This window comes from Tachyglossus aculeatus, chromosome 1, assembly GCF_015852505.1.
Source record: "Tachyglossus aculeatus isolate mTacAcu1 chromosome 1, mTacAcu1.pri, whole genome shotgun sequence".
NCBI classification, from domain to species: domain Eukaryota; kingdom Metazoa; phylum Chordata; class Mammalia; order Monotremata; family Tachyglossidae; genus Tachyglossus; species Tachyglossus aculeatus.
Window position 1 is genome coordinate 72484652 of NC_052066.1, and position 104152 is coordinate 72588803.

Consider the following 104152-nt stretch of genomic DNA (forward strand, 5'->3'; position numbering starts at 1 on the left):
ACTGATTAAAATCCCCCTTTGCCAGTGAACTCAAGGTCTCAAAGAACTTAAAACAATTGCGTTTGAGTTCCTTGTATACCACTAAAACCGTTGAGCCGGTAATGAAAAAAGCAATATGATCCCAGTCTTGAAATTAGCAACTGGCTTGAAATAGGGTTACACTGTTTTTTTGGGGGGCTTTTATTTGTTTTTTCCATAACAACCCTTCTTGAGTTTCACCTGGAGTGACAGAATAACCCTTACCTAGCCACTTCAGTTGGCGTGGGAAACCTGTAATTCATTTGTTTTACCCCTTTTAGCAAAGCGCTTTTGATGCATAATTATGATGCTGGTACACATACCTTTTGGCGTTAGTGTTTTTATTTCCTACTCAGGGATAACATAATTTTCCTAAGAGAAATTAAGTGGCTTGAGAAAGTTACGTATTAATAAGTCCAAAACTTCCCTTCGAGTTGTAGTTTTAGGCTCACTGTATCAGAGAAACAGTAAAATAGATCACCCAATTACCTCTGGCAGGATCTGAGTGTACGAGCCTTTCCTCCGTCCTTTCAGACAATATGCTCACAGAAGTGACTGTTTCATCTGAGAAACAGCGTGACTTAGTGGAAAGAGTGTGGGCGTGGAAATCAGGACAAGGATTGTAATCCCAGCTCCGCCACTTTCCTGCTGTGTGACCTTGGGAAAGTCACTTAACTACTGTATACTTCACTTCCCTCATCTGCAAAATGGGGATTCGATAGCTGTTCTCCCTCCTGCTTAGATTGGGAGCCCCACGTGGGGCCCGATTAGCTTGTATGTGTCCCAGCACTTAGTACAGTGTTTGGCACGTAGAAAATGCTTAATAAATACCACAGTCGATGGGGTTGGGTGGGGAGTAGAGGAGGAGTGGTTTAAAAATCAATCAAGCCAACTACTAATGGCTAATTATCGGAATGAACGTTTAACAAACGTTCATTTTACAAACAGCTAAATAGTGTTCATTTCCAAAACCCCCTCTGAAACCAAGGTCTAAAATGTCTTTGAGCCCTGGAGGGCAGTTATTCAATCTCCGGCTTCACTTTGGTTTAACGGATTTGGAAGGTCATTCAAATGGGGATCAATTGGTTGGAAGAGATTATGAAGGGATTTAACTCCACTCTAGTTCTCCTCCGGCAAAGTGCTGATAAACTGCCTGAGCAAAATATATACAGCTTGTTCTTTGACTCCAGTCTTTGCATGTTTTCTTTGAAAATGTATGCTTGGCAGCCGGCTGGCTACCCTGCTCTAAAAAATATATTTGAAATTCTATTTTTGTTTTGGTGAGGTTCAGTCTGGTTATCTTTTAGCTACCCCAGCACTGAGCACATAATGAATAATTTCTGTGTTGATTAGAGAGGGGTAAAAATCAGGTTCTACTGCATTGTCTTTTTAAAAAAAATTAACATAAGGAAATTTGCAGCCATGTCGGTCTACAATCTGCCTCTTTTGTACAAGTCTAGCAGCTATAAATCATATCTGTATCGACCCTTTTTAATTTGTAAAGTTACTTAGCTGCAGCTAATCATGTCTTTACCCAGATAATTCACAGAACTGTTAAGTAGACAGCTGGTCCATTAAACACATTCTATTTTTTCTTATTCTAGCAAATCCTGTTATCTAAGGGCTCAGGCAGGTTCACTATTGTAGCAGGCCCCGTGTTCTAAAAAATCTATCCCCTCTGTTTGTGTTTACTGTGAGCCCACTGTTGGGTAGGGACCGTCTCTATATGTTGCCAACTTGTACTTCCCAAGCAGTACAGTGCTCTGCACACAGTAAGTGCTCAATAAATACGACTGAATGAATGAATGAATGAACCTCAGGGTCCAAATGGTAAATCACCTTATGCATTGACAACAAACACATGAGCAAAGATTTTAGAAGTATCTAATATAAAAGTTGGGCCTTTCACCTGCTGTTTTGTGACTCCCCTTCAGGCTTTGGATCCTCTTCATCCTTATAGAAAGATAGGGTGGGTAGAGTCATCCTGCAGTTCACAGATAGGGACTTTGTTTTGTTGTCTGTCTCCCCCTTCTAGACTGTGAGCCCGCTGTTGGGTAGGGACCGTCTCTATATGTTGCCAACTTGTACTTCCCAAGTGCTTAGTACAGTGGCCTGCACACAGTAAGCGCTCAATAAATATGATTGAATGAATGAATGACTCCTGGTTTCCCATCTAGGCTCTGTCAGAAGATTGCCCTCCCTCTGGACAAGAGCCGGTTCCCTTAAAGTCGGGGGAATCAATTATTACCCCACCCCACGTTTGAATGTCGAAACCTGATGCTCTCTACGGAAATTTTGTACACGCAGGGAGAAAGCTTACTCTCTGGGACAGGGATTGTGCTCCCCCAAACACTTAGTACAGTGCTCTGCACCCAGCGCTCGGCAAACACCTTTGACAACGATGATGGATTAATGATCTCCCTTCTAGCCTCTTCTGACCCTGCTGCTCAGGTTGAACTACATATTCTCTCAAAGGCCTCCGAACCTCGGCCCCTCAATCCCTTCCAGATCTTCCCTCCCTTTCAGGACCCTTAGCCGTGCCAAGGGATGCCCTACCCTGTGGAAGTCACCCCTGTCAGTTCTATAACCCGCTCGGTTACTGGGTACTTGCCCATCATCACTTTAGCCCCTCATCAGGATTTCAGGGCCAGCCGATAACTGGAACTGCCCTCTCTCATCAATGGCATTTATTGAGCGTTTCCTGTATGCAGAGCACTGTACTAAGCGCTTGGGATGCTCCCTGCCCACAAGGAGCTCCTGGCCAGCCATCGCTGGGGAAAAGTCCCCTTTATTTTATCTCTTCTCCCAGAGAACAGGTTGTGGACATACCTTCTGTACCACAGTTAATGAAGCTGGGGTCATTTGGTCCAAGGACAACAACTAGCAGTCCTATACTGCTCTTTTGATGTCAGATTATCGCTTTTGTTGATTTACCCTGCACATTCCCTGGGTGTCTGTCTTTTCTCCCCCTGACTCCATCTGTCTCCGGGATGTCAAGCTCCCTGAGGGTCAGGGATTGTGTGTGAATCAATGTCCTCGTATCCCTAGCACTTAGTCTTCTGCCGTGCACATTGTAAGAAACTAATAAATGCCATTTATTACTATTAAGCCCTGGTTCTGGTTCTTCATTCGATCCTGAAACATCGTTTTTGTCTTCACCCGCTCCCAGGAAGACAGACAAGCAAAGAACCAGAAAGGCAAGATTAGAACAAAGCGACCTCGATTAAGGCCAAGAACCAGAAAGGCAAGATTAGAACAAAGCGACCTCGATTAAGGCCTGTCCACTTTTCCTTTGGCTGCTCCGCCGCTTCAGGATCCCGTGTCAAATAAGCCGGAGGTACTTATTGTGTATAGAACACTGTACTAAGCTCTTGGGGGAGAGTACGACAATCGGGTTGGTAGGCAGGACCCTTTTCCACGAAGAGCTTACGGTCCACTGGTGGGGAGAGAGACGTGAAAATAAATTACAGATTGGGGAAGTGGCAGAGAATAAGGATGTGCACATAAGCGTTGGGCGGAGGGTGGGGTAAGTCCTTAAGGGGTACACACTCAGGTGGATAGGCAACACGGGAGGACCAATAGGATGGGGAAAAGAGAAGTTAAAGTGAAGGGGTGTCTCCTTGGAGATTTGAGTAAGCCTGATGAAACAAATACAAAATGTTTGTGCAGCTTCTTCTGGCGTGTGTATGTATGCCTCCATACTGCAGAGAGTACAGGACTGACACGTGATCTGGGTTCATTCATTCACTCATTCAATCATATTTATTGAGCGCTTACTGTGTGCAGAGCACTGTACCAAGCGCTTGGGAAGTACTAGTTGGCAACATATAGAGACGGTCCCTACCCAACAGCGGGCTCACAGTCTAGAAGGGGGAGACAGACAATAAAACAAAACATATAAACCAAATAAAATAAATAGAATAAATATGTACAAGTAAAATAGAGTAATATATACAAACATATATACACGCTCTACCCACTAGTCCATGCTGCTTCCACACTGTTTCCTTATGACCAGTTTTCTTCCCCATTCATGCGATGAGCACCCTCACCTCCAAATACTTCAGTCAATCAATTGTATTTATTGAGCGCTTACTGTGTGCAGAGCACTGTACTAAGCGCTTGGGAAGTACAAGTTGGCTACATATAGAGACAGTCCCTACCCAACAGTGGGCTTGCACAGTCTAGAAGGGGGAGCTAAATACTTACCAGAGTTTAACCCACCGGTCCATGCCTCCTGTTGCCAATAACCTGGAACTGGGATTGAACTGCACAGCAGTCAGTCGCCTCTCCGTCGTGTGCATTAAAATAGCATGCTGCTTTCTAATTCTGGCCCCACCACTTGCCTGCTGTATGACCTGGGGCAAATTATTTCACTTTTCTGAGCCTGTTTCCTCATCTGTAAAATGGGGATTAAGTACCTGTTCTGCGAGCCCTGTGTTGGACTGACTTTGTAATAATACTAATAGTAGCATTTATTAAGCGCTTACTATGTGCAAAGTGCCCTACCCCAGTGCTTAGTACAGTGCTTGCTGCATAGAAAGCATGTAACAAATACCACAGTCGTTATTTTAGGCATTGATGCCTGCGTGTGGGCCCAAGCCCAGGTCAAGGGATATGGTGATGCCCGAGTGGTAATTGGGGTGTGTCTTGGGAAGGGAATAGGCTTGGGATGCACCCTTGATGGAGAAGCGATGCGGTCTTGTGGGAAGAACCCGCGTCTGGGTTCATTCATTCATTCAATTGTATTTATTGAGCGCTTACTGTGTGCAGAGCACTGTACTAAGCGCTTGGGAAGTACAAGTCGACAACATATAGAGACGGTCCCTACCCAACAACGGGCTCACAGTCTAGAAGGGGGAGACAGACAACGAAACAACATGTGGACAGGTGTCAAGTCATCAGAACAAATAGAATTAAAGCTAAATGCACATCATTAACAAAATAAATAGAATAGTAAGTGTGTACAAGTAAAATAGAGTAATAAATCTGTACAAACACATATACAGGTGCTGTGGGGAGGGGAAGGTGATTCGACTCTGCCACTTGGCTGTATGTGACCTTCCCTGTGCCTCTTACCTTATAAGTAAAATGGAGATGAGGCACCGTCCTGCCCGATTTGCTTGTACCCACCCAAGTGCTTAGTACAGTGCCCGGCACATAATAAGTGCTTAACAGTACCATTAAACTAAGAAAAAATAGTACCTTGAACCAGGTCAGAGCCTGTTTCTGGGGAGTAAGCTGAGGGTGGGAGAAGGCAAAAACTCTACATGCATTTATTAGGCCTCAGTGTACATGTGAATGTAGCTGTGCAAAATAACATAGCTCTTTTCTGCCTAATGGGGATGCAATAATAATAATAAAGCTGGTATTTGGTAAGCGCTTATGTGCTGAGCACTGTTCATTCATTCAGTCATATTTGTTGAGTGCTTACTGTGTGTAGAGCACTGTACTAAGTGCTTGGGAAGTACAAGTTGGCCACATATAGAGACGGTCCCTACCCAACAGCGGGCGCACAGTCTAGAAGGGGGAGACAGAACAAAACAAAACATATTAACAAAATAAAATGAATAAATATGTACAAATAAAATAAATAGAATAATAAATATGTACAAACATATACACATATATACAGGTGCTGTGGGGAGGGGAAGGCGGTAAGGTGGGGGGGGATGGGGAGAGGGAGGAGGGGGAGAAGCACTGGGTTAGATACAAGATTGTCAGGTCATCCCACATGGGGCTCACAGTCTTAATCCCCATTTTTACAGATGAGGGAACTGAGGCCCAGAGAAGTGAAGAGATTTGCCCAAATTCACACAGCTGTCAAGTGGTGGAGCCAGGATTTGAACCCATGATCTCTGACTCCAAGGCCCTTGGTCTATCCACTAAGCCACTATCCACTTAGAGAAGCAGCATGGCTCAGTGGAAAAGAGCCCGGGCTTTGGAGTCAGAGGTCATGGGTTCAAATCCCAGCTCTGCCACTTGTCAGCTGTATGACTTTGGGTAAGTCACTTAACTTCTCTGGGCCTCAGTGACCTCATCTGGAAAATGGAGATTAAGACTGTGGGACAACCTGATCACCTTGTAACCTCCCCAGCATTTAGAACAGTGCTTTGCACGTACTAAGTGCTTAATAAATGCCATTATTATTATTATTAAGCCACTATGCCCCTTCTCCCTCCTATTTGGACTATGGGCTCCATGCGCTACAGGGACCATTCCCAACCCAATTGACTCGTATCTACCCCAGTGCTTAGAACAGTGCTTGGCACATAGTAAGCGCTTAAGTGCAATAATGAAACATAAGTCTCTTTAGACAGGTAAGGATTGTGTGGAAATAGCTAGTACTGAACTTAAGCTACTTATACTTTCAGCCGTTAGAGTAATCATGGTTGTGCAACTAGATGTGATGGAAAGATCTAATGAATAATTCTGCAGATTCTGAAAAAGGTTTTTGGAACCTTGTTACACAAATTATCTGGTAATAATAATAATGATGGCATTTATTAAGCACTTACTATGTGCAAAGCACTGTTCTAAGCGCTGAGGAGGTTACAAGGTGATCAGATTGTCCCACGGGGGGCTCACAGTCTTAATCCCCATTTTCTAGATGAGGGAACTGAGGCACAAAGAAGTGAAGTGACTTGCCCAAAGTCACACAGCTGACAATTGCCGGAGCTGGGATTTGAACCCATGACCTCCGACTCCAAAGCCTGTGCTCTTTCCACTGAGCCACGCTGCTTCTCTAGTATATAGTGATTTATTAGTCTAAGGAATTCATGGAAAAAGCTGCATGGATTAGTTGATAAAGCACAGTTCTGGGAGTCAGACGGGCCCGGATTCTAATCCAGCTCTGCCACATGTCTGCTGTGTAGCCTTGGGCAACTCACTTAACTTCTCTGTACCTCAGTTACCTCCTCTGTCAAATGGAGATTAAGACCGTGAGCACCATGTGGGACGTGGACTAGAAATCCAGTTTCTCTCTACCCAGTGCTAATCACTATGTTCCTGGCACATAGTGATTAGAACAGGGGAAGCAGCATGGCTTAGTGGAAAGAGCCCGGGCTTTGGAGTCAGAGGTTATGGGTTCAAATCCTGCTCTGCCAATTGTCAGCTGTGTGACTTTGGGCAAGTCACTTCACTTCTCTGTGCCTCAGTACCCTCATCTGTAAAATGGTGGTTAAGATTGTGAGCCCTCCGTGGGACAACCTGATCACCTTGTAACCTCCCCAGTGCTTAGAACAGTGCTTTGCGCATAGTAAGTGCTTAATAAATGCCATTATTATTATTAGTAGTAGTAGTAGTTCCTCTCCCCCTCGTCCCCCTCTCCATCCCCCTCATCTTACCTCCTTCCCTTCCCCTCTCCACGGCACATGTATATATGTACATATGTTGTACATATTTATTGCTCTATTTATTTTACTTGTACATATCTATTCTATTTATTTTATTTTGTTAGTATGTTTGGTTTTGTTCTCTGTCTCCCCCTTTTAGACTGTGAGCCCACTGTTGGGTAGGGACCGTCTCTATATGTTGCCAACTTGTACTTCCCAAGCGCTTAGTACAGTGCTCTGTACACAGTAAGCGCTCAATAAATATGATTGATTGATTGATAATAGTAAGTGCTTAATAAATGCCATCATTATTATTATTATTATTAAATACCATTTAAAAAAAATCCAAAAACCCCCGTTTGGCCCCATCCTCAAACACTCTTCAATCAACCAATCAATTCATGGTGTTTATTGACTGAGTGCTCACTCTTTGCAGAATACTTTACTAAGTGCTTGGAAGAGTACAGCGCTTAGAACAGTGCTTTGCACATAGTAAGCGCTTAACAAATGCTATTATTATTATTATTATTATTATTATTATTATTATTATTATTATTACAATACAATAGAGATGGCAGACAGATTCCCTGCCCTCAAGGAGCTTACACGAAGGTTTAGTTGGCCAAAATGTCTAGTTCTTGGCTAAAACATCGTTGGCAAAACCAGGGCCTTGCCTTCTCTTAAATAAAGACTCCTGCCAGGATCGTGGCTATTTCTTTTCAGCCGAAGCATCTGAGGAAGAAAAATGGTTACAGTATTTTTCTTAATTCACACACCGTAATAAACTTGTTAATAAATAAGTTTATTTATTTATAAACTTGTTATAAATTTATATTTATAAACTTGTTAATAAATAAGTTTATTAATAAGCTTATTAATAAACTTGTCTTTAATATGGTAATCTCTCCACTCCCCAGACATTTATAATAACCCTCTTTGCTGGTTACTAATATGCTGTTGGACTCCTGGAGGTGCTTGGACCTGTGGATGTACCTATTTTCATAAGAATTAGGGAAGACGTAGGGAAAAAGCACGAACTTCGGAGTCAGGTCATGGGTTCTAATCCGGCCTTCGCCGCTTGTCTGCTGTGTGACTTTGGGCAAGCCACTTAACTTCTCTGTGTCTGTTACCCCATCTGGAAAATGGGGATTAAGACGGTGCGCTCCACGTGGGGCAACCTGATTACCTTGTATCTCCCCCAGCGCTTAGAACAGTGCTTGGCACATAGTAAGCGCTTAACAAATACCACCATTATTATAATAAGAACCAACTGAGCCCAGAGGACAAGGGGAGAAATGTCTAAAATAGGAGCTGCATTTGCCCGGACCATTTCTTTCATTCATTCATTCTATCGTATTTGAGTGCTTACAGAGAAGCAGCGTGGCTCAGTGGAAAGAGCCCAGGCTTTGGAGTCAGAGGTCATGGGTTCAAATCCTCGCTCTGCCACTTTTTTTTTATAATGGCATTTATTAAGTGCTTACTATGTGCAAGGCATTGTTCTAAGCACTTAGCTGTGTGACTTTGGGCAAGTCACCTAACATCTCTGGGCCTCAGTTCCCTCATCTGTAAAATGATGATCGAGACTGTGAGCCCCCCGTGGGACAACCTGATTACCTTGTATCTCCCCCAGTGCTTAGAACAGCACTTGGCACATAGTAAGCGCTTAACAAATACCAACGTTATTAAGGGAAGCGGCGTGGCTCAGTGGAAAGAGCCCGGGCTTGGGAGTTAGAGGTCATGGGTTCTAATCCCGGCTCTGCCACATGTCTGCTGTGTGACCTTGGGCAAGTCACTTAGCTTCTCTGAGCCTCAGTACCCTCATCTGTAAAATGGGGTTTAAGACTGTGAGCCCCACGTGGGACAATCTGATCACCTTGTATCCACCTCCAATCAATCAATCAATCAATCGTATTTATTGAGCACTTACTGTGTGCAGAGCACTGTACTAAGTGCTTGGGAAGTACAAGTTGGCAACGCATAGACACAGTCCCTACCCAACAGTGGGCTCACAGTCTAGAAGGGGGAGACAGACAACAAAACCAAACACACTAACAAAATAAAATAAATAGAATAGATATGTACAAGTAAGATAAATAGAGTAATAAATATGTACAAACATATATACATATATACAGGTGCTGTGGGGAAGGGAAGGAGGTAAGATGGGGGGATGGAAAGGGGGAGAGGAAGGAAGGGGATCAGTCTGGGAAGGCCTCCTGGAGGAGGTGAGCTCTCTCCAGCGCTTAGAACAGTGCTTTGCACATAGTAAGTGCTTAACAAATGCCATTATTATTATTTATTATTATTACTGTGTGCAGTGCAATGTACTAAGCATTTGGGATAGTACAGTACAATGTCACATTAAGCAAACACATTCACTGCCCATCACGAGCTTACGGGTTAGAGAGGGAGACTGAGTGGGGACTCAGAAGCTTTAGTGGGACCTTTAAATGGGGTTGGGGGGTTGCAGAGGTTGCCCATCATGTTTTGCGCTAATTGAATTCCACGTTTAATAGAAGTCCAAAGATTGCTGGGGTTACACAATAAAATTATCATCTCCGGCTGATGAACAAGGTGTCAGTTGCTAAGCTCCCAGAGGTCAGAGTGCCAGGGAAAGGAAGATCCGGGTGTCCGTGTTTGCCTCTTCAAATATGCTCACCTCGTTGTTGGGCACGCATCGTTTAGCTGGGGTGGTTAGACTGTTCATTCATTGTCGTATTTATTGAGCACTTACTGTGCAGAGCACTGTACTAATCGCTTGGAAAGTACAATTCGGCAACAGATAAGAGACAATCCCTACCCAACGGGCTCACAGTCTAGAAGGGGGAAACAGGCAACAAAACAAGTAGACAGGTGTCAACACCATCAGAATAAATAGAATTATAGCGTGCCCCTCTCCATGCCCCCCGTCTTACCTCCTTCCCTTCCCCACAGCACCTGTATATATGTATATGTGTTTGTACATATTTATTACTCTATTTGTTTTACTTGTACATATCTATTCTATTTATTTTATTTTGTTAGTATGTTTGGTTTTGTTCTCTGTCTCCCCCTTTTAGACTGTAAACCCACTGTTGGGTAGGGACTGTCTCTATATGTTGCCAACTTGTACTTCCCAAGCGCTTAGTACAGTGCTGTGCACACAGTAAGCGCTTAATAAATATGATTGATTGATTGATTAAAATAGAGTAATAAATATATATGGCTCATAATCTAGAAGGTTAAGTGCGTGTTAGTATCCGGTGTAGAAAATGGGGATGAGTTACCATTTGTAGGGCAGGTTTAAAACCTATGCTTCACTGACACCTGTTGCCAAATTGGCAACATCAAGATAGTCTGTTTATACAACATTTACCAAATAATAGCATTCATTGAGCGCATAATAATAATAATGGATAATTGTTGAGCACTTACCATGTGCCAGACAGTGTGCTAAGCACTGGGGTACATACAAGCAAATCAGGTTGGACACAGTCCTTGTCCCATGTGGGGCTCACAGTCTCAATCCCCATTTTACAGATGAGGTCACTGAGGCACAGAGAGGTGAAGTGACTTTCCCAAGGTCACACGGGAGAGAAGTGGCAGAGCCGGGATTTGAACCCATGACCTCGGACTCCCAAGCTCTTTCCACTGAGCCACGCTGCATCATAGGACTGCAGTAGACTCAACAGGCACGATCCTTGTCCCAAGGAGTTTATGATCTAGTAGGGGAGAAAGAACAAAATCACAACTCCTAGTAGCAGGAGAATGGACTTCTAAATAGATGAATAAGTGAATATATAACACAAATCATTATACTCACTCCCTCTGGCCCCCTTAATCTTTTTACTCGGTTGCTTCCTTCTGGCCCTCTCTCCCTGAACCCTCTTTTGCCCTATATTTGTAATTTATTTTAGTTCTGTATCCCCTACTAGATCATAAACTATATAGGGCGAAAGAGGGGTCAGGGGGACGCCCTATATTTGTAATTTATTTTAGTTCTGTATCCCCTACTAGATCATAAACTATATAGGGCGAAAGAGGGGTCCGGGAGACACCCTATGTTTGTAATTTATTTTAGTTCTGTGTCCCCTACTAGATCATAAACTATATAGGGCGAAAGAGGGGTCAGGGAGACACCCTCTGTTTGTAATTTATTTTAGTTCTGTATCCCCTACTAGATGATAAACTATATAGGGTGAAAGAGGGGTCAGGAAGATGCCCTATATTTGTAATTTATTTTAGTTCTGTGTCCCCTACTAGATCATAAACTATATAAGGCGAAAGAGGGGTCAGGGAGAGAGGGCCGGAAGGAAGCAACTGAGTAAAAAGATAGGTATTAAGGTGGCCAGAGGGAGGGAGTCTAATGATTTTTATTATATATTCACTTATTCATCTATTTAGAAGTCCGTTCTCCTGCTGCTAACAGTTGCGATTTTGTTCTTTCTCCAACTACTACCATTTGAAATGTGTGTTTGCCTGACTCCCCCATTAGATTACTCTATTTATTTATTTATTTGTTTATTTATTTATTTATTTATCTTACTTGTACATATCTATTCTATTTATTTTATTTTGTTAGTATGTTTGGTTTTGTTCTCTGTCTCCCCCTTGTAGACTGTGAGCCCGCTGTTGGGTAGGGACTGTCTCTATGTGTTGCCGACTTGTACTTCCCAAGCGCTTAGTACAGTGCTCTGCACACAGTAAGCACTCAATAAATGCGATTGATTGATTGATTGATTGATTGATTGAAAGCTCCTTGAGGACAGAAATCAGACTTTTTACTTTTATTGTACTCTCCAAACAGTACGGAGCTCTAGAAATGCAATCGATCGATTGGTTGATTGACAAAACACCAACCTTGAGGATTCAGGACTGAGGACCTACATGAAGGAACTGGATATAGTTGATAGCGGCAGTAGGCAATAATAATAATTATATTTATTGAGCGCTTACTGCGTGCGAAGCACTGTACGAAGCACTTGGGAGAGTACAATATAACATCAGACACATAGATTGTGAGCCCGTTGTTGGGTAGGGGCTGTCTCTATATGTTGTCAACTTGTACTTCCCAAGCGCTTAGTACAGCGCTCTCCACACAGTAAGCGCTCAATAAATATGACTGAATGAATAAATGAATTCTCTGCCCACAGTGAGCTCACAGTCTAGAGGGGGGAGACAGATATTACAGATATATATCTGTACGGATATATACAAAAAGCAGCGTGGCTCAGTGGAAAGAGCACCGGCTTTGGAGTCAGAGGTCGTGGGTTCGTATCCCGGCTCCGCCACGTGTCTGCTGTGTGACCTTGGGCAAGTCACTTAACTTCTCGGAGCCTCAGTGACCTCATCTGTAAAATGGGGATGATGACTGTGAGCCCCACGTGGGACAACCTGATCACCTTGTATCCCCTCAGTGCTTAGAACAGTGATTTGCACATAGTAAGCGCTTAACAAATGCCATTATTATTATTATGGGGAAGGGATGGAGGATGAATGAAGGAGCAAGTATGAATGGCGCAGAAGGGAGTGGGAGAAGAGGGCTCAGCCATGGAAGGCTTCCTGGAGGAGATATGTAATCAATAAGGCTTTGAAGTGGGGGAGATCAATTATCTGTTTGATATCAGTACAGTGCTCTGCACACAGTAAGCGCTCAATAAATATGATTGAATGAATATAAGGAGGGCGTTTCTATGTGGTGCTTTTATTACCAAAGCATCTTACATTATCTAGTTATTTACTCCTGACAACACACCTGCGAGATAGAGCTCAGGTATTATTATCCCCAATTTGCAGTTGGGGAAACTGAGGCATGGGAAGGTTAAATGACTTGCCCAAGGCCACACAAGGAATGGGTGTCAGAGCTGGGATTTGAACCTGGGACCTCTGGCTTTCAGGTCAGGGGATCAGGAATGGCATTTATTAAGTGCTTACTATGTGCAGAGCACTGTTCTAAGCGCTGAAAAATTTTTTTAAAGTATAACAATTTTATTTGAACAATCAATCAATCAATTGTATTTATTGAGCGCTTACTGTGTGCAGAGCACTGTACTAAGCACTTGGGAAGTACAAGTTGGCAACATATAGAGACATTCACTTTTATATTTTAGACACATAAAAATATATGGAAAAATAATTAGACCTATTTACAAATGTACAAAAATATTTTAAAAAATTTGTTTTCTGCTTTTACAATAGTCATTTCACTCTTCCCCACCCCCCCACCCAAAAAAAAACCCAGCAAAGGTAAAACTCTAAGAATAAACTCAGATTAAATGATATTTAAATTCTGTGGTTCAGTTGTAAGTTACAGGCCAAATAGTGCTTCAAAAAAAGAGGGTAAGCAAAACAAATTTTTAAGTATTTAAATTATTTGAGAAAAAGACCAAGCTTGAATTCAAATTTGAATCAAATTTGCGGAGCATCATTATAAAACGATTTCCCGGACGCATAAAAATCCTAGACAACTTCACTTTTTGTACTCCAGTCTTATAATCAAGGATTTTATCCATAGCCTTTCCCTGCTGAACCACCTCGTTTTTGGACATTTGGCACCAATTGATCCTTCCCCTTTCTAATGTAATATATTCATTTTTTTAATGGGGAATTTCCAACAATATTTTTCTATCAAACCTATAAGATAGCAAAATACTTTAAAGCTGCCATGTTCCAGTGGGTGACTTTAAAACATTGATTTTTTTAAGGTCCACAGCTCTTCCACTGCACCACGCTGCCCATTAAGGAAATCTATCCACGGGGTTTATTGAGTGTTTACGAAGAGGAGCAGCGTGGCGTAGTGGATAGAGCACGGGCTTGCGAGTCAGAAGGTTGTGGATTCTAATCCTGACTCTGCCGTTTGTCCGCTGTGTGATTTGGGGTAAGTCACTTCACTTCTCAGAGCCTCAGTTCCCTCATCTGTAAAATGGGGATTGAGACTGTGAGCCCCACATGGCCCAGGGACTCTGTCTAACCCAATTTGCTTGCATGCTTAGTACAGTGCCTGACATGTAGTACTGCACCTGTATATATGTATATATGTTTGTACATATTTATTACTCTATTTATTTATTTATTTTACTTATACATATCTATTCTATTTATTTTATTTTGTTAGTATGTTTGGTTTTGTTCTCTGTCTCCCCCTTTTAGACTGTGAGCCCACTGTTGGGTAGGGACCGTCTCTATATGTTGCCAACTTGGACTTCCCAAGCGCTTAGTACAGTGCTCTGCACACAGTAAGCGCTCAATAAATACGATTGATGATGATGATGATGACAGTGTTTTACAAATGCCATAATTTTTTTTTAATGTGCAGCTGTTCTAAGCGCTGGAGAAGCAGCGTGGCTCAGTGGAAAGAGCACGGGCTTGGGAGTCAGAGGTCATGGGTTCAAATCCAGCCTCACCAATTGTCAGCTGTGCGACCTTGGGCAAGTCACTTAACTTCTCTGCCCCTCAGTGACCTCATCTGTAAAATGGGGATTAAGACTGTGAGCCCCACGTGGGACAACCTGATCACCTTGTAACTTCCCCAGCGCTTTGAACAGTGCTTTGCACATAGTAAGCGCTTAACAAATGCCATCATCATTATTATTATAACACAAGAGAAATTAGCACATTCCCTCCCCATAATGAGTTTACAGTCTAGAGAGCAACTTCTCCGTGCCTCAGGTACCTCATCTGTAAAATGGGGCTTGAAACTGTAAGCCCCACACACATGGGACAGGGACTGTGTCTAACCTAATTTGCCTTTATCCACCCCAGCACTCAGTACAATGTGTGGCACATAGTAAGCGCTTAAAAGATACCACTATTATTATTATTATATTATTATTGGAGAAGCAGTGTGGTTCAGTGGCAAGAGCCCGGGCTTTGGAGTCAGAGGTCATGGGTTCAAATTCCAGCTCTGCCAATTGTCAGCCTCAGTGACCTCATCTGTAAAATGGGGATGAAGACTGTGAGCCCCACGTGGGACAACCTGATTACCTTCTATCTACCCCAGCGCTTAGAACAGTGCCTGGCACATAGTAAGGGCTGAATGAATACCAATATTTTTAGAGAAGCAGCATGGCTCAGTGGAAAGAGCCCGGGCTTTGGAGTCAGAGGTCATGGGTTCGAATCCTGGCTCTGCCACTTAGCTGTGTGACTTTGGGCAAGTCACTTCACTTCTCTGGGCCTCAGTTACCTCATCTGTAAAATGGGGGTGAAGACTGTGAGCCCACCGTGGGACAACCTAATCACCTTGTAACTTCCCCAGCGTTTAGAACAGTGCTTTGCACATAGTAAGCGCTTAATAAATGCCAGCGTTATTATTATTAAGTCAATTCACTTCTCTGGGCCTCAGTGACCTCATCTGTAAAATGGGGATTGAGACTGTGAGCCCCATGTGGGACAACCTGATTAACTTGTATCCCCCCCTCAGCGCTTAGAACAGTGCTTTGCACATAGTAAGCGCTTAACAAATACTATTATTATTATTATTGTAACCTCCCCAGCACTTAGAACAGTGCTTTGCACCTAGTAAGAGCTTAATAAATGCTATTATTATTATTATTATTATTAGACTGGGAAACTGTGTACAAATGCATTGCCCGAGAAATTGCCAGAGATTAACAGTTTATTAGTCTGGGGGATTAATGGAGACAGGAGAAGAGGCAATCCATCTATTAATAGAATTTAGAGAAGCTTAGAGTAAGGGAATAATTTTCATTTTGCCCCACCCAGCTGCTTAGTAAATCTCCCCCCTCTCCGACCCCGACTCCCATCTCCCGTGGCTCTCACACGAGTATATGAGGATTCCCTTGAAGGTTCATTTCTAGCAGAACCTTGGATTCCTGGATTAGTGTTTAGCCCTGCTGACATAACCATTTACCAGTCCAGACGCTAATCCACTTTCCACGGTGTGCTTCCTGAGCGAGATTAGCTCTTGGTAACCAAGAGCCTGGGCATTAGCCTGTCTCCCAAATCTGCTACAAATTGCCCTCCCTCATCCTCCAGGAGCCTTATTCTCCTTCCCGGCGCTGAACCAACAGCCCCGTAGGATTCATCCTTGCTCGGAAGACGCTGCCCGCTCCTCACTCGCTGGATTGGAGCGCTCCTCTCCAACCGCCGACGTCTCAGCCCCCGCATCATATTCCGAAAAGTCACGAGGTATTGTAAAATCAGCACGTGCTACTATCAATCAATCAATCAATCGCATTTATTGAGCACTTACTGTGTGCAGAGCACTGTACTAAGCGCTTGGGAAGTACAAGCTGGCAACGTAACTACTGTGCCTTAGAAGAAATCAATAAGGTCTAAAGCAAGTCAGGCAGTGGCTGAATGTACTTAGCTTTGCCTTTTTCTTTACCTTGCCTTGGGTTTTCACGGGAATATGGGCCTGAGTCCTCTCTCAGTTTCGTTTCTTAACTTTTCACTGAGGCCAGGGAACAAGTCTTCTTCTAGACTGTGAGCCCGCTGTTGGGTAGGGACCATCTCTTTATGTTGCCAACTTGTACTTCCCAAGCGCTTAGTACAGTGCTCTGCACGCAGTAAGTGCTCAATAAATACGATTGATTGATTTGTGCCAAGCACAGTAAGCGCTCAATAAATACGATCGAATTTGGGCACTTGGGAGAGTACGATATAACAATAAACAGACATTGTGGTATATGTTAATATATGTATGTATGTATGTATATGTATGTATGTATACCTGTATATATGTATATATGTCTGTATATATTTATTACTCTATTTATTTTACTTGTACATATCTATTCTATTTATTTTATTTTGTTAGTATGTTTGGTTTTGTTCTCTGTCTCCCCCTTTTAGACTGTGAGCCCACTGTTGGGTAGGGACCGTCTCTATATGTTGCCAACTTGTACTTCCCAAGCGCTTAGTACAGTGCTCTGCACACAGTTAGCATCAATAAATACGATTGATTGATTGATTGATTTGTGCCAAGCACAGTAAGCGCTCAATAAATACGATCGAATTTGGGCACTTGGGAGAGTACGATATAACAATAAACAGACATTGTGGTATATGTTAATATATGTATATATGTATGTATATGTATGTATGTATACCTGTATATATGTATAGATGTCTGTATATATTTATTACTCTATTTATTTATTTATTTTACTTGTACATATCTATTCTATTTATTTTATTTTGTTAGTATGTTTGGTTTTGTTCTCTGTCTCCCCGTTTTAGACTGTGAGCCCACTGTTGGGTAGGGACCGTCTCTATACGTTGCCAACTTGTACTTCCCAAGCGTTTAGTACAGTGCTCTGCACACAGTAAGCGCTCAATAAATGCAATTGATTGATTGATTGATTGATCGAATGAATGAAAGTCTACCAACTCTATTATATTGTAGATTGATTATATTGTAGATTAAATACGATTGATATTGTACTCTCCCAAGTGATTAGTACAGTGCTCTGCACACAGTAAGTGCTCAGTAAATATGATTGATTGATTTAGGGTGGAAATAGTAGAAGGAGAGTGAACGTAAACACGGCGGCCGGGGGGAGGGAGGCTATTGCAGGGCCCATGACCTTTGAAAATTATTCAAGATTAATCAGTGGTATTTACTGAGTGCTTACTATGTGCAGAGCACTGCACTAAGCACTTGGGAGAGTACCACAGAGTTGGTAGACACGTTCCCTGCCCGTAAAGACCTTATGGTCTAGAGGGGGGCTGCTGTTTGTTGATCGGTTTGGATTGAGGGGGGACTCGTGAAGGGTTCCATATTTTTCTCCCTTTTTCCACCCCTCCTCCCAGCCCCACAGCAATTATGTACTTATCTGTAATTTTTTTTATTTATATTAATGTCCGCCTCCCCCTCTAGACTGTAAGCTTGTTGTGAGCAGGGAATGTGTCTGTTTATTGTTATATTGTACTCTCCCAAATGGTAGTAGAGTGTTCTGCACATAGTAAGCGCTCAATAAATACAGTTGACTAACTTGATTGTTTTGTTTTTGTTTAGCAAAACAAAATCACCTTTAAAGACTTAAGACTGAAATTGTGCCTTATCATCCCGAGTCTCAGTCAGTGAATAGTCCAGGGAGGTGATACAATAGCAAAGGCTGAACAGGAAGACTGCCCTCCTAATTTTAATCTTTTTAGTCTCCTGGAGGCCTTGATTTGGATCCGTATTGCTAAGGTTCTCAAAGGAAGAGAAATTACTAAAAAGAAATGCTCTGGCTAAAGCTCAAGTTACGCAAAGAGGTCCAGTCTAGCCAAGATTGTGAATCGAGCCTCGGTGGCAGGATAATTTTCAAGCCCAGACTTTGCCCTTGTTCTCTAAGATTTGCACCAGATTGAACGTAACCGGTGTGTTGTGCTCCCTTATCCAGGTTCTCAGTCTTTGAAGCTCCTTTCACCAGGAGAATTTCTTGTGATTAAGCAAGCGCCGCCTGAGACACACAGAAGATGGCATCTGGCCAGAGGAATATCAAATCAGATGCAAAGCATGTTATCTTCAAGAAGGTCTCCCGCGACAAAGCAGTAAGTGGCTTGGGATTGGTTGCTATCAGTGGATTCTGCTCCTGGGAATAACGAGAGTGTTATTCATGCAAGTCCAGCCTCTCTTCCATCAGCGGTCAGCTGTCCTTTGAACACAATGAAAGCTCCATATTGTCCATTAAAAATAATAATAGTTATTATTATAGTAGACTTGCTTACTAATAATAATAATAATGGCATTTATTAAGCGCTTACTATGTGCAAAGCACTGTTCTAAGCACTGGGGAGGTTACATTCATTCATTCATTCAATCATATTTATTGAGTGCTTACTGTGTGCAGAGCACTGGACTAAGCGCTTGGGAAGTGCAAGTTGGCAACATATAGAGATGGTCCCTACCCAACAGTGGGCTCACAGTCTAGATAATAGTAATAATAATAATAATAATAATGGCATTTATTAAGCGCTTACTATGTGCCAAGCACTGTTCTAAGCACTGGGGAAGTTACATTCATTCATTCATTCAATCGTATTTATTGGGTGCTTACTGTGTGCAGAGCACTGTATTAAGCGCTTGGGAAGTACAAGTTGGCAACATATAGAGATGGTCCCTACCCAACAGTGGGCTCACAGTCTAGATAATAATAATAATAATAATAATGATAATGGCATTTATTAAGCGCTTACTACATGCAAGGCACTGTTCTAAGCGCTGGGGAGGTTACAAGGTGATCAGGTTGTCCCACGGGGGCTCACAGTCTTAACCCCCATTTTACAGATGAGGTAACTGAGGACAAGAGAATAATAATAATAATAATGATGGTATTTGTTGAGAAGTTAAGTGACTTGCCCAAAGTCACACAGCTGACAATTGGCAGAGCTGGGATTTGAACCCACGACCTCTGACTCCAAAGCCCGGGCTCTTTCCACTGAGCAAGGTGATCAGGTTGTGCTACGGGGGGCTCACAGTCCTAATCCCCATTTTACAGATGAGGGCACTGAGGCCCAGAGAAATTAAGTGACTTGCCCAAAGTCACACAGCCGACAAATGGCGGAGCCGGGATTTGAACCCATGACCTCTGACTCCAAGGCCCGAGCTCTTTCCACTGAGCCACGCTAAGTACTCACCCTGTGCCAAGCACTGTACTAAGTCCTGGGGTGAATAGACTCATATTCTAAACGAAGGAAGGAGTCCGATATATCTGCTGCTTGTCTGCCGTGTGATCTTGGTCACGTCACTTCACTTCTTTGTGCCTCAGTTATCTCATCTGTAAAATGGGGATTTAGACGGTGAGCCCCATACGGGACAGGGACTGTGTCCAAAGTGGTGATTTTACATCTAATCCGGCACTCAGTACAGTGCCTGGCACATAATAACTGCTTAACAAATACCATGAAAAGACAGAAGAATAGGATTGAGTTCTGAACAACAATAAATCACAAAGGGCAAGAAGAAATTAAAAAAAGAAGTATTTCTAAGAACATAAAAATAAGTAACTCAACAGTGTTTGATGGAGATCTTGAGCAAGCTCTTAGGGTAAACATCTGATGGAAGTGTTTAGGAAATACCTTTCCAGAAAGTCTTTGTGACCCTTTTAAGTGTTGGTATGTGATTCCTTACTACCAGAATATTTGTCTTTGGAGGTAACAGGAAAAGCAGTTCCAACTGATTTTGACACCTGTCTCCATGTTTTATTTTGTTGTCTGTCTGCCCCTTCTAGATGTGAGCCCGTTGTTGGGTAGGGACCACCTCTATATGTTCCCAACTCGTACTTCCCCAGCGCTTGGCACACAGTAAGCGCTCAGTAAATGCGATTGAATGAATGAAATGAGATGGTCCTCGGTTCCTCCATTGCTCCCACCACGCAGTGCTTGATTACAAACTGTCACAGCCTTCTCATTACAGATAATGAGCGCTTAGTACAGTGCTCCGCACACAGTAAGCGCTCAATAAATACGATTGATGATACTAGCCTCTACCCTTCAGTGGTCAGAAAGAGGCAGAGGCACCTAGCAGCCTCTGAGAAAACTGATTTTACTATAATAAGAAGAAGAATTATGGTATTTGTTAAGTGCTTACTATGTGTCAGGCACTGTACTGATTGCTGGGTTGAATGCAAGCCAATTGGGTTGGACACAGTCCCCGTTCATTCATTCATTTATTCATTCATTCATTCAATCGTATTTATTGACACAGTCCCTGTTCATTCATTCATTCAATCGTATTAATTGAGCGCTTACTGTGTGCAGAGCACTGTACTAAGCGCTTGGGAAGTACAAGTTGGCAACATATAGAGACGGTCCCTACCGAAAAGCAGGCTCACAGTCTAGAAGAGGGAGACAGACAACAAAACAGATTAACAAAATACAATAAATAGAATAAATATGTACAAGTAAAATAAATAAATAGAGCAATAAATACGTACAAACATTCGTACAAATATACAGGTGCTGTGGGGAGGGGAAGGAGGTAAGGTGGGGGGGTAGGGAGGGGGAGAGGAAAGAGGGAGCGCTCAATAAATATGATTGATTGATTGAGGGGGCTCAGTCTGGGAGGAGGGGGCTCAGCCTGGGGACTAGGAATAGATGATAGGAATAGGATGTTCAGTAATTAAGGAAATACACCTGGATCCAGTCTGCTGTGGTACAGTAGGTAACACGATGCCAATCAATCAATCAATCAATCGTATTTATTGAGCACTTACTATGTGCAGAGCACTGTACTAAGCGCTTGGGAAGTACAAATTGGCATCACATAGAGACAGTCCCTACCCAACAGTGGGCTCACAGTCTAAAAGGGGGATGCCAGTTTTCTTTAACGTGGGGTTTTTCAAGAACAAAAGTCTCTGTGTTCTAGGTGAGCTGGCTGTAGTTGTATTCTTAAAATAAACTACCCTCAAGCACATAGGTTAGGTACATATAAAAAAAACCCATTAAGAAACAGCTCACTAACAGTGTGTGCCACTATTCAATTATTATAATGAAAAATATGATGAGAAATTTTGTGTCTCAGTGGAAAGAGCCCGGGCTTTGGAGTCAGAGGTCATGGGTTCAAATCCCCACTCCGCCACTTGTCAGCTGTGTGACTTTGGGCATGTCACACTTCACTTCTCTGGGCCTCAGTTCCCTCATCTGTAAAATGGGGATTAAGACTGTGAGCCCCCTGTGGGACAACCTGATCACTTTGTAAACTCCCCAGCGCTTAGAACAGTGCTTTGCACATAGTAAGCGCTTAATAAATGCCATTAAAAAAAAAATTTGAAGACCAAAGCTGCAGTTTATTACAAGAACACTGCCAATGCTATGTTAAGGGCCTCTCATTTTTTGAGATGCCAAATCTTTGTTTAGGTTCACCTGAAGGTTTTCTTAAAAATATCTATTAAATGGCATGTTTTAGAGAAGCAGCTTGGCTCAGTGGAAAGAGCCCAGGCTTGGGAGTCAGAGGTCCTGGGTTCTAATCCCAGCTCCGCCGCTTGTCAGCTGTGTGACTTTGGGCAAGGCACTTCACTTCTCTGGGCCTCAGTTCCCTCATCTGTAAAACGGGGATGAAGACTGTGAGCCCCACATGGGACAACCTGATTATAGGGCTCACAGTCTTAAACCCCATTTTACAGATGAGGGAACTGAGGCCCTGAGAAGTGAAGGGACTTGCCCAGACAAGTGGTGGAGCCAGAATTAGAACCCGTGACCTTCTGACTCTCAGCCCTACGCTCTAGCCGCTATGCCATGCTGCTCTGGGCCCTGGGTGTCATAGCTTCTGACTTTCCATTTATAACCTCCCTGGGTTCTAATCCCGGCCCTGCCCCTTGTCTGCTATGTGACCCTGGGCAAGTCTCTTCACTTCTCTGTGCCTCAGGTACCTCATCTGTAAAATGGGAATTAAGACTGTGAGCCCCATGTGGGACACAGACTGTGTCCAACCTGATTAACTTGTATCTACCCCAGGGCTTAGTACAGTGCCTGGCACATAGTGCTTCACAAATACTATTAAAAGAAAAAAACCCTCCTGACCACCCCCACAATTTTATATGAGGGGATACTAAAGCTTAGGAATGTAAAATATGGCTCGGTGGAAAGAGCCCGGGCTTTGGAGTCAGAGGTCACGGGTTCAAATCCCGGCTCTGCCAACTGTCAGCTGAGTGACTTTGGGCAAGTCACTTCTCTGTGCCTCATTACCTCATCTGTAAAATGGGGATTAAAACTGTGAGCCCCCCGTGGGACAACCTGATCACCTTGTAACTTCCCCAGCACTTAGAACAGTGCTTTGCACATAGTAAGCGCTTTACAAATACAATCATTATTACCATTATTATTATTATTATTTATTTAAGGAACATTTGCAAAATCACACAGCTGGTCAGTTGTGGAGCTAGGCCTGTATTATCTGGAGACTCATGTCTTCTTTCATTTCTCCCTGTCTCAACTCCTCATCCTCCCGTCACCTCCATCGCCTCTCTTTCTCAATAACCCCTTGCTTATCTGAACTGTTTTCTGTAAATCTGTGAGCTTTGGCATTGGTTATCCATTCTGGACCCCTCCCCATTCTCTCCTAGGTGGCTATCTATTTGGGGAAGAGGGACTACATTGACCATGTGAACTGGGTGGAACCCGTGGGTAAGTCCAAGTCGAGAAACCGCCTTCATGCATTTCCCTTCGGTAATTTAGCCACGCTGTTGTCGTCCTTTGATTTCCTCACTCATCCTGACTCTTTCTGTCTCATGTCCAGATGGTGTGGTACTTATAGATCCCGAACTTGTGAAGGGGAAGAAAGGTGAGACAAGCTTTGACTCTCTAAACAAATATTCCTCCTAGTGAAATAATCTAACCCCTCAGTCTCTGATAATAATATTTATGGTATTCGTTAAGCGCTTACTATGTGCCAAGCACCGTCTAATCACTGGGGTAGAAACACGTTAATTAGGTTGGACACAATCTCTGTCCCACATTGGCCTCACACTTTTAATCCCCATTTTTTACAGAAGAGGGAAATGAGGCACAGAGGAGGTAAGTGACTTGCCCAAGGTCACACAGCAGACGAGTGGTGGGGTCAGGATTAGAACCCATGACCTGTCTACATGTTTTGTTTTGTTGTCTGTCTCCCCCTTCTAGACTGTGAGCCCATTGTTGGGTAACGACCGTCTCTATATGTTGCCGACTTGTACTTCCCAGGGGCTTAGTACAGTGCTCTGCACACAGTAAGTGCTCAATAAAGATGATTGAATGAATTAATAATGATAATAATAATAAAGGTATTTGTTAAGCACTTACTATGTGCAAGGCACAGTTCTAAGCGCTGGGGAGGTTACAAGGTGATCAGGTTGTCCCATGGGAGGCTCACAGTCTTAATCCCTTTTACAGATGAGGTAACTGAGGCCCAGAGAAGTGAAGTGACTTTCCCAAAGTCACACAGCTGACAGTTGGTGGAGCCGGGATTTGAAGCAGCGTGGCTCAGTGGAAAGAGCCCGGGCTTTGGAGTCAGAGGTCATGGGTTCAAATCCCGGCTCCGCCACTGTCAGCTGTGTGACTTTGGGCAAGTCACTTTACTTCTCTGGGCCTCAGTGACCTCATCGGTAAAATAGAGATTAAGACTGTGAGCCCCCGCGTGGGACAACTTGATCACCTTTTAACCTCCCCAGCGATGAGAACAGTGCTTTGCACATAGTAAGCGCTTAATAAATGCCATCATCATGATTATTATTATTATTATTATTATTATTGTTATTATTTGAACCCCTGACCTCTGACTCCAAAGCCCGGGCTCTTTCCACTGAGCCACTTCCCAAGCACTTAGTCCAGTGCTCTGCACACAGTAAGCGCTCAATAAAGACGATTGAATGAATGAATGAATGTACTTCCCAAGCGCTTAGTACAGCGCTCGGCAACAGTAAGCTCTCAGTAAGTACGATTGAATGAATGAATGAATGACCTTCTGCCTCCCAGGCCCGTGCTCTATCAACTAGACCACACTGCTTTTCTCAGAGAGCTCTGAGGCCGGATCTGAACCCGAAGCAGAATAATCTTTATGAAGCATCACTCCATCAATAATCAAGCAATCAATCAATCAATCGTATTTATTGAGCGCTTACTGTGTGCAGAGCACTGTACTAAGCACTTGGGAAGTCCAAGTTGGCAACATATAGAGACGGTCCCTACCCAACGGCGGGCTCACAGTCTAGAAGGGGGAGACAGAGAACAAAACCAAACATACTAACAAAATAAAATAAATGGAATAGATATGTACAAGTAAAGTAAATAGAGTAATAAATATGTACAGACATATATACAGGTGCTATGGGGAAGGGAAGGAGGTAAGACGGGGGGGATGGAGAGGGGGACGAGGCGGAGAGGAAGGGGGGGCTCAGTCTGGGAAGGCCTCCTGGAGGAGGTGAGCTCTCAGTAGGGCCTTGAAGGGAGGAAGAGAGCTAGCTTGGCGGATAGGCGGAGGGAGTCCATTCCAGGCCTGGGGGAGGACGTGGGCCGGGGGTCGATGGCGGGACAGGCGAGAGCGAGGCCCGGTGAGGAGATTAGCGGCGGAGGAGCGGAGGGTGCGGGCTGGGCTGGAAAAGGACAGAAGGGAGGTGAGGTAGGAGGGGGCGAGGTGATGGACAGCCTGGAAGCCCAGGGTGAGGAGTTTCTGCCTGATGCGCAGATTGACTGGTAGCCACTGGAGATTTTTGAGGAGGGGAGTAACATGCCCAGAGCGTTTCTGGACAAAGGCAATCCGGGCAGCAGCGTGAAGTATGGATTGAAGTGGGGAGAGACACGAGGATGGGAGATCAGAGAGAAGGCTGATACAATAGTCCAGACAGGATAGGATGAGAGCTTGAACGAGCAGGGTAGCCGTATGGATGGAGAGGAAAGGGCGGATCTTGGCAATGTTGCGGAGCTGAGACCGGCAGGTTTTGGTGACGGCTTGGATGTGAGGGGTGAATGAGAGAGCAGAGATGAGGAGGACACCAAGGTTACGGGCTTGTGAGACGGGAAGGATGGTAGTGCCGTCAACAGTGATGGGAAAGTCAGGGAGAGGGCAGGGTTTGGGAGGGAAGACAAGGAGTTCAGTCTTGGACATGTTGAGTCCAAGTAATAGTAATAATAATAATAATGACAGTATTTGTTAAGCGCTTACTCTGTGCAAAGCACTGTTCTAAGCTCTGGGAGGATACAAGGTAATCAGGTTGTCCCATGGGGGGCTCACAGTCTTAATCCCCATTTTACAGATGAGGTCACTGAGGCACAGATAAGTGACTTGCCCAAAGTCACACAGCTAACAGTTGGCGGAATTGGAATTTGAACCCATGACCTCTGACTCCAAAGCCCGGGCTCTTTCCACTGAGCCACGCTGCTTCTCATAGCCAAGCTGCTTCTCATGTAGAGACCATTAGATTTGACAAGAAGGAGGAATTGGTGACTTTGGAGAGCATGGTCTCGGTGGAGGGAAAGGGGCAGAACCCGGATTGTAGAGGGTCAGTCAATCAATCAATAATATTTATTGAGCACTTACTGTGTGCAGAGCACTGTTCTAAACGCTTAGGAGAGTACAATGCGTGGCTCAGTGGAAATAGCACGGGCTTTGGAGTCAGAGGTCATGGGTTCAAATCCCGGCTCTGCCAATTGTCAGCTGTGTTAATAATAATGATGGGATTTGTTAAGTGCTTAATATGTGCAAATCACTGTTCTAAGCACTGGGGAGGGGATACAAGGTGATCAGGTTGTCCCACACATGGCTCACAGTCTTAATCCCCATTTTACAGATAAGGGAACTGAGGTCCAGAGAAGTGAAGTGACTTGCCCAAAATCACACAGCTGACAAGTGACCGAGCTGGGATTCGAACCCATGACCTCTGACTCCCAAGCCCGGGCTCTTGCCACTGAGCCATACTGCTTGCCCATGTTACTTTGGGCAAGTCACTTCACTTCTCTGGGCCTCAGTTACCTCATCTATAAAATGGGGATTAAGACTGTGAGCCCCCCGTGGGACAACCTGATCACTTTGTAACCTACCAAGCGCTTAGAACAGTGCTTTGCACATAGTAAGCACTTAATAAATTCCATTATTATTATCATTATTATTATTATTATTATTATTACAATATAACAATATAAGAGTTAGTAGACACATCCCCTGCCCACAATGAGCTTACAGTCTTGACAGGGAGACAGACATTAATATAATGCCCGGGCCTGGAATGCCCTCCCTCTGCCCATCCGCCAAGCTAGCATTCTTCCTCCCTTCAAGGCCCTACTGAGAGCTCACCTCCTCCAGGAGGCCTTCCTACACTGAGCCCCTTCCTTCCTCTCCCCCTCGTCCCCCTCTCCATCCCCCCCATCTTACCTCCTTCCCTTCCCCACAGCACCTGTATATACGTATAGATGTTTGTACATATTTATTACTCTATTTATTTATTTATTTATTTTACTTGTACATATCTATTCTATTTACTTTATTTTGTTAGTATGTTTGGTTTTGTTCTCCGTCTCCCCCTTTTAGAGTGTGAGCCCACTGTTGGGTAGGGACTGTCTCTATATGTTGCCAACTTGTACTTCCCAAACGCTTAGTACAGTGCTCTGCACACAGTAAGTGCTCAATAAATACGATTGATTGATTGATTGATTGATTGATAAATAAATAAATGACAGGTATGTACATAAATGCTATGGGGCTGGTAGGGAAATGAATAAGGGAGCAAGTCAGGGTGACACAGAAAGGAGTGAGATAAGAGGAAATAATAATAATAATAATAATGGCATTTATTAAGTGCTTACTATGTGTAAAGCACTGTTCTAAGTGCTGGGGAGATTACAGGGTGATCAGGTTGTCCCACGGGGGGGCTCACAGTCTTAATCCCCATTTTCCAGATGAGGTAACTGAGGCCCAGAGAAGTTAAGTGGCTTGCCCAAAGTCACACAGCTGACAGTTGGCGGAGCCAGGATTTGAACCCGTGACCTCTGACTCCAAAGCTCATGCTCTTTCCACTGAGCCACGCTGCTTGGTCAGGGAGGGCCTCTTGGAGGAGATGTGACTTCAGTAAGGCTTTGAAGGTGGGGAGTGTGATAATCTGTTATAAAGAGGGAGGGTGTTCCAGGCCAGAGGTAGGATGCGGGTGAGAGGTCAGAGGGAAGATAGATAACTGCGAGCCCCCCGTGGGACAACCTGATCACCTTGTAACATCCCCAGCGCTTAGAACAGTGCTTTGCACATAGTAAGCGCTTAATAAATGCCATTAAAAAATAAAAATAAAAAAAAACCCAAAACTGAGATACAGTGAGTAGATTAACATTAGAAGAGCTAAGTGTATAAGCTGGGTTGTAGCAGAAAATCAGAGAGGTCAAGTAAGAGGGGACATGGTGATTGAGTGCTTTAAAGCCAAGGGCAAGGAATTTCTGTTTGATGTGGAGGCAGATGGGCAATCACTAGCATTCTTGAAGTCTGGGGAAACGTGGCCTGAACGTTTCTGTAGAAAAATAATCTGGGCAGTAAAGTGTGGACTGGAGTGAGGAGAGACAGGAGACTGGGAGGTCAGCAAGGAGGCCGATACAGTATTCAAGGCGGGATAGGCTAAGTGCTTGGATTAATGTGGTAGTGGTTTGGATTGATTGATTATTTATTTAAAATAAATAAATAAATAAATAGAGTAATAAATATGTTTGTACATATTTATTACTCTATTTATTTATTTATTTATTTTACTTGTACATATCTATTCTATTTATTTTATTTTGTTAGTATGTGTGGTTTTGTTCTCTGTCTCCCCCTTTTAGACTGTGAGCCCACTGTTGGGTAGGGACTGTCTCTTTATGTTGCCAACTTGTGCTTCCCAAGCGCTTAGTCCAGTGCTCTGCACACAGTAAGCGCTCAATAAATACGATTGATTGATTGATTGATTGATTGATTGATTGATGGAGCGGAAAAGGGGGATTTTTAGCGATGCTGTGAAGGTTGAACTGACAGGATTTAGCGATAGATTGAATATGTGGGTTGAGTGAGAGAGATGAGTCGAAGGTAACACTGAGGTCACAGGCTTGTGAGACAGAGAGGATGGCGGTGCTGTCTCCAGGATTTGGGTGGGAAGATAAAGAGTTCTGTTTTGAACATGCTAAATTTGAGGTGACGGCAGGAGATCCAAATAGTCATTCATTCATTCATTCAATCGTATTTATTGAGCGCTTACTGTGTGCAGAGCACTGTACTAAGCGCTTGGGAAGTACAAGTTGGCGACATATAGAGACGGTCCCTACCCAACAGCGGGCTCACAGTCTAGAAGGGGAATAGTAGAGATATCTTGAAGGCAGGAGAAAATGTGAGACTGTAGAGAGGGAGAGAGAACAGGGCTGGAAATGTAGATTTAGGAATCACCTGCCTAGAGGTCGTAGTTGAAGCCTTGGGAGTGAATGAGTTCTACAAAGGAGTCTATGTAAATGGAGAATAGAAGGGGACCCAGAACTGATTCTTGAGGGCCTCCCACAGTTAGCGGGTGGGAGACAGAGGAGGAGCCCATGAAATAGACTGGGAATGAGTGACCAGAGAGATAGGAGGAGAACCAGGAGGGAACGATGTCCGTGAAGCCGAGTTTGGATACTGTTTCATTCATTCATTCAATCGTATTGATTGAGCGCTTACTGTGTGCAGAGCACTGTACTAAGTGCTTGGAAAGTACAGTTCGGCAACATATAGAGACAGTCCCTACCCAACAACGGGCTCACAGTCAAGAAGGGAGAGACAGACAGCAAAACAGAACAAGCAGACAGGTGTCAATACCACCAAAATAAATAGAATTATAGATCTATGCACATGATTAATAAAATAGAGTAATAAAAATGTATAAATATACACAAGTGCTGTGGGGAGGGGAAGGGAGTAGGACACAGGGAGGGAGTGGGGGAAATGGGGAGGGGAGAAGGAGCAGAGGATGGGGGGGCTCAGTCTGGGAAGGCCTCCAGGAGGAGGTGAGCTCTCAGTAGGGCTTTGAAGGGAGGAAGAGAGCTAGTTTGGCCGATGTGTGGAGGGAGGGCATTCCAGGCCAGAGGTAAGATGTAGGCTAGGGGTCAATGGCAGGACAGGCGAGAACGAGGCACGGTGAGGAGGTTAGTGGCAGAGGAGCGGAGGGTGCGGGCTGGGCTGGAGAAAGAGAGAAGGGAGGTGAGGTAGGAGGGGGCGAGGGGATGGACAGCCTTGAAGCCCAGGGTGAGGAGTTTTTGCTTCATGCGAAGGTTGACAGGCAACCACTGGAGATTTTTGAGGAGGGGAGTGACATGCCCAGAGCGTTTCTGTACAAAGATAATCCGGGCAGCAGAATGAAGTATAGACTGAAGTGGGGAGAGACAGGAGGATGGGACATCAGAAAGGAGGCTGATACAGTAATGCAGTCAGGTTAGGATGAGAGATTGAACCAGCAAGGTAGCGGTTTGGATGGAGAGGAAAGGGCAGGGGTTTTTTGATGGCATTTGTTAAGTGCTTACTGCGTGCAAAGCACTGTTCTAAGCGCTGGGGGAGATACAAGGTGATCAGGTTGTCCCATGGGGGGCTCACAGATTTAATCCCCATTTAACAGATGAGGTAACTGAGGCACAGAGAAGTTAAATGACTTGCTTAAAGTCACACAGCTGACAATTGGCAGAGCTGGGATTTGAACCCATGACCTCTGACTCCTAAGCCCGGGTTCTTTCTACTGAGCCACGCTGCTTTGAGGGGCAACTAAACACCCCTTCTGTAAGTGACATGTCCTGAACATTTCTGTAGAAAGATGGTCCGGGCAGCGGAGTGAAGTATGGACTGGAATGGGAAGAGGCAGGAGGTTGGACGGTCAGCAAGGAAGCTGATGCAGTTATCCAGTCGGGATAGGATGAGAGATTGTATTAATGATATCATACAGCAGAGTCCAGAGGTTGTTTTAGGACAGGGAAGACAAGGACATGTTTGAATAGAGGGGAAGGAGCTATCATCATCATCAACATTGTCATCAATGGTTTTTATTGAGTTCTTACTGTGTGCAGAGCACTGTACTAAGCACTTAGCACTTACAACACAACAGAGGGGGGGAGACAGACATTAATATAAATTTATATTAAATAATTGAGTGCTTAACCTGTGCAGAGCACTATAGTCAGTACCTGGGATAATCAATCAATCAATCAATCGTATTTATTGAGTGCTTACTGTGTGCAGAGCACTGTACTAAGCACTTGGCAAGTACAAGTTGGCAACATATCAAGACAGTCCCTACCCAACAGTGGGCTCACAGTCTAGACAGGGGGAGATGGAGAACAAAACCAAACATACTAACAATATCAAATAAATAGAATAGATATGTACAAGTAAAATAAATAAATAAATAGAGTAATCAATCAATGAATCGTATTTATTGAGCGCTTACTGTGTGCAGAGCACTGTACTAAGCGCTTGGGAAGTCCAAGTTGGCAACACATAGAGACGGGATAATACAACAGTAGACTCTGCGCTCAAGGAGTTTACAATCTAATGAGGCTCAAATATTGAGCTAAATTATTGCAGCATTTGTTAAACACTTACTATGTGTCAGTCACTGTTCTTTGTGCTTGGCACTCAGAACTAAATCCAAATGACAGTCCCTGCCATCTTGGGGCTTCCATTTTAAAAGGAAGGATAGCCTAATAAAGATTTGTTGACCTGTCGCTTTGTCTTTCATAAATCCGAAGTGAAAACATTTTTTAGTGAAGTGAGAGGTTAGGGAAGCACTGGCATTTCTTATGATCTACCCCTGTTAAACCCTGAAAAACTGGGTCCTGAACCTGGGTTCGGGATGTGCTGGTCAAACAGAGAGACTCAGGAAGTGACTAGGAAATGGTGTTTAGGTCAGTGATTTCTTTATTTTCCTGGACACGGAACTTATCAAAATGCACACAAAGTAAGTATTTTGCACAAACCCCAACTAACATCCAGTGCTTAGAACAGTGCTTAGCACATAGTAAGTGCTTAACAAATCAATCAATCAATCAATCGTATTTATTGAGCACTTACCGTGTGCAGAGCACTGTACTAAGTGCTTGGGAAGTACAAGTTGGCAACATATAGAGACAGTCCCTACCCAACAGTGGGCTGCCATTACCATTACTATACACCCGAAAATCCAATCGACACTGAGACAGTGTCCTGCAAAATTACAAACAATATACCTCTGGCAAGGAATATAGTTAAATTAACAGCACAGCGAAGAGTCCTGTTACCTAACGGAGACTCACTGAGATCTAAAGTAAATGGCCAACAGATTGCTTTCATTCTCCCGTAGTAAGGCAACATTTCAGGGAAGTCTTTTAGACTATAAGCTCCTTGTGGCCAGGGAACAGGTCTACCCTCCCTGTTGTATTGTACACTCCCAAGAGCTTGGTACAGAGCTCTGCTCACAGTAAGCCAGCCAGTCAATCGTATTTATTGAGCACTTACTGTGTGCACAGCACGGTACTAAGCACTGGGGAGAGTACACTATAAAAATATAATAGACACAGTCCCTGTCCAAAACAAGCTTACAGTCTAGAGGGTGAGACAGATATTAATATAAATAAATACAATTACAGATATGTACATAAGTGCTGTGGGCCTGGGAGATGAATGCATAAAGGAAGCAAGTTAATGTGGTGCTAAGGGAGAGGGAGAGGAAGAAAGGAGGGCTTAGTTAGGGAAGGCCTCGGAGGAAATGTTCTTTCAATGAGACTTTGAAGGTGGGGAGCCTAATTGCCTGTCAGATATGAAGAGGGAGGGTGTTCCAGGCCAGAGGCAGGACATGGGTGAGGGGTCGGCGACGAGATAGACGAGATCGAGGAACAGTGAGAAGGTTAGCATTAGAGGATTCAAGTGACTGGGCTGGGTTGTAGTAGAGTGGTGAGGTAGGAGGGGGCAATAAACACCACTGATGGATTTATTGATGTATTTGAGGGGCTTGGGTCAAGTACTACCTGCTGTGCTGGCAAAGGCCACCTGTACCAATACTAGTATAAGAATGAGAAACTTTCCACCTCATGGTCTCCAGAGGCATTCAGTGCTCCCCGTATCTCTCAACTCCAGCTGCTGAGAACAACCCATTCACTATCCCCGGGGGGCAAGGCCCACCTTAGGTTCCCAAAAGTCTCCTAAAACACTCTATGATTTTCCTTTAAAGTGGCCCCTTTTGGCTCACAACCTAAGGAGAAGAGAAAGGTGGAGAGTAAGATGGAAGTGGCAGCGGACAGCAAGGATACACTGCATTTCCACCCTCTGTGATTGGCCTCCAACTACATCTACAGAGCCATTACCGAGAGAGCCTGCATCACCCTATGATAAACATTTTTGCAGGGAATCACCATTTCCATGTTTGTCTAACAAAACCCAGGCGGCGAGGTTTCAATGCCTTTAGTGACTTTAGTGACTTCAGTGCCTTTAGGCAAGTTACTAAACTTCTCTGTGCCTCAGTGCTCAAATACAATCAAACTAATCCCGTTCACGCCAAGCGTCACTTTGATTGGGTCACAACAGCTGAAGGACAGTGACTTTAATGGTGTGGGTGCCATGGTGACCATCGCATTATTATTATTATTATTTTATTATTATTATTATTAGAGAAGCAGCGTGGCTCAGTGGAAAAGAGCACGGGCTTTGGAATCAGAGGTCATGGGTTCAAATCCCAGCTCCACCAATTGTCAGCTGTGTGACTTTGGGCAAGTCACTTCATCATCATCATCAATTGTATTTATTGAGCACTTACTGTGTGCAGAGCACGGTACTAAGCGCTTGGGAAGTACAAATTGGCAACATATAGAGACAGTCCCTACCCAACAGCGGGCTCACAGTCTAAAAGGGGGAGACAGAGAACAAAACCAAACATACTAACAAAATAAAATAAATAGAATAGATATGTACAAGTAAAATAAATAAATAGAGTAATAAATATGTGCAAACATATATACATATATACAGGTGCTGTGGGGAAGGGAAGGAGGTAAGATGGGGGGATGGAGAGGGGGATGAGGGGGAGAGGAAGGAAGGGGCTCAGTCTGGGAAGGCCTCCTGGAGGAGGTGAGCTCTCAGTAGGGCCTTACTTCACTTCTCTGTGCCTCAGTTACCTCATCTGTAAAATGGGGATTAAGACTGTGAGCCCCACGCGGGACACCTGATCACCTTGTAACCTCCCCAGCGCTTAGAACAGTGCTTTGCACATAGTAGGCGCTTAATAAATGCCATCATTATTATTATTATTATTGTGGTGGCCGGCCACCTCTTTACTACAGTCATGACTGAGAGACGGCTTGCTCGTGTGGAAAATGCTTTTCTTGTCCCTTCTCTCCAGTTTACGTGTCCCTGACCTGCGCGTTCCGCTACGGCCAGGAAGATATGGATGTGATTGGTTTGTCCTTCCGGAGGGATATCTATTTCTCTCAGACCCAAGTGTATCCTCCTGAGGAGGCTGTAACCACTCCCACCAAGATGCAGGAGAGTTTGATGAAGAAGCTGGGGAGCCACGCTTACCCGTTTGTTCTCCAGGTCAGTGCCTCAAACTTGACTCGGGCCAGCTTTTCCTTAATCATTCCTACTCCCAACCGTAATCTGCCAGTTGGATAGGGGCGAAGAAAGGTTGCTGTCTGGGTCGTCCAGTTAAAGGCAAAGAAGCAGTATGGCCTAGTGGGTAGAGCATGGACCTGGGATCAGAAGGACCTGGGTTCCAATCCCAGCTCTGCCACTCATCTGCTGTGTGACCATGAGCAAGTCACTTAACCTCTCTGGGCCTCCTTTCCCCCATCTGTAAAATGGGATGAATACTGTGAAGCCCCCTGTGGGACATGGGCTGTGTCCAACCTGATCAGTACAGTGCCTGGCACAGAGAAAGCACTTAACAAATAGCATTAAAAAAACAAAGCCTCAATGCAGAGAATTATATCAGAATAAAAAGGGGAGATTCGCTTGGGGTTGGATTTCTATGTCTGCCATTTATTCATCTGGGGCTTCAATTTCTCTGTTGATAAAATGGGAAAATCAGTTTCCCTTTTGCCCCAGAATGCACATTGATGATGCTCTTTGTGATTCTGGAGGAAAAGTTGTGCAAAAAGGAATTGTCATCAGTACTCGCTTTGTGTTGCAATGTTTATTGCTCTCAGAAAAGCCGTTCTATAATCTTGCTTTTTTTGTTTTTTGGACTCCCTAGTTTCCTGACTACTTGCCTTGCTCCGTTGTACTGCAACCAGCTCCTCAAGATGTGGGCAAGGTAAAGTGACTATTTTATGGAACAAGTGAAACCACTTAACCACCAAAACATCCTGCTGTATCTGACTCAGTCTCATGCAAAAGGAGGAATAAGCACTTTTAATAGGTTAATATAATCAGTTTTGAGTTGAGGAGAAGGGCACCTAGGGAATGGTAACCCTCAATGAGCTGAGAAGCAGGCACAGTGGCTAAGAGCATTCATTCATTCATTCAATCGTATTTATTGAGCGCTTACTGTGTGCAGAGCACTGTACTAAGTGCTTGGGAAGTACAAGTTGGCAACATATAGAGACTGTCCTTACCCAACAGCGGGCTCACAGTCTAGAAGAGCACTGGCTTAAGAGTCAGAAGGTCCTGGGTTCTAATCCCGGCACTGCCACTGGTCTGCAGTGTGACCTTGGGCAAGTCACACTTCTCTGTGCCTCAGTTACCTCATCTGTAAAATGGGGATTAAGCCTGTGAGCCCCACGTGGGACAACCTGATTACCTTGTACCTACCCCAGCGCTTAGTACAGTGCTTGGCACATAGTAAATCCTCAACAAATACCATTTTTTTTTTAAAAAAAAAGCAGAGTCCTTCCCCAGCTCTGGCCCCCATGGAACTGTGACCCTCAGCCACCTGGGGCTGAGGCAAAATTTCCAAATTTCCCCTGCATAGGGAACATTAAATCGTGTCACTGCCACCTCACCACCCTCTCTATAGTACTTCCCAAGCGCTTAGTACAGTGCTCTGCACACAGTAAGTGCTCAATAAATACGATTGATTGATTGATTATAGTAGCCCATCATTTCACAGTAGCTTCGCCTCCTCTCCAAGCCAAGATCCCAGATCCCCTTCCCCTCCAAAGAGAGTAAACCCAACTTCCTCCAGGAATTCTTCCAGGATTGATTCCCACCACCCCAGACCCTATCAGCCCAACAGCCACACTTAATATCTGTGTTTCCATGCCCATCCTCCCTCTATATATATCAAATAAATAAGTGTATTCAATTGAAAATTCAATTATTCACTCAATTTATTCTATCTTACCCTAGCATGCTTGCTCCACTACTTATTTTATTCTTGTTCTTCCTTTTGCTCCCATTACTTGTAAATAATCTTATATATCTGCTTCCTCCCTTCCACTAGGACGCAAGCATCTTAAGTGCAGAGAACATGCGTTTTGCTATTTTTGCCTTTCCCTAATTGCTGAGTACAGGGCTTTGCACTCAGTCAGTACCACTGATTGATGGAGAGGAGAGGCATAAGGGAGAGAGCATCTCCTTCAGAAAGGCCCACTAGACTGTAAGCCCTCTGTGGGCAGGGAACGCCAATCAACTCTGTAATGTTGCACTCTCCCAAGCGCTTACTACACTGCTCTGCCCACAGTGAGCGCTCGATAAATATGAGTGATTGATCGATTGAGCATTTCCACTGGCTCACTCGCCATGTCCTAGAGCTCTGTTCTGGCTTGGGAAGCCGGGTGGGGGGTCCCTCAGAACTTGAGACCCCCAGGCAGAGCCACTACACAATCTTAAACCAAACTCAGTCCACTCCTCCTCCTCTTCCTGCTTCCTATTTCAGCTCTGTCCAAACCAAAGTGGCCAGAAACTCTCTTCATGGGAGGGCTGCGGGGAGGGTGAAATTGGCCCGTGGGCTACTGAACAATTCATTCATTCATTCAATCATATTTATTGAGCGCTTACCGTGTGCAGAGCACCGCACTAAGCGCTTAACAACAATAATAATGAGAATGATGGTACTTAAATGCTTAGGCTACATAGGGGAGTAGATGCAAGATAATTAGTTTGGACACTGTTCCTTCCCATAAGGGCCTTCCAGTTTAAGAGGAAGAATGGATAGTGTATCCCCATTTTACAGACGAAAAGAACTGAGACCCAGCAAGATGAATCAATCAATCAATCAATCAATCAATCATATTTATTGAGCGCTTACTGTGTGCAAAGCACTGTACTAAGCGCTTGGGAAGTCCAAGTTGGCAACATATAGAGACAGTCCCTACCCAACAGTGGGCTCACAGTCTAAAAGAGGAAATGATTTCCCCAAGATCGCACCGCAGGCAGTGATGGAGCTGGGACTTGAACTTCATTCATTCAATCATATTTATTGAGCGCTTACTTTATGCAGAGCACTGTACTAAGCGCTTGGAAAGTACAATTCAGCCACAAATGGAAACAATCCCTACCCAACAGCAGGCTCACAGTCTAGAAGCGGGGAAGTCTCTTTCCACTAGGCCACACTGGCCCGGTCCCTTCCTTTTAAGCCTGAGCCACTTCCAGTTCAGCAGTGTCAATGACTCTATACCTTAGCCAGTAATGCGTTAGATTGGGTCAGGTTGGTTACGGTCGGGTTGAACCCAGAAATGGATGAGGACCAGTTCAGCTGAGCTTTAAATTTACTGTTACTTGCAGGCCTTAAACTCACTCACGACAGGGTTTCGTGCCCCTATTATCTTCTCTCCCTCCCCCTTTCCCTCTTCCGTTATCTCCTCTCCTTCCTCATTCCCGCTATACCATACATACTGTGTCCCACACCTTGGGCTCAGCAAATTCCCCAGGATGTTTCAGGCAAGCCTCTGTAAGCAAGGTAACAAAGGGTTTTATTGGGGTCATCATCGAGATAAAACCATAACCACATTATAACCAAGTTTTATGGTATTTATCAAAAATGTAAATTCTCTTTTGAAATACTTTAGTATAAAACATAAATACGTGGGGATAAGGTCACATGTAATATTCTACAGGAAGAGGGGGAAACGTTGAAATCTGTGTTCTGGGACATTAGGATCTCAAAGTTCTCTGTCTCTTTTCTGGTTTCCTGACAGTGCTGTGGTGTGGACTTTGAGGTGAAAGCATTTGCTACGGACAATGCAGAGGAGGAGGATAAAATTTCCAAAAAGTAAGACCATGGTTGTGGGACGATATGTGGGTAGAGAGAAAGGGAGGTGGGTCATAATCCGGAGATGCTAATATTCAATTTCTGGTCTCTCTCCCAGGAATGCTGTGCGCCTGCTGATCCGAAAAGTACAACACGCCCCAGCTGACATGGGACAGCAACCCCGGACAGAAACAGCCTGGCAGTTTTTCATGTCTGACAAGCCACTGCATCTGACAATCTCTCTCAGCAAAGAGGTAGTTAGTCCAATCAGGGGATTCATTTGGTTTTCACTCGGGCGACTGATTTCCCCAGCCCCAACTCTGAGATCGGGTTAAATCTAAATCAATGCTTCCCAACCTTGGTCAGTGGGAAGCATTTAGGTTCTGCCTCTTGGATTTCACCACGCAGGCTCAAGTACACTTCTGAGTTGGGTAGGGCATAATGAAGTCAAAGCTGGCAGCATGGTGAAACACCAAAGTCTCTAGTTGGGAAGTTCTAGGCAGAGCTAACTCACAAGTTCATTCATTCTCCTCCCCACAGCACTTGTGTATATTTGTACATAGTTATTACTCTATTTTATTAATGATGTGTATATAGCTATAATTCTATTTATCTATTCTGATGGTATTGACACCTGTCTACTAGTTTTGTGGTCTGTCTCCCCCATCTAGACTGTGAGCCCTTTGTTGGGTAAGGACTGTGTCTATATGTTCCCCATTTGTACTTCCCAAGTGCTTAGTACAATGCCCTGCACACAGTCAGCACTCAATAAATCTGATTGAATGAATGAATTTATTGAGCGCTGACTGTGTGCAGAGCACTGTACTAAGTGCTTGGGAAGTACAACAGAGAAGGTCCCTACCCATCAACGGGCTCACGGTCTAGAAGGGGGAGACAGACGACAAAACAAAACATGTAGATGGGTGTCAAAGCCGTCAGAATAAATAGAAATATAGCTAGATGCACATCATTAACAAAATAAATAGAATAGTAAATATGTACAAGTAAAGTAGAGTAATAAATCTGGACAAATATATGCAAGTGCTGTGGGGAGGGGAAGGAGGTAGGATGGGGGGATGCGGAGAGGAGAGGAAAAAGGAGGTTCAATCTGGGAAGGCCTCCTGGAGGAGGTGAGCTCTCACTAGGGCTTTGGAGGGAGGAAGAGAGCTAGTTTGCAAGTAATCACACAAACCAGAAGGAGAAGCAGCGTGACTCAGTGGAAAGAGCCCGGGCTTTGGAGTCAGAGGTCATGGGTTCAAATCCCGGCTCTGCCAATTGTCAGCTGGGTGACTTTGGGCAAGTCACTTCACTTCTCTGGGCCTCAGTTACCTCATCTGTAAAAATGGGGATTAAGACTGTGAGCACCCTGTGGGACAACCTGATCACCTTGTAACCTCCCCAGCGCTTAGAACAGTGCTCTGCATGTAGTAAGCGCTTAATAAATGCCATGATTATTACCCAAAAGGGCAGGTCCTTAAGAGTGGCAGGGGGCTCAGGACAACAGTAGGATCCCAGATAGGACCCTGGAGGGCTAACCTCCCTGCAAAGTATGTGGAGACTTAGCGAAACCTGAATCGAGACCAAAAAGAGAGTTTGAAAATATTTGTCAGCTACTTTGCCTGCTGGTGTTTTTCTCTGCTGCTCTTGGAGAAGGCTGTCATTGCTTTATTACTCAGCCCAGCTCCTGAATTGAGGTAGGCACTGACTCATGTATCCATCCTTTCTAGATCTATTTCCATGGTGAACCTATTCCTGTCACAGTGACTGTAACCAACAATACAGAGAAGGTGGTGAAGAAAATTAAAGTGTCAGGTATGACTTTGGAAAGGTGATGGACAGAGACCTTTAAAATTTCTTAATCTAATCCTCTCAGCAGAGTTCCAGATGCTAAAACCTATTTCTATGTCACTTTTGTGAGCAGATAAGAGCTGAAAATTCACTTCCTGGCACTAGAAGTTACTTAGAGCTAAAGGTTTCATGGATGCATACAATTTTTTTTTAATATGGTATTTGTAAAGTGATTACTATGGTTTGAGCGCTGTTCTAAGCCTTGGCGTAGATTCAAGGTAATCAGGCTGGATACAGTTCCTGTCCCACACGAGGCTTTCAGTTTAATCAGGAGGGAAAACAGATTTTGAATCCCCATTTTGCCGTTGAGGAAACCGAGGCACTGAGAAGTTCAGTAATTTGCCCCAGGTCTTACAGCAAACAAGTGGTGGAGTCAGGATTTGAATCCGGGTCCTCTGGTTCCCAGACTCTTGTTTGATCCTCTAGGCCATGCTGCTTCCCATTTTTGCAACAGCAGTTCATTCATTTATTCAATTCATTTAATAGTATTTATTAAGGACCTACAGTTTGCAAAGCACTATACTAGATGCTTGAAAATGATGACATTTATTAAGCGCTTACTGTGTGCAAGGCACTGTTCTAAGCACTGGGGAGGTTACAAGGTGATCAGGTTGTCCCACAGGGGGCTCACAATCTTATTCTCCATTTTACAGATGAGGTAACTGAGGCACAGAGAAGTTGTGACTTGCCCAAAGTCACACAGCTGACAATTGGCGGAGCCGGGATTCGAACCCATGAACTCTGACTCCAAAGCCCGTACTCTTTCCACTAAGCCACGCTGCTTCCCCAAAAAGTCACATGTGAAAAGTCACATGGATGGGAATTAGACATCATCATCAATAGTATTTGTTGAGCGCTTCTAATGTGCAGAGCACTGTACTGAATGCTTAGGAGAATACGGTACTCCAGAGTTGGCAGACATGTTCCGTGCCCACAGTGAGCACTAGACATGATGATGATGATGATGATGATGATGGCATTTTATTAAGCATTTACTATGTGCAAAGCACTGTTCTAAGCTGCGGGGAAGTTACAAGGTGATCAGGTTGTCCCACGTGGGGCTCACAGTCTTAATCCCCATTTTCCAGATGAGGTAACTGAGGATCAGAGAAGTGAAGTGACTTGCCCTAAGTCACACAGCTGACAAGTGGCAGAGCCGGGATTTGAACCCGTGACTTCTGACTCCAAAGCCCGGGCTCTTTCCCCTGAGCCACGCTCCTTCTCATGATCCCTGATACCCAGGGGAATTCACAATCTAAAGGTGGGGAGGTGGAGGGTTGACCCTGAAGAAAAGATGAAACAATGAAAGTACAAAAACAACACAAAAGTCATGGGCAGTGATAAATACAATCAAAACAGTAGGACATTGCAGATAGAGGAGCAAAGTTTCAAGCTCTTTGCAGTTAAGGTAGGGCTGTCCGAGTCAGCAGACACAATAGTCAGTATTTCATTCAATCAATCGTATTTATTGAACGCTTACTGTGTGCAGAGGACTGTACTAAGTGCTTGGAAACTACAGTTCAGCAACAAATAGAGGCAATCCCTGCCCACAAAGGGCTCACAGTCACAACTGCAGCCATAACCACAGCCTTCCCAACTTTCTAAAGGTTGAGAAGACAACACTGCCACTGTTTCTACCTAAATGGCTGGAGAAAGGGTTGATGATAATTCGTGTGGGGACCGAATAACCTCTATTTTGGGTAGCGGGCTTGGTGATCCATTGATCAATCAATTAATTAATTGTAGTTATTGAGTGTTTACTGTGTGCAGAGCACTATTCTAAGCGCTTGGGAGAGTACAGTGGAACAAACTGAGCCCCCTCCTTCCTCTCCCCCTCCTCCCCACAGCCTTCCCTCCTTCCCCTCCCCACAGCACCTGTATATATGTATATATGTTTGTACGTATTTATTACTCTATTTATTTATTTATTTTATTTGTACATATTTATTCTATTTATTTTATTTTGTTAATATGTTTTGTTTTGTTGTCTGTCTCCCCCTTCTAGACTGTGAGCCCACAGTTGGGTAGGAACCGCCTCTATATGTTGCCAACTTGTACTTCCCAAGCGCTTAGTACAGTGCTCTGTACACAGTAAGTGCTCAATAAATACGATTGAATGAATGAATTTGTACACCTGTATTACCTGTATATATGTATATATGTTTGAACGCATTTATTAGTCTATTTATTTTACTTGTACATATCTGTTCTATTTATTTTATTTTTTTAATATGTTTTGTTTTGTTCTCTGTCTCCCCCTTCTAGACTGTGAGCCCACTGTTGGGTAGGGACCGTCTCTATATGTTGTCAACTTGTACTTCCCAAGCGCTTAATACAGTGCTCTGCACACAGTAAGCGCTCAATAAATACGATTGATTGATTGATATTTATTCTATTTATTTTATTTTGATAATATGTTTTGTTGTCTGTCTCCCCCTTCTAGACTGTGAGCCCGCTGTTGGGTAGGGGCCGTCTCTATATGTTGCCAACTTGTACTTCCCAAGCGCTTAGTACAGTGCTCTGCACACAGTAATCGCTCAATAAATACGATTGAATGAATGAATGAATGAATGAATTTGTACATATTTATTCTATTTATTTTCTTTTGTTAATATGTTTTGTTTTGTTGTCTGTCTCCCCCTTCTAGACTGTGAGCCCGCTGTTAGGTAGGGACCGTCTCTATATGTTGCCAACTTGTACTTCCCAAGCGCTTATAAGGTACAGTGCTCTGCACACAGTAAGCGCTCAATAAATACGATTGAATGACTGAATGAATGAACAAAAATAAGAGACACATTCCCTGCCCACAACAAACTTACAGTCTAGAGGGAGAGACAAGCATTAATATAAATAAATAAATTACGGATGTGTAAATAAGTGCTGTGGGGCTGGGAGAGGGGAGAGAAATGGCAGCAAGTCAGGCTGATGCAATAGGGAGTAGAAGAAAAGAAAATGAGGGCTTAGGAGAGTCCTCTTGGAGGAGATGTGCCCTCAATAAGGTTTTGAAGGTGGGGAGAGTAATTGTCTGTCAGATATAATAATAATAATAATAATAATAATAATAATAATAATAATAACAATAATAATAATAATAATAATGGCATTTATTAAGTGCTTACTATGTGCAAAGCACTGTTCTAAGCGCTGGAGAGGTTACAAGGTGATCAGGTTGTCCCGCGGGGGGCTCACAGTCTTAATCCCCATTTTCCAGATGAGGTAACTGAGGCCCAGAGAAGTGAAGTGACTTTCCCAAAGTCACACAGCTGACAATCGGCAGAGCCAGGATTTGAACCCATGACCTCTGACTCCAAAGCACATGCTCTTTCCACTGAGCCACGCTGCTTCCCATGAAGATATGAAGAGGGAGGGCGTTCCAGGCCAGAGGCAGGATGCGGGCAAGAGGTTGGTGGCGAGATAGACGAGATTGAGGTGCAGTGAGTAGGTTAGCATTAGAGGAGTGAATAATAATGATAATAATAATGTTGGTATTTGTTAAGCGCTTACTATGTGCAAAGCACTGTTCTAAGCGCTGGGGTAGATACAAGGTAATCAGGTTGTCCCACATGGGGCTCACAGTCTTCACCCCCATTTTACAGATGAGGGAACTGAGGCCCAGAGAAGTTAAGTGACTTGCCAAAGTCATACAGCTGACAAGTGGCAGAGCCGAGATTTGAACCCATGACCTCTTGACTCCAAAGCCCAGGCTCTGTCCACTGAGCCACGCTGCTGTTCGGGCCGGACTGTAGTAGGGGAGCAGCAAGGTGAGGTAAGACAGGGCAAGGAGATTGAGTTGCCCGAACTGGAATAGAATCCAAAAGATTTAAAATTAGGGTGAATGTATGTCCTTGTTTGGCCAGGACTTTCTGAAATCAATCGAGATTAATTCAGATTGATTGAGAAGCCGCATGGCCTAATGGATAGAGCGCGGCCCTGGGAGTCAAAGGCCTGGGTTCGAATCCCGGCTCTGCCACTTGTCTGCCCTGTGGCCTTCTCTGCTTCTCTGTGCCTTTGTTGTAAAATGAGGATGCAAACTGTGAGCCCTGTGAGAGACAAGGACTGTGTCCAACCTGATTATCTTGTATCTGTCTATCTATCTATCTAGCTTAGTAAAGTTCTTGGTGCATTCATTCATTCATTCAATCATATTTATTGAGCACTTACTGTGTGCAGAGCACTGTACTAAGCGCTTGGGAAGCACAATCAATCAATCAATCGTATTTATTGAGCACTTTGTGCAGAGCACTGTACTAAGTGCTTGAGAAGTACAAGTTGGCAACATATAGAGACGGTCCCTACCCAACAGTGGGCTCACAGTCTAGAAGGGGGAGGCAGAGAATAAAACCAAGCATATCAACAAAATAAAATAAATAGAATAGATTTGTACAAGTAAAATAAATAGAGTAGTAAATATGTACAAACATATATACATATATACAGGTGCTGTGGGGAAGGGAAGGAGGTAAGACCGTGGGGGGATGGAGAGGGGGAGGAGGGGGACAAGTGAGGGGGACGAGGGGGAGTTGGCAACATCTAGAGATGGCCCCTACCCAACAGTGGGCTCACAGTCTAGAAGGGGGAGACAGAGAACAAAACAAAACATATTAGCAGAATAAAAGAAATAGAATAAATGGTGCATAGTATTTGCTAAACAAATTCCATTTAAAAAAAAAATCAATCAGTGGCTTTTATTGAGTAGTTACCAAGTGCCGCTTGGGAGAGTACAACCTAGCAAAACATAAGTTCCCTCCCCTCAAGGGTCTTATGATCTAGTGCTATAATCTAGCACTTACCATCCAAGTTTCTTGGGTGTCTGATCCTGGACTTCCTCTGAATTTGGCAGGTAGAGAAGCAGTGTGGCTCAGTGGAAAAGAGTCCGGGCTTTGGAGTCAGAGATCATGGGTTCAAATTCCAGCTCCGCCAATTGTCAGCTGTGTGACTTTGGGCAAGTCACTTCACCTCTCTGTGCCTCAGTTCCCTCATCTGTAAAATGGGGATGAAGACTGTGAGCCCCACATGGGACAACCTGATCACCTTGTATCCTCCCCAGCGCTTAGAACAGTGCTATGCACATAGTAAGTACTTAATAAATGCGTTATTATTATTATTACCTTGGAGATCTCCCCTTCATTCTTCACCACACCTCCTGGAATTCTTCACTCTCACACGTGCTGGAAGGATGTTTATAGAATCATTAGTTTGCCGTATGGGAAAGGTTTTCTCTACAATACCTTGTTTTGACCTTTGTAAAATATGGGCAACAACTAAACCATAGACAATATTCATTGATTCGTTCAATCGTATTTATTGAGCACCTACTGTGTGCAGAGCACTATTCTAAGCGCTTGGGAGAGTATAATATAACAATAAACTGACACATTCTCTGCCCACAAGGAACTTACAGTCTAGAGTGGGGGAGATGGACATTAATATAAATAAATAAATTACAGATATGTACATAAGTGCTCTGGGGCTGGAACGGGGGATGAACAAGGGGCTTAGTCTGGATGATGCAGAAGGGAATGGGAGAAGAGGAAAGAGGGGCTTAGTCAGGGAAGGCCTCTTGGAAAGGGGAGAGAGTAATTGTCTGTCAGATTTGAGGAGGGAGGGTGTTCCAGGCCAAAGGGAGGATGCGGGCAAGAGGTTGGCGGTGAGATATACAGTGAGAAGGTTAGCATTAGAGAACTTGTACTTCCCAAGCGCTTAGTACAGTGCTCTGCACACAGTAAGCGCTCAATAAATATGATTGAATGAATAAGAGAAGTGTGCAGTCTGGGTTGTAGTAGGAGAGTAGCAAGGTGAGGTAGGAGAGGGCAAGGTGATTGAGTGCTTTAAAGCCAATGGTGAGGAGTTTTTGTTTGATGCGGAGGTAGATTTTTGTTTGATGCGGAGGTAGATGGGCAACCAGTGGAGTTTTTTGAGGAGCGGGGTGGCGTGTCCTGAACATATTTATAGAAAAGTGATCCGGGCAGCAGAATGAAGTGGACTCGAATGGGGAGAGGCAGGAGGCTGGGAGGTCAGCAAGGAAGCTGATGCAGTAATCCAAGCAGGATAAGCTAAGTGATTCATTCATTCATTCGTTCAATCGCATTTATTGAGCACTTACTGTGTGCAGAGCACTGTACTAAGCACTTGGGAAGTACAAGTTGGCAACATAGAGAGACGGTCCCTATCCAACAACGGGCTCACAGTCTAGAAGGGGCAGACAGACAACAAAATAAAACATGCAGACAGGTGTCAAAATCGGTTGAAACTGCTTTACCTGTTACCTCCAAAGACAAATATTCTGGTAGTAAGGAATCACATACCAACACTTAAAAGGGTCACAAAGAGTTTCTGGAAAGGTATTTCCTAAACACTTCCATCAGATGTTTACTCTAAGAGCTTGCTCAAGATCTCCATCGAATAAGTTGAGTTACTTATTTTTATGTTCTTAGAAATATTTCTTTTTTTTAATTTCTTGTATTACTATGCAGGACATCCAAGTAGAGATGTCTTGAAGCTAGGAGGAAATGCGAGACTGGGGAGAGGGAGAGAGATCAGAGCTGGAGATGTAGATTTGGGAACCATCCACATAGAGGTGGTAGTTGAAGCCCTAGGACCAAATGAGTTCTCCAAGGGAGGGGACCCAGAATTGAACCTTGAGGGAGACAGAAGAGGAGCCCACCAAGTAGACTGAGAATGAATGGTCAGAGAGATAAGAGAAAAGCAAGGAGAGGACAGTGTCAGTGAAGCCAAGGTTGGATCATTTTTCCAGGAAAAGGGGAAACAGTGTCGTAGGCAGCTGAGAGGTCGAGGAGGATTAGGATGGAGTAGAAGCCGTTGGATTTGGCAAGAAGGAGATTCATTCATTCATTCAATCGTATTTATTGAGCGCTTACTGTGTGCAGAGCACTGTACTATGCGCTTGGGAAGTACAAGTTGGCAACATATAGGAGATCATTGGTGACCTTTGAGAGGGCGGTTTCTGTGGAGTGAAGGGGAAGCCAGATTGGAGGGGGTCAAGGAGAAAATTGGAGGAAAGGAATTTGAGACAGCGGGTATAAACAACTCTCTCAATGAGTTTGGAAAGGAATGGTAGGAGGGAGATGGAGTGATAACTGGAGGAAGCCATGGGGTCCAGGGAGGTTTTTTTAGGATAGGGGAAACATGGGCATGTTTAAAAGCAGTGGGGAAGAAGTTACTGGAGAGGGAATGGTTGAAGAAGGCTGTTAGGCAAGGAAGAAGGGAGGGGCCAAGTGTTTTGATAAGGTGCCAAGGAATGGAACTGGTTGTGCAGGTGGAGGGGGTGGAGTATGAGAGGAGGCAGGAGATTGCCTCTAGAAACACTGCTGGGGAAGTTGGGAGAGTTGAAGAGGGGACAGGAGAGGGGAGGAACTGAGGAGGGGCAGAGGAGATTTTAGGTAGAGCACACCTGATAGTGTCAACTTTCTCAATAAAGTAGGTGACAAGTCATTGGGGGCCAGGGATGGGGCAGGCAGGGGCACAGGGGGCCCGAGAAGGGAGTTAAATGTCTAGAACAGCTGGCGAGGGTGATGGACATGGGTGACAATAAGGGTGGAGAAATAATTTTGCCGGTCAGAGGAGAGGGCAAGTTAAGGCATGTAAGGATAAATTTGAAATGGACAAAGCCGGCCTGATATTTAGATTTTCACGAGCAGCACTCTGTGGCTCGTTCACAGGAATGAAGGAGGCAAAGCAGGTGATCTCGGGCAGTGGGTTAGTGGTATGGGATCGATGGAAGGATAGGGGAGTGGGGGAGTTGAGTTCAGTAGAGTGGGTGGTGTTGACAGTGTCAGTTTGGTCATCAAGGGAAAATAGTTTGGATATGGAGGCTAAGTGGGGCATGATGAGCTGAGAAAATTGGGTTCTAAAAATCCGAGGTCTCTGTCGGGGAACAGTACAGATTTACAGGGAAGGGGTGCATGCAAGAGAAGGCAAGTGAGGAAGTGGTCAGAGAGAGGGATTTCAGAGTTGATGAGGCTAAAGATTGTGCAGTGACTAGAGATGATGAGATCGAGTGTCTGTCCAAGTTAGCAAGTGGGCGAGCTGGGGTGGAGCAGGAGGTCAGTGGAGTTGAGGCAGCAGAAGGATCATCAGGAACATCTGTGTGGATATTAAAATCCCTAAGGACAAATGTAGGCATGGAATAAGAGAGAGGGAATGTGAGACAAGACTCGAAATGGTTAAGGAAGTTAGAGGTGGGACCTGGGGGGAGGTAGGTGACCGTTTTTAGAATCTGGAGGGGGTGGTAGAAGCTGATGATGTGGGCTTCGAAGGGGGGGAAAGAAAGGGATGGGGGAGGTGGAATGGTGCAAAAGTGGCGCTGGAAGGTGAGAAGGAAGCCAACACCTCCTCCTTTCCCAGTGAGTCTGGGGGAGTGGGAGAAGATGAGGACCCATTCTGGAGAGAGCAGCAGGGGAGACCATGTCGTCTGAGGAGAGCCAGGTTTCAGTGATGGCGAGGAGGAGCGGTGACTGAGACAGGAACAGGTCAAGGATGAAGGGAAACTTCCCCATGATGGAGCGGGGGGTCCACAGGCTGCACTTGGTTGAGACTGTTGGGGCGCTTGGGGGAAGGGAATGATGCAAAGGGTGGGGAGTGACATGGCAGTTTCAAGAAGAGCAATACTGTCAAGGAATGAAATGTCAATCAGTTGTATTTATTGAGTGCTTACTGTTATTCAGAGCAGTCAGTTGTATTCATTGAGCACTCACTATGTGCAGAGCACTGTACTAAGTGCTTGGGGAAGCAGCGTGGCTCAGTGGAAAGATCAGGGGCTTTGGAGTCAGAGGTCATCGGTTTAAATTCCGGCTCCGCCACCGTGTCAGCTGTGTGATTTGGGGCAAGTCACTTCAGTTCTCTGTGCCTCAGTTACCTCATCTGTAAAATGGGGATTAAGACTGTGAGCCCCACGTGGGACAACCTGATCACCTTCATCATCATCATCATCAATCGTATTTATTGAGCGCTTACTATGTGCAGAGCACTGTACTAAGCGCTTGGGAAGTACAAATTGGCAACAAATAGAGACAGTCCCTACCCAACAGTGGGCTCACAGTCTAAAAGGGGGAGACAGAGAACGAAACCAAACATACTAACAAAATAAAATAAATAGAATAGATATGTACAAGTAAAATAAATAAATAGAGTAATAAATATGTACAAACATATATACATTTTTACCGGTGCTGTGGGGAAGGGAAGGAGGTAAGATGAGGGGGATGGAGAGGGGGAGAGGAAGGAAGGGGCTCAGTCTGGGAAGGCCTCCTGGAGGAGGTGAGCTCTCAGTAGGGCCTTGAAAACTTGTAAACTCCCCAACGTTCAGAACAGTACTTTGCAAATAGTAAGCACTTAATAAATGCCATTATTATTATTATTATTGGGAGGGTATAATGTAACAATATAATAGGCACATTCCGTACATTAGTACATACTTGCTGTGGGGCTGGGAGGGGGGATGAATAAAGGGAGCAAGTCAGGGTGATGCAGAAGGGAGTGGGAGAAGAGGAAAGGAAGGCTTAGTCAGGGAAGGCCTCTGTGCTAAACTCTTGGGAGAGTTCAATACAACAGAGTTGGTAGACACATTCCGTACCCACAACAAGCTTACGGTCTAGAGAGGGAGAACACAGTTTCAGTATGCGGCTCTTACCTTATTCCCAGACTGTCCAAGATGGATGCTACTCCTGCACTGCATTTGGGATTTATGAAAATATTTAGCCCAAGGGTTACTCTAAAGGTTTCTCCAAATGCAAGGGATCCAGAAATCAAAGTCACAGAAAGGCCCTGGACCATTGGTTTGATAAATAGATATGGGTTCTATTCCCAGATCCATTATTGCCTTGGGCAATCTGTGCCCTTTCATTCATTCATTCCTTCACTTGTACTTCCCAAGCACTTAGTACAGTGCTCTGCACACAGTAAGCGCTCAATAAATACGATTGAATGAATGAATTTATTGAGCGCTTACTGTGTGCACAGCACTGGACTAAGCGCTTGGGAAGTTCAATTTGGCATCAGATTGTCAGGTTGTTTCTGAGAGAAGTGGCATAGCCTAGTGGAAAGATCACAAGTCTGGGAGTCAGAGGACCTGGGTTCTAATCCTGCTCTGCTATTCGGGCAAGTCACTTAACTTCTCTGGGCCTCAGTTCCCTCATCTGCAAAATGTGATTCAATTATTGTTTTTCCTCCTACTACCATCGACTTTAAAGCACTCAATCACCTTACCCCTTCCTAGCTCACCTCACTATCCTCCTACTACAGCCCAGCCCGCACACTTCTCTTTTCTGAGGCCAACCTACTCACTGTATCTCAGTCTCGTCCATCTCAGTGCTCTGCACATACTAAGCTCTCAATAAATAGGATTGATGATGATCTCACCACTGACCTCTCACCCACATCCTACCTCTGGCCTGAAATGCCTTCCCTCTTCATATCAGATCATTACCGTCCATACCTTCAAAGCCTTGCTGAAGGCACATCTCCTCTGAGGCCTTCCCTGACTAAACCCTCATTTCCTCTTTTCCCACTCCCTTCTATATCTCCCTAACTTGTTCCCTTTACTCGTCACCCCTGTAAGCTCCACAGCACTAACGTATATATCAGTAATTTATTTATTTAGGAGGCCTTCCCAGACTGAGCCCCTTCCTTCCTCTCCCCCTCGTCCCCCTCTCCATCCCCCCATCTTACCTCCTTCCCTTCCCCACAGCACCTGTATATATGTATATATGGTTGTACATATTTATTACTCTATTTATTTATTTATTTATTTATTTTACTTGTACATTTCTATCCTATTTATTTTATTTTGTTGGTATGTTTGGTTCTGTTCTCTGTCTCCCCCTTTTAGACTGTGAGCCCACTGTTGGGTAGGGACTGTCTCTATGTGTTGCCAATTTGTACTTCCCAAGCGCTTAGTACAGTGCTCTGCACATAGTAAGCGCTCAATAAACACGATTGATTGATTGATTGATTGATTGATTTATATTAATGTCTGTCTCCCCCTCTAATAATAATAATAATGGCATTTCTTAAGTGCTTACTATGTGCAAAGCACTGTTATAAGCGCTGGGGAGGTTACAAGGTGATCAGGTTGTCCCATGTTGGGCACACAATCTTAATCCACATATTACAGATGAGGTAACTGAGGCACAGAGAAGTGAAGTGACTTGCCCAAAGTCACACAGCTGGCAAGTGGCGGAGCCGGGATTTGAACCCATGACCTCTGACTCCAAGGCCCGTGCTCTTTCCACTGAGCCACGCTGCTTCTCTAAACTGTAAGCTCACTGTGGGCAAGGAATGTATCTGCTATATTGTTGTGTTGTACTCTCCCTAGCGCTTAGTACAGTGCCTTGTACACAATAAGCACTCAATAAATAGGATTGACTGATATTTAAACTGTGGGCCCCATGTGTGACCTGATTAGCTTATATAATAATAATAATAATGGCATTTGTTAAGCGCTTACTATGTGCCAAACACTGTTCTAAGCGCTGGGGGGATACAAGGTAATCAGGTTGTCCCACATGGGGCTCACAGTCTTAATCCCCATTTTGCAGATGAGGTAACTGAGGTCCAGAGAAATTAAGTGACTTGCCCAAAGTCACACAGCCGACAAGTGGTGGAGTCAGGATTATAACCCGTGACCTCTGACTCCCAAGCTCGTGTTCTTTCCATTGAGCCACGCTGCTTCACATCTTACCCCAGTGCTTAGTACCAGGCGTGGCACGTAGTAAACATTGAACAAATACCATAATTATTTATTTGGCATCATCACTGGTGACATGGAAAACATAACCCTTCTCCCTCTGGGAAGTTGTGAGCCTTTTAAGCGTTTTGTTTCAGGGTGAAGGACAGCATCCCTGTCTTCATATTCTATTTTATCAGTGCAGGGCACTGTGGGAAACTCCTTGACTCCATAGAGAAGATAGGGCCCTGATCTAAAGGAGCTAATATTCCCCCAGAGCAGGGTCAGGTGTGGCAGAGTCCCCAATCAATAAATCAATCAGTCAGTGGTATTTATAAAGTGCCAAGTGTGTGCAGATCCCTGGCCCAGAACTTAGAACAGTGCTCCAGTGCTTAGAACAGTGCTTTGCACATAGTAAGTGCTTAATAAATGCTATTATTATTATTATTGTTATTATTATTATTATTATTATTATTACTAAGTGCTTGGAAGAGTACAGTAGAGTTAGTGGGCATGATCCCTTACAGGAGAAACAGACTCTAATAAAATAATTTCCAGGTAGGAGAAAGTGAAATGATTTAAAGGAATGATTTTCCATCTCTCTTTCAGTGGAACAAGTGACCAATGTGGTTCTATACTCAAGTGATTATTACGTAAAACCAGTGGCCATGGAGGAGACACAGTGAGTTGCATCCTAAACTTCCTTTTCCTTGCGCCATTTCCTCCTTCACGCTCCCCTTGGGCTCATTTTAGGGAAAAAACCAAAACCAGCTTGAAACCAACTTCCTATATTTCACTTCACTCATCTCCCAGGAGAAAGAGCAAATCTGGCATCTTCATTGTATTTTCACAGTACCAACACCTCCCTCCACCCGGGAAAAATGGACCAAATGTATAATAATAATAATAATAATACTGGTATCTCTTAAGTGCTTACTATGTGCCAAGCACTGTACTAAGCGCTGGGGTGGATACAAGCAAATCGGGTTAGACACAGTCCCCGTCCCGCATAGGGCTCATAGTCTCAATCCCCATTTTACAGATGAGGTAACAGGCCTAGAGAATACTAATAATAATAATGGTATTTGTTAAGCACGTACTATGTGCAAAGCACTGTTCTAAGCGCTGGGGAGGTACAAGATGATCAGGTTGTCCCACGTGGGGCTCACGATCTTAATCCCCATTTTACAGATGAGGTAACTGAGGCCCAGAGAAGTGAAGTGACTTGCCCAGGGTCTCACAGCAGACTAGTGGCAGAGCTGGAATTAGAACCTGTGACATTCATTCATTCATTGTCATATGCTTACTCTGTGCAAAGCATTGTACTAAGAGCTTGGGAGAGTACAATAAAACAACAAACAGGCACATTTCTGCCCACAACAAGCTCACCTCTTGACTCCCAGGCACGGACGCCCTGTGGCTTAGTGGTAAGAGCCCGGGCTTGGGAATCAAAGATCATGGGTTCTAATCCCGGCAACCTCAAATGTCAGCTGTGTGACTTTGGACAAGTCACTTAACTTCTCTGTGCCTCAGTTCCTTCATCTGGAAAATGGGGATTAAGACTGGGAGCCCCACGTGGGACAATGTGATCACCTTGTACCCCCCCTCAGTACTTAGAACAGTGCTTTACACATAGTAAGCGCTAAACAAATGCCATCATTATTATTATTATTATTATTATTATTACGTGGGACAACCTGATTACCTTATATCTACCCCAGCACTTACGTAAGCATTGTACATATTTATTACTCTATTTTATTTGTACATATTTATTCTATTTATTTTATTTTGTTAATATGTTTTGTTTTGTTCTCTATCTCCCCCTTCTAGACTGTGAGCCCACTGTTGGGTAGGGACCGTCTCTATATGTTGCCAACTTGTACTTCCCAAGCGCTTAGTACAGTGCTGTGCACACAGTAAGCACTCAATAAATGCAATTGAATGAATGAATGCTTGGCACATAGGAAGCGCTTAACAAATACCAACATTATTAATATTATTATTATCCAAGGCTAGTTTGGATCCCAGAGGAGATTCACTCCTGCACCATCTTTTATATTGTGATATTGCACTCTCCCAAATGCTAAGTACAGTGCTCTGCTGCTCCCTCAAAACGCAGCCCCCAGACCCGCTGCAGACACCCAGGGCATCCACTGCAGACTGAGTCAAGTAGGAGACTGCGGCCTTCTGTCTCTTAAACCCTCCTTCTCCCTCTCCCCCTTTTCCAACTCCAAACCACAGGGAGCTGTAGAAAATCAATCCAGTCCAAAGAAGGAAAAGGGCAAGAAGGAGGAAAGGGGCTGGAGCAGGATTCATTCATTCATTTAGTTGCATTTATTGAGCGCTTACAGTGTGCAGAGCACTGTACTATCAATCAATCAATCGTATTGAGCGCTTACTGTGTGCAGAGCACTGTACTAGGCGCTTGGGAAGTACAAGTTGGCAACATATAGAGACAGTCCCTACCCAACAGTGGGCTCACAGTCTGTATTAAGCACTTGGAAAGTACAATTCAGCAATAAAGAGAGACAATCCCTGCCCAAAATGGGCTTACAGTCTAGAGGCGGGGAGACAGACATCAAAACTAGTAAACTAAAGGAGGTGGGTCAAAAACAGGCAAAAAAAAAAAAAGCAAACACTGCTTTGGCCATGAGGAACACATGCAAATTCAATTCTGCAATGTGGCAGCAGAACGTACACTTTCAGTAAGGGTTTGGAGAAATTACGTTAAAGGACTTGGTGCTGTCATATAGATCATTAGAGATCTTTAATTAGCTTTTTCACTTGTTTCTGGCTCAACAACTAATCTCAAAGCACCCCGTAATTTGAATGCAACTAGAAAGTGGGTGTCTCTCAACCTAAGGGATTTGGATCTAACCTTCTGAGAGAAATTGTTCAAGCTAAGTTGGATGCATTTTAACAGAGTTGGGTTTGAAAGAAGTACACCTACTTTTCTCCCTCTGGACTGTCAAGCTCCTTATGGGCAGGGAACGTGTGTACCAACTCTGTTATCTTGAACTCTCCATGCTCGAACTTTAGACTTAATTGCAGTAGTCGAGAAACAGCTGGACCTCATTATTTCATTCCTGCTGTTAGTTCATTAGATGCCCTGGGGTCTGTCTTTCGCAGAAAGCTATTATGAGATGAGTAAGGGGCTGAATTTCCTCCTATTTCCGTACCCCCCACGGAGCTGGCTGTCAAATTGACTTTAAGGGTGGAGACGCAAACGCTATTGGACTCCAAGAGTCTTTTCACAGATGCCCCGATGGGGATGGGAATGGAATGATTTGGGAGAAATTCCCATCATTGCTTTATGTGAAGATGCAGCCAAACTATGCTTTGTCCGGAGAAACTCAAATGACCCCATTTGATATCCCTAGCTTCCATAGTATTTAGCAGCCCTGGCTCTTCATTCAGTAGCAGCGAGGCTCAGTGGAAAGAGCCAGGGCTTTGGAGTTAGAGGTCATGGGTTCAAATCTTCTCTCCGCCAATTGTCAGCTGTGTGACTTTGGGCAAGTCACTTAACTTCTCTGTGCCTCAGTTACCTCATCTGGAAAATGGGGATGAAGACCGTGAGCCCCCGTGGGACAACTTTATCACCTTGTAACCTCTCCAGTGCTTAGAACAGTGCTTTGCACATAGTAAGCGCTTAATAAAATGTCATTATTATTATTATTCATTCCTTTTTTGAGAAGTCTTGCAGGATGCAGGCTTGAGCCCACCTACTGTTGACATTTATTTTTTTATGGTGCTTGTTAAACGCTCAGTCTCAATCCCGTTTTACAGATGAAGTAACTGAGGCCCAGAGAAGTGAATCAACTCACCCAAGGCAACACAGCTGCTCAGAGGTGGGGCTGGAATTAGAACCCAAGTCCTTCTGATTCCCAGGAGCTGCCTCTATCCTTAAATAGGGATTTTGCTAGAGGGGACGTCTTCCAGCTGCTAAAGATTTCCAGCACCACAGCCTAATGAGCCTGATGGGGACACATCTGTGGAATGGGCTTCACTCCCAAACTCCTGGGATCATGCTTTCCATCACGGGCGAGGCTGGAAATGCTCACTGAAGCAACTTTCCCTGCTCCGAACTATCCTGGAGAAATGAAGGACTTTCAGATTGCCTCACCTTTGCTTTCTGCTCCCAAATAGCCTAGAGATTTTTTAAGAACAAGATGAGAATCAGCATGGCCTAGTGGATAGAGCACGGGCCTGGGAATCAGAAGGACCTGGGTTCTAATCCCAGCTCCACCAGTGGCCTGCTGTGTGACCTTGGACGAGTCACTCAGCTTCTCTGTGCCTCAGTTACCTCGTCTGTAAAATGGGGATTGAGTCTGTGAGCCCCATGTGGGACAAGGACTGTGTCCAACCTGATTAGGTTGTATCTATCCCAGCCGCTTAGTACAACGCCTGGTACACTGTAAGCACTTAACAAATGTCATTTTTATTTTTTAAAAAAAGTTGGATAACGATCTGTGTCTTAAGTGTCAGCTCTGGGTGGGCAGGAAAAACCAAAGCAGAACAAAGCCCAGGGTCATGGGTTTGAATCCCGGCTCCACCACATGTCTGCTGTGTGACCTTGGGCAAGTCACTTCACTTCTCTGGGCCTCAGTTCCCTCATCTGTAAAATGGGGGTGAAGACTGTAAGCCCCATGTGGGACAATTGGATTACCTTGTATCTACCCCAGCGCTTAGAACAGTGCTTGGCACATAGTAAGCACTTAACAAATACCAACATTATTATAGTATGCTTCGTCAACGATTGCTGATGGGAATGACGACTCAGAGAAAGGCTGTGTAGGTAAATTCAATGGTTGGGAATCACAGACGCTAATCCCACTGGCCCTATAACAACTCTGAACATTCTCCTGGACCATTAAAAGATGCCCTTGGACAGGGTCCTTTATGGCTTTTGCAATCTGTTTTGTAAAAAGGCGCAGTGACTGTTTAAATCACATTCACATTTTTCAGCCATTCTTTCTAATGACGATGGGGAAGCAAATTAGCTACACAATTAGTCTCACCCACTTTTTGGAGCCCAAAAGGATTAGAAGTGGACACGAGGTGTTGCTTTCATTTGCAGAGAAGCAGCATGAGTCAGAGGCCCGAGTTGTAATCCCAGCTCACCCACTTACCTGCTGTGTGACCTTGGGCAAGTCATTTGCTTATCTGTGCCTTAGTTCCCTTACTTGCAAAATGGGAATTCAGTACTTGTTCTCCTCAGCCCGGCTACTTAAGCCTACTTAACCCTTAATCCTACTTAATCCTAATAAACCCTACTGAGTTTATTTTATCCCTGATGGTCTCCAGGGCTGGGATGGAAGGTCCTCTTACCCCCAGCCCTAGAGTTCAGAGCAGGTGAGTCCCAGCCCAGCCAGTTTGGAGAGGAGGTGGGTACGCAGGTGGGAAACGGGCTGGGACCACTCTGTCCTCTGTCACTACTGCCTGAGCCCCACAGAACTCAAATTCTAATCCGGCTCGGCCACTTCCCTGCTTTGTGACCTTGGGCACCTCAGGTTCCTCATCTCTAAAATCATTCAGTTGTATTTATTGTGTGCTTACTCTGGCAGAACGCTTGGGAAAGTATGATACGACAGAATTGGCGGAGAAGTTCCCTGCCCATAAAAAGCAATTCAAAACCTCCCTTCTACATACACTGTGAGCCTCATGTGGGACAGGAACTCTGTCCAACCTGATTGTCTTGTATCTACCCCAGTGCTTAGTACAGTGCTTTTCACAAAGGAAGCACTTAAGTACCACCATTATTATTGCTGCTGGCTCTTACTGAGTCAGCACCATGGCCCCCAGATGCAGCGATAGTATAGTGATAAAAATGGTGAGCTTTCTCGTCCCTCTCCCTTTTCCACTTTCTTTCCCCCTACCTTCCCTTCTTCTTTTCTACTTGTTCTCCTGTGCTTCTGTTCTCCCCCATTCCTCTCATTCATTCATTCATTCATTCAATCGTATTTATTGAGCGCTTACTGTGTGCAGAGCACTGTACTAAGTGCTTGGGAAGTACAAGTTGATCCCTGTCCCCTTATACTTCTCCTTTCTCCCCCACAAGAGATCCCTAATTTTGTGTTTCCCTATACCTTTCCGAAGCCTGAGTCTGGCCTTGCCTTACTAGTTAACATTGCAGCTAGCATTGGCACTACCAGGACCCAGGTGGATTCATTTTTTTCACTCTGGTATTGAGTCCCAGATGCTAAAAATGGTTTGAGATATTTTTCCCCAAATGTTTCACCTTAGAGCTGAAGAGCTATAAAATGAGTCCCATGATGTACAGTATTGTTAACTACAATTATGTGGACAATTACTATTTCATTCATTCATTCAATTGCATTTATTAAGCGCTTGCTATGTGCAGAGCACTGTACTAAGCGCTTGGGAGAGTACAATGCAACAATAAATAGGCACATTCCCTGCCCACAATGAGCTTACGGTTTGGAAGGGACTAGTGCTATACTATTCATTCATTCATTCAATTGTATTTATTGAGCGCTTACTGTGTGCAGAGCACTGTACTAAGCACTTGGGAAGTACAAGTTGGCAACATATAGAGACGGGCCCTACCCAACAGCGGGCTCACATTCTAGAAGGGGGAGACAGAGAACAAAACAAAACATATTAACAGAATAAAATAAATAGAATAAATATGTACAAGTAAAATAAACAGTAGCAAATGATTATTTCAGTCACTTTAAGGATTGTTCTGTGGTCTCTGGGAGGATGAGGAATCATTGTTGAGTTTTATTATCTCTTTTTGATCCGATTCATCAAGAGGTAGCACTGAGTGAAGCCAAACAGATTGTGCCAATAATTAATTGCCTGTTTACTTGTTTTGTTTTGTTTTGTTCTGTTCCCCGCTTCTAGACTGTGAGCCCATTGTTGGGTAGGGATTGTCTCTATTTGTTGCTGAATTGTGCTTTCCAAGCACTTAGTACAGTGCTGTGCACACAGTAGGCTCTCAATAAATACAACTGAGTGAATGAACAAATGAAGTGCTTCTGACCATGTTTAATGAGTTTTGAAAATATTTGAATTTTGTTGCTGGCTTAGTTTCAATTTCATCTGACCATTTTCTTGTTCTTATAACATTCTGTAATTAGCAAGCATTTTAACGGGCTGTTGTTTTTATGTGGTTCCTCAGTGAATTTATGGCCACTTGGAGAATGAATGTTTCTGCATGGAGGGTTAAGTGATCTAATCAGGGCTCTTTCATCTAATTTGCTTATTAGACTGAACTGTACTTTCCTTTCCAGGGTAAAGATTCAGCCCAACAGCAGCCTCACAAAGACACTGACACTCATTCCCTTGCTGGCAAATAACCGAGAGAGACAAGGCTTGGCTCTGGATGGAAAAATAAAACACGAAGACACCAATCTAGCCTCCAGCACCATGTAAGTTCTTTTGGCTTGGCAAGTGAGTCAGAACTGTACCGTGAGAAGCAGTGTGGCGTAGTAGATAGACCGTGGATGTGGGAATCCGAAAGTCATGGGTTCCAATCATGGCTCCACCACTTGTCTGCTTTGTGACCATGGGCAAGTCGTTTCACTTCTCTTGGCCTCAGTTATCTCATCTGTAAACTGGGGATTGAGACTGTGAGCCCTACGTGGGACAGAGACCGTGTCCAACCCGGTTTGCATGTATCCATCCCAGTGCTTGGTACAGTGCCTGACACACAGTATGTGCTTAACAAAGACCACAATTAATTAAATAATTAATGGGAGAAGCAACCTTTTTATAACACTAAAGAATAATCAGTCCATAGTGGTATTTATTTCCCATCACTGTAGACGGCCCCACCATCCTTCCTGTCTCACAACCTTGGCATTATCCTTGACTCCTCTTTCTCATTCAACCCACGTATTCAATCCATCACTAACTCCTGTCAGTTCCACCTTCACCGCATCACTGAAATCTACCGTTTTCTCTCTATCCACTACCTTTACAACTACTATCAAATTAATATGACCACTTGGTCCGTCCCGCCGTGATTACTGTATCAGCCTCCTTGCTCAACTCCCTACCTCCTGTCTCCAGTCCATATTTCACTCTGCTGCCCAGATGATTTTTCTACGCAAACATTCAGGCCACATTGCCCCATTCCTCAAGGACCTCCAGTCGTTGCCCATTCACCTCCTCATCAAACAGAAACTCCTCACCATCGGCTTTAAAGCACTAAATTACCTTGCCCCCTCCTACCTCACGTCAATACTCTCCTACTGTAACCCAGCCCGCACACTTCACTCTTTTAATGCTGACCTTCTCACTGTACCCTGATCTCGTTTATCTGGCCGCCAATCTCTCACCCACGTCCTGCTTCTGGCCTGGAATATATGACAGACGATTACTCTCCCCTCCTTCAAAGCCTAATCGAAGGCAAGTCTCCTCCAGAGGACTTCCCTAGATCCTCCTTTTCTTTTCTCCCAGTCCCTTCTGCCTCAACTTGACTTACTCCTTTTATTCATCCTCCATCCCAGCTCTACAGCACTTATGTACGTATTTTTAATTTGTACATAAGCTCACGGTCTAGAGGTGGGGAGATAGATATCAATACAAATAAATAAATTACAGCTATGTCTATAAGTGTTGTGAGGCTGGGAGGGGGAAGATCACAGGGAGCAAGTCAGGGCAAGGCAGAAGGGAGTGGGAGAAGCAGCACGGAGTAGTAAATAGAGCACAGGCCTGGGAGTTATGGTCATGGTCTAATCCCGGCTCCGTGTCTTGTCTATGGTGTAACCTTGGGCAAGTCACTTCACTTCTCTGTACCTCAGTTACCTCATCTGTAAAATGGGGATTAAGACTATGAGCCCCATGTGGGACAACCTGATTACCTTGTCTCTACCCCACCTTTGTATGTTGCCAACTTGTACTTCCCAAGCGCTTAGTACAGTGCTCTGCACACAGTAAGCGCTCAATAAATACGATTGAATGAATGAATGAATACCCCAGTGCTTAGAACAGTGTGTGGCATATAGTAAGCACTTAACAAATACCATCATCATCAATAACTAAAATTGATTGATTGATTTTCTTCTATCTACCCCAGTGCTTAGTTCAGTGCATGACGCATAATTAGCGCTTAACAAATGCAACATTTTTTTTCTGCCTACAAGTAACATGTAGCCTAGATGAATTAGGCTAAGTATACTGGTAATCAGTTGATTGTATTTATTGAGAGCTTATTGTGTGCAGAGCACTGTACTAAGTGCTTGGGAGGGTGCAATATTGCAACATTATAGACATATTCCCTGCCCACAATGAGCTTACATTATAGAGGGGGAGACAGACATTAATATAAATAAATAAAATTGCAGATATGTACTTAATGTGGGGCCAGGAGGGGGATTACTATCCATTCATTCAATCATATTTATTGAGCATTTACTGTGTGCAGAGCACTGTATTAAGCGCTTGGGAGAGTACAAATAATGATAAATAGACACATTCTCTGCCCACATCGAGCTTACAGTCTAGGGTCAAGATGGCACAGAAGGGAGTGGGAGGAGAGGAAAGGAGGGCTTAGTCAGGGAAGGCCTCTTGGAGGAGCTGGGCCTTCAATAAGGCTTTGAAAGTGGGGGGAGTAATTTTTGGATATGATGAGGGAGGGTGTTCCAGGCCAGAGGCAGGATGTGGGTGAGAGGTCGGCGGCGAGATAGATGAGATTGTGTTACTGTGAGATAGATGAGATTGTGTTACTGTGAGAAGATGATTGACATTAGAGGAGCAAAATGTGTGGGCTGGGTTGTAGTAAGAAGGTAGGATGGGGCAAGGTGATGGAGTGCCTTATAGGACAGATTGAGATAGCTGTTAGAAATAGCTGGGAATGTTCCTAGCTCTTAGACCAGCCATGAAAATAGTCACCAGTCCTCATATCAATACCTAAAGGAATAAGGAGGATTTAAAAGAAATCAGAGTCTAAATGAACTGAATATACTCCATTTCTTCCCAACCTCGTTTTGTTTGGTTTTCTAGAGAATTGTGTTTCCTTAGCCTAATGATATGGGAAGGAATAGGAGAGGGAGAAAACAAAAGAAGAAGAGGATAACACTGACATATACTGACCTGCAAAACCCCCACCCCTCATATCCGACAGACAATTACACTCCCCACCTTCAAAGCTTTATTAAAAGCAGATCTCCTCCAAGAGGCCTTCCCTAACTGGACTCTCATTTCCTTTTCCCTCACTTCCTTCTGTGCCACCCTTGCACTTGGATTTGTTCCCTTTATTCACCTCTCCCTCAACCCCACAGCACTTATGTAAATATCCGTAATTTATTAACTTGTCTTGATGTCTGTCTCCCCCTCTAGTCTGTAAGCTCATTGTCGGCAGGGAATGTGCCTACCAGCTCCTTTATATTTTACTCTCCCAAGCACTTAGAATAGTGCTCTGCACACACTAAGTGCTCAATAATTACGATTGATTGATTTAATGATAGAGATACAGTGGAGTCAGTGCCAATGTGATAGGCCAAGTAGGAATTCTTTGGATTTAATGACTTTTGGAAGCTTATTTGCAAGGCTTTTTTGAACTCTAATAAAAAACACTGGCTGAGATCTCCAAATTTCAGTTTAACTTTTCCTGGGAGGAAATAAGAAAAATATTTTAGTTGTGGTCTCTTGGGGAATTATTTGTAGTTCAGGGCATTAAGTCCCCAGTTTGAGTCTCCTGGGCAGCAATCAGTCAATCAATGGTATTTATTGAGCACTTACAGGGTACGGACCATCTCTATATGTTGCCGACTTGTGCTTCCCAAGTGCTTAGTACAGTGCTCTGCACACAGTAAGCGCTCAATAAATACGATTGAATGAATGAATGAATGAATAGCCCTGCACCAAGAGCTTGGGAGAGTACAATACAACAGAATTGGTTTACAAGCTACCTGCCCACAAGGAGCTGAGTTCTAGTGCCCTCTCTGACACTGACTTAAAGATCCTAGGCCAGTCAGTCCAATACGTATGCATTCAGTTTTCGCCTCCAAAGTGGAAATTTTTATTCCTCCCCTTGAAAGGATTATTATGTGAGCTAAATAAGAAAAAATTGTAAAGCATTGTACAAATCTAAAGACAATGGAAATAATAAAGTAATTCAATGGCAAAGCCTTGGAGTTTTCCTTACTAAAGTTGTCTACATTTGTACAGGTAACCTGTTCTGTTAGACTTTCATAAATTGTTGATCGTAGATATTGTTCTTATAATCCAATTTTATTTCAGTTCTTAGATTTTTTTTTTATTTCCTGTACATCCCTTCTTCAGGAGAACACCTCCACAGTAAAAAAGAAAGAGGAGCACGTCTTCATTCATCAACCGTGACCTTTTCTCTGCAATCTCTGCTCCTTCACAGCATTATTCTTACTTTTCTTTTCTATCTGATAGAATTAAGGAGGGAGTTGACAGGACAGTGCTGGGGATCCTGGTGGCCTACCAGATTAAAGTGAAGCTCACAGTTTCAGGGTAAGCACCGAAAAACAAAGTGAACCATTTTAATTTGTGCGGAATAAGAGTTACAGTGGATTAAGCCAAACCAAGCAATAGGACTCTATGTTGCCTCACAGGGGTCAAACTGTTCTGATCTATTCATTTTTTCAGGGGGGTTCTCAACAATCGAAAACCGGAAGGAAGAAGAGGGTCAATGTGTTCCCATAATTTCCCCACAGAGCCTTAAAAAGCCTTAAAAATTTTTCACTAGATTTAATTTGGATGGTTTCAAAAGTCAGTCTGAGATTCTCAAGGGTTTTGTATTTGACTTCATTTACAATTCAGCTGTAAAAGATGTCTGTGTTTAAAGGAAACACCGTGGAAAGAAAAGGCTAAGACTCAGGAGGCTCTATAGGGAATAGAAATCAAATTTGTACATATCTATTACTCTATTTTGCTTGTACATATTTACTATTCTATTTATTTTATTTTGTTAATACGTTTTGTTTTGTTGTCTGTCTCCCCCTTCTAGACTGTGAGCCCGCTGTTGGGTAGGGACCGTCTCTATATGTTGCCAACTTGTACTTCCAAAGTGCTTAGTACAGTGCTCTGCACACAGTAAGCGCTCAATAAATACGATTGAATGAATGAATGAAAAAAATTCTAAGCTTTTTATTGCCAAGCTTCTGATGCTTGATTTAGGCTTGCCTTAAAGGGTGTTCTGGTAAATGACCCAACAGCTGGGAGACCTGATCATTCATTCATTCAATCGTATTTATTGAGCGCTTACTGTGTGCAGAGCACTGTACTAAGCGCTTGGGAAGTACAAGTCGGCAACATATAGAGATGGTCCCTACCCAACAATGGGCTCATATTACTTCCCTGTAGTGGGGGTGACTTTCTCTTTCATATTATTTTTTTGCTTCATAAAGAACTCTAAAATAAACCCCAACTGAAAATCCCCACCACCTGCTTTCTCAATTCCCAGGGCAGAAGTCTTATTAAGTTTGTAAATTTACCAGTAAATGAATGTGCAATTTCCACCGTGGTAGGAAGGTGGGGTTAAATGCCTCAATATTCCCTAGAGAAAGAAAGCAGCTCAATTTATAATCTGTATTCATCTCATTAGTAAATTGTTTACATTTTTAGTAGTTAGGACAAGACCCAAGAGCCAGGAGAAACAATTTCTCACTCCTCTACCTCAGACTAATTTAAGGGGAAGATACATTTTATTCATTAAGTCTCTTTTTCCTAACCCCACAAGTTTCAGAAGTTCTGTGGGCTTTGCGATTTGTTGTAGACAGGGGTTAGGGTGCAGCGGTGCTTTAGCTTTCGCTTACCTTCATTAAAGTTTAAAGACTGGGTGTTTAAATTTGGGATAAAAGAATAAATTAACCGCTGCTCGCGGTACAGAATCTCATTGAAATAAGTCTTTGTCCCACTGAGTGTTAGGAAAGAAGTTCTGATTCAGTCGAAGAAGAGCTTTTTCCTCATCTTTGCTCTCTCTTTGATCAGGTTTCCCCAATCTTCTCCATTAGCTATTCTAGAGAGGGAGAATGAGATAGCACAGGGAGTTTGGGGTTAAAATGGGTTAGATGAGTTGAACTCCCTCAATTCCAGAAGAAGATAAGCGGAAAGGGAGGGAGCCAGTTAGTGGCCAGGAGGAGGAGATGGGGTTCGGCTTTCACAGTTTGTGTTTTTACCTTTCCTAGATTTCTGGGAGAACTCACCTCCAGGTAAGCCACTCTCTTTTCTTCCTTTCTCACCTATGTAGCCCAACTAATTCATTCATTCATTCAATCGTATTTATTGAGCACTTACTGTGTGCAGAGCACTGTACTAAGCCCTTGGGAAGTACATGCTGGCAACATATAGAGACAGTCCCTACCCAACAGTGGGCTCACAGTCTAGAAGAGGGAGACGGAGAACAAAACAAAACATATTAACAAAATAAAATAAGTAGAATAAATATGTGCAAGTAAAATAGAGTAATACATATGTACAAACATATATACATATATACAGGTGCTGTGGGGAAGGGAAGGAGGTAAGGTGGGGGGATGGAGAGGGGGAGGAGGGGGAGAGGGAGGAGGGGATAAGGTGGGGTGAGTTGGTAAAGAAGTTTGCAGCCAACTGTTGGGGGGGAGGTTGTTTGTGGAAAACTAAAATGAGTGGAGGGTTTTGAGGGGAGATGAGGGATGAGTGACACTTCAAAAAGATGATCTAGTACTGACTGGAGGGGGAAGAGGCTGGAAGCAGAAAGGGAAGTGAGGCTGTTGCGATAGTCTAGCTGTAATGACCAGACCAAATACGATTGAATGAATGAACTAATAAAAAAATTCAGATATGAATATTATAATATCAATGTTTTAAATAGTGGTAGTAGCAGCAGCATTTACTGAGCATCCACTTTATCAATAATAATAATAATGGTGTTTGTTAAGTGCTTACTATGTGTCAAGCACTGTACTAAGTGCTGGGTTAGAAACAAGATGAGCAGGACCTACATGGGACTCACTAAGTAGTAAGCAAAACAGGTGTTGAATTCCCATTGTGCAGGTGAGAAAACTGAAGCACAGAGAAGTTAAGTGACTTGTCCAAGGTCACGCAGCAGGTAAGGGGCAGAGCTGGGATTAGAACCCAGGTCCTCTAATTCCCAGGCCCAGGCTCTTTCCACTAGGTGCACTGTACTAAGTACTTGAGAACTACATGATAACAAAGTGATATGTTCCCTGCCCCCAAGGAGCTTACACTAGAAAGGGAGAGGAAAAACGTAAAGATATGTACAACTATAAGTATTTACATGCATGTAAAATATACACATGAGTGCTAATAATAATGATGGTATTTGTTAAGCGCTATGTGCCAAGCACTGTTCTAAGCATTGGGATAGATACAAGGTAATCAGGTTGTCCCACGTGGGGCTCACAGTCTTAATCCCCATTTTACAAATGAGGGAACTGATGCACAGAGAGGTTAAGTGACTTGTCCAGAGTCACAGAGATTACAACCCATGACCTCTGACTCCCAAGCCTGTGCTCCTTCCACTAAGCCACGCTGAAAATTAAGGTCATAAATTCTAGGTATGGCCATGGGGGATGATATGGCTCAGGAGGCTGGAAAATTAATCGGGGAAAGCTTGTTGGATGAGGGGAGATTTTAGGAGCGATCTGAATGTGGGGAGAGCTGTGGTCTGATTGATGTGAGAAGCAGCATGGCTCAGTGGAAAGAGCCCGGGCTTTGGAGGCAGAGGTCATGAGTTCAAATCCCGGCTCTGCCAATTGTCAGCTGTGTGACTTTGGGCAAGTCACTTCACTTCCCTGTGCCTCAGTTACCTCATCTGTAAAATGGGGATGAAGACTGTGAGCCCCACGTGGGACAACCTGGTCACCTTGAATCCCCCTAGCGCTTAGAACAGTGCTTTGCACATAGTAAGCACTTAACACATACTATTATTATTATGTGGGGAAGGAGGGAGTTCCACCCTGGGGGAATAGAGCAAGCTAGGAGGCAGAGGTGGAGAGTCAGGAACAAGTTACGGCTGGGACTTGGGTGAAGTGAAAACAAGGAGTTAGGGAATAGTAGATGAAGAGGGGCCAGATGGTGGAGGGCCTTGAAGCAGATAGTGAGGAGTTTTTGTTTGTTGTGAATAGACAAATTCCTTACCATCAGCTTTAAACTACTCAGTCGCTACCTCCTATCTCACCTCACTGATTTCCTCCTACATCCCAGTCCACAGATTCACTCCAGCACCAGCCTTCTCACTGTATCTCATCCGTGTCATCTATCTCACCACCAACTCCTTGCCCACATCCTCCCTCTGGTCTGGAACTCCCTCCTCCTCTATATGACATTACCACACTCCCTGTCTTCAGAGCCTTACTAAAGTCACATCTCCTTCGAAAGGCCTTCCTTAATTAAAGTCCTCTTTTCCCCTACTCCCTCTCCCTTCTGCACTCTCTTCAGCGCTTAGAACAGTGCTTTGCATATAGTAAGCACTTAATAAATGCCATAAAAAAAAAACCTTTGTATTTTGATCTGAACCCTTCAGATACTTCAACTACCCTCAGCCCCACAGCACTAATCTGTAATTTATCCATTTAGGAGATTATGTGCCTCCCCCCTCTGGATTGAAAGATCCTTGTGATCAGGGAACGTGTCTACCAACTCTTATACTCTCCCAAGCGCTTTCAGTGCTCTGCACATAGTAAGTGCTCAATACATACCGTCAAGTGACTTACCCACGGTCATATAATGGCAAGTGGCAAAGTGTCAGAGCCACTTTCTGCTCTCCAGCTTTGACCTCAACTCCTCCAACCTCCTGCTCCACCCCACCTCCTCCACCCACCAACTTATACATACACTCGCTCTCATCATCATAGAGAAGCAGAGTGGCTCAATGGAAAGAGCCACTTTGGAGTCAGAGGTCATGGGTTCAAACTCCACCTCTGCCAATTGCCAGTTGTGTGACTTTGGGCAAGTCACTTAACTTCTCTGTGCCTGTTACCTCATCTGTAAAATGGGGATTAAGGTCCTGATCACCTTATAACCTCCCCTGCGCTTAGAACAGTGCTTTGCACATAGTAATCGCTTAACAAATGCCATCATTATTATTACTATCATCATCATCTCTAACCGCTGCACAATCTCTACCCTCTGAAATCCCTCTCTCTGACTACAACCTTTTCACTTGCCTCCTCTCCCACAGTCCTCCTCCCCGTAAATGTGTATTGTTCCCTCACAGAGACCTCCGCTCTCTCGACCCCATCCGTCTCTCTCAGCGAATCACACCTCACCTAGCCTCCATACCTATTCTACCCACTCTTGATGACAAATAGATGCTCTCAACACCACCCTCTCTACTCAACTCAACTCACTGGCTCCCCTATCCCTTCATCACTCTCTCACCACTAACCCACAGCCCTGAATCATCGGCACTGTCAGCCTCCTTCGCTGTTATGCTCGAGCCGCTGAACACTGCTGGCGGAAATCTAAACATCGGGCCAAACTTGTCCACTTGAAGTTTGTCCTTTTTTGTCTTAATCTGCCCTCCCCTCTGTCCAGCAAAACTATTTGTCTTCCTTTATTGACACCCGTGCCCATCACCCTTGTCAGATGTTCCACGATATTTAACTCCCTCCTCAGGTCCCCTGTCCCCCCCACTTCCCCCATCCCTTGCCCCTAACAATCTGGCCATCTACTTCATTAAGAAAATTAACACCATCATGTCTGAGCTCCCCAAAATCACTTCTCCCCTTTCTCCATCCCCCGCTCCTCTCCACTCCCTTTTCAACTTTCCCATTCCTCCCAGCAGTATCTTCAGAGGGTATCCCAGACTGAGCCCCCTTTTTCCTCTCCTCCTCCCCATCCTCCCTGCCCTACCTCCTTCCCCCACCACAGCACTTGTATATATATTTGTACAGATTTATTACTCTATTTTACTTGTACATATTTACTATTCTATTTATTTTGTTATTGATGTGCATATAGCTTTAATTCTATTTGTTCCGACGACTTTGACACCTGTGTACATGTTTTGTTTTGTTGTCTGTCTCCCCCTTCTAGACTCTGAGCCTGTTGTTGGATAGGGACCGTCTCTATATGTTCATTCATTCATTCAATCGTATTTATTGAGCACTTACTGTGTGCAGAGCACTGTACTAAGCGCTTGGGAAGTACAAGTTGGCAACATATAGAGACGGTCCCTACTCAACAGTGGGCTCACAGTCTAGAAGGGAGAGACAGACAACAAAACTTGTACTTCCCAAGCACTTAGTACAGTGCTCAATAAATTCGATTGTAGTGAATGAATAAATATCTCCTGCCTCCTCTCAAGTGCCACCCCCTTCACATGCGCATCGGACCCCATTCCTTCGCACCTTATAAAAACTTTCACCTCTTCCCTCCTTAACTAACTTAACTCGCCCCTTCCCTCCTTCAACCGCTCACTCTCCAATGGCTTCTTCCCCACAGCCTTCAAACGTGCCCACGTCTCCCCCATCCTAAAAACACCCTCCTTTGATCCTACAGCCCCATCCAGTTATCGCCCCATATCCCTCCTACCCTTCCTCTCCAAACTCCTTGAGTGAGTCGCCTATACTCTCTGCCTTGAATTCCTCTCTTCCAACTCCCGGTCCCCCTCCAATCTGGCTTCCACCCCCCTTGCCTCCACTGAAACCATCCTCTCAAAGGTCACCAACGACCTCCTTCTTGCCAAATCTAATGGCTCCTACTCCACCCTAATCCTCCTCGACCTCTCAGCTTCCTGTGACACTGTGGACCATCACCTTCTTCTCAATACATTATCCAACCTTGGCTTCATGGACTCAGTCCTCTCTTGCTTGTCCTCTTATCATCATCATCATCATCATCAATCGTATTTATTGAGCGCTTACTATGTGCAGAGCACTGTACTAAGCGCTTGGGAAGTACAAATTGGCAACATATAGAGACAGTCCCTACCCAACAGTGGGCTCACAGTCTAAAAGGGGGAGACAGAGAACAAAACCAAACATACTAACAAAATAAAATAAATAGAATAGATATGTACAAGTAAAATAAATAAATAAATAGAGTAATAAATATGTACAAACATATATACATATATACAGGTGCTGTGGGGAAGGGAAGGAGGTAAGATGGGGGGATGGAGAGGGGGACGAGGGGGAGAGGAAGGAAGGGGCTCAGTCTGGGAAGGCCTCCTGGAGGAGGTGAGCTCTCAGCAGGGCCTTGAAGGGAGGAAGAGAGCTAGCTTGGCGGATGGGCAGAGGGAGAGCATTTAAGGCCCGGGAGATGACGTGGGCTGGGGGTCGATGGCGGGACAGGCAAGAACAAGGTATGGTGAGGAGATTAGCGGCGGAGGATTACTGATTACTATTACTAATAATTGTCTGAATGGGCATACCCAGGGCCGGCTCTAACATACCATTACTTCATCTGTAAAACAGTTACCTCATCTGTACAATGGGGATTGAGACTGTGAGCCCCACTAGGGACAGGGACTATGTCCAAGCCAATTTGCTTATATCTTCCCCAATGCTTAGAACAGTGCATGGCAAATAGAAAGCACTCTAACGTAATCCTCCTCGACCTCTCAGCTGCCTTTGACACTGTGGTTCACCCCCTTCTCTTATCTCTCTGGCCTTTCATTCTCAGTCTCATTTGTGGGTTCCTCCTCCCCCTCCCATCCCCTAACTGTGGGGGTCTCTCAAGATTCAGTTCTTGGTCCCCTTCTATTCTCCTTCTACACTCACTCCCTTGGAGAACTCATTTGCTCCCATGGCTTCAACTATCATCTCTGTGGATGCCAACCAAATCTATAACTCCTCCGCTGTTCTCTCCCCCTCCCTCCAGGCTCACATCTCCTCCTGCCTTCAGGACATCTCCACTTGGATGTCCACCCACCACCTAAAACTCAACATGTCCACGACTGAGCTCCTCATCTTCCCTCCCAAACCCTGTCCTCTCCCAGACTTTCCTGTCACTGTAGACGGCACTACCATCCTTCCCATCACACAAGCCTGCAAACTTGGCATCATCCTTGACTCCGCTCTCTCATTCACCCCACATAGCCAAATTCACCAAATCCTGCCAGTCTCACCTTCATAGTATCGCCAAGATCTGCCCTTTCCTCACTATCCAAACTGCTACCTTGTTAGTACAGTCACTCATCCTGACCTGACTGGATTACTGTATCAGCCTCCTTTCTGGTCTCCCAACCTCTTGCCTCTCTCCGCTTCAGTCCATACTTCACTCTATTGCCCGGAATATCTTTCTACAGAAACGTCCACGGCATGTTACCCCACCTCCTCCAAAATCCCCAGTGGTTACCTATCAACCCTCCATATCAAACAAAAACTCCCCACTATTGGCTTCAAAGTTCTCCATCACCTTTCACCTTCTTATCTCACCTCCCTTCTCTCACCTCCCTTCTCTCCTCCTACATCCCAGCCCACATACTCCACTCCTCTGGTGCTAACCTGCTCACTGTGCCTTGTTCTAGCGTGTCCCACCGTCAACCCCTGGCTTAAATCAAACCTCTGGCCTGGAACACCCTCCCACTTCACATCCACCAAGCAATCACTCTTCCCCCCTTCAAAGCCCTACTGAAGGCTCACCTCCTCCAGGAGGTCTTCCCAGACTAAGCCCCCTTTTCCTCAGCTCCCCCTCCCTTCCACGTCACATCAACTCGCTCCCTTTTGCTCTTCTCCTCCTCTCCCCACCCCACAGCACTTATGTATATATCTATAATTCTATTTATTTATATTGATGCCTGTTCACTTGTTTTGATGTCTGTCTTCCCCTTCTAGACCCCTGCCATGTGGGCAGGGATTGTCTCTCTTTATTGCTGAACTGTACTTTCCAAGTGCTTAGTACAGTGCTCTGCATTCAGCCCTTAGAACAGCACATAGTAAGCACTTAATAAATGCCATTATTATTATACAGTAAGTGCTCAATAAATACGGTTAAATGAAAGAATGAATAACTATTTACTAAGCATCTATGACCATGTTTGCCAGGACAAACCTGAAGTCACTTTGAAGAAATTTTGTAAAAAATACCTACTTTTAATGGTCATAACAAATAGCTAATCAGAGGAGTTTGCTCAGCAGAGCAAAGGCTAATAAGTATTAGATCAATCAATCAATCAATCGTACTTATTGAGCGCTTTCTGTGTACAGAGCACTGTACTAAGCGCTTGGGAAGTGCAAGTTGGCAACATATAGAGATAGTCCCTACCCAACAATGGGCTCACAGTCTAGAAGTGGGCTCACAGTCTAGAAGAACAGATTAGATCAGATTTACATCCTCATCTAGACTTTCTTCTTGACTTGGGAGTTTGCCTGACTGAAAGATATTCCTTTTTCCTCCAAAAGGCCTTCCCTGAGTAAGCTCTTCTTTCCTCTTCTCCCACCCGATTCTGTGTCACCCTAACTTGCTCCCTTTGTTCATTCATTCATTCAATCAATCGTATTTATTGAGCACTTACTGTGTGCAAGGCACTGTACTAAGCGCTTGGGAAGTACAAGTTGGCAACATATAGAGACGGTCCCTACCCAACAGTGGGCTCACAGTCTAGAAGGGGGAGACAGACAAGAAAAAGCATATTAGCAAAATAAAATAAATAAAATAAATATGTACAAGTAAAATAAATAGAGTAATAAATACATACAAACATATATACATATATACAGGTGCTGTGGGGAAGGGAAGAAGGTAAGGCAGGGGGGACGGAGAGGGGGCCAGTCCCAAAACATTTATGTTCATATCTGTAAATTATTTATTTATATTAATGTCAATCTCCCCCTCTAGACTGTGAGCTCACTGTGGGCAGGGAATGGGTCGGTTTATTGTTATAGTATAGTCTCCCAAGCACGTAATACAGTGCTCTGCACAAAGTAAGTGCTCAGTACATATGATTGAATGACTGAATAAATCCTATGCAAGAGATATTTTTCTATTCTCAGTATCAAAGGCTCTGATCTACATTCCAGTGCATTTCTATGAAGAAAATAATCCAAATCCCTGCATAGACAGACGTGCCTTTTGTTTCCTGTGTGTATACAATAATAATAATAATAATGGCATTTGTTAAGCGCTTACTATGTGCAGAGCACTGTTCTAAGCACTGGGGGGGTTACAGGGTGATCAAGTTGTCCCACGTGGGGCTCACAGTCTTAATCCCCATTTTACAGATGAGGTAACTGAGGCTCAGAGAAGTTAAGTGACTTGCCCAAGGTCACACAGCAGACACGTGGTGGAGTTGGGATTCGAACCCATGACCTCTGACTCCAAAGCCCGTGCTCTTTCCACTGAGCCACGCTGCTGCTCCAATATATGGTATTTAGGGCTTGAGAGTCAGAGGACGTGAGTTCTATGTTGCCAACTTGTACTTCCCAAGCGCTTAGTACAGTGCTCTGCACACTGTAAGCACTCAATAAATATGATTGATTGATTGGTTGATTGATTCTAATCCCCCCTCTGCCATGGTCTGCTGTGTGACCTTGGGCAAGCCACTTAGCTTCTCTGTGCCTCAGTTACCTCATCTGGAAAATGGGGATTAAGACCGTGAGCCCCCCGTGACGCAACCTGATGACCTTGTATCTACCCCAGCGCTTTGGACAATGCTTGGCACATAGTAAGCGCTTAACAAACACCATAAATATTATTTATTCAGTAACTCCAATCCTTTCCTTTTCTTTCAGTGAAGTGGGCACAGAACTGCCATTCCGTCTCATGCACCCTCATCCTGAAGATTCAGGTCAGTCCCTCCACAGCTCTGCCCTCACACTAATTAAGTCTGACGACATTATAGGGCTACTTCTCCAGTTGGTCCCTAATCAGGGAGTAGGGGGGAATGGGGTGGAAGCCAGAACGAGGTGTCCTGAGTTCTTCTGAACCCCAAGCTCTAAATTGGGTTTCAATCTAATTAAATCTAATTAATTCACTCTAATCCCAGAGACTTTAACTGCTCTTCTGAGCCCTGGGGATAGCCTGGGGTGTAAACAGTGTGAAAGGGCAAAACAGAATGGTGGTGATGCAACACATTTATTTATTTATGTATATTAATGCCCGTCTCCCCTTCTAGACTGTGAGCTCATCGTGGGCAGGAATGCGACTGTTTGTTGTTCTGTTGTACTCTCACCAGCACTTAGTACAGTGCTTTGCACACAGTAAACGGTCAATAAATGTGATTGAATGAATGAATTTGACAAATCTGGGACATTTTGGATTAAGGAATTCATTTGCGATATAATAATAGCATTTATTAAGCGCTTACTATGTACTAAGCACTGTTCTAAGCGCCGGGGAGGTTACAACGTGATCAGGTTGTCCCACGGGGGGCTCACAGTCTTAATCCCCATTTTACAGATGAGGGAACTGAGGCACAGAGAAGTGAAGTGAGTTGCCCAAATTCACACAGCTAAGTGGCGGAGCTGGGACTTGAACTCATGACCTCTGTCTCCAAAGCCCGTGCTCTTTCCACTAAGCCACGCATATTCATATGATATATGAATGTACATATAGATATGGACAGCTCTATAAATTATTCATTTATATTAATGCCTGTCTCCCCAACTAACTTTTTTTTACAGTATCTGTTAAGTGCTTACTATGTACCAGGCACTGTACTAAGCTCAGTGGGGTAGATACAAGCTAATCAGGTTAAACACAGGCCACGTCCCAGTTGGAATTCAAATTCTTAGTCTCCATTTTACAGATTCATTCATTCAGCAGCGTGGCTTAGTGGTCAGAGCCCAGGCTTGGAAGTCAGAGGTCATGGGTTCTAATCCCGGCTCCCTCACATGTCGGCTGTGTGACTTTTGGCAAGTCACTTCACTTCTCTGTGCCTCAATTCCTTCATCTGTAAAATGGGGATTAATACTGTGAGCCCCACATGGGACAACCTGATTGCCTTGTATTTACCCTAGTGCTTAGAACAGTGCTTGGCACATAGTAAGCGCTTAACAAATACCAACATAATAATCATAATAATAATAATGGCATTTATTAAGTGCTTACTATGTGCAAAGCACTGTTCTAAGCGCTGGGGAGGTAACAAGGCGATCAGGTTGCCCCTTGGGGGGCTCACAGTCTTCATCCCCATTTTACAGATGAGGTCACTGAGGCCCAGAGAAGCCAAGTGACTTGCCCAAAGTCACACAGCTGACAATTGGCAGAGCTGGGATTTGAACCCGTGACCTCTGACTCCAAAGCCCGGGCTCTTTCCACTGAGCCACGCTGCCGTGGGGCTAATAATAATAATAACATTATTATTATTATTCATTCAATCGTATTTATTGATCACTTACTGTGTGCAGAGCACCTTACTAAGTGCTTGGGAAGTACAAATCGGCAACATATAGAGATGGTCCCTACCCAACAACAGGCTCACAGTCTAGAAGGGGGAGACAGACAACAGCACAAAACAGGTAGACAGGTGTCAAAACCTTCAGAATAAATAGAATTATAGCTATATGCACAAGGTACAGAGAGGTTAAGTGACTTACCCAAGGTCACATAGCAGACAGTGCAGAGTCAGAATTAGAACCTAGGTCCTTCTGATTTCCAGGCCCCTGCTCTATCCATGCTGCTTCTCTGCTGTCTCTTGTTTGATTGATACATGTTCAAAGGGCTTCAAACAGGAGAGATCTTGGACAAGTCACTTCTCTGTGCCTCAGTTACCTCATCTGTAAAATGGGGGTTAAGAATATGAGCCCCCATGTGGGACCTGGACTGTGTCCAACCTGATTATCTTGTATCTACCCCAGTGCTTAGTACAGTGCCTGGTACATCGTAAGTGCTTAACAAATACCATCAAAAAAACCATACACATTCATGTTTTAACTAAACATTTGGGGTAGAATGCTGTAAGAAAATTAAGGAATGTTCTTCCTACATCGTTTGTCAATCTAGATGATAGAATGTGACATGGTGTGTCCTGTAACAGTATACAGACTTCATCAATACCCATATTGAGACCAACAAGTTTGTTTATACAACTTACACGGTATGAACAAGCCTATGGTGTGTCCTGTAACAGTATACAGACTTCATCAATACCCATATTGAGACCAACAAGTTTGTTTATACAACTTACACGGTATGAACAAGCCTCTCCTTTATTCCTTTCAGATGCCCAATTGGAGTATAAATCCACCATAAAACACAATTTCCTGATCTAAAAATACTCATTCTTCTTTTTTTTTTTTACCTCACCAGAGCAACAAAACTCCAAATTCTCTTTCAAGAGGCTCCAAAGTCTCCACATTGATACTAATTCCTACCCTCTACAACTTTGGTCACTAAATTAATTTACCCACATCATTTTTTTTAAAAAAGGAAGTTCCAGAAAAATGCCTGTTTCTGAGGATTGAGACATAGAGACCAAATGTAACCCAGCTTTAAAAGAGAAACCGAGGCTGGTCTGAGAATTGGGACATAATCTCACGAATTATTACAATATCCCTCGAAAAGAGAGAGCAGATGTAACCCAGCTTTGAAAGAGAAACCAAGGCTGGTCTGGTCTTATGTCATCGAGTTGTCTCCGACCCATAGTGACACCATGGATGCATCTCTCTCCGAACACCCCGGATCCATCTGCAATCATTCTGGTAGTGGATCCATAGAATTTTCTTGGTAAAAATATGATGGCATTTGTTAAGCGCTTACTATGTATAACGCACTGAATGGATAGGCCTCTGCTTGACTCTCCCTCCTGTAGTCAAGACTGGTAGATTACTGGAAACTTTCCAGGTGCGACCAAGGCACAGAACAGATAAGGATAACAATAGCAATAATATCTTGAATTTGTACTGTGTCTTTTTCTTTTCTGATGCACTTTTACATTGCCTCACTTTCTCCTCCCAAGTGAGGCAGGGAGAGGAAGGAGTTATCATCCCCATTTTACAGATGACGGTAATATATAATATAATGGCATTTATTAAGCGTTTACTATGTGCAAAGCACTGTTCTAAGCGCTGGGGAGGTTACAAGGTGATCAGGTTGCCCTCGTGGGGCTCACAGATTTAATCCCCATTTTCCAGATGAGGTAACTGAGGCACAGAGAAGTGAAGTGACTTGCCCAAAGTCACACAGCTGACAACTGGCGGAGCTGGGATTTGAACCCATGACCTCTGACTCCAAGCCCATGCTCTTTCCTACTAAGCCACGCTGCTTCTCTACCTCAGAGTTCTCCCAAAATACAACCAGACTCCGTTCCTCAAAATATAAAGTGGAAGGGGCAGGTAGGGAATTTACTCACCAGCAGTGATGACCTAATATCAGGGCCTAGTGACATGTATGGGGTGGAAATTCAACAAATATTACGGGACGTATCAGTCAATCAGTGGTGTTAGTGTGTGCAGAGCACTGTAAGTGCTCACAGTCAACACCCAATAATTACAATTGCGTGAATGTACCAAGTGCGTGGCTCAGTGGAAAAGAGGCCGGGCTTTGGAGTCAGAGGTCGTGGGTTCAAATCCCGGCTCTGTCACTTGTCAGCTGTGTGGCAAGTCACTTCACTTCTCTGTGCCTCAGTTCCCTCATCTGTAAAATGGGGATGAAGACTGTGAGCCCCCCGTGGGACAACCTGATCACCTTGTATCTACCCCAGCGCTTAGAGCAGTGCTTTGCACATAGTAAGCACTTAACAAATGCCAACATATTATTATCATTATTGTGGCAAAGTTTGTGGACATATTCCCTGCCCACAACAAGCTTACAGTCTAAAGAGGGAGACAGACATTCATATAAATAAATCATTTCACGAGAAGCAGCATGGCTCAGTGGAAAAGAGTGCAGGCTTTTGGAATCAGAGGTCATGGGTTCATATCCCGGCTCCACCAGTTGTCAGCTGTGTGACTTTGGGCAAGTCACTTCACTTCTCTGTGCCTCAGTTACCTCATCTGGAAAATGGGGATGAAGACTGTGAGCCCCACGTGGGACAACCTGATCACCTTGTAACCTCCCCAGCACTTAGAACAGTGGTTTGCACATAGTAAGCACTTAATAAATGCCATTATTATTATTAGCATTATTCCCCAGCGCTTAGAACAGTGCTTTGCACATAGTAAGCACTTAATAAATGCCATTATTATTATTATTATCATTATTCCCAAGCGCTGAGTACAGGGCTCTGCACACAGTAAGCGCTCAATAAATACGATTGATTGATTCTCTGCGCCTCAGTTCCCTCATCTGTAAAACGGGGATTAAGACTGTGAGCCCCCCCGGGGCAACCTGATCACCTTGTAACCTCCCCAGCTCTTAGAACAGTCCTTTGCACATAGTAAGCGCTTAATAAATGCCACCATTATTATTACTGTGCAGAGCACTGTAGCAGTGTGGCTCAGTGGAAAGAGCACGGGCTTTGGAGTCAGGTTACGGGTTCGAATCCCGGCTCCGCCAATTGTCAGCTGTGTGACTTTGGGCAAGTCACTTCACTTCTCTGTGCCCCAGTTCCCTCATCTGTAAAATGGGGATTAAGGCTGTGAGCCCCCCGTGGGACAACCTGATCAGCTTGTAACCTCCCCAGCGCTTAGAACAGTGCTTTGCACATAGTAAGCGCTTAATAAATGCCATTATTATTATTATTATTATTATTATTATTTATAATGTATAATTTTTAGATAGGTGCGTACATGCTGTGGGGTTGAGGGAGGGGCGAGTGCCAGATGTCCAAGGTCACAGATCCAAGCACATAAATGATGCAGAAGGGAGAGGGAGCCGGGAAAAAGAGGAATTAATTGGGGAAGGCCTCTTGGAGGAGATGTAGCCTTAATACGGCTTTGAAGGTGGGAAGTGCTGGTGAATATGGAAGAGGAGGAAGTTCCAAACCAGAGGGAGGACGCGGGAAAGGGGTCGGCTCCGGGGGACCTGGATTGTGGGGTGATTGTAAACTGGTCTTTTCTTGCCTGAGTTTACACAGCAGGCCAGTTGCAGGGCCACTCCGGAACCTAGATCTCTAGCCTCTCCAGCTCTTGCTCCTACTAGTAGGCGAGTCATATCCCTTATTCTAGGAAGTTGAGACATCCTTTCAGCTTCCCCTCTGATCAATCAATCAATCGTATTTATTGAGCGCTTACTATGTGCAGAGCACTGTACTAAGCGCTTGGGAAGTACAAATTGGCATCACATAGAGACAGTCCCTACCCAACAGTGGGCTCACAGTCTAAAAGGGGGAGACAGAGAACAGAACCAAACATACCAACAAAATAAAATAAGTAGGATAGAAATGTACTGATTTTCCATCCATTTAGACTTCACTGTTGGGCTTCAGTATTGCCTCAAAATGACACCTCTCCCAGCTATGTCCCTCATAATGTGTCGTTATTAGAAGAGAAGAGGAATTTGAAATGCCTGACTAAAGCCAAATCTAGGAGCTACTTGGAGGCTGGAAAATATCTCATAGGAAGTCAAGGCAATACTGTAATAAAACAATACCACGTGATTTCCCCAAGGCATGATGCAGCTTTATTAAATCTTCCTGCACAGCATGGTTTGGGATTGGGGTTAGGGAAAATCTAAATTTTCTCAGAGCTTCTGATATTTCTTCACCAGATTCCCAGTGGATACTCCAAAAATGTTTTTGGTGCTCTTGCCACTTGGGGTTTTAGCACAAAGCCAGGCTCCGCTTGCTCTCACTTCTGGCCTAGTGGCAAGACCACACAGGCTTGGGAGTCAGAGGTCGCGGGTTCTAATCCCTGCTCCGTCACATGCCTGCTGTGTGACCTTGGGCAAGCCTCTTCACTTCTCTAGGCCTCAGTTACCTCATCTGTAAAACGGGGATTGAGACTGGGAACCCCATGTAGGACAGGGACTGTGTCCAACCTTATTACCTTGGAGTCAGAGGTCATATGTTCATTAATTCATTCATTCAATCATATTTATTGAGCGCTTACTGTGTGCAGAGCACTGTGCTAAGCGCTTGGGAAGTAGAGAAGCAGCATGGCTCAATGGAAAGAACCTGGGCTTTGGAGTCAGAGGTCTTGGGTTCAAATCCTGGCTCCGCCAGTTGTCAGCTGTGTGACTTTGGGCAAGTCACTTAACTTCTCTGGGCCTCAGTTAGCTCATCTGTAAAATGGGGATGAAGACTGTGAGCCCCCCATGGGACAACCTGATCACCTTGTAAGCTCCCCAGCACTTAGAACAGTGCTTGGCACATAGTAAGTGCTTAATAAATGCCATAATTATTATTATTATTATTATTACAAGTCGGCAACATATAGAGATGGTCCCTACCCAACAACGGGCTCGCAGTCTAGAAGGGGGAGACAGACAACAAAACAAAACATATTAACAAAATAAAATAAGTAGAATAGTAAATATGTACAAATAAAATAGAGTTCTAATCCCCACTCTTCCACCTGTCAGCTGTGTGACTTTGGGCAAGTCATCTCACTTCTCTGTGCCTCAGTTCCCTCATCTGTAAAATGGGGATTAAGACTGTGAGCCCCACGTGGGACAACCTTGATTACCTTGTATCCCCCCCAGTGCTTAGAAGAGTGCTTGGCACATCAATCAATCAATCAATCAATCAATCAATCGTATTTATTGAGCACTTACTGTGTGCAGAGCACTGTACTAAGCGCTTGGGAAGTACAAATTGGCAACATATAGAGACGGTCCCTACCCAACAGTGGGCTCACAGTCTAGAAGGGGGAGACAGAGAACAAAACCAAACATACTAACAAAATAAAATAAATAGAATAGATATGTACAAGTAAGATAAATAAATAAATAGAGTAATAAATATGTACAGACATATATACATATATACAGGTGCTGTGGGGAAGGGAAGGAGGTAAGATGGGGGGGATGGAAAGGGCTCAGTCTGGGAAGGCCTCCTAAGCACTTAACAAATACCAACATTATTATTATTATTAGTTATCCCAGCACTTAGAACAGTGCTTGGCACATGGTAAGCACTTAACTGCCATAATTATTATTATTATTATCTGTGACCTTTGGGACCCCCAATCCCACAGCACTTATGTATATATCTTTAAATTGCATATTATTAATTACTGATTTATATTTTGTATTTGTTAAGCACTTACTATGTGCCAGGCACCATACTATGCGCTGCAGTGGATACAAGCAAATCCAGTTGGACACAGTCATGTCTCACACATGGCTCACTTTCTTCATCCCCATTTTACAGTTGAGGTAATGTCTGCTCCCCCTTCTAGACTGTAAGCTCATTATGGGCAGGGAATGCATCTGCTAATTCTTCTATATTGTACTCTCCCAAATGCTTAGTACAGTGCTGTGAAGCAACGTGGCTTAATGCATTTCATTCATTCATTCAATCATATTTATTGAGCGCTTACTGTGTACAGAGCACTGTACTAAACACTTGGGAAGTACAAGTTGGCAACATATAGAGATGGTCTTATGGAAGAAGCACTGGCTTGAGAGTCAGAGATCATGGGTTCTAATCCCGGCTCCACCACTTATCAGCTGTGTGACTTTGGGCAAGTCACTAAACTTCTCTGTGCCTCATTTCCCTCATCTGTAAAATGGGGATTAAGACTGAGCCCCACATGGGACAACCTGATAACCTTGTATCTACCTCAGTGCTTAGAATAGTGCTTGGCATATAGTAAGCACTTAACAAGTACCATCATCATCATCATTATTATTATAGTAAGTGCTCAATAAACACCATTAATTGATTGATTTGCAGATTTCTTGTTTAAAATGATAAAAATGTTTTGGAAAAATTTTGCCTTTTGTCTGGATTCAGTGTTCAGCACATTAGTGGTGTTGAGTAAACAAAATAGCAAACATGCATAAAACTTAGACATGGTGACATTAAGATCATATCTTATTACAGGTATTAAATTCATTTATGGGTGAGCTCTCTCTTCAGTCTCTTCCCGATCTGCATTACACTCTCACTTCATTTCATCTACGTCCAAGATTCAGCATATTTATTTAATAAGCTGCTCAGAAGAATGTCTTTCATTTTCCTTTTACCAGGAATAGAAACAAAAAACACTACAATTTCTCAAATTCTGACTTCACCGATTAGTCAATTTAAACATCCTTGTCCAAAAGTCACTTCTGAGTACCAGAGGCCTCGGGTGAGATCTTAATTGTCTATCTAAAAAGTCATTTTTCACATCAAGCAGTACAAGATACATCACTTTATGGAAATAGCTAAAATTACACTAAAATTGTCAAAAATTATGCTTCTTACGTGGTGTAATGTCCTAATTTTTTATGGTGGTGCTTAATAACAGATCAGAAAAATGTTGCCATTATCAATAATAATAATAATAATAATAATGAAATTTATTAAGCGCTTACTATGTGCAAAGCACTGTTCCAAGCGCTGGGAAGGTTACAAGGTGATCAGGTTGTCCCACAGGGGGTCACAGTCTTAATCCCCATTTTACAGATGAGTAAAATGTTGGATTTGTAAATGATTTGAGCCCCTTCCTTCCTCTCCCCCTCGTCCCCCTCTCCATCCCCCCCATCTTACCTTCTTCCCTTCCCCACTGCACCTGTATATATGTATATATGTTTGTACATATTTGTTACTCTATTTATTTATTTATTTATTTATTTTACTCGTACATATCTATTCTATTTATTTTATTTTGTTAGTATGTTTGGTTTTGTTCTCTGTCTCCCCCTTTTAGACTGTGAGCCCACTGTTGGGTAGGGACCGTCTCTATATGTTGCCAACTTGTACTTCCCAAGCGCTTAGTACACTGCTCTGCACACAGTAAGCGCTCAATAAATACGATTGATGATGATGATTTGTTGGATGAGTAAAATGTTTTATCCATTCACACTGCAAATTCACAAAATTCCAGCGAAGCTTTGCTCCGAATAGTAAATGAGGACCACTACCGTCCCCCAAAACCCACATGTAAATTTAGGGCTAAGCTGCAAATGTTACTACTAGGATACTCCTATATTCAGTCTCCTACTATTTCTAATCAAAATATTTGCCGTGCTAAAATACCAGGCTAAAGTGATTATTATGGTGATTATTAACAGCAACAGTAATTGTATTAAATACTTACTTACTAGATGCCAAAGCACCGGGTTAAATGTTGGGATAGAGACAAGATAATCAGATAGGGCCCATTCCCTGTCTAAATAGTAGTAATACCAGGAGGAGGTATGTTATCCCCATTTAAATGAGGCTAAAGTGATTATTATGGTGATTATTAACAGCAACAGTAATTGTATTAACTACTTACTTACTAGATGCCAAAGCACTGGGTTAAATGTTGGGATAGAGACAAGATAATCAGATAGGGCCCATTCCCTGTCTAAATAGTAGTAATACGAGGAGGGGATATGTTATCCCCATTTAAATGATTTGTCCAAGGTCACACATCAGACCAATAACAGGGTTTAGATTAGAACCCAGGTTTCCCGAGTTCCAGTCCCAAACCTTTTTCAACAGGCCATTCTGCCTCCCATTTAAGGCAAAATGGAGGTAATTCAACCAACCTTAAAATTCCTAACCTTTCCTCTCAAAACCATCTCTCATTTATTTGTCTTTCATTGTTCTTTGGTTCTGCCCAAATTAGAAAGTCTGAATTAATGCCGGCAATCTTCTGATGGTAGCTATTAAAATGATATATTCCTTGCACTAAAAGAAACTGGTACAGAACTTTCGGTGTTCAAAAAAAAAATGAAGGATTAATCGATCAGTCGTATTCATTGAGCGCTTACTGTGTGCCGAGCACCTCGCCTCGCTGCTTTCCTGCTACAGATTTGGTAGACCTGTTCCCTGCCCGGAAGGAGTTTTCTGTCTGGAGAAAACTTAATTTAAGACAATGAGATGTCGCATGTGCAGGAAAATAGAAAAAAAGAAGTTGGAAATGGAAAAATCTGACTTCATATAGAAAGAAGAAACTTATATGTCTTAAATTGCTGGTGGAGCTAAGGAAACACTTTCTTGTGTAATACTGTATTACTGCAGCACTTGTGTCTACTGAGTGGTGTAGTATTTAAAACCTACAATTGCAAACTCTAGAAAACCATGTTTACAGGGAGGGTTTTTTTTTAATTTATTGCCTTAAAAAAGAAACCCACACCAAGGGAAATGAAATACAAATGCTTACGTCAATGCCACGTTAAAATGATGGCATGCAAGCACAATAAAGAGGGTGTATTGTAAGAGTCTCATAGGAATGTGGATTTGCCTGCGCAGCATATATTCAGCTGGATAAGTTAATGGATACTTTGAGTTACATAAACTAAACAAGCAATTTTTATCTTCCCCCATGCCTTGCAAGTAGCGCAGCATTAGGATTGAGCATTAGGTTGTGTTGGATAAAGAACTGAGGCGCACCCATCTTGAAATTTGGAGTTTGTGGAATAATTCAAACTATTTTTCAAATATCTGGGATTAAAGCGAGGCCTGAAAGTGTTTTGCCATCACTTTCCCCCTGTTTATTTGGGAGAAATGCAGGCTGTGTGTTTTTATTCATTTACCCTTATATCATGGCTCGGTGGAAAGAGCATGGGCTTTGGAATCAGAGGTCATGGGTTCAAATTCCAGCTCCGCCACTTGTCAGCTGTGTGACTTTGGGCAAGTCACTTAACTTCTCTGTGCCTCAGACCTTATCTGTAAAATGGGGATTAAGACTGTGAGCCCCACGTGGCATAACCTGATCACTTTGTAATCTCCCCAGCGCTTAGAACAGTGCTTTGCATGTAGTAAGTGCTAAATAAATGCCTTTATTATTATTATCAAAATACTGCATTAAAAATGTGTGTGATGTTCAGGAGGCCTGCAGAGCCTTTGAAAACATGTGTTTATAAGACAGCTTCTAAAAAAAGTTGCTTTTCACAGGGAAATCGAATGTCAGTGAACCATAAGTCTTGCATCGGTTATGCTTCGGATTGCAGACTGTTAAAAAAAAACGGTTCAACTTGAGAAAGGGAGGTGTTGTGTAGGAACTGTCTCTATATGTTGCCAATTTGTACTTCCCAAACGCTTAGTACAGTGCTCTGCACATAGTAAGCGCTCAATAAATATGATTGATTGATTGATTGATTCTGCTTTGTGTAAAGTGGTCTCTAGGCCCTTTCCATCCCATTCATTACCTTTGCCCGAAAATTTTGAAAGGAAGCCTCCCTGAGGGACAAAAGGCAGAATAGAGGAAGTGGTGTACCCCAATGCAGTATGTAATCATGTGGGCTGCTATAAAGTTTTTATGGCCATTTATTTGGCAGGTCTTGCTGAAGAAGGACACAGTCATTTCAAACACGTGGGCCGAAAAAGCTTTATTGCACCCCAACAGCACCTTTTAGCTATGAGCTTTCCCGGGCTGTTAATTGTAAAGTATGTGAAGTTGAAAACATGTTGGCCCAAAACCAATTGTCTAATATTTGGGACGACCCAAACTGCCAACCTGTTTTCCAAGAAACTCAGTTGCCGTAAAAATGATCCGCTTTGGCCGTCACTTAAGTGGTAAGTGGTGGGACAACGTGTTAACATGTGAACCAAGTTAGCGTGTACCCGCAAATGTTGTGGCATATTGGACAGAGCTCAGGCTTGGGAGTTCAAAGGTCAATCAATCAATCAATCAATCGTATTTATTGAGCGCTTACTAGTGGTGTGCAGAGCTCTGTACTAAGCGCTTGGGAAGTACAAGTCAGCAACATATAGAGACGGTTCCTACCCAACAGCGGGCTCACAGTCTGGAAGGGGGAGACAGACAACAAAACAAAACGCATGGTCAGGTGTCAAGTCATCAGAATAAATAGAGGTAAAGCTGGATTCACATCATTGACAAAATAAATAGACACTTGTCTGCTGTGTGACCAGTGTGGCTCAGTGGAAAGAGCAGGGGCTTTGGAGTCAGAGGTCATGGGTTTGAATCCCGGCTCCGCCACATGTCTGCTGTGTGACCTCCGTCACCTCATCTGTAAAATGGGGGTTAAGACTGTGAGCCCCACGTGGGACAACCCGATCACCTTGTGACCTCCCCAGCGCTTAGAACAGTGCTTTGCACATAGTAAGCGCTTAATAGATGCCATTATTATTATTATTATCACTTAATAAATGCCATCATTATTATTATTATTATGTGAGACAAGGACTGTGTCTCACCCGATTTGCTTGTATCCACCACCAGCCCTTAGCACAGTGCCTGGCACACAGTAAGCACTTAACAAAAACTGCAATTATTATTATTATTATTATTATTATTATAAGGCTTGAGTTCCCCTCTCAGGGTCACACCTGGAGAGTTTCCAGTACTCTACCAGTCTCAACTGTGGGAAGGAGAGTCAAGCAGAGGCCTACTCACTCCATTCTTAACTTGGCCAGTGGCTAGCGGATGGAAGGCAATCCGCTACAAGTCAAAATCAATCAATCAATCCATCAATTGTATTTATTGAGCGCTTACTGTGTGCAGAGCACTGTACTAAGCGCTTGGGAAGTACAAGTCGGCAACACATAGAGACAGTTCCTACCCAACAGCGGGCTCACAGTCTAGAAGGGGGAGACAGAGAACAAAACCAAATATACTAACAAAATAAAATAAATAGAATAGATATGTACAAGTAAGATAAATAAATAGAGTAATAAATATGAACAAACATATATACATATATACAGGTGCTGTGGGGAAGGGAAGGAGGTAAGATGTCTGTGCTGGGCAGCAGCGGCCTGGGAGAGAGTCGAGGGCAGAGACTCAAGTTTACTGCGCTGAAGGAGGCAATGGTAAAACATTTCCAGATTTTAACCAAGAAAATACATTGCGGAACAATTGCAGACGGAGGTGGGGAGTTCTGAGAGAGATGTGTCCATGAAGTCGCTATGGGTCAGAGATCATCATCATCAATCGTATTTATTGAGTGCTTACTATGTGCAGAGCACTGTACTAAGCGCTTGGGAAGTACAAATTGGCAACATATAGAGACAGTCCCTACCCAACATTGGGCTCACAGTCTAAAAGGGGGAGACAGAGAACAAAACCAAACATACTAACAAAATAAAATAAATAGAATAGATATGTACAAGTAAAATAAATAAATAAATAGAGTAATAAATATGTACAAACATATATACATATATACAGAGATGACAGCGTAAAACAAGGCAAGAGGCTTGAGTAGACGTTGACAAAAAGTGCTTCGACAAAGTTTCCGGAGGACGAATCCAAGTTGCCCCGCACCCCCACCTCCTTTGCACCCCAAACAACGGGGTTTTGAATGTATTAATGAGGTGTGGTCTCCTAAATGGCACGACAGCTGATTCTACCCTGTTTTCGATTTTCCGACCCCGGGCTCCCGTCATCGGCTTGGAGACCATTTTGCAGGTTCTTAGAACTCTCACTTGAAGGAAGGAGAGGTTGTAAAACCCAAATTAATGAAATGGAACAGAATTCCTTATTAGGAAGTCTTGGCGGTAGTGGTGGTGGGGAAGCTTGAAGGGATTGAATGATACAAGGTTTCTGGATTATCTGTGGAATTGATTATCCACGGGAAGAGATGCAATCTGCGCCGTTTGCGTGGATAATGGAGAGTTGGCTGAAGTCTGCTGCCTGGGGAGGTATGTTTATCCTCTGCATACCGGTGGTTGTGGACCGGATTGACAGTGGAGTTCGTTTATTACCCTTGTAATCCCTCAAGCAATAGACTCACTGTAACTGGCCCCGTGCCTGCTTATTGCCCAAGAACTGCTGCTAGCGTAGCCGTGACTTGGAAACTGTTTCCTCCTGAACGCTAACAACCTTCTGTCTTTTCTCCTTCTTCAACCCCTGGGGATGGTTACAGCAAAGGAGAGGTATGGCATTTTGACACTCACCTTTAATAATAATGATAATAATGATGATGGCATTTGTTAAGCGTTTACTATGTGCAAAGCACTGTTCTAAGCTCTGGGGGGGGCGGATACAATGTGATCAAGTTGTCCCACGTGGGGCTCACAGTCTTAATCCCCATTTTTACACATGAGGTCACGGAGGCTCAGAGAAGTGAAGTGACTTGCCCAAGGTCACACAGCAGGCTTGTGGTGGAGCCGGGATTCGAACCCGGGACCTCTGACTCCAAAGCCCGGGCTCTTTCCATTGAGCCACGCTGCTTTTCCTCATCTTATTGTTTCGTGGACCGATGGTCCATTTCCTTTGTCCTCTCCCATACAGACTCACGTAGGTATGCTCGTTGTGGACCGGGAATGTGTCTGTTTATTGTTATATTGGACTCTCCCAAGCACTTAGGACAGTGTTTTGCACCCAGTAAGCACTCAATAAATATGATTGAATGAATACTAATGTACACTCAAATGCGCTCTAATTGCATTCTCAATCAGTGGATTTATTGAGCATTTACAGAGTGCAGAGCACTGTACTACCTGCTAGGAGTACAATACAATACAGCTGGCAAACACATTCCCTGCCCACAAGGACTCAAAGTCTAGAGAACTCAATCAATCAATCAATCAATCAATTGTATTTATTGAGCGCTTACTGTGTGCAGAGCACTGTACTAAGCGCTTGGGAAGTACAAGTCGGCAACACATAGAGACGGTCCCTACCCAACAGCGGGCTCACAGTCTAGAAGGGGGAGACAGAGAACAAAACCAAGCATACTAACAAAATAAAATAAATAGAATAGATATGTACAAGTAAGATAAATAGAGTAATAAATATATACAAACATATATACATATATACAGGTGCTGTGGGGAAGGGAAGGAGGTAAGATGAGGGGGATGGAGAGGGGGACGAGGGGGAGAGGAAGGAAGGGGCTCAGTCTGGGAAGGCCTCCCGCCCACACTTCTAGGTCAATCAATCAGTCAATGATATTTATTGAGCACCTACTGGGTGCAGAGCACTGTATTAAGAATAATACTAATTATGGTATTCATTGAACGCTTACTTCGTGCCAGGCACTGTACTAAGCTCTGGGGTGGATACAAGGAAATAAGATTGGACACAGTCCCTGTCCCACGTGGGGCTCACAGTCTCAACCCCCATTTTACAGATGAGGTAGCTGAGGCACAGAGAAGTGAAGTGACTTGCCCAAGGTCACATAGCAGAAAAGTGGTGGAGCAGGGATTAGAACCCATGACCTTCTGACTCCCAAGGCCATATTTGGGAAAAGTACACATTCCCTCTACATCGTAAGTTTGTTGTGGACCGGCAACATGCCTATCAGGTCATGGGGTCAAATCCCAGCTCTGCCAGTTGTCAGCTGTGTGGCTTTGGTCAAGTCACTTACCTTCTCTGTGCCTCAGTTACCTCATCTGTAAAATGGGGATTGAGACTGTGAGCCCCCTGTGGGACAGCCTGATCACCTTGTAACCTCCCCAGCGCTTAGAACAGTGCTTTGCACATAGTAAGAGCTAAATAAATGCCATTATTATTATTATTATTATTATTATTGTCAACTCTGTTGTGTTGTGCTCTCCCATACTCTTAGTACTATGCTCTGCACACAGTAAGTGCTAAATAAATACCACTGATAGATTATAATGCACTATAATGCAATAGTGTTAGTAGATGTGATCCCTGACCATGAGGACCTTAGAGTCAGTAAGAGGAGACAGACATTAAAATAGATTATGAATAGGGGAAATAGTAGAGTACAATTCATTCATTCAATCGTATTTATTGAGCGCTTACTGTGTGCAGAGCACTGTACTAAGTGCTTGGGAAGTACAAGTTGGCAACATATAGAGATGGTCCCTTACCCAACAGTGGGCTCACAGTCTAGAAGATTTTCTAGACTGAAATATTTACCTAAATACTCTGGGCTGGAATGAGAATAATAATAATTGTGGCATTTGTTAAGCACTTACTATATGCCAAGCACTGTACTAAGAGCTGGGGTAGATATAAAATAATCAGGTCTCTCAGTCTAAGTAGGAGGGAGAACGGGCATTAAATCCTCATTTGCAGATGAGGGAACTGAAGCACAGAGAAGTGAAGTGACTTGTCCAAGGTCACACAGCAGGCAAGTGGTGGTGCTGGGATTAGAACGCAGGACCTCTGACCCTCAGACCTGTGCTCTTTCCAGGTGCATAGTCAATCAATCAATCAATTGTATTTATTGAGTGCTTACTGTGTGCAGAGCACTGTACTAAGCGCTTGGGAAGTACAAGCTGGCAACATATAGAGGCGGTCCCTACCCAACAGTGGGCTCACCAAGGGGTTCTCAACATCGTCATCAATCATATTTATTGAGCGCTTACTGTGTGCAGAGCACTATACTAAGCGCTTGGGAAATACGAATTGGCAACATATAGAGACAGTCCCTACCCAACAGTGGGCTCACAGTATAAAAGGGGGAGACAGAGAACAAAACCAAACATACTAACAAAATAAAATAAATAGAATAGATATGTACAAGTAAAATAAATAAATAGAGTAATAAATATGTACAAACATATATACATATATACAGGATAGGGTTCTCTCCCTATCCCCGCACGCCCTATTTCCTTCCTCCATTCTGGCCTCTGTCTTCATAAAAAACACAAAATAACTTTGTTCTGTAGTACTCTTCCAAGTGCTTAGTACAGTGCCCTGCACACAGCACTCAATAAATACTATCTATCGATTGATTCATAAATCGATCATAAATTGATTCATAGATCCCTGAGAGCAGGGAGGGTCGAGTTATCAGTACAGTATCAGTTAGTACAGTGCTGTGCACATAGTAAGCGCTCAATAAATATGATTGATGATGATCCCTCTTTGCATCTGAGAAAATTGAGGCCCAAGTGACTGCTATAGGTCAATCAATCAATCAATTAATCGTATTTATTGAGCGCTTACTGTGTGCAGAGCACTGTACTAAGTGCTTGGGATGTACAAGCTGGCAACATATAGAGACAGTCCCTACCCAACAGTGGGCTCACAGTCTAGAAGGGGAGAGAGAGAACAAAACCAAACATACTAACAAAATAAAATGAATAGAATAGATAGGTACAAGTAAAATAAATAAATAAATAGAATAATTAATATGTACAAACATATATACATATATACAGGTGCTGCGGGGAAGGGAAGGAGGTAAGATGTTGGGGGTGGAGAGGGGGCCGAGGGGGAGAGGAAGGAACGTCACACAGAAGGAGAACCCTGAGAGAGGTTTCTGTGCTGCTGAAATAAAAAATACATTCCAATTGTGAATTGAGCTTTTTGGGGGGTGAATATACAGTGAGAGAAAAAAAAAAAAACTTCTCCTACTTCGTTCCCAGCTGTCGTCAAGAAGATCTGGTGTTTGAGGAGTTTGCTCGCCACAACCTTGAAGGCGCCGCAAGGGATAATGATGACGATGACGGGGAAGAGGGAAAAAAAGATGACTGATCCAGGGCATTGGCTCAGGAATCGGGGGAGCTCATCCTAGTTACCCACGCATCAAGCAAAAGTTGGGAGTTCGTTTGGTAGGATGCTAATGAGTTGTAAGTTCTTGCTGTAAGTAAATCAGTCTCCAAATAAAGCTTGATCCTTCTGTTGCTATTTCAAGTGGTGGTGTTTTCCCACGCGTGGTGCTTTTACACGACGAGCATAAGATGTCTAGCAATCGATGTATTTCCGTACCGCCTCCAAATTCTGCTCTCTGTGCACTGTGTTATCCAATAACACGTAGAAAACAGAAGAAAAAGGGTCAGTATTGCTTTCGGTAGATTGAAAAGCAGCGTGACCTCATGGATAGAGCACGGAGCTGGAAGCTAGAAGGACCTGGATTCGAATCCTGGCTCCGCCACTAGTCTGCTGTGTGACCTTGGACAAGTTACTTACTTCTCTGGGCCTCGGTTACCTCATCTAGAAAATATGGATTAAAACTGGGAGCCCTAGGTGGGACATGGACTGTGACCAAACCTGATTAGTTTGTACCTACCCCAGCCCTTAGTACAGTGCCTGGCACATAGTAAGTGCTGAACAAATACCATTAAAAAAACTGACAGGCAGAATTTGACCCCAAAGGGCAACAAGTTCCATACTATTCATTCATTCATTCATTCATTCATGCAATCGTATTTATTGAGCGCTTACTGTGTGCAGAGCACTGTACTAAGCGCTTGGGAAGTACAAGTTGGCAGCATACTACATTGGAGGCCTATAAAGCAAAAAGGGATGTTTATCCTTTTATATACTTATGCATCCTGGACCTGGGTTTGAAATAATAATAATAATAATAATAATGATGGCATTTATTAAGCGCTTACTATGTGCAAACACCACTGGGGAGGTTACAAGGTGATCTGGTTGTCATTCATTCATTCAATCGTATTTATTGAGTGCTTACTGTGTGCAGAGCATTGTATACTAAGCGCTTGGGAAGTACAAGTTGGCAGCATACTACATTGCAGGCCTATAAAGGAAAAGCAATGTTTATACTTTTATATACTTATGCATCCTGGACCCGGATTTGAAATAATAATAATAATAATAATAATAATAATAATAATAATGGCATTTATTAAGTGCTTACTATGTGCAAACACCACTGGGGAGGTTACAAGGTGATCTGGTTGTCATTCATTCGTTCATTCAATCATATTTATTGAGCGCTTACTGTGTGCAGAGCACTGTACTAAGCGCTTGAGAAGTACAAGTTCGCAACATACTACATTGGAGGCCTATAAAGCAAAAGTGATATTTATACTTTTATATACTTATGCATCCTGGACCCAGGTTTGAAATAATAATAATAATAATAATAATAATAATAATGGCATTTATTAAGCGCTTACTATGTGCAAACACCTCTGGGGAGGTTACAAGGTGATCCGGTGATCCGGTTCATTCATTCATTCAATCGTATTTATTGAGCGCTTACTGTGTGCAGAGCACTGTACTAAGCGCTTGGGAAGTACAAGTTGGCAGCATACTACATTGGAGGCCTATAAAGCAAAAGCGGTGTTTATACTCTTATATACTTATGCATCCTGGACCCGGGTTTGAAATTAATAATAATAACAATAATGGCATTTATTAAGCACTTACTGTGTGTAAACACCGCTGGGGAGGTTACAAAGTGATCAGGTTCATTCATTCATTCAATCGTATTTATTGAGCGCTTACTGTGTGCAGAGCCCTGTACTAAGCGCTTGGGAAGTACAAGTTGGCAGCATACTACATTGGAGGCCTATAAAGCAAAAGCGGTGTTTATACTCTTATATACTTATGCATCCTGGACCCGGGTTTGAAATTAATAATAATAACAATAATGGCATTTATTAAGCACTTACTATGTGCAAACACTGCTGGGGAGGTTACAAGGTGATCAGATTCATTCATTCAGTCGTATTTATTGAGCACTTACTGTGTGCCGAGCACTGTACTAAGCGCTTGGGAAGTACAAGTTGGCAACATATAGAGACGGTCCCTACCCAACAGTGGGCTTTGTCCCACGGGGGGGCTCACAGTCTTCATCCCCATTTTACAGATGAGGTAACTGAGGCGCAGAGAAGTGAAGTGACTTGCCCAAAGTCACACAGCTGACAGTCGGCGGAGCCGGGATTTGAACCCATGACCTCCGGCTCCAAAGCCTGGGCTCTTTCCAGTGAGAAGAAAGCTTCACCTGAGTCTTTTACTAACTAGACTCAAAATCAGCTCTGGAATATTGTCAGCTTAGCTATTAGCTATCTTCACTGCAGTGGACAAGTGAGGAGAGTGGATGAGAGCAGGACAGCCAAGCAGCTCCTGGTGAACTGACGGGGATGCGTGCAAGCAGGACGAGCAGATTAAACACACTGAAGACATAATCAATCAATCAATCAATCGTATTTATTGAGTGCTTACTGCGTGCAGAGCACTGGACTAAGCGCTTGGGAAGTACAAGTTGGCAACATCTAGGGATGGTCACTACCCAAGAGTGGGCTCACAGTCTAGAAGGGGGAGACAGAGAACAAAACAAAACATATTAACAAAATAAAATAAATAGAATATGTACAAATAAAATGAATAGATTAATAACAAGTACAAATAAGTACAAACATATATACATATTAAACACACTGAAGACATAATCAATCAATCAATTGTATTTATTGAGCGCTTACTGTGTGCAGAGCACTGGACGAAGCGCTTGGGAAGTACAAGTCGGCAACATATAGAGACGGTCCCTACCCAACAGTGGGCTCACAGTCTAGAAGGGGGAGACAGACAACAAAACAAAACACATTAACAAAATAAAATAAATAGAATATGTACAAATAAAATAAATAGATTAATAACAAGTACAAATAAGTACAAACATATATACATATTAAACACACTGAAGACATAATCAATCAATCAATTGTATTTATTGAGCGCTTACTGTGTGCAGAGCACTGGACGAAGCGCTTGGGAAGTACAAGTCGGCAACACATAGAGACGGTCCCTACCCAACAGTGGGCTCACAGTCTAAAAGGGGGAGACAGAGAACCAAACCAAACATACTAACAAAATAAAATAAAGAGGATAGATATGGACAAGTAAAATAAATAAATAAATAAATAAATAAATAAATAAATAAATAGATAAATAAATGGATAGATAAATAAATAGAGTAATAAATATGTACAAACATGAAGCGCAGACTCAAAAATTACGACAAAGCAGTGGCCTTTTGGAAGACTCCCACGGTAGACAGATCCAACCGGAGGACAGCAATTCGAAGAGGGATTGTTCTGCTTGAGTGAAAGTTCAGCATACCGCGAGGCTGGCTCCGAAACAGAGAGGCCCCTTTGGGTTGCATTTGCATCAGCCCATCAAGAAACTATCTCAACACCACTCAACACACTCTCAAAACACTATCTCTGAGCCCCCTCCTTCCTCTCCCCCTCCTCCCCCTCTCCATCCCCCCTGCCTTACCTCCTTCCCTTCCCCACAGCACCAGTATATATGTTTTTACGGATTTATTGCTCTATTTTACTCGTACATATTCTATTTATTTTATTTTGTTAATATGTTTTGTTTTGTTGTCTGTCTCCCCCTTCTAGACTGTGAGCCCACTGTTGGGTAGGGACCGTCTCTATATGTTGCCAACTTGGACTTCCCAAGCGCTTAATACAGTGCTCCGCACACAGTAAGCGCTCAATAAATACGATTGGATGAATGAATGAATGAATGAACACCAATAATACTCAGCAGAGTGTCCTTCACACGGGGTGTAGTAGAAAAAGCACAGGCCTGTGACTCAGAAGATAATAATAATAATGATGGCATTTGTTAAGCGCTTACTATGTGCCAAGCACTGTTCTAGACTGTGAGCCCACTGTTGGGTAGGGACTGTCTCTATATGTTGCCAACTTGTACTTCCCAAGCGCTTAGTACAGTGCTTTCCACACAGTAAGTGCTCAATAAATGAATGAATGAATGTTCTAAGCTCTGGGGGGATACAAGGTAATCAGGTTGTCCCTCAAGGCATGGGTTCAGCGCTTAGAACAGTGCTCAGCGCTTAGAACAGTGCTTTGCACATAGTAAGCGCTTAATAAATGCCATCATTATTATTATTCTAATCCCAGCTCTGCCACTTAATAGTAATAATGGTATTTGTTAAGCACTTACTATGTGCCAAACTCTGTTCTAAGCACTGAGGTAGATACAAGGTAATCAGTTTGTCCCACGTGGGGCTCACAGACTTAATCCCCATTTTCCAGATGAGAGAACTGAGGCCCAGAGCAGTTAAGTGACTTGCCCAAAGTCACACAGCTGATAAGTGGAGGAGCCGGGATTTGAACCCATGACCTCTGACTCCCAAGCCCGGGCTCTTTCCACTATGCCATGCTGCTTCTGTTGTCTGCTATGTGGTCTTGGGCAAGTCACTTCACTTCTCTGGCCTCAGTTACCGCATCTGGAAAATGGGGATTAAGACTGAAAGCCCTGTGCGGGACAGGGACTGTGTCCAACCCGATTTGCTTGTAACCACCCCAGCGCTTAGTAGAGAACCTGGCACATAGTAAGCGCTTAACGAATATCATAATTATTATTAATATTGTTATTATATCGATGTTTACAGCTGCGTTTGCGACTCATGGATACAATTTCACCTGCAATAGTGGTATCTTCAAAATAGAAAGATGGTTTGTACGGATAGACATGCATGTGTCTCTATGTGTGTATATATGTATGTGTATATGTATATATATATGTATATATATATATACACATACATATGCATATATATAATATGTATAGGTATATATATATACACATGCATATGCATATATATATACATACATGTATATATATGCTTGTATAAATTATAGGTTGCTATCAAAAAATAAATGGTATTTATTGGTATGTGAATGGTATATAATGGTATATATATATACACTTAAATACATACATATACATATATATATACGTGCATGTATATGTACGTATATATACATATACACATGTATAAATTATAGGTTGCTATCGATAAGTAAATGGTATTTATTGAGCGCTTACTGTGTGCAGAGCACTGGACTGAGCGCTTGAGAAAGTACAGGACAACAGAGTTGGTAGACACGTACCCTGCCCATAGTGAGTTTGCAATCTAGAGGGGGAGACAGACCTTAAAATAATTAAATAAATTACAAATATGTACATAAGTGCCAAGGGGCTGAGGGTGGGGTGAATACCAAACGCCCAAAGGTCACAGATCCAAGTGCGTAGACATTGCAGAAAGGAGAGCAGCACCTGTATATATGTATATATGTTTGTACGTATTTATTACTCTATTTTATTTGTACATATTTATTCTATTTATTTTATTTTGTTGATATGTTTGGTTTTGTTCTCTGTCTCCCCCTTCTAGACTGTGAGCCCACTGTTGGGTAGGGACCGTCTCTTTATGTTGCCAACTTGTACTTCCCAAGCGCTTAGTACAGTACAGTAAGCGCTCAATAAATACGATTTAATGAATGAATGAATGAATGAATGAGAGGGAGTCAGGGAAGAGAGGGCTTAATCTGTGAAGGCATCTTGGCGGCGGTGTGACCGTCTCACCATTTACATTCTTGACTTCTCAGCAATACCAGAATAATAGTAATAATGAAAAATAATGATAGTATTTGTTAAGCGCTTACTATGTGCAAAGCACTGTTCTAAGCGCTGGTGGGGGTTACAAGGTGATCAGGTTGTCCCACGGTGGGGGGCTCACAGTTTTCATCCCCATTTTATAGGTGAGGGAACTGAGGCCCAGAGAAGTGAAGTGACTTGCCCAAGGTCACACAGCAGACATGTGGCAGAGTCAGGATTCGAACTCATGACCTCTGACTCCAAAGCCCCTGCTCTTTCCACTAAGCCACGGTGCTTCTCAAGGTGATCAGGTTGTCCCACGGTGGGGGGCTCACAGTCTTCATCCCCATTTTCCAGATGAGGGAAATGATGAGCCACGCTGCTTCTCGAATAACATCAGGATGAAGCAGCGTAACCTGTTGGGTGAAGCATGGGACGGGGAGTTGGAGGACTTGGAGAAGCAGCGTGGCTCAGTGGAAAGAGCCCGGGCTTTGGAGTCAGAGGTCATGGGTTCAAATCCCGGCTCCGCCACTTGTCAGCTGTGTGACTTTGGGCTAGTCACTTAACTTCTCTGGGCCTCAGTTCCCTCATCTGTAAAATGGGGATTAAGACTGTGAGCCCCACATGGGACAACCTGATCACCTTATAACCTCCCCAGCGCTTAGAACAGTGCTTTGCACATAGTAAGCGCTTAACAAATGCTATTATTATTGGGTACTAATCCCAGCTCTGCCTGCTGTGTGACTTTGGGGAAGTCCATTAACTTTTCTGTGCCTCAGTTACCTCATCTGTAAAATGGGGATTAAAGCCGCGAACCCCATGTGGGATCTAGACCATGTCCAACCCGATTATCTTGTGCTTAGTACAGTGCCTGGCACATAGTAAGAGCTTAAATACTATTATAAACAAATAATGTGACTATTTTAGGATGTATAAAGACAGCCCCTTTAATGGCAATCAACAACTAAAAGCACTTTCTAGGAGAAAAAAGAGTGTATCCCCCCCACCCTACCTCCTTCCTCTTCCCACAGCACCTGTATATATGTTTGTACAGATTTATTACTCTATTTATTTTACTTGTACTTATTTACTATTCTATTTGCCAACATATGTTGCCAACTTGTACTTCCCAAGCGCTTAGTACAGTGCTCTGCACACAGTAAGCGCTCAATAAATACGATTGATTGATTGATATTTATTTTGTTAACGATGTGCATTTAGCTTTAATTCTCTTTGTTCTGACGACTTGACACCTGTCCACATGTTTTGTTTTGTTGTCTGTCTCCCCCTTCTATTCATTCATTCATTCAATCATTCAATCGTATTTATTGAGCGCTTACTGTGTGCAGAGCACTGTACTAAGCGCTTGGGAAGTACACATCGGCAACATGTAGAGACGGTCCCTACCCAACAACGGGCTCACAGTCTAGAAGGGGGAGGCAGACAATCCACTCCAGTGCTTAGAACAGTGCTTGGCACAGAGTAAGCACTTAACAAATACTATAATTATAATAATAATTATATAATAATTGTAATAATTATATAATAATAATTATTATTAGAGAAGCAGCATGGCTCAGTGGAAAGAGCACGGGATTTGGAATCAGTGGTCATGGGTTCAAATTGTGAGCCAGTTGTTGGGTAGGGACCGTCTCTACATGTTGCCCACTTGTAAATAATAAATAATAATAATAATGGCATTTATTAAGCGCTTACTATGTGCAAAGCACTGTTCTAAGCCCTGGGGGGAATACAAGGTGATGAGGTTGTCCTACATGGGACTCACAGTCTTCACCCCCATTTTACAGATGAGGTAACTGAGGCACAGAGAAGTTAAGTGACTTGCCCAAAGTCACACAGCTGACAAGTGGTGGAGCCGGAATTCGAACCCATGGCCTCCGAATCCAAAGCCCGGGCTCTTTCCATTGAGCCACACTTGTACTTCCCAAGCGCTTAGTACAGTGCTCTGCCCACAGTAAGCGCTCACTAAATCCGATTGAATGAACGAATGAACAAGACATTAATATGAGAAATAAATGCATGAAACCAATGTATATGAGGAAGAGGAGCTAGCCACAGGAAAGCGAGAACTGAAAACAAAGCAGAGATTTTCCTGAGACATGTAACTATATGATGCTGCAGGATTTTAAATCAATCGTATTTATTGAGTGCTTACTGTGTGCAGAGCACTGGACTAAGCACTTGAAGAAGACACAGCAGAAGACCCCACATTATCCTTACGAGTCTAGGGTGGATTTTATTGCATAGTTAATTGGGGGTAGGTTGGGGTCAAATTCATCCATCAATCAATTGTATTTATTCATTCATTCATTAAATCGTATTTATTGAGCGCTTACTGTGTGCAGAGCACTGTAGTAAGGGCTTGGGAGAGTAATAATAATAATAATGATGGCATTTATTAAGCGCTTACTATGTGCAAAGCACTGTTCTAAGCGCTGGGGAGGTTACAAGGTAATCAGGCTGTCATCATCATCATCAATCGTATTTATTGAGCACTTACTGTGTGCAGAGCACTGTACTCAGCGCTTGGGAAGTACAAGTTGGCAACATATAGTACAAGTTGGCAACATATGTCATATGACAACAGGCTGTCCCACGTGAGGCTCACAGTCTTCATCCCCATTTTCCAGATGAGGGAACTGAGGCCCAGAGAAGTGAAGTGACTTGCCCAAAGTCACACAGCTGACAAGTGGTGGAGCCGGGATTTGAACCCATGACCCCTGACTCCAAAGCCCGGGCTCTTGAGAGTACAATATACCAGAATTGGTAGACACTTTCCCTGCCCACAGTGAGCTTAATGAGAGGGAGACAGAGATTAACATAAATAAGGAAGCCACTTAACTTCTCTGTGCCTCAGTTACCTCATCTGGAAAATGGGAATTAAGACTGCGAGCCCCACGTGGGGCCACCTGATCACCTTGTATCCCCCCAGTGCTTAGAACAGTGCTTGGCACATAGTAAGCGCTTAACCAATACCATCGCTATACATCAGTGTTTGGGGGCTGTGCTTTTAGACTGTGAGCCCACTATTGGGTAGGGACTGTCTCTCTATGTTGCCAACTTGTACTTCCCAAGCGCTTAGTACAGTGCTCTGCACACAGTAAGCGCTCGATAAATACGATTGATGATGATGAGGGAGGGGTTTATAATGGGGACAAATCCAAATGCAAGGGCGACCCAGAAGGAGCGGGAGAAAAGGAAATGGGGCCTAGTTGGGGGAAGCTTCTTGAAGGAAATGTGCTTTTAATAAGGCTTTGAAGGTGGAGAGAGTGATCGTCTTTTGAAGATGAAGAGAGAAGGGGGTTCCAGGCCAGAGGCAGAATGTTTGTGAGTGGTCGGCAGTAAGAGTGCTTGGCACATAGTAAGCGCTTAACAAATACCATCATTATTAGAGACAAGATGCAGGTACAGTGAGAAGTTTAGCATTAGAGGACCAAAGTATGGGTCTGGGTTGTAGCATCGTGGCTCAGCGGAAAGAGCCCGGGCTTTGGAGTCAGCGGTCCTGGGTTCTAATCCCGGCTCCGCCACTTATCGGCTGTGTGACTTTGGGCAAGTCACTTAACTTCTCTGTGCCTTAGTTCCCTCATCTGGAAAATGGGGATTAAGATTGTAAACCCCACGTGAGACAACCTGATCACCTTGTATCCCCCAGTGCTCAGAACAGTGCTTTGCACATCGTAAGCACTTAACAAGCACCATCATTATCAGCGCTTAGAACAGCGCTTTGCACATAGTAAGCGCTTAACAAATGCCATTTAAAAAAAAAAGCAGGGAAGTAGGGGAGGAGGTGGCTTTACAGCCTATGGAAAGGAGTTCCTGTTTGATACGGAGGTAGACGACAACCACCAGAGGTTCTTGAGGAGTGGGGAAATATGGATTTGACAGTTTTGTAGAAAGCAGCAAAGTATCAATCAATCAATCGTATTTATTGAGCGCTTACTGTGTGCAAAGCTCTGTACTAAGCACTTGGGAAGTACAAGTCGGCAATATATAGAGATGGTCCCTACCCAACAGCGGGTTCACAGTCTAGAAGGGGGAGACAGACAACAAAACAAAACATATTAACACAATAAAATAAATAGAATTAATATGTGCAAGTAAAATAAATGAATAAATAGAGTAATAAATGGGAGTTTGTTTTCCTCTCTGTCTTCATTCTCCTCCACTCTTCACTCTCTTCTTCCTTCACTTGTTTTCATTCATTCATTCATTCAATCATATTTAGTGAGCGCTTACTGTGTGCAGAGCACTGTACTAAGCGCTTGGGAAGTACAAGTCGGCAATATATAGAGACGGTCCCTACCCAACAGTGGGTTCACGGTCTAGAAGGGGGGAGACAGACAACAAAACAAAACATATTAACAAAGTAAAATAAATAGAATAAATATGTACAAGTAAAATAAATGAATAAATAGAGTAATAAATGGGAGTTCGTTTTCCTCCCTGCCCTCATTCTCCTCCACTCTTCACTCTCCTCTTCCTTCACTTGTTTTCATTCATTCATTCATTCAATTGTATTTATTGAGCGCTTACTGAGTGCAGAGCACTGTACTAAGTGCTTGGGAAGTACAAGTTGGAAGGAAGTTACAAGATGGAAGGATTTCACAATCCTTCCTCCTCCCTCCTCCAGCTACTTGCTAATTTCTGTTTCTTGGTTCCCCACAGAAGAGGAGTCACCCTCACCCAATCAATAACCTATCGGCAGCCTAACTCTGCTCTGTGTTTTTTTTTAATGGCATTTATTAAACGCTTACTATGTGCAAAGCACTGTTCTAAGTGCTGGGGGGATACAAGGGGATCAGGTTGTCCCAAGTGGGGCTCACAGTCTTAATCCCATTTTACAGATGAGGTAACTGAGGCACAGAGAAGTTAAGTGGCTTGCCCAAGGCAGCTGACAAGTGGTGGGGCCGGGATTCGAACCCATGACCTCTGACTCCAAAGCCCATGCTCTTTCCACTGAGCCATGCTGCTTCTCCATTCTGTGTGGAGCTGGGCCCTAGGGACAATGTCAGATGGGGAGTGGGACTGGTGGGGTGAGGTGAGGTGAGCCATAAAAGAGATATTAATTAATTCGTTCATTCATTCAATTGTATTTATTGAGCATTTACTCTGTGCAGAGCATTGTGCTAAGCACTTGGAAAGTACAATTTGGCCACAAATAGAGACAATCCCTACCCAACAACAGGCTCATAGTGTGGAAGGGGGCAGACAGACAACAAAACAAAACAAGTAGGCATCAAAAGCATCAGTATAAATAAATAGAATTATAGACATATACACCTCATTAATAAAATAAATAGAATAATAAATATGTACATATATACACAGATGCTGTGGGGCGGGGAGGGAGGTAGAGCAGAGGGAGGGAGTCGGGGCGATGGGGAGGGGAAGAGGAGCAGAGGAAATTGGGCTCAGTCTGGGAAGGCCTCCTGGAGGAGATGAGCTCTCAGTAGGGCTTTGAAGGGGGGAAGTGTGCTAGTTTGGTGGATGTTAGAGAAGCAGCATGGCTCAGTGGAAAGAACCCGGGCTTTGGAGTCAGAGGTCATGGGTTCGAATTCCGGCTCCACCACGTATCTGCTGTGTGACCTTGGGCAAGTCACTTAGCTTCTCTGAGCCTCAGTTACCTCATCTGGAAAATGGGGATTAAGACTGTGAGCCCCACGTGGGACAACTTGATCACCTTGTATCCCCCCCAGCGCTTAGAACAGTGCTTTGCACATAGTAAGCGCTTAACAAATGCCAATATTATTATTATTATTATTATGTGAGGAGGGAGGGCATTCCAGGCCAGAGGTAGGATGAACATATTGTTTGTACATATTTATTACTCTATTTATTTATTTATTTATTTATTTTACTTGTACATATCTATTCTATTTATTTTATTTTGTTAGTATGTTTGGTTTTGTTCTCTGTCTCCCCCTTTTAGACTGTGAGCCCACTGTTGGGTAGGGACTGTCTCTATATGTTGCCAATTTGTACTTCCCAAGCGCTTAGTACAATGCTCTGCACATAGTAAGTGCTCAATAAATACAATTGATGATGATGATGATGACGTGGGCCAGGGATTGATGGCGGGACAGGCGAGAATGAGGCACAGTGAGGAGGGATAAACAGCTGAAGTGCAGGGCTTCTGTTTGAAAAGGAAGTAACTCTACTGGCAAGTGTCATTTTTGAATGCAGTCCACGTTACCTCACCAGTCATTGAGTCTAAGGGAAGAATAATGAGTAGTTAGTTGGTTTGCAGAATAAAACGTAAGAAGCCACCCCCTTGATGCAACTGTACCCCCTGGATCTCTTCCACAAATAGAAGGAGCAGGAGGAAAAACAAGAATATAACTGGGAGTACAAGAAATATGTTAGGCTCAAATACCTGAGTAAATAGTTGAATATACAAATAAATAAACAAAGAAAATGACACCTATGTTTGTAAGGGTTACAGATACAAATAAATAAACAAAGAAAATGACACCTATGTTTATAAGGGTTACAGATGAGAGCTCATCTCCTCCAGGAGGCCTTCCCAGACTGAGCCCCTTCCTTCCTCTCCCTCTCGTCCCCCTCTCCATGCCCCGCATCTTACCTCCTTCCCTTCCCCACAGCACCTGTATATATGTACATATGTTTGTACATATTTATTACTCTATTTATTTATTTATTTATTTTACTTGTACCTATCTATTCTATTTATTTTATTTTGTGAGTATGTTTGGTTTTGTTCTCTGTCTCCCCCTTCTAGACTGTGAGCCCACTGTTGGGTAGGGACAGTCTCTATATGTTGCCAGCTTGTACTTCCCAAGCGCTTAGTACAGTGCTCTGCACACAGTAAGCGCTCAATGAATACGATTGATTGATTGATTGATTGATAAGAGCTAAAGATGGCTGTTGGCTTGATGCAACTAGGGTGTTTGATGTGAACTGAGCAGGGAAGATTTCCTGGAAGAGATGGGAGAATAAAAGGACTTGGAAGATGGGGAGAACTGTTGACCAGCCTAATTTAAGGAAGGGTAGGGGGATTCTAGGAAGGGGAAACAGCATATGGGAGAGTCAAGAGCAAAGAATAGTGAAAAAGTTAATTGGGTGAATACTTCCTCATGGCCATCTTGTACTTCCCAAGCTCTTAGTACAGTGCTCTGCACACAGTTAGCGCTCAATAAATACGATTGATTGATTGATTCATTGACTCAACTATAAATGTACAATAACTTGTCCCTCTATGTCCTTCCTTGCCTTGCCCCTCTTTCCCCACTGAATAAGAGCATGGGTCTTATGAGTCAGTAGACCGGAGATCTAATTCTGACTCTGACACATGCCTGCTGTGTGATCTTGGGCAAGAGGCTTAACTTCTCTGTGCTGCCATTCCCTCGTGGCTTCAGTGGTGCTTCAAGATCTGTTCTAATGATAATAACTAATTGTGGTATTTGTTAAGCGCTTACTATTTGTCAAGCAATAGACTAAGTGCTGGGGTAGATAAAAGATAATCAGGTTCCACATGGGGCTCATAGTCTAGGAGGGAGAACAGGTTTCACTACCCATTTTGCAGGTGAGGAAACTGAGGCACAGAGAAGCTAAGTGACTTGTCCAGAGGCAGACAAGCGGCAGAGTGGGATTAGAACCCAGGTCCTCAGATTTCTAGATTTGTGATTTTTCCATTAGGCTACACTGCTTCAGTTTTGAGCTCCATATGGGAGAGGGGCCGTGTTTAAACCTGATTGTCTTGTCTTTTCTTGCCTTATGCTGTCGAGTATATGTTGCCAACTTGTACTTCCCAAGCGCTTAGTACAGTGCTCTGCACACAGTAAGCACTCAATAAATACGACCGAATGAATGAATGAATTAAAACCCTGCCCTACCTCCTTCCCCTCCCCACAGCACCTGTAT

General features: G+C 43.6%; 1 protein-coding gene across 2 annotated transcripts; it reads left to right on the forward strand.

Moving 5' to 3' along the window:
• Positions 1–18722: 18722 nt before the first annotated feature.
• On the forward strand, positions 18723–90734 carry SAG (S-antigen visual arrestin). 2 transcript variants are annotated; one of them, XM_038747679.1, is made up of 15 exons: positions 18723–18830; positions 23342–23402; positions 23515–23559; positions 34082–34275; positions 34934–34993; positions 37818–37891; positions 37989–38124; positions 39598–39682; positions 52011–52083; positions 58661–58798; positions 62778–62855; positions 64532–64555; positions 73025–73080; positions 87081–87090; positions 90508–90679. In XM_038747679.1, the coding sequence occupies exons 1-15, from the start codon at positions 18756–18758 to the stop codon at positions 90614–90616; spliced, it is 1218 nt and encodes a 405-aa protein (XP_038603607.1). In that variant the 5' UTR covers positions 18723–18755; the 3' UTR covers positions 90617–90679. The 2 variants fall into 2 exon arrangements, with proteins under 2 accessions (XP_038603607.1, XP_038603599.1); XM_038747671.1 differs by lacking the exon at positions 87081–87090 and having other exon boundaries at positions 90508–90734.
• The last annotated feature ends 13418 nt before the right edge of the window (positions 90735–104152 follow it).

What these genes read in the sequence shown, in the direction of transcription:
- SAG (XM_038747671.1), top strand. Translation starts at nt 18,756, where the DNA reads ATGGCATCTGGCCAGAGGAATATCAAATCAGATGCAAAGCATGTTATC. An exon ending in AGGTCTCCCGCGACAAAGCA is followed by an intron (nt 18,831 to 23,341) that starts GTAAGTGGCTTG and finishes ATTCTCTCCTAG; the next exon opens with GTGGCTATCTATTTGGGGAA. An exon ending in GAGGATAAAATTTCCAAAAA is followed by an intron (nt 37,892 to 37,988) that starts GTAAGACCATGG and finishes TCTCTCTCCCAG; the next exon opens with GAATGCTGTGCGCCTGCTGA.